Source organism: Takifugu rubripes, chromosome 8, assembly GCF_901000725.2.
Source record: "Takifugu rubripes chromosome 8, fTakRub1.2, whole genome shotgun sequence".
Lineage (NCBI taxonomy): Eukaryota > Metazoa > Chordata > Actinopteri > Tetraodontiformes > Tetraodontidae > Takifugu > Takifugu rubripes.
Window position 1 is genome coordinate 11,807,056 of NC_042292.1, and position 112,880 is coordinate 11,919,935.

A 112,880-nucleotide genomic window follows, 5' to 3' on the forward strand; every position below is an offset into this window, starting at 1 on the left:
ATTAGCGGTGAGGTGATGAGACATAGTGCCAATAGGGCGCATGGTAATTGCGACCTTTCCTGTTTTGAAACATCAGCTGTCACTTAGCATCCTCCTCTCTATTCAGCCTCTTGTTTTCTGATTGTCGCTCATGCCATCGTCTTTCTGCGCGTAGACAGAAAGCCGGTGAAATCTTTAGGCTTGTGACCAATTGACTGGAGATTGCACAAGCTCCCTCGACCCTTCATTCTCAGCAAGGGGGTCACGCTTGATGTGATCCTTTATTAGCTCAAATTAGGCCTCTGTGTCTCCGAGAAGGGAACATCCATCTCCTCATTCATCCGTTTGCTGTTCTCATTCCATTTATTTTCTTAGCGGTGGCCACCTCGGGCAGACGCACAAACAACATCTGATGAACATTAGTTACAAGTCGCCGCAAGGTGAAGGTCAGAAGACAGGAAATGGGCAAAAATGCTCAAAGATGTAAACCAGAACACTGCATTACGATATTATGTTATTCAAATAGCATTAATTAGTACTGATCTAAAACAATGAGGTATATTTTACAGCTGTCAAATTTAACACGTTAATCCAGATTAATTTATTTGCATGGTGACTTTCCACTTGTACTCAGAAGTCAAAATTTCCAACTTGAAAGTAACTCGTAAAAATGGAGGATCCTCCCAACCCGAGTTGACTTTCAAAGCTGGCTGCCCCATGTGTGAACACTGGAGCTCCTGTTATAATTTGTCCCAATAAATCAGTTGTATATATCGTATCTCTCAACATAAATATCTGCTAACTATGTGCTAACTAAAAAGGCTATTCTCACACTTGTGAGGGCCCGGTCTAACAAGTCTAAGAATAGCTTTTATACAATTTTATGGAATTAGTGACGTCATTCCCAGTTCCCACTTCCGAAGTGCGTATATAGAGGTATATGGAATCCAGTATAACAATATACCAGAAGTAGAACCATCTCTCAAGATGGACCACTCTGAGCAACATATGTTGGCTTTCCCGATGGAAATTTTAGTGCACAAAAAACCAAGATGGGAAAATCAACCGACATGAAGTAGTTTGCAGTTTCCCCGAAGCATGTGGCTTGAAATAACACTTTATGGCAAACAAAGGTAATACTCGGACTCCTGTACATCGGTGATGCCTCGCTTATGGCCAGCCACTCCAACACCTTAGTAGGTCTCCCTCTGATTAACTGACTCACCTGCTGAGTGGATTTCGAAAAAATCCCACAGATTTTGGCCAGTGTGTTTTGTGCTGCTTGTTTGTTTTGTTGTCTTGGTTTCTCTCTCTAGGGGGCGTAGTGGAATCACTTTTGTGTCGCGTTTGCTGTTTACACTTGCACCTGCAGCTGGTTACCAATCAACAGTCTTAATCAGCAGCTGCCTGCTTTTCACCAGCGGCGTTTTGGCTGCTTAGTGGTGAATGTGGTTCAGTAGTGTTTTTTGGCGACTGATACCTGGAAGTAATTTTCTCACTCCCCTTTCTATGTCACCAGGTGCCCCTCATTTGGAAAAACAACCTGCCCTTCACGCACCTCACCTTTCACCACTCTATTGCATTATTCTGTTTCTTTGTCATGTTAAAGTCGAGTTTAAACTCCGTCACCTGTTGTTTGTCTGCTTTCGGGTCCAATCTGAAGTATGTGTGTAAGAAAGGGATTAATTTTGCCAAGGATACAGGCTCCACTGAGGTTTTGGAAGTTGATTTCATCACTTTTTTTTTTTTTACTTTTGTAATCTGGACTCCATATTTGTTTTATAGGGTGAATAAAACATGTTATCTATAAAACTTACTGACTCTTTTGAGCCTTAACACGTTAACACGCGTTAACACGCGTTAACACAAGGCCACAATAAAAGATTAGATAAATCTGAAAAAAACAGAAGCTGTTGCGGGAGGGTGTCGCATATTATACAACGGTACAACAAAAGTCTTTTTAATGCTGAAACCAAAATATCCCACTTGAATTTTTCACCAGGGTAAATTTTGCAGCAAAACTCCAGGAGCTGTTATTCTTTCTTATTTTTCATTGCCCAGGGGTGTGAAACTTTCGTCAGTAACTCACCGCTGCCCATTTCCACAGCTGATTCACGGCTCAATTATTGGCTCATTAACATACCGCATCAATTAAAAGATTGACTGTCGCAAAACACCGAGAACCTGAGGGCACTGAGGGATTTGGTTAAAAAATAATGATAATAATAAAATAAGAAGTGTTAGAGTTAGGCATTAGAAGAATCTGAGTGGAAGCTTTAGGTGTCTTATGGCCCATTTGCATGTAAAATATATAGCAAGACAGATGGTGATAATCTGGTGTAGTTTTCAGTGTAAAAAAGGGGGGATTTTAAAGTAAAGCAGGGCATTAAAGAGCACTATAAACACAGACATTTCTCCCAGAATGCCCATAGATCATTATAATAGCATTGTTGCAGAAATTTCAGTGTTTCTCAGCGAGTCGGAAGACTTCATTTGGGGTCTGCATGTCTTGCAACGCGGCAGGAGGGATTTCTGGGAGTCAGGAGGAGGTGATGGAGTGTTCTCGGGTGATTTTTTTTTTTTTTTTTTTGCATTCGCTTTCGGTCTAAATGCAGACATCTCCGAATTTGAGGGGTGCATTTTTCCCACCTCTGTTTCGGTTCTTTAAGCTTCCAGATCTGGATGGAGTGAAATAGAGATACAGGAGTAGAGTTGCCAGGGGCTGATGGTAGTAGACAGACAGAGGAAAAGAAAAGGGGGAGAGAGAGTATCTATCCTCAGCTTATCTCAAATTCTCCCTATGTCTGATCACGAATCACAGCCCTGACTCAGCGCCAGAATTAAGGGAGAGAAACGCCGGGCCCCCCTCAGCCATCCTCATTTATACCTCCTCCTTACTCTTCCTCATCTCTCTCCAATCCTCCCTCCCCAGCCAGGGGACTCGGGGCGGCACGTTGGCCTTTAAAAAGGCAAACTTGTAATCTGATAATTAACAATCTGCTAAATTTCTCAAAAGGGAAAAACAGTCATGAGAAATGTCCACCGCTTGCCTGTGAGTAGGATGACCTTTCCGCTGAGGCTGGAATGGCAGGCGAGGCAAGGCGACTCACTTAGAAGCATTTAATTAGCTTGGCTGTCGGCTGTGTGCGCTGCAAATGGACAGAGGAAGGGGGACGGAGGAGGAGGACTGAGACAGTCATGGGAGTTATGGAGGCACGAGGAAGGACGGACACTCTAACTCAATGTCATTTGCACGTGCGATTATTTTAAGGGAACCCGAACAAGCTACAGTTTTCAACCTCAAATCCACCTCACAAATCATCATACTGTGAGAGTTTTTTAATGAATTCTACCACAATTTTGTCATACATCTGAAAATAGATGAAGTGACCCTTTTTATCCACTTTTAATCCACTTTTGATTTTAATATTTGATCGTATCTGAGAATACCAACATTAATGCAACTCAACCTCATGCAACTCAAGCCAAAGGCACCCTTGAACGTACAACAGTTGTGGATGTTAAATGAAGGTTGTGAAGGTGAAGGTTGTTTATTTTAATTTTGCACCTACAGTACACATAAAATTCAGAGATGATGCAAATGGGCAACATTAGTGCAAAAATGGAATGTTTTCTTTAAAAAACATCTGGTCCCAAGGAGGAGCCCTCCCTCCCTGTGGTTAAAAATGATGTCGCAAGACGAATATAAATAAAACCTTTTGAGAATAATCAGTCAAGTTCCCTGACATTAAAAAGTATCATTATTTCATTCTCAAAGAGTATTGATGTTGCCTGCTTTGAAAGTCAAGCAACTTCTTGAGTAGTCTGATCCTAACTTGCTATTGTTTTCAATTTGACCACTAGTTGGTGACAAAAGTATGTAGTATTCTGGTATGTATGAAATATGCAGTCATTGGACGCCATGGCTGAAAATGGTTTTAGGCAAAATTGTATGCTGACAATGCTTTATTACACCCTTGTTTTTGGAGATAAATGGTGTAAGTTGACATCAGAATGCCTGAAATTCATACCCAACCCATGTCCTATGTAGTAGGACATGATGGCCTTTCTAATGTTGGGATCAATTCAGTATAGTGCATAACGTTTTTATTGTTTTACATCAGACGGGAGGGAAATTCATTCCTCAAATTAAACCGAGCACAGTGGCGCAATGATGAATTTGGACTGTGAGTTATTTCTCATGAGCAAGGAAGAACGCCTCTGAAAACCCATAAACAAACCAGCCAGAGGAGAGCAGTAGGAGTCAGTTTGACAAAGTCAATACAAGATCATTATTCTACCTCATTTCAAGCACACGTACACAAATGGTGAGTGAGATATTAGCAGCAGAGCTCTGAGAAGCGACCCGAGCTAATGCACTTAGAGGGTTAATCATTGCATTTGTATGCAAATATGTATTTCAGTGTGTCCAGGCCTAATGGGAGGGTTTAATGAAGGAAGTGGGCATAGGAAGGAGGTGACATTCTCTGCCTGCCTGACCCCAGTGGATAGCTTTCCTGACTCTATTTATTAATGTTAATTGCTTTTCAGCCACGACCACCTTCCCAGTCCCTACCTGTCCCACAGTCCTGCGAGACTTGAGCCTTTCCCCATCCTTTTAACGGATGATTTTGCTTAAAAGTAAGACAATCCTCCAAGGGATTGGAAAATTGTGCCCGAATGATGAAAGTGCACCAGTGCGAAAGAATAATAAAACACGTGCTTCAATGATCAGAGAATTGACCTTTTTCCATTCGAGAAGCTAATGTTGTAGTGGAAAACGTGTAAGATTTCATGTTTACTGTTAAAAAAAAAAAAGGTCTAAGAGACCAACCTTGTTTTTTTCTTGCAGCAAGAAGAAAGGGAAAAGTGAGAGATGAGGACACAGTGAGGGAGTAAAAATAGAGATCATTTAATTCCAGACAGGGAGCTTTGAATTGAGGTAATCCACATCACTGTGGAAATTAAAACCTCATCTGTACGAAAGAAAGATGATTAAAATAGAACTTTTGATTTAGCTACTGCGAGAAATTTGCTTCAATCAAAAGATTAGCCCTGATACCAGGTTCCTTTTATGTTCCCTTCACTCGCCAAATTTTTTCTTTATTTTTTTCCTTCTTTTAATTTTCTTTAATTCCTTTGCTATTTATTTCCTTTTCATCTAGATTATGTCAAGGGATTTAATATCGTTTGTTAGACAGGACGTGAGGTTCTGAAGTCTACCTGTGCTTTAAATTTTGTCTCATCATTCTTCCTCCTAGTCTATGAGTAGAATCCATGGCTAAATGCTATATTCGAAATGGCAGTGTAGTTTGTCTTGACTGTTTCGCAACATAAAACACTTCCTCATCAATAAACACAACATAAATCCTGCAATTAGCTTCGATGGGTCTGAAGGGACATTTAAACACTACAAATTCCACGATAAAACCCAAGCCATTTGTTCCGAATGCTGTTTCATGACTACCACCCTCTGCGAATAACACCTTTTCCATTTTTTTTCTCTTTCTTTTTTGGAGGTTTCCTTTTAGCATAATCAAGAAAAGGCCATATAAATGCTAACAACGGCCCAACGATTTCCAGAAGGTTTGAGTGTGTGTGTGTGTGTGTGTGTGTGTGTGTGTGTGTGTGTGTGTGTGTGTGGGCCGCACCTTACGCATCAATCTCATTAACTCGGGAAGCTCCGACTGAAAGTGTTGGCTCGGCGGGACAGGAGACATAAATTCGCACGGCCTCCAACACAAAATAATGCAGCATATCGAACGGCCGAAAATAAGTAGTAATTTGACCGCATTAAAGCTGGAAACTTAAACAGTAATAAACCAGGAGGAAGAGGGGCGGATAATGGCAGACAGAAGACAATTTATCCACCCCACTCCAACACATTAAAACTCAACAATGTGTAGATGTGTGAGTTCATTAAATGCACAACACTGAGGTCTGCCACAGTAGCATTAAAGGGCAAAGGTGAACGGTGCATCCGAGCGTCTGCAAAAACAGCGTCCTGGCTGCGAGCTTCCTACACGCTACTGAGATGTAACGCCACTGACTTGTCACAGAAGATAGCCTTCGGAATGAAACAATGCGGTGTTACATTCCAGGGTCTCTCCCCTATGTGGACTCTATGTGCGTTACTGTTGTTTGCAGATTGTGCACAAATATACTTTGACTAAAGTATATATTTAATCTCAATGTACGCAATTTGAACATGAAAATGGAATGAACCAGGGGAAATAGTCAATTTGGGAAATTAAGGTTTGAGATGTTGATGTTACAATTGGTTGGAGGGAATTAGACAAAACGGGATAAACAAAAATATGAGTATAAAGATACTGTGTATTTTGACATATTAGCCCTGTATCCACCTAAATTCCCAGGAATTTTCATTAACAGCAAATTAATTCTCCTGTGAAACAAAAAGCTTCTGCATTTCCACTGCAGTTTTTGGCGCTTTTATAGTCGTACTGACGGGGGAGGGGTATGGGCGTCGGAGCCGCAGCGACTGTTGTGATCCATCAGCTTCATATAATCTCGCTTAAGTTTCTTCAACTTTTATGTTTCCACATGTCTCCTACATTTATCTCCGTCAGGTTTTTGGCTGCTATTCAGTAAAGATGGTTGTTTTGCATTTTTGCCAAAATTCTTCCTTCACAAGGAGCCCCGAAACAGCTTGAACCTCATCATCTCTCCACTTGTTCTCTACTTTTGCTCCATTTCAAAGTCAGACTTTTACAAAATGAAATAAAGGCTGCAAGCATGTTCCACCAATCAAGACTCCTTGGCAATCTGAAATCTCCTACCTTAAATGTAGCATCAAGAAGCTTTACGGGTCTGTCAACAGGGTGCAACAGGGTCATGGTGGAATGAATCTAACAAGCATGTTTAAGAATTATATGCTGCTTGATGGGTGCTAAATGCTAGGCAAATGGCAGCTTTAGCATAATAATATAACCGCAATCAAAAATCAAGTAGTGTGGTACAAATCTAATCCTGCCCTCCCTCCTTGTTGCTGCTAAATATGGAGGACAAATGTGTCACGGCATCCATAAGCCCTTGTTAATCAGTGTGAGAAATTGGACACGTATCTCTTAGCTCAGTCACTAATGGTTATTCTTCCTCATTAGCGAATACTATTGCTACGCTACCTCGCCATGAAGGTGCGATCAATTCCTCTATTATTTATAAACCCCCTTTTTTCCTTTTTAAACTTCAATATCTCCACTTTCCATCATGATCCATTACAGTATCTAATTAGTCACATTGGCCTGGGACAGACTAGAGCTGGAGAACATGTCTAGCTAATATGAACTACAGTAATACCAGCATGTCCTAAATAATGATGCAAATTCACCCCATTGGAGAGTATAAAGCATAAAACTGTTAAACTGAAAATACTTTAACTGCCACTCACTCCTGTTTAACATAGCAGTTGCAGCTTGAGTCTCAAAGACATGCCCTGGGACACCCTGGGCAATTCCCATATGTCCTGTTTGCATGATACATACATATAGTATGGATAATATGGCCGGTGAAATTAGCTTAAGATGCCAAAGAACATGCAAACATCCACAGGGAAATGCAATACCACTCCCAGTATTTTTAACCAGTCCAATCTATTCTGCTCCTGTGGTTGTTTATGTGTGCAAGTTTGCAAGTCTCCATTCGCTAGGAAAATGCACGTGAACCCTATTAATGCATTTTCCTCGCATTCTATTTTTCCTTTAAAAAAGATATGGCCAGATATGGTCACATGGGATGGATGTTTGGCTGTGATTCAATCCGTTAATGAGTTGATATTTACCTACAGGTTGAATGAAGCAAATTCGGGTGTGCGTTAAACAAGGAAATGTGCGTTTGATGAGGTCAATGTAGACGTCGCAGTCAGTTAGAAAACTGGCCTTCAATGGCAAATTAGTTTGTATTTACTCACAGTATCACTTTCAAATATCATAGAAAATTTGCAGCGGAGAAGGTTCCCTGTTGGAGTTATGGCCGTTTTAACAAAGGTATTTCGTGTCAACCTTTATGCGTCCAAACAAAGGTGTAGCACATTCCTCTGTAAACCCACCTAATGTCTTCATGTCTTATTAGCACACATGCACTTGTCTAACCTGCATAAACAACCGTGTAATTTTTTCAAGTAACATTTTTAGATATTTTCCTTACATTATTGATGGAAAAATTCACACCAAAACAGAAAAGCTTGGCGTAGGATGAAAAGGTCTGCTCCTCTGAGTAGATCTAAGTAAAAGTATGGATTTTTTTTCTTAAAGGGCATTTGGGAACAGTTGTTTTCTCTGAGTTTATTTCTGCTATAAGGTCAAAGCGGCTATGAAATCTTTAAGACCTTATAAAAGCTGAGTGTAAAGTCTTGCCTCGCAGCAGCCCAGCCCTGTTAAAAAGTCATGGGAATGCACAAAGCAGGTCAGCGATAACATGATTTCATTTTTATTTTTCCTTTTATGGAAGATGAAGCTAATTTGATCATACATTTTTCTCATACAAAATTAAATGTAGCAGGCTGCCCCATGTAGTGCTCTGTAATTTGTGATTTTTCAAATGATGAGTGCAGCTTTAATAATTATGTACATTTCTAATGCAAAGACACAAGCTGGTAACCAATCAGTGCTAAGCGACTTGCATGTATTCTTAAATGTCATTATTTGATTTTACATGTTGCTCGCTACCCGTTTACCCTTTAACAGACTGGTGTAAGTTACCAAAAATGTGTTCCTTGCACTCTGCCACATCCCGCTCCATTCCACAGTAGAGAAAGAGGTATTATTTATTAATAGTCAGTCTCCCCAAAGCTCCGTAAAACATCCTGTCAAGCTCCCCGAGGTGAGTGCTTGGCTTCAAAGCAATTAAAATTGAGGCTGCGAGAAAAGAGAACTGAGCAAAAGGAAAATTGATAGGAGACGAGCCAGACCAGCCACCCTTGGGTTCGACTACGGTACGCTCAAATACCGAACTTTCAGATTTTATGCCTATAGGACAGAAGACCTAAGCAGAATCGTGTCTCCGCGCAAAGGGACTCTTGTAGGAGTTTAAAGCCTCGGTGAGGCTTTACGAGAGGACAAAACCTCGTGGGGGATTTTTATTATGACCATAATAGACACGTGTAGTCATTCCTCCTCTCCTCTGTTGCTCCTGTTTCAACAAGAGGTGACAGCGGAAGATTACTTGTCAAGTTTTATGACATCTTCAGGTGAAATCACCTGTTTTACGTGAGATTAAACTGCATTTAAGGTTAATAAATCTTTTTGTTCCTCAGTATCACCAGTGCATTACATGTGTGCCGCTACCTCCTTCTGTCTCACATTTCTGACAGCTACATTTGCCTGGTCCTGCTCGAGGCTTCTTCCTGTTAACGGAGAAATATTGTTTGCGACTCTTGCCTGTTTTGGGGTCAGATTCTGGTTTTCTGTAAAGTACCTGGAGAGAATTGTGATTATAGGACATGCTAAATGAAGATAATGAGTTATTTCCAATAGGGCTATCTTAACAAAATATGAAAATTGTCCTATTGGAAATAACTCATAAAAAAAAGAAAGAAAGCAGAACTATTAATAAGGACATATTATATGGTAGTAACATATTTGCATACTTCCTATACCATATCCTCAGCTCTTCAATCACAAATCTCATAAACCAGCAAAACAACAAAGCTGCGTCTTTAGCCAGTAAGTGCAGCTTAAGTGCTTCTTAATAAAGGAACTTACATGCCTCACAGGCGCCTTCCTCGTAAACAGCGAGAGGTTTTGTGAGCCATTACAGATTTGTAAAACTCTTATCACGCTCCTCTGACCATGTCACCAGTTTCCAAATGCTCCATAACCCCCACCTAACTGCCTGCATATGATGCCATTTTCTGCTAATATTAGGAGGGCATGAATCTTGAAGATCTTGTTGCCAACAATCTGTGATTACATTCTTGATTTGATCAGAGAGGGAAGACTCTAAATCGGAATCAATTCATTTTAATTCATTTGCATTAATTCTGCGTCTTTAACAATGAAAGTCGCCTCGACAAGCTTTAACCTGATCCCCAATCAAGCAACAGTTGGGAGGAAAATCCTGTCTTAAAGGCGGAAACATTGAGCGGCTAAAAAGGCTAAAATGGGTGGACATTTCTTTTGTTCGTCGGGTGAGTGAAGCTGGCTTTTGAAACTGAGATACCTTTGAGATACCTTTATACGAGTTCCACTGTTTGGTTGCTGCTAGCTTAGCCATCAAGGTTATGCAACAAAACTGGCAGAGACAAATCAACAGTTTTTAAATTTGGTGGTGTTAAAAAATGTTGTTTTCCAGAGTCTGGGACAAATGTCTGGAATATGAAAAGCACCTTTCTTCTCTGCAGCACTGGGACATCGATAACAACCGTCCATTTATTTTCACATAATTGTCACACATAGTTCCATGGTGAAATTGCTACCAGCTTCCCTGCAGTTGTTCTTCAGGAATCCCATGAGGGTCTCAGAGCCAGGCAGGATATATGAGCCTTTCAGAGAGCTCCTGCTTTCCTCCCTGTTGGATGTTGATGATCATATTCCAGCATTCGGTAAGCAGTTGATCATTTACCTGAAACTGTAACAGTTTCATTCCAAGCCTTTTCCAAATACCCCAGAGTTGAGTTTACTGATCATCTTCTCCTTTCATGTGCAGCCCAGCGCCGTCCACAGAAATGGACCATTATTAATATATTCATAAAAATTATAAATATTTCCTCACAAACCGTTAGCATGAGAGGACGCTGGAAAAATCCTGGTCCCTGTAAGTCACCTACTGTTCATAAAATACATAGACAACCTGTAATAAGCCTACCTGCTGCTGTAAACCACAACAAACTGTTCCAACCAATCAGAGGACAGGATTGCGGTTCTGCACAAGTTACTTTTAAGCTGGTGAAGGGCGGGGCCAAAGGATGTTTTGTGTTTGTAATGTTTACTGTGACAGTAATAGTGACGTCCCATCGCTGATACAACCTCTGTGGGCAACACAGCAGTTCATGGGTTTGTTGCCTCAGAGCAAGAACTTCAAATCTCCGGGGGAGGTGTCTGTGGGAGTTTGCACCCCCCCCCCCCCCCCCCCCCCCCCATTCCACCAGCTCTGCATCCTACCGACCTACGGTACAAAGGGGTAAATAATAGATGGAGTTTATTCTGCTTTAACTGCTGAAAAAGGTTGGCATATCAAATATTCACATTAGAAATGCACAAATCCAGTCGGACTCACTTCATTAGAGAAACCATTTGCATTTTTCATAAACCTTTATAGATGAAACCATGTTTTGAAGAGGGAAAAGGTCATGTTCTCAGATCTGCAGATCTGATTTTGGCCAGAAACAATTTGGCCCTTTAACCTACGTGCATTTGTATGTCTTTGTCTGATGTAGCGTAAACTATAACTGCATTTTTTAACTGTTTATTTTTCTTAGTTGTAAATCAGCTCCTGGTAACATCCACACTGTTTTTTAATAAATGTTAACTAAGTGATCCAATGAATGAATGACATTTTTAAAAAGTCTAAAATCTTCACGTGAACTAACAGACAATGCCTCATATCTCTACTTTAATACTGCTCTAAAGAAACACAAAAAACAAGTCTGTACCTCAAATGCAAGGAAAATTGCTAATAAAGTAATCACATGGGAAAAGTGTGTTTTCCCCTTTTTTTTAACCATGGAATCTAGCAATAGCACAGCCTGATACAGTTCGTATACAGATCCTAAAATCAATAGGTCTGCCAAGCAGAGTGTATTTACCCATAGCTCCAGGGATATTAAATATGCCTCCTGTATACTGTCCTGAGATGATCAAATGAGACTTTACATAAGGTCAGAGCACTCATTGAGGGCAGGTCAGGCCATTCCAAATAATTCTACGAGAAAGTCATTAAAAGGGCTGGAGTCTGCAATAATAAATCTGAGGGTCTCCTGTTCAATTTTTAACCATTTCACCATTGAATAAATTATGTTTTCTTTGCGTAACATTCATTATTTGCGATTTGGCTGTAATGAACACTTCGACAGAGTCAGGCCAAGAGCTTAACGCAATTAAAAAGGCTGCAGTTGCATCGTAGAACTTCTCAGACTTATCCGCTGTTTGCTCATACATTATTGAAACTATGAGGCGGGGGGGGGGGGGGGGGGGGACAGAGTGTCAGAGCCAGGGGCCCTTTCAGAGGCAATTTGTTTGACTTGCAATTGTGTGGGAATTTAGAGTTTCCTTTTTTTTTCTTTTTTCTTTTTTTTTTTTTTTACGAGAGGCTTCAAGTGGGCGTAGAGGTGGTGGTTCCAAAATTTGAACTTTGAAATGAAAAAAAATGGGATGAATTTCTGCTTTGGTTTGTTTTTTTTTCCTCCAGCAAAAGGAAGGGAAAGTAAAACAAGCGAGCTGGAAATGTGTGTCCACCGTTATCCTGGAGGGGTTTCCTCAGTTTGCCTTGTGTGAGTGCATGGGTGGAAGAGAGAACTGTCAGTTTACAGGAAAAACAAGCTAGAGGCAATGCGGTGGTGATTTGGTGTGCCTATCTGCTTGCGCTTATGCAAAGGCATGATGTTATTGAAGGCAACATGCAAACAAGAGAGCATTGAGGTGCCCTTATCTGCATTGTGATTCACGACAGACCCCGACAGAGTCTCTGCTTTCTGCCATATCATTGGCAATGTTCACACCTTCTTGATAGAATCTGTCGCGTCTCAAACCCACACGCGCTCACGCTCACACTTTGGCAGCGCAACAGCGCCTCCCAGCGGTCGACACCAACCAGGGCCTTCTCACATCCGAGGCGCAAGGTCTCACAGCTCCAGATGTTTGCGTTCAGTGAGGCGCAGAGGGTACGGCGCCGCAGTTGCAGGTGTCATGGCAGGTTCAAAAGGATGGAGCAGACGTCAGGCCGTGGCAGGCTGTTGGCGGCAGTCCCGGCTTTTGATGAGCGGACACCAAATCAATAATCTGTTCGTTAGCCCTAGAAGAGGAAATCTGAGAGTGATGTGCTGCTCAAACAAATCAATATTGCATGTAGTTATTCATTGTGCCAAATCCCATTTCTCCTCCATGATAACCTTTTTATGTGCCTCTACAGCCAACAAAAAAAAAAACCTGCCAATATGATTAGCACTCTCTATAGGCTATTGGGGATGAAATGCAGCACATTGTCTGTCTAACTACAAATGACTGATAGATTTGCACCATCTGGCGAGAGGCAAATGACATCTCTTCTCCCTGTCAAGCCTCAAATCTTTCCCCTATAATCAAGGTTGCGGTGTGAACGCCTGAACAATGTGCCGGGGTTATTTCCCTGCTGCCTTCATTACACCGTCATTAGCCCCACCGCTACCTATTCAGTTTCCCTCCTTTCACACTTTTTTCAGATCAATATCAGGCTAGTTTGCCAGCTAAACGGCCGTGCTGCTTGAGCGGGAGGGCTTTTTCACCCGGTGAATAGGTGGTATTAGTCATTCGCTGTAAAAGAGTGCTGCTGCAGGCAATGGCCACACACACTATGCAGCTGTACCGGCACCATGCGTAGGGTGCAAGAGGGTGTGATATGTCAGATAGGGTATGCTTAAAGGCATGTTTATTGTTTTGTCTGAACATGCGTGAGCCTCTGTTCTGATGCAGCCACCAATCTGCACCTTGAAGGTCCTTTAAATGTGGGCGCTCTTCCTTCATATTTACACTAGTTGCACAGGAGAACTGTGAGCAGGAAGGGTTGAATAAGCGTCAAGGATGCATCAGATCAGGAGATGCAAGCGCTGTATATTGTAGGTTTTAATGATATAGGAGTTTAAATACTTGAGGTATCCCTAATTTTAGGTCATTTATGTGCCTTTCACACTCTTAAACTCTGAAGGATCCAGACCTAATTCCCCCTAAAGTAAAGTCATGGCGTTAGAAGATCAGTGTGGGTAAATGTATTCTATCATGACAGTTTTTTACTGCTTAATAGCATAAATTTACCTTTTATTTGATTTGTTTCATATGAACTTAATCAAAAAATGGGATTGGAACGGGTTAAATGTAATATAAAACATCAGGTTGCCTTTGATGGAGAAAAACAAGACTTGGAACGTAGCTTCTTTATTTACTTTCAGGCCATTTTAGAAGAGTCCCTTCCTGTCCCAGTCACACGATGGCCGACTCATCACCACACCAGGATGTGTAATACATGTCACTCAGGCATTTAATGAGCTAAAGTCAAATATAAAACAAGCTAAGGTCAAAGTTAGGCCCATCAAATATGTTGAAAATCCCTCCATTAGCAGCAAAATGAGAAACATTTGGATTTTGCATGCCTAAACAATTGCCATTATAAGGACTTTACCGAAGATCTGGTTTAAAAAGTTTAGTACTGTAGTCGTTGGTTTATGCAAGTAAAAGAGAAGCTTTGGAGCTGATTCCTGACAACTGAATCCTTGAATATGTGCATATTTTAGGATATTTTACTATATCTTTTAACTCAAAAGGCTGCAGGCACAGACAATGTGCGTCTACTGTATTATCAATTAATTTAAAAAAAAAAGCCTTTTTAAATGTATTTTGTTCCTCTGCTTTTTGCTTATTTTATTGATTCAGAACCAAAACTGTAGCCCTATAAAATAAATGAATGGAACGCATGAATGAATATAGTAATTTCATGCGAGCGACCGAGGTCGATAGGCCGAGCTATGAACACATCACCTCTGCAGTTCATCAGAACACGGCCCCGCATTAGACTATTAAACACCATCATCTCTCGGGATGAGATATGAGACATCTCAGAGGCTGACTATAGCCAGGATCAATGTCCTCCCAAAGGTATCGAGCTAGAGCCGGGGGCCCGTCGAGTCTACAGTTTGAGGGTATCGACTGTGGGGCCACGGTTATTAATGCAGAGGACACTGGATCCTGCTGTGGATGATCAGAAATAGGATTGCAATCTTGCACGAAGACAGCTGTAGAATCAATTTCAACACACGGAACAAGTCTGTTTGGGGAGAGCAGTGGTTCCAAACAATGGTTTTATTTGCAGGGCCACTCCCCTTTTTTAGATCAAATTATTAGCAGCCCCCTTTGCCCACCACCACCTAAACTCTTAGATAAATACACTATTAGACATGTGCTTTACATGCAAACTTGCAAAGGATATTTTGGAGATGCACCGGGTGAAATGGAGACAACTGTTTTGGTTTTATATATATATATATATATTTGCCCTTAATCACGGGAACCTCTTCACCAAAGCACATATTAAAGCAAGGACTGCGGATTTAAATACTGAGGGATCATCCAAGACAACAGAATCATTCACAGAATGACAAAGAACATCTATCGTCAGGCAGGAAGCGACGCGGAGAGGCCAACGGTTATTTCACTATTAATACAGAGAATAAAATACTAGTGGTTGGAGGGGTTTCGTTCAATGATGAAAGCATTATGGCACCAGGAATCTGCATCCATCTCTCAACAGGCACAGAAGAAGAAAAAGAACCTGCTACATTTTTTTAAAGAAAGGAGCAGTCATGACAGAATCATGCTAGAAGCATGCAGAAGAAAAAAAACACGTTTAAATACAACATGTTGAACGATTTAAACTGTTTTACTGAAAGTACTCCAAAGATCTCGAAGAGGAAGATGCAGAGACGGACTATTTTCCTCAGCGGAACAAGACTGTGTTGTCTACAGTCCAGTCAGGGAATGGATCCAAAGTGCACCCTCACAACACAGAGCTAGAACATCACAAGAGCAATAACCGAGTGAGTTATCCTTGTAAAACATGACAAATATAGAAGTTAATCTGCTATTTTTCTTTAGTATATACTTTTTTTTAGCTAAACTGGCTGCTTTTGTAGTTGAGGTTCAGACAAGCACCACAGAATCAACCATATTTCAATCACACGTATTACCGACGCATGTAATGTACAATAAATACAAAAATAAAAAGAAGCAGAGCATCTGAGTGGCGGGTTTACATTCTTCTTCAGCACCTATGTTAAGAGTTAAAAAAAAATAACAGAGAATTTTTATTTTTTTTTAATTTCCAGTACAGCAAAAGTCAATTATATACTTCACTGACGTGAATGTTCCATAAAGAAAATACAATTTGTGGATCTTTTTTTTTTCTTTTTAAGAAATTACAAATATTACAGTAACACTGTTGGCCTTACACGTATTTTAAGACAATATAAATACATTCCGTTCATGTTGCTCATCACGTTCAGTGCGAGGTTAGCTGGAAGTGGAGGTTGCTGTTGCAGTGAGCGTCCACAGCGTGGCAGCATGTAGGTATCCCGATGTGTGTTTCGTGCAAGCACACCCCCACCCAACCACCCCACCCCCCACCCCTGGAGTCCGGAGGGCTGACCGACAGTCAGACGCTGTGGTGCATTCTATGACTCTTCTCCCGACGACTTTTGTTGACTCCTTGCCCACCAGCCAGAGAGCAACTCTACAAGAAAAACCATTATTTGTCTTGGATCAAGTAGAGTAGAAGCAGTAAAAGGTTCCACAACGGGAGCAGCTCTTGCAAAAGTGTGGGTTGTGGATTGTTCGAGAAATGTCTTAAAATGGGAGACAATTAATGAGGGATGTCCGATCGATGCCAATGACTGACTTGAAAGGAGATGAGAGGCAAAGAGTACATCGATTATTAAAAAATAAATAAATTCTACTGTCTAACAAAAGCCTCTTCTTGTCATTAATGTCTTTTTTTGCTCAAAACCCTAATTTGTTTAACCATCATACGTTAGTGAGTTATGCTAAAAAAAGGAAATTGCCTTTTTGATTGAACTGCTCATGACTCATTCCCAAACTCCTATTACAGGATGTAGAAATGGTATTAACGTTTGGACGCCCTTTGGACAATCAGACACCAGTTTTTTTTATTTCTATCCATGGCAGAATGTATAACTCTTTTGTTTTTAATTAGAGTTTCCAAAAAAACAAAACAAAACAAGAGCTTAGTTAGCAACTACTTAGCTAATCCTAATTTAGGAGAAAAACTGGAACAAATGGAAACAGACAGCCTAGATCTGTATAAAGTGGAGCAAATATCCCATATTTTTTGGACAAACTCCCACACCGGTCACATGGCAACAACAGACTAATGACAAGACTACAGGAAATTGGTTTGCCTGGACAGGAAATAGTCCAGCACACACGCAAATGGAAATCCCCCTCCCATCCCAAGTGTCTTGTGTTTTCGTTTGGAGTGAAGAAAGGAGATATAGTGTGAGGTGGGGGATCAGAGGTGCTGCAAGGCGGTTTTTGTTCATTTTGAACAGAGCCAGGAAGACAGCTGCATCCTCCACCATAATGCTAAGCCGGGCTAATCAGCGGCTAGGTTGCTGTAACATGCCGCGTTTCGGGGTGAGATCGGATGGACCCCGCATGCTAACAGAAATCTAGTTGGTTATGTCACAACCAGCACTGTGGATGTGTCAAAAATATCTTTATCTTACACATTAAAAGAGTTAAAACCAATGCTAGTTGGGACAAAAGGAGCGATGATGAGTGATGTGTCTCTTACCAGGTTATAAGTGGACATCAAAAACTCCTTCCTCCACTGTTTCTATATCCTCCTCTGCTATTACTGGAAAAAAAACAGGAATAATAATTGGTAAGTCAAATGAATTCACAATGTTCAAACCACATTTATTGTCCTACGTCACACCTCACCTGTGTTCTGCAGGCTGGGCGAGGTGTTAGCAGGCGGAGGGAAGCTGAAAGACCTGGCCTGGAGTGTCGGTGGCGCCTCGTGGCTGATGCTCTTGGTCCTCTTCCTGCACTCAACGGCCAGGCGTCCTCTGCAGGCCTTGTGACAATTGACCCCGCAGGCTGCGCCGGAGTGGGACGATGGTGCGGACAAACGGCGGCGCAGGAGAGAGCGCGGAGGTCGGAGTGGAGGGAGCGAGAGCCGGCGAGAGAGGAGGCCGGGTTTGGAGGGGGGAAGAGAGAGAAGGACAGGGTCAAACAAGAGGAAAGGTGCACACAGAAACACGGGGGTGAACGGTAGAGCAGCCGGTGAGATGGTGGAGCTTCTCCATGCCATGCGGAGGCAGGAACAATGGCACACACAGACGGTGAGACACAGTGATCCTGACAGTAACTCTATCAACCAGTGGGGGGCTTGACAGAAGAGAAGCAATGGGCCATTGAGCAAGATAGCATGAAAATATGTGAGCGAAATAAGCTGGAAGGACACGGTGACCCATGACCAAATTACTCCATTTCCTTTAATATTTATTTAATATTCTCTCTGCACATCGTCATATGAGCTAGCATTTCACACTATAACAGATGAAATCCTTGGTTCCCCCTCTGACAATACAGAAGTGGAGAGCAGCCACATACATCCTTTTTTTTCTTTTGTGACCATTTTCTCCTATCTCATCATGACTACTTTGTCATGATGACTCTATTTTGTCATGATAACGTTAGCTCAAGATAACAAGGTCCTTTTTATTGCGATACCAACTTATTTCATGACATCGGGACAGCAAAGTCGTCTCACGATAATTGAGTTTATTTCATAATTTAGGAACAGAAACTTTTGTTTTCAGGCAATAGGTGCCATTGTTAATGTTTGCATGTCAGTTTGGTCCATGTGATCCTCCCAATTTAAAAATTTAAAACAGCTGTCGCTTTCGCTACCAGGAAGTTACATGAGATCTAATATACAATCTATGCACAAAACATTAGCTTGTTTAGGACAGATCTGACATTTAACCAACTGGGGACACACCTGGACCAGTGTCATCTAAAGACAAAATTAATAAATGTGTTATTGCAAGAAAACTAATTTTGTAATCCCGACATAATGAAACAACAAATTGTTATCACGGTTTTAATGGCAGTAAAAAAAAAAACAACAAAAAAAGTATTAATTGTTGATGTGAGGGCATTTCTGAAAATAAAGCGATAAAATTAACAATGAACCAGACACGCATCATCAACTCTCAGCAGAATCCAGAAGCAGTTTGCTCCGGTTCCGTTCCTGCCAATCTGCCTCTCTGAGAGCGGCCTGCCGACAGTGGTGGCGATGAATGGCTGCAGGCTCTTATCATTGACTTCCTGTGGTCTCATTAAAGAGCTCGAAACGAGCCAGAACTATCACACCCGCTGTGTGACATGGAGACATGCGAGTCTATACAGTCGGTGGGGAAGGGGGGATTCCAGCACGTGCATGAGAACACGCCAATTGGTTTTGAGATAAAAAGGGAAAAGATGAAGGAATATTTCAGACTTAATTCAAGCCCCTGCTACATCAATTTAGAACAGGGAGGGTAACATTTGCTCGCCACAAAAATTAGACAAAGTCTGGCGATAACATGCAAGCTATTTAAGGGTTAGTTGGCCAATACGGGACTGTCCTGAAAGGACCAAAGGGGAAGCCCACTGAGTTCAATCCTCATATATTTGTTGCGATTTAACCATCTCGTGGAAAATTGCTACATCCCTAGTATGTTGTATGTTTTGAGAATTAATGAGAATTCATTTATAAGGGATCTCGGTCAGTCATATTTTCTCTATCGCATCATGAATCGTATTGAATCATGAGTTAAGTGTATCATTACATACCTGCCTACCTATTATTGAGTGAGGGGGAAAAAGTGCAAAGGAAAACCAAAGGAATTGGAATTGATTTATACAGGCGTCTCCATCTTGTCTCCCAAATTATCTGATTATATTTCCGGCAACGATAATATGCTGTGTGCATAGCCCTGAGTATTCCACCAGAGTATCTACCTTTAGTGTAAATAAGAGTGTTTAAATTCACCGAAGACTGCAAAGTTATTGGCGCGCAACTAAACTGCAGCTTAATAAGCGCAATGTAAAATGGTGGGACGAGTCCAGCAGATGGACGTCTGCTGCCTTCGCATACCGATGTCTCCTCTGATGTGGATGGAAACATCTGCGAGTTTGTTATGTAGTGCATGGAAAAGACAGATGAATGCTATTTCATTTTGAGCATCGGCACACACCGTGTCACATTTCCGAATCTAATCTAACTGAGAGTAGCTGAAGTGTGGAATGGAAATGTGACTTTAAATTAAAAATCTCTTACAGTTGCTGTTTATATGCAGTCAAGACAATAACAGCGTTGCCATCTCCCGGATAGAAATTGTTTCACTTTTTTTTTTTAGCCCAAAATTACACATTAGTGCACAATGAGAAGTATCACTTTGCACTGCGTTTAACAGGGTTGCTAGTACAGTAATGACTAAAGAATTTAAAGGCGGCTTTACTGGAGCTTCCTGTGTTTTTGTGTTGGTGTCAACACGAACCAGATGGAGAGCGGAACAGTGCAAAGTGTGTAGCTGATTGACCCGATCCAGCTGCAAGACCGTGGCGTAGTGCGTGCATGTGGAGTGGACTCTAAATGGATGACTTCCTTACCTTTGCACTTGTATCCCTGCTTGTAGAAGCCCCATATCTGCAAAAGAAGGAGGCAGATGATCATTCCAAATCAGGCCAACAGCGTAAAGAGACGTTGACGAGGCTCTCATCCGGAAAGGTCACGTGTATCCGGGGTCAGGGGGTCGTTTCTGCTAATGGTTCCACAAGCTGATCTCTTCAAGCACCTGTTTTTTTCAGAGATTCAGCTCTTTGATTTTAGGTGCAGTACAATTTCTCTCCTAACTGATCGCGTTGATTGATTATCTGAAACCAGAACTGTGCAACAACATTATTATATGTAACAAAATTAATCTCCATATATGCCTGTAACCACTGCACATCTAAATGGGGGAGGAGGTAGGAACTCTTTTCTTCTTATATTACTATTTATTTGACACGTTGTTGTGGTGCTTTCATAGTTCTGCCTATTGGCAGTTTTTAAGCTGCTATAGTCGTGTAATTTCCTCATTGGTGGAGCAATAAAACATGACCTTATTTTACCTTCAGCTCAGTTCAGTTGAACTGTTCTAAAGGAGAATTAGAGGGTGTGAGATGATTATTCTGTGTAACAAGCTGGATTCTTTCATGTATAATTATGAACAAGTAAAATGTCAAATCAGAAGATATTTATCCATATTTATCACACACTGAGGAACATTTTGTAAAATTAGAACATATGTTGCTGTATAAATACACTGTATACACTGTAAATTTGAAAGCTGTCAACACACTAAAATTGTGAGGGGTGAATAAAGAAAAGAAAATATGCAGAGGAAAGAAAAGAGGAGAAGAGATGGAAAGATCAAGCGGGATGCATGGAGTGGGAGACAGTGGTGGGGAACAATGACATAAAAGAGAGATCACACGGCGTGGTGGCACATCTGAAGAGGTGCAAAATAACCTGACCTCTATCTGCACGCACACACACATGCACACACACATGCACACACAGCCAGAGACTCCACAACAAAGAGTCGGAGAGAACATCTGAAGCGAAGAATCATCACAGCTCTGCCTACGCCGGCTGACCTTTCCCATCTTTACAGACTGCAACACAAAGAGGAGCCGAGCAGATTCACCATGCGAACGGTGCCACAGAATCCAACACTCACCGACTTAAATAGTATCTCTTTCTAAGCTTATTAGCTTTTGAACCCTTAACACTGAGACTTAGTGTCAAATTTAAGCTGGTAGTTTAGACGTAAATGCATTTTAAATGAATGCATTATGTGTGGGGATAATCCTTTGTCATTTAATATTCAATATTTCCATAGTGAATATTTGTGGTTTGGGAAAAAGAGGAGTTTTTTGTGATCGCTGTGCGCAAAAACCTTTGCTTTTGCAGCAACTTTTCTTAAAAAAGATGTATTTAGGCATCTTTATTGATTGAAATTGCAGGACCTTGCAAAAACCACAGGAGCAATTTGATTTGATTCTACACAAAAATATTTACATTCTAAGTTCAATTTACAAAATGTTCCTCGGTCTGTGATAAATATGGATAAATTACGGATAAATATGTTCAATTTTCTTTATCACTATTTTTATTGAATAGTGAGAGCTGCTAAAAAACACAATTATTTTCCTCTACCAGCACAGCTCATTTTTGGTGGCAAACAAGACTGGGGAGGAAATGTATATCCATCGAATACATTGTGTTGATTCAAAGCGTAACCAAGGCAACAAAGGTATGTGTAAGGTAAACTTTCTCCAAAGTGGCTTTTTTGCAGTTTTGAACACATGCAACCAACACATATTTTTTGCCAATTTTGTAAGGAAATCTGCATTTTTTTGCATCAAAGGTGCTTCCTACTTGAAAAAATGCAAAACCCCCCAGCCCAACATAGTAAGTTTGGCTGATTATACAGTACAGTAAATTAGCATAATTGTGTTTTTCTGAAGCAACTGATTATGGATTTTTAAGAAACACGTGTTTTACGAGATCAAAGCAATTGTGGTTGAGATGAAATGACTTTTCTACAGTAAGCACAGAAAAAAAGATGACAGTCTTATTCCACTGTCGCCCTGGATAGAACACCACGGGAGGTAAACTGGTGCTGGAAAATTCCATGTTTATCTGCAACGCGGCAAATTTGTTCTGGCATGCAACTCGGCCTCAAGAGGTTCGTTTATGATTGTTGGTATGTGATGCACGTGATCACTCATGTACATAGTTCACCACAGATTTGTCCGACAGGACAGGATGCTGAATCAAGCTGCTACTAGCATCTCTACCAGAACTGGCGTTTATATAAATCCCATTTATATAAATAAATACCCCAGCAGGAGAAGCATAACTGCAGACAGCTTCTTGTCTGCCAGGACCCTCAGTTCTCTTTGTTAAAACTGTGAAAAAGCCCAAGGAGATTTTGCATTCGTACACATTAGAAGGACTCTGAGCCTCACACTGCTCTCCTGAGGGACGCCGTGTGTCAATTTGTGCACTTGTGGAACTAATTTGTTCTCCCCTAATTAGGATGTAAGGTCAAAAGGTGACCCACTGCACAAAAAACAAGAATATTGAGATCCATGAGAGGATCTGAGGTGAGCGAACCCTGGCTTGTTTACAGGAGTCGTCCCAAATCAGCTACTGCTGGTTTGAGACAAGTGATGAGTGCCACAGGAAAACGTTGGGGGGAGGTTTTTGCCCAGGAGCACACAAAGCGTGCAGAGGAGGAAGCGGCTTATGTATCTACCTCTGCCACACACACTCAAAGGAAGAGGCATGATGCCAGGGCTGCTATCTTCCCCTGCTTCTCTATTCTGAGCTTCCCCCGGCAAAAACTCCAAAAAACGCTAAAGCCTCCCCCTCAGAATGTGCGTTTGTGTTTCTCTGCTTCAAAACATGTTGGCAAAATCCTGCTCTGTGCGCACATACTGCCTCTTTGCTTCAACTATGTTCGTATTAAAACCAAATGCTGACTCACTGTCTGTGTTTAAATAACAGACAACCTCTCGAGAGGTTTCATGGAATGCTGAGCCAAAAGAGTGTACAAACATATACACCCAATAAGACTGCTGTATAGGAGCATTACCATCAGGCCCAATTACCTCCGTCCAATATTTCCCACACTGCAGTTTCAGCAGAGTGCAGCTGTAGCTCAAAATATTTGCCACCACCCCGACTTGCAGGGAAGGAAATTGTGGCCATCATGTGCCGCCAGGGATAAATAATGTAGTGTCACCACCGGCGATTGCCGGGTTCTGCACAACTGTCCTTTGACCTCTGAAAGCAAACTATGACACGTGCCATCGACCAGGCAGCAAAGGGATCAATGTGGCAGAAAATAGCAAAGCAAACAAATACCGGATCAACATTGTTTAAGTGTTGGCCGCGAGTGAAGGGGATTATTCAGAGCACACCCGATTCTGTGATTAAATGATATTCAGCCCTTGAAGCCCTGACCATGTTTATGGTGAAGAAATGCCAAAAAAATAAATAAAATCACAATATCACAACAACAATGTTCATCTAGATGTTCTGGGTGTGTGGTACGATGTGTGAGTAAACTTGGAAAGACCAGGGAAGATATAAAATTTTCTCTGCAAATAGAGGATTAAATTCATGGTAAATATACTTAATGTATGGTAACCATGCATAATATACCCACAAATATGAAGTAACCAATACCTGGGTGCAAATAATTACAATCAAGCAAAGATAAAAATGTCAAAACACATTTGTCTTTTTTTAATGGACAATTTTTCCTGTTCCTGAGCCACTTGGGCGTCAGAGGTTAAATAAAATTGTGAAAAAATAAGAAGGTGTTGACTCACAAAGCCAGCGCAGTGCTCGCAGAATGTTGGCTTCACGTACGTGGTCTCGGTAAATGTGTGGATGAAGCCCATCTTGCAGTTAAGCAGTGAGCTGGCTTTCATGAAGTAGTCAATCATCTCTTCCCTGCTGATCTTCCCGTCTCTGGGGAAGAGAGAGAGTGCGGAGACAGGTGAGCTCTGCTTGTGCGACGCACGGGGGTTGATCTGCCAACACACGAGCGCTCACTGGTTCTTGTCCAGCTCGCCAAACTTGCTGAGGTAAGGGAAGTTGTTCCTGATGGCTTCAAACTCGTCCCTGGAAATGTGGCCGTCGCCATCCGTGTCAAAGTTCTTGAAAACGGACTGTGGAGAGGAGGAATAAATAAGAGTAAATTTGGGATGCAGATGGTTTCTACTTTCATTGAGCTTGACTGACATTCCTCTATGGAATAACTTGGATAATATCGAATTATAAATCTGGCTCAATGGCTTCCAGACCATCATTATGACAAGCTGCAGATGGTCCCTATAACAGGTTGCAGTATTTCTTAAACTTTCTTTTCATCTTAAGGATAAAACAGAGCCTCTGATGTTAAGCCGAAATAAACTGGGTTTACTGCAGCCTACCACTAGGGGGTGAACAAGAGAGGGCAGACATGTGCATGGGTGGTATAATGGTTAGTGTCTCATAGGTATAATAAGCAGTTCTTGTGCTTTAACAACTGTTAACTGTTTACAAGGGATGGCCTATGTGTTGGTGCCTTTTGTTTGTGTTTTGTTTTCCTGGTTTTCTCACCTGGGTATCGTTATCTGGCGACCATCACACCTGCACCTGGTTACCAATCAACACTCTTCAAAAGCCTCTGCCTCCCGACCACCAGAGTCTGATTGTTTTGTCGGCTTTGTGGTAAATGTGGGTCTATTCCTGTGTTCTGTCCCTTCAAGTAGCTTTACCCGTTTTTCTCAGGTCTCTTCCTAGGTCACCACGCACTCCTCATTCAGAGGAATGATCTGCACCTCCTGCACCTTTTCACCACGTGGTGCAGCTATCTGAGTTCATTAAAATCTAGTGTTGACACCGTCAGCTGTTGCTTGTCTGCTTACGGGTCCTGCCCGAATCGCATCCTAACAGGATGTTTTTGAAAACAATTGATTCGATGGCAAAATGAATCTCATTAAATTTGTGTATCGCCATTTCAATTTTTTTTTCATCGTTGTATGGTTGTTAAACAAGTCACACTGTAGGAAGTCAGCGAGGTGTATTTAAAATAGATTTGAAGTCACTTTAGGTGACATAGTTGTTAAACTAGGGCTGGCAAGCGGCTAACATTTTTAATCCAATTAATTACAGGGCGGGTGGCACGGTGGTGTGGTGGTTAGCACTGTTGCCTCACAGCAAGAAGGCCCCGGCTTCGATCCCCAGTTGGGACTGAGGCTGGGGACTTTCTGTGTGGAGTTTGCATGTTCTCCCTGTGCCTGCATGGGTTCTCTCCGGGTACTCTGGCTTCCTCCCACAGTCCAAAGACATGCATGATTGGGGATTAGGCTAATTGGAAACTCTAAAATTGCCCGTAGGTGTGAGTGTGAGAGAGAATGGTTGTTTGTCTATATGTGTTAGCCCTGCGATTGACTGGCGTCCAGTCCAGGGTGTGCCCTGCCTCCGCCCATTGTGCTGGGATAGGCTCCAGTCCCCCCGCGACCCTCAGTGGAGGAACAAGCGGTAGAAAGTGAGTGAGTGAGTGAGTAATTACAGGGCCACTGTTGATTGATTTTGATTCAACACAAGTATTAATTGTGTTTCATTTTATCGAAAGGTTCAAGACAGACTTAATGTTTTTTTTTTATTTACAAAATAGGTATGGTGTCAGACATGAACATAAAACAAAGATGAGATGCAACTTGATCACATGAAGGCTCGCCTTCTCTGTTGGTATATTCTGCAGCGTTTAGCCCTTTCAAAAACAAATTCTACTCATCTTTAGGTAATCGGCATGAGTATCATTCAGTGGGCAAAAGGTTTGCATTACAGGTTATTAGGTTGCAGAGGGCCCGACATTCCACGAGGGTGGTTTGGCACAGGCTGGACATTGCCGATGCACTCGCACCGGAATCTGCACCTAATGTTTGCTTCCCATTGATGTTGTACTTTAAGCAGGAAGCGCTTCAGTGAAACTAAAATTCCTTTTGTGCAAACTACTTCATATCAGTTAGTGGTACTGTCTTGGGTTTTGTTGTGCTCAAACAATATAGAAAGGACCAACATGCTGCTTAGACTGGCCCATCAACCCTCACCAGCAAGTGGGACTGTGTTACTTAGGTTAAAACCTGTAACACACACCTTAAGCATCAAATAAAGGAACGTGCTAATTGTGACAACCCCAAAATAAGCTGAAAAAGCAGGACTCCTGTACCATGTTTTAGATCACCTGAAGTTACTGAGCTGCAGTTATAATGTCAGGACAGTTGTAGAGAGGATAAGAAAAGATGATTCACCGATAGCCCCTCATTTGCCCCCTCCTCTTCTACCTGGCACTAAACCATACAATCAGCAACTACCGGTAAAAGGAGCATGCGTGGGTGTGAAAACACTCACCTCCACCATCTTCTCGATGTGTTTTTTGATGATTGTAGGGTCAGTGCTGGGCTTCACCGACACCGCCCATTCATCGATCATGGTCGGCTTGGGGTCAGGCGCAGGGGCAGGGCAGGAGTTCTGCTGCAAATACATGAGAAACCAAAGGGCATCAGTCACCTTAGGGGGGAGGGAAGCAGAAACTGTCAGGTTAGGATGTAAAGAAAGCTGCTGCTCTGAGACACAGCGGAGAGGAGAGCAGATTTAAGGGATGAGTAAAGACTCAAAGATTTCCGATAAGCTCCTATAAAGTCCTCCATACATTTCCCACACGACTCAATTTTCTCAGAAAGCAAAACTTCTAGGAAATCTCGCAGCTACAACATGAAAGGAGAAGTGTATTTCACCATCCATCGTGCCAAGCCAATAAAGTTCACCATATTATAGAACCGTCACTGTCAAGGGTGTGATGAATAAGTGAGAAGCTCACTGCCGGCTTGCGAGGTTCCCTCTGTAGAGACATTTGGTAGATCTCCTCCTCTGTGTGGTATTGGTCCAAAGACACCTGTAGACAACAGAAGTTTTTAAAATTACCCTCAGAAAGCCATGTCTTGTGGGTTCATTTAGAGATGTGTTGATTGATCGGGAATTTAGTTACATGGGTAAGAAAAAACTCCAAGTAATTGGTATTGTTGCATTACACCAGACCAAAAACTCATGCAAAATGTATTCAAATCATGCTAATGACCTATGGGCCTGTGGTAAGGCTTTCGGACCCACTACAACTGTTGGGGTCTTTCAAACTGTTGCTTAAGAGTCTTCAAATTTTCATGAATTTGTTTCACTGTGTGTCCTAGATTTAGCTCTGCCAAATCACCGGCTACTTGTCTATGGATTTGGTCGTGTCAATTCCCCGACCTGAAGTTCTCTTGAATTTCTCCAGAGACAAATATGCTCAAAAGAACCTGGAAGTTGTAGTCCATCCATCTGAGTAACTGAAAAGCCCTAACCCGCAACTAGGTAGAAAAAAGGGTTTTTTACCCCCAAAGACTTTTTTTCTAATTTTTTCAGGCATACAGTTAATTCATTTTTCACCTACCTCACTTGTTTCTGCGGTTAACTTCCGGCTTCCTCAGAGGTGTCACTTGGTAGTAAAGTGATGAGACACCTCTGAAAGACAGACGTTAACCACAGAAACAAGTCAGGTATGTGAAAAACAAATTACCTTTGGGCCTGATACAAATGAGATTTAAAAAAAAAGGAAATCTACTTAAAATGGGCTTTTTCAAAAGCTCAGGTAAATCATTAAGGTTTCTGCTGTGTACCTGCCTTTAACCCCCCCCCCCCCCCCCCCCCCCCCCCGCCCCCCCCCCCGCCCCCACCTCCTCCACTAAATGTGACTACACAGCTACACACATTATATCTTCTCCCTCATTTAAATACCTTATTTGCAATACAAAAGTGTTTAAAGTCAACTGATGGAGATAAGATAAGCCTTTAAGGGCAACTAATGGCAAAAGCGGTAAAAATCAAGAGGAAAGTTTTAAGGGAAAACGGAAAGAGAAATAGATTTTGGTGGTCTTCTGATGGGGTATCAAAAGTATTGTTAATGCAAAGTCCTGCTTTTAATGAGGATTCATCAACAAGAGTTCAGAGTGCTAAAACGTCCTGTGTCCATGCTTATGCAATATGTTATCTCAACCTAAAAATTCAACAGTTTGCTTCTGAAACATAATTCCGATTTAGCCCAGCATAATTAATCACTCAGATTGAGCCTTCCTCTGAGGAGTGCAATGACTTAGTTCTCTATCAGTTGTTTCTCTCATTTCAATGTTAATGCTTGGAATGTGTTGCTTCAAATCTCTGGCCTTCCACTGTAAACACACTCCGGGCCCAGCTGGCTCTCGCATAGTTTGTCCAACGACAAGTCAAGCAAATAGCCGCGGTGCTAATTCTGTGTACCAAACAGGCTGTTTATTAAACATGTTGGCCGCGGTTTATTCTCCTTCACCAACATTGCCTCTTTGCTACTCTGTCTTTTACTTACCGTGAGCAGGTTGAGCAAATCCATGTTAGCGTCAGTGTTGGGCGGGGTGTTCTGGATGAGTGTTAGCTCTTGGAGGATGGTGTAAAGCTGCTGGGTTTTGGTCAGGTTGACCCGCGTTTTCTCTTTGTCGACCCAGTCTGGTAATGCCACGTGCACAGCTATGAGGTCTTTCAAGTGCACGCCCAGGATGGGGAATCGAAATCCCGAGCACTCGGAGAACCGCTTGCGGTACTGGCTGTAGTTCCCACAGGATGTCACCAGTTCAATGAGGTTGTTGAAAACCTGAGAGTTTAGTCAGACAAATTAAATTTAAAGTAAGAGATAAACATGGTGTTTTTATAATCGACAGTATTGTGTCTGATGGCTCGCACAGAGGCCCCTGAGCTAACTGGGCAGACAGGGAACAGGTCAAGAAAGTGGTTCAGCACCTTGTTGGTCTCAGAGCTGACGTGCGCCTGTGTGTCTTTAAGCCGTGAGATGGAGCTGTTGCTGAGGCCGCCCACCACCGCCATCAGCGTGTTGAAGTTTTGTAACTGCAGCAGCTTCTATAAGGAGTTTGCATGACAGAGGAAATGGGATAAGGAATCGATGGAAGAATGTGAGAAGGTCACAGGGTTCAAAAAATGTAGATACAGGGAATAATAATAGCTATGCTGAGAAAGGCTTTCTGAGCCGAGCTCACCGAGAGTATCGAAAGTTCCAACACGACTTGATCGCACATTACGTGCACTTTTTTGAGTATCAATCCAAAGGCCTCCCTGCTGCCCTTAGCCCCTCAATATAGCACTAAAAATCAATAGGGTAACATGTGTGGGAGGGCTGCCAGATGAGATTATTTGATTCAGCATATGCACCCTTTAGAATCAAATGGCAAAGCAGCCGGGGGGGCAGCGCAGGGCTCCATGCATGGTTTCGGCTGAGCGCGCGTATGGCCATCAGCAACACCTGGGAAATTCTTTATTTCCAATATAGAAGGTTAATAAATGTTCAATCTTCAAAGGCCTAATGTTAAAAAAGAGCAAATGACATGAACCTTTTTATATTTGAAATTGCACCGTGACTCTCGACAGTCAACGGAAGACTAACGAACATAAGTCATCTGGAAAATGCCACCAACTGGCAGCTGAACTGGTATGAAACCCGGGCACCCTGAGGGAAGCATTTGGAAATGTCAACAGAATGGAGGCTGCCTTCTGTGCTTCCTCTGAGTACATTTCAAATCAGCTTAAATATAATTCTTCTTACTGCATGTGTTTGCATCCACAATTATTAAGGCATTTTAGCCTTAGATACATAGAATCGGTGGAAGATTCTATCAATTTTTGTTTTTCTGAGCGGCAGCAATTCAAAAGATTCTCATTGTTAAAAAGTGTCTCAAACGTCCAAGTTCGTCACACAGGAATCCAAGACAGACAGAATCATCGTCCAACATTAAAGCGATTTTTGAAAGACCCTTAGCAACCATAAGTTGTCGTGAACCTCCACGCTCTGCGAAAGATCGGGATTCTGCACCAGTTCTGTTTAAATGTTGAAGCGGAGGGGCCAGACAGCTCTGTTCTGTTTTAAGAATGTTGCTGATACAAACGTTAACTGCTGTCATATTTCAAAGGGCAACGCATAACAATTCTGTCAGGTGTCGGGGAAAAAGAAGTACTGCTGCGACACCCTGACAAAAACCCCGCTGAGATGCTGGAGTGCTGGTTTATCAAGACAAGGGGAGGTTGTGACACCCGCTGGGGCCATGCTCAATAAATGATGAGTAGCAGAAAGTTGGCGCTAAACCGCATACAGCAGTAGAGGCCATCGGGCTGAAATGTTTTGGTAGGTTTTTAGCTTGCCGTACTAGAGGGAAGCTCCCCGTCGCCACAGACACCAAACATCAGACCATCTGGTACTCCAGAGCGAATGATGACATCCAACTGAAAGGACATCAATCACAGCTAGGCTATTTATATAGAAACATTTGGAAGCATATGGACATATATAAGGCAACAATCTGGCAGATCTGCTCGGGAACTCAAGGGGGAGACACCAGATTAGGCCAAAATTTTCAGATTAGAGGCGCCCTCAGCCTGCAGATGGCTGCGCATGATTTACAGTATAAGCAGAGATTTGCATGATGACAGATCTTACTGGGGCTTTATTTAGCAAGGCGGTTATATCAGTACTGGGAGGCAGGATGCAAATGTGGAAAGAAAAAAAGACCAGCAAGTCTAAATCCTCAAGACTTCCAACATGTCCAAATCGGCATTTGCATAAATTCTTTTAGGCATTCGAAGTAGAGAATATTTTTTTATATACTGCAACTCAATAGAATTATATTGCCCCCTCCCTTCTGAATTTAGGATGAGCCTAAATTATAGTTAGTATACGATATTGGTCCACCTATATCAGGGCCTATATCATGGCCCATGGGCTTGATCTGGCCCACCTGACATATATCAAATCCAAAAAAAAACCTTCAAAGACATTACCTGCATTTTTTTATATGTTAATTCAAGAGCAGCTGAAATGAGGCAAAATAATTTTGGTATGAAAATGACTGACTGTAATTTTTGTCCCTCTAATACACAAAATATAGGAGATACATTTGATGTTCTCACAATTTATGGATTATTGGGATGCTATTTTGCTATATCAAATAGCTGTGCTGAGGGTCACTGGACTAAAACGAGTTTGACACCACCTCCCTAAACAGCAAATAGGAACAATTTGACTCTCTAAAATTTGACTCTCTAAAATTTGACTCTCTAAAACTTCTTTGGGGGTAAAAATGCGTTGCTTGTAGTCCATACAAAGCATCACTCCACATAGCAGCTTCTCTCCTTTCATAGGACATCAAAGAAACTAAACTTTTTATACATTAAAGTTTAAACTTTAGGCAACAGTTAAAAACGTATTACAAGATTGTGAGTCGCACCCCCGCATACACTTCCCACTGGTTCCATCCGTAAACACGGATGCCAGGAGAAAACGCATCGCACAAACAACCCTGAGATTGGACTGCAGAAGAACTTTCTCACTACGATGTGTGCTAACCACCAAACCACCGTGCCAACGACGGGGCAGTTATACTCTATGGTGTGCCAAATTCTGTGGGTCGTTCCATCTTGATTATCCCAAAACAGCTCATTCTTCTTAAGCAGACATTACATTTTCTATATCTGAAAAATCTTAGATGCTGCGGTCTATGGAATCTTTTAAAACCCTAAGGTTCGTGAAAAGGCTCCAGATAATAGCAAATATGAGTCATCACCCAGCTACAACAAGTGTCCCCCTGATAGCAGCATCTCAACAAGCATATTAACATGCTAATACCTCTAAATCCTTTTCAAATGAAGTGCACTTTTTCCACACATAAGTCCACCCAGTAATGTCTGTTGTGTTGGTAACCAGCCTGTCACCACATCTTTTGGTTAAATTCTCGATTGCTGACATGCCCCCCTCCCTTCGGGCCTGCCGAACAGACCTGCGCCACCCTGATGAAATGGGAGACGACGACAGCTCTCTGCGGGGCGGTGGGCTTGCTGAGCACCATGAGCTGGATCCACTGGGAGACGCTGTTGAAGAGAGTGATGAAACGCTCCAGGATGGGGTTGTCCACCGTGCAGCCATGCATCACAAAGCTGTGGTAGTCCTGAAACTGAAACGGGGAAGAGGACATCATTTAAAAGTCACTGGAGTTGAAATGTAAATGTAATGTTTGAGCAGCCGTGTCAGGATCTGTCGGTCAGGCTCACGTTTTGTCAGCCCAGAACGGGTCTGGTTTCTGTTTAATCATGTTTAGGTCGTCATCTCATATCGGCCTTTCCCTGTGTCACCGTCTGCGTGTGCTCTGTTCCCTAACTCCCTCACCTGTCTAATGAACCCGATGTGTGTTGTGTTGTCTCTGCCTATGATGCCTATCTGGTACTCTATCTTTTTTTTTGCCATGAATGCTTAGATTCATTTGAATTTGCCTGTTTTGGATTTAATCCTGTTACTGAGCTGGATCCAAATGTGTCTGTCCATTGTTTTGTTCTAAACACAGTCACAGAGGTTGCTGGAACTTGACTAAGCTCTCACTTTGTAAAAGATCCGAATATCTCCTTGACAGTTCACTGTCCATCACCAGTCACACACCATTCACTCATAACCGGAGTCTTTATTTAACCTATTTAAGTCTCTGAGAGGAGACAGGGAATCACAGGGGACCCTCATGCTACATATCTAAAAGTGAATTCAACGGAATCTATCTGAGACAATCGTCTAGAGACAATTGTGCCTGTAACAGTTGTAACAGACACTATGTGAACTGAGGTCAAATGATATGAACAGAATGTCCACAGCACTGAGCCGTCGTATTTTTTCACATTTTTGAAAAAAAAGAATAAAGACTAATATCCTCTGGTGTTTGAATCAGACTACATGATTTTGGGGGGGTTATTTTCAGGATGGTCACCATGTCAGATTGAAAATATAAAGTGTTGCCCATTTCTGGAGGTTTAAAATCAGACCCGACGGTGGAAAATATGTCAGCCACTCGAAAATCCTATGAAAGTCGGATTGAATTCGTGTCATCCGATGGGTTGAAATTTTGAATTATCATGCATTTCAAGTGTGTCCTATGAACGGTTATTCATGGCTACTCATTTATTGCCATGTGATACATTCAGATATTTAAAACAGAGCCAAGATAGATCACCAGCACAACCTGGCAACGTGTTACCAGCCAACAAATATAATTACTGCAACTATGAAGGCTGGATGGACTCATGACTGCTTAGCAACAGCAACAGGTCTCCATCATGTAAATGATTCACAATGAGTTCCACAGGTATAAGCCTCCAAGAAGAGACCGCAGGTACACTGACCAAGATCTTGCAAAAGGATTTGTACTCCAGGATAGTGAGGTGCTCCGCCAGTTCACAGGAATCAAGGTGGTCGAACAGCAGTGACATTTTCCTCTTTTTGGACACCGATGGGACACGCTGGGTCACCTGCCGCTTCCATTTATACGACGGTCTGAGAGGGACAAAGAAAAGCAGACAATCATTTCTTTCTCGGTCCTATATTATGTGGATTAGTGGGGAAAAAAATGAAGGAAGGTTGCTTGCTTTTATAATTAAATGGACATGGTCCTTCCTATACAATTCAGCTGAGCATGCTACATGCTCCATAAAAAGCTCTTTTAATGGAACATGAAAGGGAAGCCGAGGTTGCACACAAATGATTTTAAAAGGGTTGAAAATAAAGTGAATGACCCCGTGTTACACAGCTCAGTGATGCTTGAGAATGGGGGGAAAAAAGGCACGTAGCCGAAATCCCTGCCAGAGACCAACAGTAAGAAAGGGCCATCGGCAACGCAGCCACTCACACACTGTCCAGGTCAATGAGCTGGCTCTGCCTCTCGTTGCCCTCCGTGGTCAAGAAGTCTTTAAAGTGTTGGATCTGGTCAGCCAGCTCCGGGTTCAGGTTGAACTCGGCTTGAAACTCGGAGATCCAGTACCTGGAGGCAGGAACGGAGGAGTGGAAATATGTACTCTATGGACTGCAAGTGCATTCACAGAGAAATATCACAATATATTATGGAAAAGATTGAAATGTAAAGCTATATTACTAAGACCAGCTCCCCTTTAAGACATTTGAGCTCTTCGTTGCCAGGCGATATTTTGTAATTATTGATATCATAATCAGTTATTTTAGCTCATTTATTGCTGACTAATGTAAAAGCATACAAAATTCACCTGGAATGCTGATGGTACAAGTGGGAAAACTGGGCACGTTAATGTGAACATGGAAATCCTACAATGGGGAGTACCGTAATTTCCGGACTATAAGCCGCTACTTTTTTCCTACACTTTAAACACTGCGGCTTATTCTACAGTGCGACTTATTTATGTTTTTTTTTCGTGGCGCACTATCACAACTATTGTGAATCAGTCATTTTTACCAACACTCATCAACGTGGAAAATACTAGAAGAAAAGCATATGATGCGACTTTTAAGTTAAAAGCGATCACTCTGGCGGTTGAAGAAGGAAATCGAGCTGCCGTGCGTAATCTTGGCGTACATTACGGTAATCAATGGTGAGAAGGTGGAGACGCCAGCCTGAAGAACTGATCCAAAGCAAAAAGACGACAAAAGCTTTTAGACGTAAACATCGCAGGTGGCCCGAGCTTGAAAACGTTCTGGAAGACTGGGTGAACACACAGAGAGCAGGCGGCCGCGGTGTTTCCGCTGTACAAATCAGACGGAAGGTAAAAGCAATCGCCACCGCGATGAAAATAGAAGATTTTAGAGGTGGGCCATCGGGGAGTTTTAGATTGTTCATTGAGTAAAAAAGCATAAACAACGTAATTTGTGTGTAGCTGATACAAACGTATATTTCAGGGTAGCTGCATTACAGACACTGTTAAAAAAAAAAGCATTTACCGGTACAATATATTTATGTTGCTAAGCGGATTAAATTAAAAGGAAAGTTAAAAAATCCTGATGTGATGAAAATTGGATTTAAGGCCTCTGTATAAACTTACAAGTGAAAAGAGTAGCTGTTGTTTCTTACCTGTCTGTTTGTCACTCGTTCTAAAATTAGATTATGTGGCTTATAATCAGGTGCGCTCTATAGTCCTGAAATTACGGTAATCAGGTAATGGTAATAATCAGATCTGGTTATCCAGAAGCCTGGATTAGTGCTGCAGTAAGATTCAGGATGTAAAGCCAGAGCCAAAGGTGGCTCTTTGTCAACCTTTGGCTGCTGCACGCCATGTTTGCTCGTGGTCCACGTGTACAGATATTTTCCCAATCGTGACAATAGCAATTAGCAAAATGGAGGGGTGGGAGGAGAATACATTGAACAACAGAAAGAAAAGCATGAATATGTCCTAATTACTTCACGAGATGGCATATTTTTGTTCGGCACTCGGCAGTGCAGCTCTTCTCTTGAGATCTGGTCCAAAAGAATCAAGGTGCAACATTTTGGAGGAATTTGTAATGATTTGCACAACCAAACCACAATTCTAAATACCGTTATTCAGTGGCAGAAACACAGGACAGGGGGATCCAGGAACATCTGATTCCACTCTCAATAGAGCATAAAGAAATAAATTACATGACATCACAATGTTCAGGATACTTTAGCACCAGCTTCTCAGCCAAGTCGGTGGATGGGATGTACCAAGGGTGCATCATGAGGAACATGCGGACATGGGAAGCATCCTTTAATGTTCCCGACTCATCTAAAATCAAATAACAGGAAAGATGCAGGTAGATTCATCACCACTTGAGAAGGATCAACTGTGGCCAGATGTGAATTTAGCTTCGTTAACCTGACATTAATTCAATTAAATATGTTCAGATGACCAACCGAAGGCTTGGATGCACGCTTCCAGCAGCTCATCCACAGTTGCCGACTGCTCCAGCGACACGGACTCCATTGTTCTTCCCTCTCTGTCTCCTCCCTTGTTTTTCTTTTAACGGGCTGCGTTGCACTGGACAGGGAAAAGAAAGGGATGAAAAGGTCAAACTAGTTAGAGACGTTTTGGAAGCATGGAGAAAGAATCTAAAGTTGCTGCTTTTGGGGACAAATGTGTTGCCATGACACAGCAGCTGATATGGTTCAGTAACGGAATGAACTCACGGAAAACAAAATTGAGCCAAATGTTTTATTTCCTGGTGGATTTTATCTGATCTAAAATTAGAGGCTAACAAAAAGGCTAAAATTAGAGAATCAAATTACCGTAATGATTTTGTTCCTTAATAACAACCTTCACCTTGTTTTCACAATAGTCATGAATTTAATTAACTAAAATAGTTAATAAATACAGAGAAAACTAGAGAAAGAATAGTAAATCCACCCAGTCTGAAGGTCCACTCAAGGTTTCTTCCTATCAAAAAGGAGTTTTTCCTTGTCACTGGTGCTTGTTGGGGGTCAGGCCCTGGGTTTCTGTAAAGCACCTGGAGACACTCTTGACTGTAACAGACGCTATACAAATAAAGTTGAATTGAATTGGATCCTTAGTGAATTCAAAAATAACTAAGGTTTGAAATATATCTTGGGTATTTCTGACGCTTCAACCAATTCATTGAGTGCAAAAATCTTAGATTTTGAGTAGAAACTACAGTACTAGAAGCTACTTTGCCAGATTTTTTTTTTTAAAAATGTGATTTACTTAAATAAATAAAAGGGGAAAAACATTAAGCATACAATGTGAAAGGACAGGACAGACAGAAGGGATAATAAACAAGGAAACCCCTAAAAAGCTGCAAGTAAAAAGGGGGGGGGGGACAATTTATTTTTAGCAAAAATAAAATATATATATCAGTTTGATGGCAAAATTTGATATCCTGTTTTAACTTCAGTGTAGCTTCATCAAAACCCAAGCCCACTTCACAGAAAACCACAAATGACTACCACGACATGTCTACAGAATATGCGCAACACAGCCACATTAGCAAGAATGAAGTGAAATGTGAAGCCAGAGTGTCAATTTGTTGCAAAATATCATTAAGAAACATACTAGTGTTTACTGGTATTTCAGGCTTGGGGTTGTGTAAGACCTCACAATGAGGAACCATGGCAACAACAGTCCAGCCACACAACACAAACGTACGTTCTACTCATATAGCAAGTGGACAAACCAGCCAGTGAAGTGTTATTTAAGAGCAAAAGTTCATTTAGTTCATTAGTTCAACACTAATTTCTCCTCCTTTGCAGTTTAATCTGGTGCAAAAAAAAAAAATTAAAGACGCCACCAAGTGTTTCATCATTCAGGTGATGATGTGCACTGAAGGCAGCACAGGGGTGACGCTCGAATGAATCGAGGCCATGGAAATCTGCTTCATGCAGCCCCGTGGCGGCATATTTTTAATGGCAGTTGTAATATGGTGGCCCGGCATCAAGAGCACGAGAAGGGAGTGAGGAGTGTGTGTATGTCCATTGTGTCTCTTCATGGACTCTTCCACTGTGCTATCTGTAGTGCAACATGGTGGGCGGACGCACTCAATTATAGGCTTCACAAGCTGTCTACAACACACACACGTGCGCGCACACAAACACACACACACACACACACAAGCTTGTGCTGCTATCTTCGTGAGGCCTTGACATTTATATCCATTCCATTTGTTCAGGATCCAAGCCCGTGTCCTAACCCTGACCCTAAGGGGAACTGTAATTCGCAACCTCAATCGTAGATTTATGTTAAATGATAAAGCAGTGGACCCAGCGTTGGCTCAATAATTGGCCGGACCACAGAAAATAGCGATTTTTGCATTATGATAGCATACTATAACATAGCTAATCTACTTGCAAGGTTTTATGGGTGACTTGAGTTTTTTTTTGTTTTTTTTTAAAAAAAAAACAAGAAACCAACTGTCAATTGTTGGTGTTTTCAACAAAAGTCCTTCTGTCAAGAAACTGTTAAAGAATACAGAACCACAGTGAAAATGATGCGGTTTACTAGACATGATGCGGCGTGAAGTGTGACGGGAGGAGTGCAGAAGTCACCAAGGCGTGTTGTTTTAGACAGCTAAAAATAAGCACGGCCACATTTGCAAAGACACCTGCTGGTCGTTTTTTTCATTCTTCGCATCAGCTCAGGACAAGTAGCTAGCTTGCGTCCCAGAAAATAGTGAATTTGTTGTTGAATAATCCCACTTTATTATAAGTTAAATATCAAACATTGTACATGCCCTATATGGGCCATATGCTGGGTCCTCTTTTATCATATTCCCTCACCAGTAAAGATTTAATCCGCTTGATGTCAACCTGGCACCGCAGCACCGGCGTATCATCTTGTCATCCATCATCCCGCTGACAAGAGCTATTTGTCGCGAGCCAACCAAGAAATGGCACAGTCTGAAATAACCATAACAAGTACACCTCTTTCTGTTTTTTTTCCCTTTAACACCTCTTCACACGCTCTCTCAACACCGCACCTTCCAATATTGTTTAATGTCGAAGCGCCCGATAGACTGTTGGGTTGAGATTGGGTGAAGTCGCTGGTTGCCAGGTGACCAGCAGGGCCATTGATCAGACAGATTGGGGGTGGATCAGGGCGCAGCGGGGATGAAGGGCTGCTGACGGGTGCCTGGACAGTCCTAACAACTATTTATCTACAAATAAATATAGGACCATTTTTATGTGCTGATTACATATGCGCATATGCTCTGTCTCTGTCTATTGTTCATCGCCTGTAGAATTTTTCACAGGAAAAAATGGCAGATCAATTCAGGCACCAAGGTGGCGGAGCTAAAAACAGAAACCGCCGCATTGTCTCCGCCATCATTATCGCAGGAGCGACAGCAAAGGAGATGGAGTGTGTGAGCCCTGTCGTGCAAAAAGTCAGCTGCAGAAGGAAGCTAAGCAAAGATGGTGACTTGATAGAAGTGAAACCACTGTAGAACACCCTCCACAAATCCAACTGGAGCTTCAGTCATGTCCAGAAGCCTTTTCTGTTACAAAACAAACAACATTGACACCTATTTGGTTATGGATTTTCCTATAATTGACTCATTCCAATGCTAATTAATATGCTGAGCTAAGCACAATCCTGAAACACTCATTGATTTAATTATACTCTCTCTTCACTGGTAAAACAGGATTGATTGATGTTTTCCATTGTGGCGGCATTTACTCACTTTGATTCGCTGTCAGGCAAACAAGTAAACTAAATCTAATTACTCTGTGTCGCACAAAAACATTGAAGGGAGCTATCACTATCATGGTGGCCTTGCCGCACTTCCAATTCAATAGATTTTCTATTTTGCAGATGTCCAACTTGATATGAACATAAATGGGTGATGGATGTTTCTTCAGACAGGTGGAACCTCTCATAATTTGTTCTGTAAAAAACACGTTAATCTATATTACCTAATAGTTTGATCAATAGGTGATTAGGACCAATCCAAGTATACATGTGGGCCCTCTTTGTGGGACAAGACAAAACAATGCACTGACATAAATTAGTTTGCAGAAAGGGGTTTTCACTCGCCAAAGCTCTCCTGGCTTAAGGTCCGTCAAGCCGAGGTAACAGTAGGCACTTTTCCAGTATTAGCTCGACAGGGCATCCGACATGGTATGGCCGCACGGTTTTCCATTTCATCATGGTGCCTCTTCGACGTGGTTGTAGTCTTCATAACGAGGCCGTCTGAAACTCTTGTGACAACCAGTCCATTTTGTAAAATAAAGAATCACACATTGCTGTTGCTGGATTTTAAAAATGGTGGATATGAGTTTTCTGGAATGCGTAGTTCTCCTGATTCGACAATGACATCTGTCCCCTGGCCACAGCATTACCTGACCGATATTTGCGTAATGGTACCTACCCGGCTCACATGGAACTACTTTTGCTGTACCTGGTACCCTAAGCCTCCAAACCGTACCGTGTAAAGTCACACTGAGTGGAAAAGCAGCAAGTGACAGAGGGGTTCTGCTGCAAGGACATCGGTGACACCAAGTTTGTGCCAAATTGCTGAAGGACTTGGGCTTTACAAAGGTTTTGCACGTTGCTTCTCAAAATGAACGTTTCATATTGCGACGCCAGATCTGTTTTATAGTTTAAGTAAGGCACAATAAGTATATATCTCCCTCTGCCGTGCCTTATTTTCCCAAGATTAAAAATTCATACTTATGTGCCCACCAACTGAAATACCGTGAAATTAGCATAGCAATCGTTTTCTGGTTTGACTAATGACTTGACCATACATTCATAAATGTAAAGTTGGATCTGCTAAAGATATCCACTTCCACTCTCACTTGCACTTAACACAATATTAGAGTGTTTGGAAGGGCAGTGGGCTCTTTTAGCTATCTTGAGAGCCTTAAAAGGCCATTAAGGCAGAATTCAAAAACATGTGCACGCGCCACTTCTACATATTACACAAATGCTGCCCTTATCTCCCTCTCGACACATCAGGAAGTTGTAGTAAAGGTGCCGCATGATAGGACCAATAGTTCTCGAGAGGAGACTTGAGGTGCTGGTGACAGGTTCTATTTACAGACGGTGTAGTACTGAGCACAGGAAAGGGAACGTTTCCTTTTCCCTGAACAAGCAGAATGCTCCGTCAGTGGGGAGGGGGGTGGGGGGTGGCTGCAAACTGAGATTAGCAAGCCACATTTGCTCCTCAGGGGGAGGAAAGCAAAGATAAAGAGGGAGGCAGGGAAACAGTAAACACTTGCTCAAACATGGATTCTTAAAAACAAGCATGTGTAAAAGAAAATGTAGTTAGCACAGTCCTGTAAGTAGTGCACATCCTTGTTATAAAGTCTCCCACAATTGGATGTTCACGACAAACTGAGCAGATCTCCTGTTTTGCAAGAATACTGTATCTGCCCCCCGGACTCAACAGGGTTTCATTGTGTCGAACGGTTTTTTTGGTTGGTTTCTTTGCTCTGTTTTATGCTGAGGCTTCCTGCTCAAACGTCTGTCTTCTCACCAGATGTGAAAGTCTGTTTCAAAACAAACACCGGAAAGGCGTGGTCCTACGCAATGCCGTTGCAAGCACACATGCACTTTGTTTGGAAAATGAACTCTCACATTTCTTTTTTTAAAGTGTTTTCTCATATTTGTATTCCCTTTTATTCTCTCTTTTTGTGCTGCCTATTATCACAAACAACGTCCTGCTCTGAAAAGCTGCTGCGTGATGAGTGAAACATGAAACCGCAGGACACGTCCTGTAAACTGTGACAAATTTTCCTCTGCAGCAAAATGTAAAAGCCTGTTTCACACATGTCGCTCGGTCCAAATATTCATGACAGAATATATTAAAGTCTGAGTTTGTTGCTTTATGACTTTATAACTGCAGTGCTGGTGTCTGGTAAATCACAATATTACACAATATTTCAATATGATCTAATCTTAGGTAAGGAAATTTCATGGGTGGTGTAGTGGTTACCGCTGTTACTTCTCAGGAAGAAGGTTCCTGTTTACCCCTGTGTCTGCATGGGTTCTCTATTGGTACTTCAGCTTCCTCCCACAGCCCAAAGACATGCTTGTGATTAAGCTCCAGGAGATTCCAGACAGGCCTTATAGCCCCTTCTCCTCCTCTTTTTACTGAGACTGATCCTGCTTAAGATGTCTTCTTTTACACTGTTGCCTCAGGCTCTGAGGTTTTGAAAAGCACCTAGAGACAAGTTTGATTCTGACAGCTGCTATCAGGAATAATAATAGTACTAGTAGTACTTATGATAATATTTTTGAAATTTGAGCTAGAGGAGGATCCAACCACATCATTGCCCTCATCATCACATCAAATTTTTAAAAAAAAAACACATATTGTTTTGATGAAGACACTTTAGACAGCTCACTAAACAAACTCATGCTGAGAGTCATTTTAAAGGTCATATCATTGTTATGTGCTCCTTTTTGATCCGGCATGTGTTCAATCCTGGGAATACCCCTACTTGATTCTGGTGAGTAATCTATGATTAAGAGCAGTTGATTTATAACAAAATGAAAATTGAGTGACTAAAATAATATACCGCACACAAAAGGAAAATTATTAGGTTTTCAAAATAGGATGAGCAATCACTCGCAATTCTTTCATCTGAACAAAAGAAAAGCCTCCAGTGGTGCAGGAACCGAGACCCAGCCCTTGGAACAAAGAAGTAAAACCGGGCACCTGCAGGAAATCAGCCACCCATGAATAGCTTCTGATTGGTCAGTGCATGCTTGAGTTGATCGAGTTATTTGATTAACCGCCACTTCCTAAACAGTAAGAGTCTTTCTCAACCAGAGTCACATTACATGTTCCGCGTTCATTATTCCTGCCATTTTTGCCGCAGGCCACATGGGCAAGTGCTCTTATCTCTCACAGGTTCCTGTTTATTTATCTCTCCCCAAAGCTAGCTTGCGTCCCTGACAACAAACACCCCAACTTCCTGTCTCAATGCAATGTTTATGCGGGGTCACAAATTCGGACTGCTGAGAAGAGGATGGGCACTCAAAAGGCATACAATTATTTTTCTAATATATGTGTAACACATTATCAGGCTCCTCCATGTCCGGAGACTAATGCCAATTGGAGAGGACCAGAAAATCAAAGAGGGAAGCAATAATACTTAGGAGGTTTTTGGTTAGCCAAAGTACTATCTCAACTCTTGGTATTCGTTCGACACAGTTCTGATGCAATGCCTGGATAAATTAAATAAATGTGAATAATTTCTCTTTTGTTTTTGTATTTTTCTGTTACCACAACAATGAAAAGAGAAAATTGGAAAAATATTTGTCACATTTTTCGATGTGATGGAACTTCAGCTCCTTTGTGATTAATCTGATTAACTTTTTAATCACTTTATCAGCCGTGACTGTAAATAAAAAAATCCACCTATAGCAATTATGGCTCCTCCTGTAAACCTCTGTAAAAGTACGTCTGCAGCTAAAAGCAAGAGTTGCCTTTCCTGTCAGACTCTTTAAGCACCACTACCACCAGTGATAACTGTTCAGTTCAGCTGTATTTGTATAGCATCCAGTACAATCAAAATTGTCTGTAGGTGCTTCACAGAATCCCAGGGCCTGACCCCTAAGCAAGCAACTCTGGTAAGGAAAAACTCCCTTTTAAGAGGAAGAAACCTTGAGCAGGACCCTGCTCACATGGGGGACCCTTGCGCTGATGGCGGGCTCGGTAAAGAAGAAGAGGAGATCAAAGAAGGGGGAAGAAATAGGAGAGGATCTGACACACACCGACAATGTTGCTTTGCTTATCTTTTCTATAACCCTACAGGGTTTTCCTCTTGTTGGATGTCAGTTACGGATTTTGTCATCTCATCCAAACCCACGTCGACTTGTACCTACTGAGCAGGCAACAATCAGCTGGAAGCTGTTGTGATTAAGAACAGTCGATTGTTGTTATCCCCATGTGCAACCCAAAATGCTGGCGCTGGTAATTAGCAGCGTCTTACAGCAACTGGGATCGAATAAAAAGGGATTTGCTACTGGAGAGCGAATAGGTTGCGAGAGCATTGGACTGTGAACTGCAGTGAGGGCAAATAACCCAACACTGTCAGCTCTGTGCAATTATTGAAATTAGTTTCCCTTTTCTACACCGTCTCCTGGATTCCCCCTCCTATTTCCTCCTGTCTGTGCTGCCACTGTTTGGTCCTTTGGAAGCGACAAGCAGCAGCCATGCACAATAGATCCAATTACTGTCGTTCCTGGCGAGTGCAACACTGCGGCAGGTGGAGGTGGGACGAGGTGATGTTAAATATCAAGGGTTGTGTCTCCCGAGGAGCCAAGTAATTGCACTGCGGCAGTGAAAGAACGGAAGACGAGTCAGGGATGCAGACTTTTTCTTTTCTTCAATCTCTTCTGCTTGATTCCGATGCGCCTTAAAATTACTGAAACACTTTCAGCACTTCACCTTTCTAAGTGCCATCTCCCTGGTTGGTCACAACGTAGGCAATGCTCAAATAATCTCTGGTAAGACCAGACCGTTGTCGTATTGATTTGCGTCCATGCTCTCCCGTGTTGTCTGAAGCACAGCTGGGAAAGCTTTGAAAATCAAACAGGAACTACTCCATCAACTCTCATCACGCACGCAATAAAAAGATATTAGCGGCTCGTAAAATGCTGCCAAGGCATCCAAATGCCAAGACAGGCTGTCGAAAGTCTACAAAACAAATCCCCCTGAGCTGACTGACTGCAAAAAAAAAAGAAAGAAAACATGGACGAGAGGATAAGAAGAGAGGCTGCAGAGCAAGTAATCAGCCTCCCTGATACTTACAGATGCCTCCTAATCCCTCCTGCTTTCAAGACGGCAGGAGGAAATCACCTTGAATTACTACAATCAGACCAGCGGGTGATAACAGGTCTGGCTGAATGAAAATAAAGGTAATGGCACAGGGTTGACCTCTTTTCTTAAGCAGTCAGGGCTGAGTCACGTTGAGCTGGGAGGCGGCCCTGTTTGTTATCCTCCAGTCGTGTAGAATTATCATCACCACAAATGCGCTGGCTGTTATTAGCGGAGCTGCTCAGGGGCCCCTTGATTTGCCGGATGGCGGTGCACTTCTGGAAGCCGTAAGCCACAAATCGAGGAAACAGAAGTGAAAAGGTGCAGCTTTGGGTACAGGTTACTTGTGAGGAAACTGACTTTAGCTGAACATCTTACAACACACTGTTCTCTGAGTGTAATTTTAGGAATACAATCCCCACAACTCTGGCCAAGTGATGCTTCATTTCCTGACAGACATCTCTAAGGCTCGCTCCAGTTAGCTTATGTACAGCAGACAGGCCCGTCTGACATAATCACGTCTATAAATCTTGCAAAGCCATTTGAACCTTTAATGAATCTCCGTTTGGGTGGTCAGGGAAGCGTTCTGGAGCTCTCCCACTTCTGCAATCATGAAACAGTTGAGCAAACTGCAACTCGAACACAGATTAAAGAAACATGCACACAGCAGCTCGTAGTTGTCAAGGACGGCACCATGCATTAAAATGATCATCAAGTGGCCGCAGCGTGCACTAAGTGCAGGGTGACACCGTTCTTACCTTTAGAGATTGGAGGGTCCCATGCTGCGCGACAGGAGGCGAGTTGCTTTCTGAGCAATGAGGCGGAAAAATATCACCAGCGCCACTCGAACTCCTGTTTTCCCTTGGGGTACGTTGAGACAAGCCGATGGTCCAAAAGTACTCATAAGAACAAGTGTGTTCGCCTTATACCTTTTTTTTTAAATAGCTCTTCTTTTTTTAACCCAGGGGCGTGTGCGCACAGACGCCCCTAATGCGCGCTCGTAAGCAAGTTGGGGATGTGGTGTGTGTTGGTGCAGCGGCAGAAGCAGCTGAGCTCAGTCATCTGGCTGCGTTTGGACCAGCGTGTCAGCCATCTGCTCGTACTCCAGCTGTGCGAGCTCACCATTCTGCTGCAGAGCCACAGTCCCGCCTATTGGTCGCATCACAGCAGCGCCACATGCGTATCCACATGCTGTGTGTGTGTGTGTGTGTGTGTGTGTGTGTGTGTGTGTGTGTGTGTGTGTGTGTGTGTGTGTGTGTGTGTGTGTGTGTGTGTGATTAGGGTTCTCGATTATATTAATTACTGCGTTTTACGCTTGGCAACCAAAGATAAAAGTTAATCCAGTAGGTTTTGCCATTAACTCAGCTTCTCACATCATTGTAAAAAACCGGTGGCCAATCTCAGTGAACCCACGGGTGACGCTTATGTGCTTCATTATGACAAATGAATTTAAATATTTTACGCACGGTAACAAACGGGAATGCAGTGGTATGTTTTGATGATGGGTTTAGGTCTATCGTTCATTTGATCTTATCCCACTGAATGGCTTGGGTTAGTCCGATTCTGATTTAAAATATAGAAACTAAATATCAATAAACAATTTTGTAATGACGTAAAAAATTAATTCGCCTATAGAATGGCAGGGATTTTCGTTCTGTGGGCACCTTTATTAGTGCTCTAAAGGTGGAATGGCCATTTTCCTACACTCATTGAAGTAAACACGGCTGTCCTGCCCAACCAGGAAGCTGAGAGTGAAATGAAGAATTCACGGTAAACACAGGCATAAATGGTACAATAAACGCGTTTAAGAACTGAATTAGAGACGATATTTTAAAGCTGATGTTATCGTTCAAAGCCGGGAACTGTAGCAAAAACGCGCGTGTAACTACAAAATCAATTTCGCTACTTTGTTGTGTGGTTTCCTCACAGGTAAATTAGTTATGTCTATTTGCCATCCTGTAATATGCCAAATAGTGTCCCTAAATCATGTTATCCTACGTAATATAAAAATACATTGACAATAATCTCATAAGCTAAAGCGAAAAGTTGCATTTTATTTCATATAATGTATATATATATATATATATATATATATATATATATATATATATATATATATATATATATATATATCGTGAATTATTTGTAAGCATATAACTTTACAATTAAAATATACTTTTACATCATAAATGTATTTTCATTTGAAATCATTGTTGATTATGAATATACATATGAACTGATATATAATTTGATAGCATTGACTTGTCAATGTCTATTTTAAGTAAATCTGGTGTCTTCTCAACAACACGCTGGTCGCTTCATGGAGTTCCCCGTATTAAATCAAGTGGGTAACTGATTCTTACAATGGCCGATCAAGATGCGGGAGATTTACTCGAGCAGTGCGTCAAATTACTGGAAACGGCCTCTCAGTCCAGTCAGCCAACTGAGGCAGAGCAGCTGATCTATTGCAATAACAGAGGTCAGTCACAAGAGGATGCTGTTTCACCACTCTGATCTGGAGCGAAAGAAAGTCGTATGCGATTCACATTTGGGGTTAAGGAGATGCGCGTGTTCTTCACAGATATTCTCTGCCCAGAACTGGCCTTTCTCCTGCAGGATGCGGTAAATATGAAATGGCCCTTTGTCCCAGAGAAGTGGCAGTATAAACAGATTGTCAGCCCCAATGACAAAACCAATCTCAGTGATCTCATCGGAAAACATCTGTTGCAGCTACTGGTAATAATCGCAGGTCGTATTGGCTCGTTCCTTCACCCACAGATCCGTAACCTGCAAACTCCTTTTATAGGCTCTTCTGAAGACTTCCATTGCAGCTCAGGAGGCATCCACGGCACTGGCTGTGGTGTTTCTGGTTGACCGCTTTCTTTACTGGAAGGATGAGTCTAGCCGGCTGCTGAAGATCACCAAGCTGCTTCACAGGCGTAGCCCTCATACACCTGTGGCCCCCCAGTTAATCATAAGACAGGCCAGAGTTTACCTTAACTCTGGTAAAATCCAGACTTTATTTCTATAAATTATACAATATATTTGTTTGCTGTGGTTGTTTGAATTTGTTCATTATCCCTACAGGTAAACTACAAAAGGCAGAATACATACTGAGCAGTCTCATTTACAATAGTGGAGCCACAGGTAAGGAAGCCGTTGTTATTCTGTTGCCTGCAGTAAGTGTTTGTTTTCATGCTCAATACATACATTGAAACAAACTGTATTTGATTTTTTTTTCCCTGCAGGGTGTTGGGTGTATCATTCTGAGAGCGACAGGGCTCTGGTACAAGCTGTTAGTGTCCAAGTGCGCGGAATGATCTTGCAAAAATTAGGTAAGAGCCGTTTTATTGAATCAGAGCTAACACTTGTTCCAGAGACACGCTAACACTGTAGCTGTGTGCTGTTTCAGGTCTTTGGCGAGAAGCCGCAGAGTTAATCTGGGCGTCTCTGGTCGGTTACTATGCGCTTCCGAAACCTGATAAAAAGGTAAACAAGCTAAACAACAGGGTTTTGCAATAAGGGCATCTGAACAGAGATACATCATATTTAAAATTCTTATGAAGGATGTGGTGAGATCTGTTACTTCACCACCTGCAAAGGAAGCAGCTGTATGAAATGTCTCACTGAGTGCTTCCTGTCAAACAGCTGATCATAACGTCCATGTCTGCCGTTCAGATCATGATATACCTGGTTTAGCCACGGAGTTCCACAGGGTTCTGTACTAGGACCAATCCTTTTGCACCTTCTAAAAGCTTAATCATTTGGAATCTATTATCCAAAATATAAAAAGAAGGAACTTTTAGAGTGTTTTTTAACTTATATATTGTAGTTGTGTCTGTCTGGGACTGGGCTGAGAGGGGACGGGTTCTCAGTTCCAGGCTCAGTGCCAGCAAAACATGGTGTTTTGGTCGTAGGACACCTTCAGAGAATATGGAATTATTTAATAATAATGCTCGTGAATATTTTTGATTCTGCGTTGATATTGACATGTTTTTTTCTCACCTTGCCTTGAAATTTCTGACAACCCCCAAGCCTTTAGCTATCAGCAAGCTCCCTGTCCGGGAAGCTGTTAAAAGATATTTTTCTTGCCGCTGTCAGTCAGACTTTTGGGTTTTTGCCAAGCGCATTGCGACAATTGTGATTATAAACCGACTACATGAATAAAGTTAAATTGAACTAAATGGAATATCCTCCTCTAAAGGGTATTGGAACCTCTCTTGGCTTACTGGCCAACATATTGGTGTCAATGAGTGATGAAGACTACCAGGTTTTTCGGACCAATCCAGATATTGATTTGGTAAGTGCATGCGATAAAACATCGCCTCATATATTATTAGATGAGCGTCCTGACTGTCACTTTGCTGGCGCAGTCCCTGCTCGGCGATAGGAGTCATCGTCTTCTGTCAGCAGCCCAGGCGGCAAAGATGGCGGTGGTATACAGCCAGTACACCTCCCTTTATGTGCTTACGAATGCGGTGAGATGGACAGAATTTGCAGGATGAGACTTTTTGGTGTGGTCACTGTGTCACTTCTCTACCCTCTGTTTCATGTTTATAGCCATGCAGCACACACTTGCATTCCTTTCTCATTGAATTATCCAGAGATGTGAATAAACAAACCCAGACCTCTTCTTCCTCCAGGTTGCTCAAGGCACCTGCTTGTTATCCTACAGTTTCTCCATGGAGTGTCCCATTGCTAAGAGACAGTCATTCCTCCTGGAGGCCCAAGAGGCCTTCACAATTGGGCTCCTCACCAAAGAGGAGGGTGAGCTGGTCGCCAGTAAGCAGGAGCTTCACACCTTCCTCAAAGCTGCCTATTCTCTTGCAGTCACTCACAAATGGCACGGTTCACCCCCCGAAATCGTGGCGGAGGCTACCAGAGCCTGCCTGAAAGCCCTCGCTCAATTTTATGACTACGACTCAGATGCCCAAAACAAAGACGCCCTCTGCGCGGAAATCATGCACCTGATTGTCCAAGTGAAAAAACTGTTGATAGTGGAGCCTTTCAAGAGCTCAGAGCCGGGGTCTTTTATCCCAGACGGCTACGGAAACATGGAGGACACATCGGTGAATTTCACTCTGGAGGATTTCGCTCGAGTGATGCGGAGATTCAAGCGGTATCACGCTTCACTCTGTGAGGCAAACAACAAGTGTAAGAGGACGGGGGATGAGATGGATGGGACGAGGGTATGTATAACTGCTCTGGGTACAACTGTGGAGGCCCTCAACACAGCCCACTGTCCCGAATCCTCACCGGCACGACCACAACAGAAGTCTGAACTCTGCGCCACTTTGGGAAGCACAGAGGAGCTGGGGTCCTCATGGCAGAACTTCCCAAACTTTTCAGCGTCTCCTGCAAACAAGACCAGAGCCGTTGATGGGCTCCAATGCATTAATAATAATGCCGTAGCATCTTCCACTTCGAATGAAGGCAGTGAGAAGATCAAACTGGTCCAAGCTGGAATTGAGACCCTCGACACAGATGGGGCTGCAGTGACCGGTGTTGTCAGGGTACCGCAGAAATCCCCCAGAGCTGGAGAAACCCTTGAATCACTATCTCAGCTGGTTTTGAGGACGTCTTCCAGCTCCCTCAGCGGCAGTTTTAATTCGCAGTCATCATGGGAAAAAATTGACTTCTGTTCCCCCACTGCCACAAAACCATATAGCTTCTCATCCATGGGAATGGTTCAAAGGAATAAATCTGTAGACTCGGATGGAAGCTTTCACTTCCTGGAAACACTGGATTCTGAAAGCGCTGATTCAGCACAACATCATACGTCCAGCAACCACACATCACGAGGTCATTTTAGAGATCTGTCCCAGCCGCAACTGCTGGAGAGTCATCATGCCATTTCACGCGACTCAGCATCCGTAAAACCGGCTCCCGACGCTCCCACGAGCCTCCAACCCCGTCCAGGACAGTTAGCATCAACCGAAATCTCCAGTGAAAGCTCATTCGAGATGCTGCAGGAGGGTCCGATTGATCGCAACGACGGGGCTTCTGAGTGCGAAGAAACTGCCCCTGGAGAGCGGAACCACCTGTGCTACCACTGCATTAATGGGGGCGCTGCGGCCAGCGCAGTTCCAGAAAGACAGTACAACTTGTCGCTACAGGATTACCAAGCGCTGCTAGCCGGGGTTTGTCACCAATGCATGCTGAAGAGATTTTACAGTGAAAAAATACAGTTCAAACTCAAGGAATACAGAACTGCCTACAGTAAGTGTGCATTAGCATCACTGCCCATAGCACAGGTGCATTATTGAGGTACAGGTGTGTGTGTGTGTGTGTATATACAGTATATATAGTTGGAAGAGTGTTGCCATAAACTCTTTTTTCCATTGTTGAGTCTTTCCAAAGATGTTTTTCTGGGTCAGGGGCCTAATTTAGGGGCATGCATGGAAGAGGTACAACCAAGACAATTTCAAGACAGAAATGACCATTTTATTAAAATAAAACATTCCCCAAACCACCAGGCTGCATCACCCCTGCTTTACATCCCATTTTTCAGCATGACAACTTCACTGAATTAGCATAATCTGACATTTTTTTGGACCACCTTTGTATAGTATTGCACATACCCAACTGATTTCCCCAAATCTGTGTGTGCTTTTCGATTAGGCGCCCTCCATTTAAAGTTTTCCAAAGCCACTGGACTTTGGACTGCCAAGGAGACCGGCGTCTACGTTGGGGAGACTATGGGGCTCCAGGGCAAGCAGAGAGCTGCAATATGGCTGAGGTTTCTCCACCAGGAAGAAAGATTAAGCAGGTACATGGATGTTTCATGTATGTTCTTCTCCTCTTTCTATCCTTGCCCCTCCTTTTGACAGGAGGTGGCAGGCAGAGGGTTTCTATGTCAACTTTCATGGAGGCTATCAGTTGCTTCTTGCTTTAATTTCAATTTTATGGCCTCAGTTATGTAGGGAAAGATTATTTGAAGCCAAAGGAGATCCAGTTTCACCTAAACGACGTGGAGAGGCAGATGACAGCACAGCACTACGTGACAGAATTCAATAAGAGCCTCTACGACAAGGACGTCATGGCCCAGATCTTCTTCATTCCCTCGGAGGCGCTGCTGGTGAGGCTGATACACAAAGACCAAACGGCTTTGAATAATAGATACGGACTGAATTCCGGCAGCAGGCGCTGCATTAAAATTAAAAACACTTACTTTATGTAGCACTCTGAATAGGAGGCCCTGCAGATAGACACACTTTAGACACAACAGGGTGCAAGTTAGCCCGCAGCTAGCCAGGAGCGTTTTTTGATTGAAATTCTAATAGAAGCCCAACACACCCTCTAGTTGGTAGTTATGTAAGTTAATGTTGGACATTGCAATGCAAATAATTGGAAAGAGTATTTTTTAGCTATCCTTTGGCCAGAACTGGAATAGAAACAACTGCACTGAGCATTATGGAACACTTCCTTTTTATCACCATGTTTATGAGCATTCAGAGACAAATATGGATCTTGCACACACATAACATCGCTCATTCGGCTTCCAATAGATTTTAAATGGAAATGAGATCGTGGGGTGCATCACGGTGGAGCCCTTCATGCTCGGAGAGTTTGTCAAACTGACCAACAACACGGGAAAGAAGGACAGGAGTTTCCAGGCTACAGATTACGGACTCGCTTTCGGACATTTCACTTATCTCCTCTCTAGCTCCCAGGAAGTTGTCGTCGACCTGCAAGGTGCGTCAAAGGTGTCTCTGATCACCATCAGGGAAGTAGAATTTGTGCGATCCTGTAAATTACTATTATTTTTTATTGTTTCAGGATGGGTGACAGCTAACGGCAAAGGGCTGACCTACTTAACCGATCCTCAGATTCACTCCACCAAGACTCCCAAAGGTCCCTCTAACTTTGCTGCCAGAGGCCTCCAGTATTTTTTGGACGAGCAGCACGGACCAGAGTGTAACAGCATTTGCCAGCTGTTGAAACTGCCTCCGCTGGTTAGACAAACACATGTTCCCCCACACAAACTTACAGGAAGTCAATAATATTTGCGTTGGCTGAAATCGACTACCCCATTTTTGCCTTTCTGGCTGATTTGCACATCAAACATATGCCAAACTGTTTGCCTTGTTCTTGTTTAATGCCTTTGTTATTGGTATTCAAAATTGAAAGTCATTGCTGAATTTCATTCATGAAATCCTAGGAAGTTGCATAGAATTTCACACGGAATGTTTTCTTGAAACTTGAATGTGTAACAAAATGTCAAGCTGCATTTTGAAAATAATCGATGTGTTTGTTTTATCGTATAGCTGTCTTAATAAACACAAAATTTTAAAGAAGTCCTTTTTTGAAACCACCGCACCTTTTTTGTCTTTATACTATGCTTTTTAGTAGCGTTTCTTGACATTTCTTTTTCATTATTATTTCCATGTCCATCCGTGCCAGAAAATGATTAAAATATATTTCTAAATATGTTTAAATACATAAACACATATGTGGTAATCACATTGGAAATAAACATGCAGCATTGATTGATTTAGTATAAAATATTCCAAAAGAGGAAGTAAAACCAACGGCAGTGCAGACTGACAGCTGACAGCCCATCAGGTGACTCTGACTCACCTTTGCCTCGACCTCAATAGCATTGAGGTGTGTGTTTATTGCTGGCATCTGTTTAAAATCTCACATTTTACAGCTACGCTTTAATCATTTTCACTACAGCTTTCACATGTGTGCATAATTTAAAAAAATCTCTTTCTCTCCATATTTATATATATATACATATTATTTCTGCTATTTTCCCAAAAGTTAGCTCAAAGGTACTGAGATGGCTTTTTCCATCAAGTTTTATATGAGATCAAATAAAATGTAACTGTTGATACACAAATAATTTACTTTGAACCTGTATTACTTGCCCAATCAGGTTGTGTAGGCGCTGATTACACAGCTCAGTCATATGATAGTGATGTAACTCAGTCATTCTTGCATAATCCTCTCCAGTTACTCATAAAATCTAGTCCTGGTTTTTGACCGACCTCCTTCTGATCGCATAAACAACATTTTTCAACCTTGACCTACTGGTCGTGTTAAAACCGGATTGTACCACTGTATGTTGCTTCAATTGCAAAGCCATTCGAGCGAAGGACAGAAAAATGATAACGTAATGGGATTTCCCCCACTGTCCACACCTCCATTTATCAACTTTTTATATGATTCCGCTTTGAAAGACTTTTAGGGTTGAAAGCGAAACACGGAACCTGGATTTCTGAGCTGCAGCGACTGTGTTTATAAGGAAGGGAGGCCATTGGTGAGCAGCACTGATTGCGACTGCCTGGAAAAGAAGGACAAGTACTTGAAAAAAAAATGAAAGTTTTCCTGGCGTTAACTGCTTTGCTGGCAACTTGCCTGGCACAGGAGCCTCATCCATGCAGTAAGTAGAATAACTTACTCCGTTCCTACACCTAGTGGGATTTATTTGGAACACAAACAGCGCTCTTAGTGTTTTGCTGCATCTAATGAGGACGTTTGTACTTTAACACAGGGAGTCCACCTCTTCTGACTGGAGAGCTGTCTGTGGTAGGTGTTTGTTTAAACAAATAAAAAGTTGCTGTGTTAACCAGAAGCAAGTATCCTATAAGGGATGATTGTTTGCTTTTTTGTTCCTCCAGTCCACACAAAATGAGAAGCTGTGGATGTTTGCGCGGTACGAGTACGATGCCCTGGGACAGCGGATCCGCATCATGGAGTTCGGCACCTATGAGAACAAAACCTTCACCTTTGATGCTCTCCTGCACTTCCGAAAGGTGGTCCTAGGAGATCTATGACTCCTGGAATTGTCTTATCCAAAGAAAGCACACGTTTGGTGTGATATTTCAGTGTTAGAGCGCTTAATTTGTTTGATTATTTATTGTTTGTCCCATAGTTAATGTCTTTTAAACCTGCTCCTGCAGTTTTTATGAGCTCCTTTGAAAAAAGGCGCAGTAAAAACGGTGAACAAGTCCAAGTAAGATAAGCATTAAAGGCACCCAAAGCGTACTGTGTTTTATTAGTAAGACAAGGAACTGGGCCATGGCTGCACTCTAAAACTCTCGTTATTTTTTAGGGCATCATGTACGAGATTAACAGAAAGAATAAGACATGCAAGAAGTCGCCGCTGAAGACCGACTTCCAGCCCATGTCTGTCCCAAAAGATGCCTCCCTTCTGGGGCAGGCCATTCTCGGAAGTTCATCTGCACCCGGACAGGGACTTCTGGTCAACACCTGGATGGGAGACCTGCCCAAAACAGGAGGTTAGAGAGCAGGCAGCAACTCAGGCTGCACCTGTCCATCCTGGTTTGGCACTTAAACTCGCTCTTGTTGGTTCCAACAGGAAAGTACTTGATGACGTTCACTGAATTCGGATGCATTCCCATCAGCACCGCGTACCAGACCGGTAAATTTGGATGGTCGGTCACCAGGTGAGTTCAAATCTGAGGACTTATCACATCTCTGCACACACACCCCCCCCTCCCCCCCCCCACACACACACACACACACACACACACACACACACACACCTACCCTTCACCCCATTCCACTCGTCCATCTCTTCTTCCTCAGCTTCTTCAACAACGTCATTGGGATCACTGACCCGGGTCAGCTCAACCCGCCCAGCTTCTGCCGCCCGGAAGAGGACACCGAGTTCGACCCGGAGGAGGAGCCCAGAGATTTCCTCAGTCTGTTCCGAACAGCGGCCTGAGGGAACACCTGCTAGTTTTGATTCTTATTTCAAACAATCCATCCATCTTTCCCTCTTGAACCATTTTTCCCTGAACAGGGTCATGAGCAGTTTTAGGAATATGGTTTTGTGAATGTAATCAGTCAATTAAGCCTACCGGCTCTTTTTATGGCAGCATAAAGAATAAATGCATTTTTAAAACTCTGGTGATCTGACCATTGGCCGTGATTATTGTGTACACATTAGACAACACACTATAAAATTAAAATTCACTCCCATTTAATTCAGCTTTATTTAGAAGCCTCTGTTGGACTCAAGATTCTCTCACAGAAAACCTGGAGTTTGATCCCCAAACAGGCAACAGTAGCAAGGAAAAACTCCCTTTTAACAGGGAGAAACCTTGAGCAGGACCAAGCTCACATGGGGGGGGGGGGGGGGGGGGGGGCTGCTGCTGATTATACATTTAGTAATTTCTCCCAGCCAGTTAGTCACGGAAACAGGTGCCAGAAAATCAAAATGCACTGTGACACATGACCAGTTGTGATTCTTCCACCAAATGTGGCCTTTCATAGTTCACATTCACCAACCTGCTAGTCCGGTTGTGGCACTTTAACTTTTAAACCATTCCTCTTTTTTGTAGCTCAATAGAGATACCCTGCTACCCAGTTTGGGTGTGTTCCTGTCAACACTATGTTCTACACTAGCAGAAGTCAGGGAATTCATGTGTGTGTGTGTGTGGGGGGGATGGGTAACAATGATAGGACAACCTCAAGTTGAGTGTGTGTATTTTTTTTTCACTTTCTGCACCGTTTTTCCTAGACCTGTTAATGATTGTTAATGAGTATAATGAAAAGACTTATTTACGGATGTATTTGAAAATTCCTTTTATTTTAGAAGGTAGCTCCTTCCTCCACTTTTGTACCACGTGATGCCATTTTGGTAGCCTCTTCCTGTCACATGACTGTCACCTGACAAGCATGCGACGCGTTTCGACCATTCAAACAGAAAAAACACGGATTCTTATAGTGTATTTGTAGTTAGAGCCTTGTTTTTGTAAAAACAACAATAATAATACAACAATCACAATGATGATGGCTTTTCAACAGTGCGATTGTCGATTGCTTTGTGTGAAGGCTGCAGCCAGGAGGAGGAAGAGGAGCCCGAAACCTTCTGGGGTGTGTAATGGTGATTCTACTGGACCTGAAATTAGTCGTTTACAAAAGGCTTAACGTCGCAGGTTGCTTTCTTATCCATATTTTTAGTCGGCTCAGCTAAGAAGTGACAAAAAGATGGTGTAAAATGACCTGGTAGTGACTCGTGTTGATATTAGTGTGTGTGGACGGGCTGTTCGCTTTTTAAGGTTTTGATTTATTTATTCTTCTGTTTTTTAAGGAAGACAGATAATCGAAAGATTTATTGTTCAAATTGCATTACAGTTGTTTCAGGGCTATCTTACTGTCATGTTTCAACATCTATCTGGGACCAAATTACGAATCTGGAGATTTGAAACAGAATATGAGTGACAGGAATGATTAATGGTTATAAATGCACTTGTAAGAGTAGTGTTTTACAAAAGGCATACTTTAGTTGTTTTTTTTAACCACTGATCAGCCTTTAAAGGTTTTGATTTGATCCTTGAATATCCTTGGAGTTATTTCAATCTGCTAGAATAATTTTGTTTTAACACTTCTGCTGAAGGGACAATTGTGTGTGAGTCTCTGCAATCATAGACATGTTTATTTTCTCCGTGTGTGAACACAGTTTAAGTGATACCAAACTGATAGTATGCAGTAGTTTACAACTGAAGTTACATTTGCTGAAGAATTGTTTTTTTTAATGATGTATCAGTGCTGTCTAAAAGGTCTGATTCATTGAGTGCTAATAAACTTTCACTTTGTTTTCTTCTGCTGTTGTGGGGTGAGTGCATGATCTATTACTGGCTGTCTGTGGGTGGGGCAGGGTGATTGTGGGGTTGGGTGCCTTGGTGCTGCCTTGTGTTACCAGGGCACCTTCCATGTTTTGTCTGTGCTGGGTCTTGAACCAGCAACCCTTGGTTCCTCAGCCCAGTCTGCAACACACTGAGCTACCACCACCACCCTTAACCATGTGTTCTTCACAAGTCTGGTGCAGCAGTTGCAGCAGAAAACAAGCTCATTTCAACAGTACAAGCCATTACTGTGACAAACTGACATACAAGCCTATATAGAAACATTATTTATTAGTTAATATTTTGTTATATGATCATTTATAATCCACCGACTCAATTCTTTATCGAATATCACATTTAGGATGCAGGTGAAGAGTCGAACCAGGTCTGGTGGTTGTGACACTGTTTGGTCGCTAGGTGTCACTGTTTAACAAGGACTAAACTAAAAAAAACATTCTGGAAACCGATTGTTTGATGTGTTTAGATTTAAATCAAAGTTACTTGCAAATTTGGGGTTTTTTTTTTTGCATTTCATCGAATTAACACAACTGTGCCCAGAAACATAACAGAAACCAAAATGCACGTTTGTAACAGATTCCTGCTACGAAACAGGGTCAGCGGTCACCTGATAGCAATAATAAGACACTCCTCTTAGTACCCCGACCTCTTGCACCCCCACATTAGCTGCAGAAGCAACCTTCTGCTCTCGCACCGCAGTCTCTAACCACAGCAACCTGGCATCAGGGTCCTCATCCGAGAACTGGAGCAGAACCCCTGAGCTCTTCAACACCTTTAAACACTGTTGAAGCACCAGCTCGGCCTTCCCTTTCCCTTCCTTAGACCTGAGCAAGGCATCTGTGGTCCCCTTGTCAATGATGAGGTCTATGCTGCTGGAAGTGAAATGCTTTTTGAGCTGCATACAGTCCATTTCTGTAAATTCGAGCTCAGACGATGGATTTCCAGGTTGGACGGGCTTGGCTAGGACGTGGTCCTTCATCAGCTGGACGGCAATGGGAGAAATGTCAGCGCAGGTCACCCGGACAGGTAGAGAGGAGCGTCTGTAAATGCAGGGCCCTAAATCAGATGTGCCACAGCCGATGTCCAGGACATGGAGTGAAGCATCTGGCTGGGGTCTGGACTCCAGACGGGGCATAATCAAATGACGGACAGCGTCGAAGCTGAAGAACCACTCAAAGTTCTTAAAGGCAGTGGTGCTGCTGCTGGTCTCTGAGTAGAAGCGGTCCCAGGTTGCTTTCTTGTCCATATTTTCAATCAGCTCCGCTGAGAAATGACAGAGATGGTTTGATGACTTAGAGAAATGACCTGGTATTGACTCATGCTTGGTTTAAAGTGTGTGTGTGTGTGCGTTTTAAGGTTTTAATTTTTTTTCTCTGTTTTTTATCAAGGCAGATAGTCCAAAGATTTATTGCTTTAAGTTGCGAATGTTTTTAGAGTAATGCGTTTTTAGGTTGTTGTTGTTGGGCTGGCTATCTTACCTACATGTTTCAACCACTACCTGTGACCAAATTCCGAATCTGGAGATTTTAAACATAGCATGTGAGTGACATGAATTAAGACAACATTGTATATTTACAGCTAACCCAGTGCATGGCTAGCTAGCTAGCCGCTAGGAACAAGCGTACTAGCTATGCTAGGTATGCCGAGCATAGCGTGCATTAACAGTTTAGCGGTATTTATCGAGGATTAATATTAAGACAGTTCAGAGTTATAGACGCACTTGTAAGAGAACTCTTGTACCGTACACAGGCTGTAAATATCCTGCAGGACCATCTCACAGACTTTGACAAAGGTGACATGTTTCCTCTGACTTTGCCGGTCTTCCGGGGACTGTGACAGAGCTCTCACTCCGACTTCATTTCATGGTGACATTTTTTCGTTTAAATGACCTTCAGAAAAAGAGCATCTGTTGCTGTATGAGACGATCTTTGATGAAAGGCCGCATTGGCTATGTCGCGTTTACGGTTCTTTTTAAAGTCTGTAAATTGTACAATTCCTAAAGAACGTTTTGTTTTGTCCCCGCTATATCAAATATCTTTAACTACAGTTGTAAGATGCAGGGTGAAAAAAAATTGATAGAATTATTGATTTAGAACCTCAGATGTCAGTGATATTCAGGAAAATTTAGGTTAGAGACAAGTAGAGACAGATGAATGTAAACAGCCGTGACATGAAATAAGATGTAAATCTTTTTAATTAAAACTCAACAAAACGCAGTGTAACAAAGGAAAAGAACTGAACATAGAGCGAGAAGATAACATTTACAACCACAAAAGAAAAACAACCTGTACAACTATTCCTGTAGTCGCTAATCATCAAATGATTTTCTTCAAAAAAAATGAACCATTCTGTGATGCCTGAAGGTAAACATGGGGAAAACAGGGGAGTGGGTGGGAGGCATGTCATGTCATTTATTTATTCATATATAGTTTTGTCAAATACATGAGTGTAGATTCATACACAGATGTATGTGTCATCGACGTGGCTGCTGAACTTATGTTTATAGCCGCTGCGGTGGCGTACGGGGCGGGGTGGGGATGGGGGGGGGACTGAGAGTGTTATTTGTACAAGATGTCATAATGGCCGGGTCTGTAGAGGAGGAAGATGCGGGGGTCACCATCTTCGGGGAAGACGTGGTGATTGACTGTCCCGCCCTCGCCTCTGTCCATGTACTCCACCAGGATGGAGACGTTTAGGGCCTGGGCTAAGGCGATGATGTGAATGTGGTCGCTTTCTTTCGACATTGGCTCCACCTCCTTGAAAAACAGAGAGAGAAGCCCATCAGATTACATAATGGTGAAGTCTTCAGCTCACCCGCGCCCAATCCCTATAGCCTTGGAGCTGCGCGAGCGCCAGATCGGCTGCTAGCTTCTCCTCAAGCATGCAGAGATTTGTTGGATTTTTTGGAGCTCCCTGCAGGCAGTGTTTCAATACAATAAAAAAAGAGTGTATTGGACAAGATTCACAGGTGTAAAACAGGCTCTGTGGCACAGACTTAACATTAGCAATCAGTGTCCCAATAAAACAACAAACCCGTTTAAATGAAGTCAGGGGCACCCACCTGCTGGCAGAACTCCTTGACGGAGCGTCCTCCCTCAATGAAGTGCTGAAAGAAGCCGTGCTCCCGCTGTAGGTAGCCCGAAGTGAGTAGCCGGAGGTACACCACCACGTAGTCTGACACGTTCTGGTTGTTGAAGGAGTCGATCAGCTTCTCCAGGCTGGGCTCCTTCTCGCACAGTTCGATCAGGTCCATGAACTTTGAGGAGAAACGTTCGCATCATTGACGTCGCCTCGGCGCAGCAGTGAAAGTGAAACCGGGCAGGAACTCACCGTGTTGTGAAAGTCTTCGATGGTGAACTCGGTAAAGCCCTCGTTAACCAGGTCCAGTTTACTTTTAGCTGCAACCGCTTTGAACCTGTCGAGACACAAGCTGCTGACATGAGGCGCTACTCACACGGACTTTGGTGAGAATAGCAAACAAACTTCCCCCTTTTACAAATCTAATCTAATCTAATCTTTCTCTCCTCTTCCTCTCCTCTCCTCTCCTCTCCCTTTACCCAGCCCCCCCATCAGCAGGAGGGTCCCCCTACATGAGCCTGATCCTGCTCAAGGTTTCTTCCTGTTAAAGGGGAGTTTTTCCTTGCCACTGTTGCTTGTCTGGGGTCAGGCCCTGGGATTCTGGAAAGCGCCTTGAAACAATTTTGATTGTAAAAGACGCTATATAAATAAAGATTGATTTGATTTAAGTCAGAATTTATAAATCGGTGTACAAAGAAGTTGTTGATACCTCCGGTAATTACTCCATTCTGGCTTTGCTAATGAAAGCCCTGAAGGCTGGTGAGATATAATGAAATTGAAGTCTGTATTTGAATGCACCATTTCAATGTTATTTCTGATTAACTGGGTCAGCCGGTCCTCCCCAGCTTGTTATCCAAACTGGCTTCATTAGCCCGTTGCTCATTATCCCGCTGCTCTTCGTTTCATATAATTATATAGTTGGACAATTCAACCATGAATTAAATCATTAAAATACACATCTGGAACTTGCTCAAGCCATTACATGTTAAAGTAGGGCACACTGCAATAGCAACTGCTGGCTAATTCTTCTCATTAGTTGTTATGGCTTTCTTTATCATCTATTAGGTGGTTTTCTGGTATACTTTTAATGGTCGTGCCATTAAAAGTGTCTGTGCAGCCTTGCAGCAAATGAAAAATATATCCAAATGAGAAAATATTGTCAAATACGCAACTGTGATTTTATATTCTGAGACCAGCTGTGGCCGTGGTGCAACGACAAGAGTCTGACTTACTTCTGAAGCTCTTTGCTGTCATCCAACAAAGACTCGAGGTGTGCAAAGCCAAAGGCTCTGTAGAAACAGTTCCCATCTGGCCGTGTCTTACGAATGTATGAGTATTTTTTGTATAAATCCTGCAAAACATTAAAAAAAAGAACTCAGAGGGGATCAAACTATGCAGCAGCCGCCCGAGCTGTCGCACACGAGAGTATATTTAGGATGTGGGTGTAGTGATCACACAACGCAGTGTGGTTAATCTAACCTTGATCTTTAGCTGATAAACCGTGTCCTCTTCCGCGTACTCCCTCTGCAGCACCGACAGGTCCTGTCTGTCCGACACTAAAGGGTTACTGTTGGCGATCTGAACACCCACACACAGAAAATTTCACATTAAATCCAACCCCGACATCAACTCTGGCCGTTAATTGCCATGTTTAAGCAACGAGACATTTATTTACGTAGGAAACATCATTACTCGGCAATTGGCTGCCGGGAAAATACTACCAATTACTAAGTCTTTAAAAGTTCAGCAAAATCTGGTGCAGACAGCTGCGCACAAGGGGTCCATCTGTGGCCACCAGCTTATTTCCAGGTTTAAAGCAGATTTCTGCCTTTGTTCTTACAGAACAAACGCACGTTACACTCAAAGATTTCTCACCTCCTGCTGAATTCTGTCCTGCTGAGCAATTATTGCCTCATCATATGCGAGGCAGTTAACTCCTGAAAAGAGAAAGCAGACACGCTGAGTTAGCTTGAGTTGCTAACATGTCCAAAGAAAGTGGGACTGATTTCATTTTAATTAACAACCGAAGACTTTATCTAAGTGTATTAAAAAGCCTAAAATAAATCACACAGTGCTGGGCCTGAGTGTAGTGTACACAAGAATTAACCATTTTTATCGTGAAGGGAATTTCATCTTAGCATAGCACTTCCCTGCATATATACCGGTAAATTCGGACGGAATAAAACACATTTGAAATAATGCTCTATAATCTATCTATTGGTTGGTCTATACAGTACAAATCAGCTGGCCGAACCTGGATCATAAAGCTGGTGTTAAAGATGAGAGCATTCATACGAGGGCATTTCCAAATATTTGTTTCAAACACATTCAGTGACACTTGAGAAGACTGGTTTAGTTGATGCCTGAGACTTAAAACACTGTGATTCCTTGCATTTCTAAAAATAACAAAATAATGTCTTATTTGCCACCGATTGTCTGCATATCTCTTAGAAACTCTCAGCCCATTAACGTGTAAATGTCTGATCTTAACGATAGCTAACGTCACACTGAGCTAGCTCAACCAGTGTGAAAACAAAACTAATCTTGGTCACGAATGCCGTACTTGGACCGGACGTGTTTGACTGTGCTGTGTTTAATAATAATGTTCCATTATTCCAAGGTCTGCCTAAATGGAAACCTCAATAACTGTCAGTTCAAGAACGCCCCAGTAGTAACTAAACAATGTTTTTTTTCTTTGTGTAGCAACAACAGCTAACGTTAGCGTCTGTCTCCCCCTCATCGCTGCCTGTCGACCACGGCAATAACGAAAAGGCGACTGGAAAGCCTTACAGACATTTGTGGTTATAGGTTTTGCTTGCTAATTGGATGACACGGCTCCTTTTTAGATTTTTGTGGCAAAACTGTTTCTCTCACCCTCCATATCTCCCTGTGATGCTTCCTGCTGCTCCTCCGCCATCTTAGCTTTCTATAGTTGTTCTTCTTCGGATAAGGTCGAATATACGTGCAACACTTTAATGCTGCCCCCTACTGGTAGTAAGATGTTAGACAATCCATTAATTCTAGTTTCTATTATAATCCTGGACCTAGATTATCACTAGTTCCTCTTCATTGCATTAATTTTCTTGTCTAATTGTAATGCTTGAAGTCCTTCTGGATGACCTATTCTGTGATGATGCCACACTTTCAGAAACAGCTTGTTTTATGGATGAATGTATAGATTTATTCATTTGAGTGGAAGAATTCTTATTTATTACAAAGCAAAGAAAACGGCAGTTTATTTCTTATGTACAGTACTTTTGGCCATGATGAACAAAAAACAAACTCCGTACACAAAACCCCACAAAAATGAAGAAAAATGGCACGGTTCCGAAACACATTCTCTTCCTCAGATAAAGGGAACAAAAAGATTTTATCAGAATATAGCAGTGTTTAGTCATGTTGAAGTCCACGCACTTTCAATAGTGCACGTTAGAGGGCGCTGTCGGGAGCTTGTACGTACAATCGTGATGCAACTTTTTTTAATCCACATTTTATCCCATACTTGTGTTCCAAGTATTGCACAATCAAATATAAGCAATTACCAAAAACTGCTTCAAACGTGCGTCTAAGAAAGCATTGTTTTTATTTTTAGTGTGTTTTCCTTTTGGCACATTGTTACCCACAGCTGGGTTGTAGATCCACCCACAACACTAAAAAGCACAAAAATACTCGTCCAGATTTACAAAGAACACTTTTACCTCCTAGAAATAAAAAAAAAAAAACATATTATGCCAACTGTCTGGAAAACTATGTAGACAGAAACCATCAAAGTTATATCAAATTTATAAAGTTAAAAAAAACCTACAATAATCATTTTGGTCAAAACAAACCACAGCACTGAAAATAAGGTCGACAATCTCACAGAAGCATTTACAAGCATTTATTTACACTGCACGCGTGTCCATATGTGCATACTGCATTGGTTTTATGTATATTTACTGATTAATTGGCTGTTTAGAGCTATAAAGAACATAACAAATATAGACTTTTGAAACTTAATTTGTACAATCATGTGGATTTCTACAAATATTATTGGTATGCTGTGTCCATTTGTGTATGACAGATGTCATCTTGGGGCGAAACCATTAAGGTGGTAAGACAATGCAGAGGTATGCTTGTTGCAGGTGTGGCTAAAGAGAAACTAGGCTGTGGTTTGGATCCGGTGCCAAACGTTGTGCAAGACAACCCAACATCCGTGCAGCTATCACGCACCACAGAGCCAAAAGAACTCCTGTCTTTAAAGATCTGCTGCGATTTTTTTTCCCCACACTGCCGACATTCCTCAATGTCCTTCACACGCACAAGGGAGGGCGACGGTGTGGGGTGAAAAGGTAATCCAAGGAAGGAGCATCAACAAAAGTCGAGAGGAACCCCTCCCCAAAAAATATCAAGGAGTTGATGTTCTGTGCGTCACGAAAGTAGATGCAGTTTTTAAACAAATAGATTTTCAGATCCTGCTGCTGCTAAACTATCTGTGCCTTGTGGATGGTGGAGGCGTGGGGACTGATCCCGCTGGGTTTCGGGAGGATTTTGGGCCTCAGTGTGCCATTAGTCTGCTGATAGTGTCGCATGCTGCAGGCCTCGGACACATGGGAGCTGTTGGTCTCACTGTCTTGGTCGTCGGGGTTCTCCTGACTGGCGGGACCACCCAATCCCTCGTCGACCTCGTCCTCGTCGTCCATCGCCGGTGGGTAGCCGCAGTTAAGAGGCGGGTGCTGGCCGGCCTTGGTCGCGCTCCCCTCCTGCAAATCAGCATCCCCCGGGACGATGGCGCCGCCATTCAGGTGTTTGAGTATCTCAGGGGAGTGGAGGATGGGCAAAGGCGAGGGCACCAGGGGCGGGCGGAAGCGAGACTCTTGCTGCAGGGACAAGGACGACATCATCGACGGGAGATTACTCAAAGTTGAGATGCATTCCAGAATTTGGGGAAGTCAGGCTTCAACTTGCCCCGGAACAAAAGAAAAACAGACTTACTAAAGACATGGTGCTGTCTCTCACAAACGTCTCCACTCGTAGCTGGTTCTCCTCGTCGATGTCCGTATGTCTTTGCCTTGACCTGCGGGAGTTGTTATGAAGGACAGGTCTGCCCAGGTAATCGAACGCACCCCCGCCCCGTCCTCCTGAGATGGTGGACCGGCTGTCACGGTACTGTCCCTGCTCCTGTCCGTGATATTGACATTGATCAATGATCAGCTTTTGGATTACCAATAATTGAGAAAAGTTGGTTTAAAGACAGACAAGACATGCTGAAATAATTTCAGTTATCTGTGGGGGTGGGTTCCCATAGAAATGTGCTGAAAACATCCAACAAATGGGTCCCTGACCCATGAACAGAAGCTACTAGATAAAATTTAAGCTGTGTCCCATACCACTCCAATTCCCTAAATAGTGCACTAACTAGGGTGTACGACATTTTGTAGGGGGTGTCCGAATGTTGAGTGAGGATTGCTCTAGCCTCTTTATTGACTTTAATATATCCCATGATGCATTGTGAAAAGTAGTTCCTTAACCATTATATCCCATCATCCTTTGCTGTTGCAGGTGAAAAGCTAGACATACTAATTAAATTAAAAATACAGTAGTACAAAAAACAACCACTGAGTGATTTATATTTATTAATTACTAGATAAAAATTACTTGACCAGCGCCAATGTCGATCTAGGACATTTTAATATCTGTCATTTGACTCAAAGCGTGCCGGCTTTATGCTTCGCCATCTGTGTAGGGGTTTTTTTGAGCAAGGATTTCTTTACATGCAGGTCCTCTTTACCTACCGCCACAGAGATGTGTCACACACCTCCCACAGGAAAGCCATCATTGGCTCGCTAAACTACATTATTTGTGGTTGTTGCTTTTCCGACATACTTTGTAACGTAGTTTGTATTTATTTTGGCCGAGTTGACCTAAATTCCTTTATACATTTTTGAAGTTAACAAAGATGCCTGGTCAGAAATCACTAAGCAAACACTTTCTAATCAAATCAAAAGTGATCGGCTGTATATATAATAAATGTTCACTCATTTGGATCGAAATTCAGGGCGTTGCTTAGTGAACCGCATGACATTTTGCTAAAAATGCTGCACCCTCTCCCATTTAGGCACGATATTGCATGGCGGCCAGGACCACTGTCCGCTGAAGCATACATTTGCGTAGGAAACATGTTCGTGTTGCCGATAAGGTACCACAATGATCTCTTCAGTGTCCCAAGGCAGAATCTCATCTTATCAGTGAGAGCATTAAGTAGGTCACTCATGCCAACTATCTATGTAATGGGGGAATAGAGGACATCTGTGACTGGAGACACAGCGTACTCATACACTCCTGTATGTTGGGAGATATATCCAGCATTAGCTTAGTTAGCATTCATTATGGCAAGAAGTTACTATATGAATTTTATTTTGATGAGAAAATAATCTAGACTACTTAATGTCAGGGAATCACTTTGGTTCCAAGAATGTGAGACCCTTCCCTTGAGCATTATATAGCAAGTAGAGTTTGGAATTATTTATAGCTTCATCTATATGGACAGTGTAATCAGTGCCTGGCATGTGGAGGGAGTTAGAGTGGTAGACTGACCCCGAGTGAAGAGAAGCTGGTCCTCAGGGTTTCCTCCACCCTCAGCGGGATATTTTCCTCCGTCTAGGATGAAACAACATGCACTCAAATTAGAATTAGATGCTGGATTACATGGAAGCACTCAAACTTTGCCCAAAAAGAACCCTGCAAAAACAAGTCTAAACGTCTAACATTGTGCCCTTTGAAAACTTCTAAACCGTGAAAAGTAGGCCACGCAGTGAGTGATGGCAGATGAGAAACCAGCATCGGGCCCCTGAGTTAAGTTAATATGGTGCAATCCGAAAAAAGGAACCAAACCGTCAGTGTATTTCTTTAAGACTGCCTGTATGTGTGGGAGACATATGGGACCGGCAGCGCTCTGATTTGGATCAGTGATGTCACAAAGCCTGACAGGCAGGAATGGGGTCGGGAAGGCGTGGGAGAAAAATATAAGATAATGATGCTGCAGTATGTTTAATGTGAAGTGAATAATTCAGCCGAAGTACCGCTCCTCTGGGATCCGTGCTGACAGAATTCATTCTCCTGAAAGACGCATGCCTGGAGAGAGTGCTTATTTCTTCGCTGCAAAACAAGACATGAAGAAAAAAAGGAGGGGGTGATGAAGTGACATACTTCCACTGAGTCAGAACTTTTCAAATCAGATATTTTTTATCCCCCTTTCCAACCATGGTTCATTTGTGCAACGTTATGATTTTTCATGCCTCAAAATTCATGTAATTACCATGTAACTAAGGACTAATTTATCCGTTATCTTATCTTGTCTTAATTCAACATCATGCTCACGTACTTCTTCTCAGTCAGCTCCTTCTCCAGTCTCTTGTTCTTGCGCTTGTGGTGACACGTGACGATGATGATGGTGGCGACCATCAGGATCAGCAGCCCCCCGGCCACACTCCCCACAATGATCATCAGCAAGTTTTCGGTAAAATGGACCTTGGCGGATTCTGTAGCATAGAAAAGAGGGGAGCGCGGGATTAGGAGGATATCCGTGTTTTCTCTCTAACTGCGCCAACGTCGACAGCGCTGTCATCTACCTGTCAGCTTAATCTCCACCTCCGCACTGGCCTCGCCCACGTCGTTCTTCGCCACGCAGCGGTAGGTACCCTCATCTGATGAGCTCAGAGGTCGTCTGAAAGCCAGCGTTCCATTAGGATAGGGGGTCACACCTTCTGGCAACTCTGCACCCACTCTGCAAATATGACACATCACAGGGCTTTGGCATACTCCAAAATACAGGTTAATCTGATAGATACATTTTTACATATGCCGTCAACATCTTTAAGTACAGTTTATTGCCTTTTAGAAGGGCACAAATGATATCATTGTTGCCAGAACATAATTTTCCTCAAATGGGATGCAAATTCAATTGAACTGTATTTATATAGTGACAATCTTAATTGGTTCTAGGTGCTCTACAGAACATCACAGCCTGACCACCAAACAAGCAACAGCCTCAAAGAAAAACTCCCTCTTAACAGGACGAAACCTTGAGCAGGACCAGACACTAATGGGGTGGACCCTCGTGCCAATGAGGGTGAAGGTGGAGGAGATGGGCAGAAGACCACACAAGGAACTCTGGTGGTACACATAAATTCACTACAAAAATAGTAAATACAACAGGTTGGAGAACAGTGTTGAGTGAACAGCTTCTATATTGTATCATTTATTCTGATAGAGGTCATGTCAGTATCCCAACCAAGTGGGAGAGGCTTGGAACGCCCTGTCAGCACAAACAGGGTGGTCTGAATTAGAATCAGGAAGCGACTAGTCTACCAACCTTCTGATGAATACAATGATTATAACGAGGTTTCATTTCAGTAAGAGTAATGTCCCAAATGGAAAATTGTAATTTTCTTTCCCTTTTTTGAATTATTATTATGAAGAAGAATGTCCTTGGGAGCATAACAAAATGCAAAACTCAAAATATAAACCATTAAATTCACAGCGTCATATCCAACAATATGAAAAACAAACTCTCTCTTTTTTTTCACTGGGAGACATCTTGATTCATTTTGTTTTGCACCATCACAGTTCCTGGCACTGGCTGTGACTCAGGCAAGACTTTTTTGAGCAAGCCACACTGTGCAGGGTGTTGCCTCTGTGTTGATTTATCGCAATTATCTGAAAATAAACACTCCATTTTTCCGTCACAAATTTCTTCCCGTGGTCGAGACACCTTTAGAGTAATTTCTTATTTTTATAACCGGACCATCATCACTTTCTCCCTTTTGTCCCCCAACACCAATGTGTGAAACTCTCTTATCTGTCTTCCACACAAGCTGTAACAGGACACTACACAAGGTATTACTACACCTGACGCCTTTTATTGACAAAGCCGACAGGTTGAGCCACTGCAGGAGCTCCAACACATTTGTGAGTGTGTGTACATGCATGTATGTGTGTGTGGGTAGGAACAGGTTGATCACAATGGGGGGGTTGAGCGGTGTCTCCATATATGACATGTGTCTGGTTTAGCGTTGCTTTTCCCAGGTGTGTTAATGTGACTAAGCGTGACTGTGCTTAGCATCATCAGCTGGTAAAACTGAGACACAGAATGTCTGAGGGGGGGTTCTGACGCGTCTGAGTAATTCAGACAAACTTCCCTCGATGTGCGAACGATGATTTTCTCCCTTAGGCTTAACTGTCGCTCGTCATGATTCAACGCGAGCCATTCTGCTTCCACTGACTTTTCAAGGCACGCGTTTTGTTGACAGTAAAACTACACGCCACACCCTCACGGCCTGTCCACGGAAAAAATTAAATGGCTTCAAGTCACCTGGCAACCCAAGCGGAAGAGCTATGTCCTATAGGAGGACTCTGGAAGTGAAGTTAGGCTGACATGTGCATGCTGAAACACATTAACATGTATTTTCCCACAATTTCAGCATTAAACTTTGATTTCAGATTGAGTGTGTTCCTTTAGCATATGCTGGGCGTCATTATTTTGCTAATTAGCTGTTAGTTAGATCTCAGGTTAGCTGTGCTTTGCGTGAGTGTCAAATAAAATTTACATAACAGAATGTCTAAAAATCTTTCCATGCTGGATGAAAAGATCATGAAGAGAGAAACATTAACAAATTTGAGCTGCTGTGGCGTCTGGATATTGCCAGACCTACGATGTAAGAATGAACATCTTTTTCCTCTTTAAACAATGTATCTGTGTGAGCTTTGAGCTCCTAGATCAGGAACGTAATACCTAGATTGATGAAGTGACTTGCCGGTCACAGCTCAGAGATTTTGCTGTATCAAAGGGCAGAGTATTGGCATATTTCACAGAGATATCAAACCACACATGGTTACAGGTGACTACCACCACCGACAACCAATTGAAGTAGCGTTAGCAGGCTTTAGTGGGGCAAAGTTACATGCTTATGTTAATCCTCACACAGCAACAGTTGTCAGAGCAACTTCTTCTGTCCATTTAATGAGGCCATAGATATGTGGTCTATGGGACTTATTACTGTAGAACTGGCTCAAGGAGCTAGATTTTTGCAACTGATCCACAACCTGTCGATCCCTTTGGAGGAATCGAAGGCATTCATTCCTTTCAGAAACAGGCACAAAGATCAGATAAACAGTGTACTGCCTTGGCCACGAAGAACAATGGGAAGAATAAATGACAGAGTTTACAGATGTCTCCTAAACTTGTGAATCAGATAGGAACCCAAGAGACAAATGTCAGTAGAACATTCTGGACAGCCAGTTGATGAACTGTGTATAAGAATATCTGGAAAACTCTAGAAATGTCATCAAGAAAACTTGGGTGAAATAACTCTGTACTGTACTTAGAGAACTCTGCAGTAGAGACTTATGACAAGGCCTCGTTCAACATTCTTAAAGAGGTCCAGATAAGATAAAAGCTTTATAAAAGCTTGGAAAAACTGTGGCCGATTTTGCGCTTGTCCTTGTTGTTGTTACTTAATTATGTATTTTTTTTGCCCAGCAGATCACTGTACCCCAACACTGATAGTAGCAGTAAAGATAAGGAATATTCTGCCAATACTGATAAACACAGACATATTAAATGATCCTCACAGAACAAGACCTGAGAAGATCCTGCATGGGTTCGCTACCTGATCCATGTCGTTCGTGGCTTGGGGTTCCCTCCACTCACACACGTCACTGCAGCGTTCTCTAAACCAACAAACCACGTCTTGTCGGAGCCCAACACCTTTGCATTGGGAGGGACTGGGAAAAGAAGAGGAGGAAAAAAGAAAACAGAGAAAACGTAATAATGCAATAATGTACTCCACATTATGGTCCAGTTTCTCTTACTTTTAGTATTTTGTGAAAAATAACAACTAAAGAGAGATTAATGGAAGTCAGAGTGGATTTTCAGCTGTGATTTACATTACATGTTTACCTCAGACAGTCATAACCTGCATATAAATCCTTGTTAACATGAAAGGTGTTGGAATAAAGTTATTTTTACTTTGCGCCACGGTGCCTGTGCAATTCTGATGGATACTCACAGTGCACCACCAGCTTGTTGGAGAGTCTGCGAGGCTTCTTCGACGTTGGATGCCACACCAAACAGTCCAGCTTCATACCGTTCATGTTCCTCAGTGGGTGTAGGGAGTACTGCGAGGTGACCACTCCTTTGCCCGAAGAGCGATTGGTGGACTGGCCGTTCAGGTCCGTGTCCCAGGAGAGACGAGGGAGCGGGTGGGCCACAGAGCGACAGTAAGCAGCCTGCCGGTAGGTCTGTCCCTCCACCAGAGTTACGGGTTCCAAGGAAGATATGGGAATGGCTGGAGGGGATGTTTACAATGTTTGATTAAAGAATGTTCACACAGAGATTATGAAGGCGCTCTGTAAACATGTTTTTCCGGACAGCAACATTCAGGGCATCTATATTTTGGTCCTTCAAGGAACTCTTCGAAAACTTCTGACATGACTACTTATAAAGATTTTATGCTGTTCAGTCTCTGTCCCTGGGTTCCAGTTTGAAATCACAGATTAAGAGTATGGGTCAAGCCAGGAGGACCCGACTCACTTCCAGAGGCTGGCCTAAACTCAACTTGTGACCGAGTCTCTACTCAACATATAGGGAGCAAGGCAGAGTGGACTATGTTTGTACCTCAATGTTGCCTCAAATAGGTACTAGCAAAAAAGCACAGTTGGAGAACTCACCCGTGTTCTGACACTAAGACAGACACTAAATGGTGTAACAGCATCACATAATGAAAAGGTAACAGGCTGATGGTGGCACCAGTCAAAAGAATTTTTTTATACTGATTGAAATAAATGAAACAGTATGTGGTATTGGTGAACTACCATAATTAACTATACTATAATAATTAACTTAATTATTAACTAAAGTCAGGTCCAGCGTCTCACAATGCAACCGCTAAGGATGATGGGATATATTGCTTGTTAGGGACACTCTCAGGTGACTAAAGAGGGTACAGTAACCCTCACCTAATATTCGGACACCCCTCAGAAATGGCATGCTCCCTAGTTAGGGCACTATTTAGAGAATGGGGGTGACTTTCGACAGTCTGGGTCAGCTTGTATAGCTACTGTTTGTGTCAAAGTCAGAGTCAATTAAAAGGTTAAAACTAAGGCATCATGATATCAGCGTGAGTCACAATTACAAGCTGAATTTGAGTCTTAGTCTTGATTCAAATATGTCATCAGTGGAAGCGGTGAAAGCACGCACTTTATATAATAATTGATATTGTTATTCTACCAGATAAGCTTTTTACTGTTTTTGTCTTCAAGATTAAATTAAAATTTGTGTGTTTATATCTCTTGGTCCATTGTACCGTAATTGGCATCCACATTTATACTCAGTGTTTCCATAACTGTGACTCAACTAGTAGACTTTTCCATTCTGGCTCAGCAAAAATACAAGGGTGGGACTCACTCCACACGATGATGGACATCTGCCTGTCAAAGTTGCCCAAAGGGAAAGTGCTGATGCGGCACAGATACCCTCCCTCGTCGGCCACGTCCGTGTTCATGATGACCAGCGACGAGTCCACGATGGGGTCGCTGTTCCTGAAGTGCACACGGCGAGACCACGTATCGAAAGCTACATGCACAGGTCACGAGGAGAGGATGGGATTGAGGATGAGGAAGAAAGTAACATACAATCCAAGAAAATCAAGATCAGCGGATTCACATCATGCCTCAAGCTTTTTGTTGTTCTCTCTGTCTCTGTCTCTTGCTCTCACTCTCTCTCTCTCTCTCTCACACACACACATCCTCATTTTCTTTATAGGGACATTTCTATATATAATACCCTATAATACACAACTCCCTACCTTAACCCTGACAATACTCACTAACCACCTAACCCTAACTCGAACCTAAATCTAGTTTAAACCCTCAACGGTCCATTAAAGTTGTGGGTCCCAGCTAAAATGCTCTCACTTTTCTAGTAGCCTATGGATTTTTCTATTCAATATGTAGCAATTACAAGGACACAGTCATGCACGTTCCACTGCAATCTTGGAATCAGCGTGGGTGTTCTGCTCACACCCTTAAAATCACAGTGCTTTACTTCCTCATCTGTGATCATTTACTATCCTGATATAGTTAATTTGTCAATGTCTCTTCAAGTTCATTTAACATTTTTTGATAGCTGTGAACATTTGCCTTTAAGCTTTGTCAGGGCCTCACGACAGGGAAAAAAGGCCTGGAACCAACACTTGTCAGCCAGAACTAGCAAATCGACTTGTAATACCAGAAGTTTTCACGGTGGAATGAGCATGTCAGAATGAGTTCTCATGCCTCAATGAGTGCGTTTCTTAAAGAAATGCGGCTCGGCTCCTTAAAAACTGACCGGTCTGTCCATTAGTCTGGTGCGCAGTGATAATCTGCTCCTTTGTGCCGTCTGAATGCTCCTTATACCAGGTGACTTGCACAACCTGGACACCCGCGTCGGGCTGATAACGACATGGCAGGACAGTCTCTTGATCCGCCAAGGAGAGGATGGGATCGCTGGAGGGGGGATCCACGAAGTTTCCCTCTATAGCTGAAACTGAAGGAGAATTCAATTTATCTTTGTTTATGCAGCCTCTTTTACAACCAAAGAGCCAGAGTCTGACCCCAAACAAGCAATAGATAAGGATGAACTCCCTTTTATCTGTAAACAACCTTGAATAGGACCAGGATCATATCGGGGGACATTTTTTCGGTCTGATATCCATACCCGTGGTACCCAGAGAAAGGAGAGGAGACCCCCTGCACATGTTGCCAGCTGGCATACACAAGACGACCAAGGGGAGATTTGGAGTAACTAATCATCAAGGTGCATGTTGGTGGACTGTGGGGGAAAAACCCCGACACAGCAAATTCAAAGTAGGGGAGCCCAAGCTGGATCACCTATACTCGTTCTATGAACTACAGCCTCAACTGCTCCAGGGCAGACTGCTGATCAGGAAATGATCTCATTTGCTAATTTTTTACATTTTTCTAAAGGAAGTCTCTATGCTTGTTTTTAGCTTAACAGTGTAATTGATGTAGTTGATTGTAGTTGATGTTTTCAAGGGTTTGGTGATTTGAAGGATGTGGATTTTTGCCATGGCTGTCCTTTTAAATTCAAAACATAGCCAAAACCTACTCTTCCCTAGAACAATTTGCATAGATCTTGTCACAGTGAGCAGGGAAACATGCAAAATATTTGTGAGAAGAATTATTGTTATTGTTGTTATTAGTATTATCTTTAAATGCTATTGTATGTAGATTTTGAGTGTTTGAGGAATGTTGATAAGAAAAGAAGAACATGAGAGTGTTTCGTAAAGGTGCTGAAGTTGCTGACAACCAAGCCCAGCACCCAGATGTATCCTGTTGGTCAAGATTAGAGAAGTTTGTAAAGATGTCAGAAGACAATGAGTTATGAAACCCTGTTTAGACACCCATTCTGTTTGTACCTATAAAAGAGGTGAGCGAGCAGCAGATGAACGGAGTTGACAGAGGAAGCTTGAACTGCTGCTCGACTCTCCCTTGCAAGGCACTCCTGTTGTTTGCGTGGTTGATCTGAGTCTGGTGAACGAACAGCGCGGGTGATCAAAACTTCACCCTCACATATTACAGACTGAGGTGTTTTGTACAAAATCTTTCTTCCTTTATGGTATCTAATTTTGCAATCAAGTATTTCAAACACGGGAATGCAACCCTCATATCAAATGATCCTGACAGTGCAAGACCGAGCTATAAGGCAGGATTGTGTGGTGACAGCTAAGCTAAAAGGCTTCTGGGGCTATTCATCATGATTGAGGACAGCCTAAAGTCACCAAAATGTGAGATAATGTGACCTAAAATTGTCAGTCTAGATTTATGAAGTGTCACCGGTTGAATTTTATTGCAGAGGGAACTCAGACGGGGCTCTCATCAGTTTGCACAAAGACAACAAAGAGGGAACAGAGAATAAGCCCTCAACACAAGGGAAGATATGTCGCTTAACTAGTTGCTCGAGATAAGCTCTTAAATTGGCCTCAAAGACGCTTTACTCGGCGTCTGGACTCCAGAGTAACCCGAGACAACAAACGAGGCCAGAGGAAGAGTTTTAAACACAGCACACTGTGGATCATGTGTCACACTGCCACGCTCTCCTGTCCTGAAGGTTCACATCTGCGAACATTTAACACAGGGCCAGGATCACACTGAAAGGGTTCCTCCACTTTTCACACTACTTTTGATGACCCTATAACAAACTGTGTGACAAAACTGTTACTTTTCCACCAAAATGGTCTGCGATTGGTCATCAGCTCTTACTTTTGATTACTGTTTGTGCTCTTTGCTTGTTGATTGATTTACTAGCAAAACACCTACCTGTGGTCGCGATCTCATTGAGACAGTAGCCAAAAAAAAAAGTTTATGTAAATTGCAGCAGATGGATCACACCCAAGACATTAATGACATAAATGCTTTACTGAGTGACAATATTATTGAGCTAGGATTAAGACTCTGGTCCAAAAGACTGAATTTTTTATTTTAAAAAAGCTCCATGATAAACATAGCAAAAGATATTTGGCATCACTTGTGCCAGTCCCTTTGAGCACACAGTACACGCCACCCTCTCAGTTCATGACGAGGAGTAAACAACATCCCTCAGTCTGGAATAATAAAGGTATTTGCACGAAAGCTAAACAGTGCCAAATGTCAGTGGATAAGCTATTGGATCGAAAGGCAAAATGCCCACAAAATGCAATAAAGTGTACATTTCCTGCCCATAAAGTCCAATATAGGGCCTTTTATAGTGACCTGGAATCCAGCAGCCCACTACTGCTTAAGTCAACTTTAACTCTAATAGCTGCCTGTTATTCTAATTTATATACTGTAATAAAGAAACTTTGCAGCAGGATGGTAATAATTTAACAATGTTTGTGTCCTTTTAAAAGATAGTTGTGAATTTTGATAGTGGTTGTATAAAGAGTTCTAAATATTGGTAAAAAGGCTTCCTTTAACTGCTTTAGTCATTTTTACAGTGCAGCCATCCCTAATCTCTAACCCACTGTGATAATGGGGCATATGATGATGATGATGATGATAATGATGATGATGATTGTTGTCGTATTAGAAATAACCACATAGGTCGTTTGATTGTTTTATCGCCAGTTAATTGACAGGTTAGAAATTGAAATAATACTCCTTCTAGCACACAAAAATAATTAAAATATTAAAAATTTGAACATAACAAGTTATTTTATCATCAGCCCACAACAGTCTCAGATTCAACAGACACAGAAATGAATCAAGGGAGTGGAAACCGGTATGATTCATACATTTTACCATCAAAGATGAGTGTACTCCTGATGCTGTTATTTTCCCCCACCTGTGTGTGTGTGTGTGTGTGTGTGTGTGTGTGTGTGTGTGTGTGTGTGTGTGTGTCTGTGCGTGTGTGCGCGCGCACGTTTAAGCCTTCTGAGGAATCTGCCTGTGCTGCATTAAAGGAACACTCCACTTCGAATAAAAAAACTATAACACACACTTATTTGTCACGGAGCTGATCCACTTGTGTACTGCCTGAGCTGACAGGATCACAACACAGACACACACATGGGCCCACACATGTCCCCCACTCAGAATCATTGAAATGACGGGGAAATGGGATCAGCGGCAACCTGTTTTTCCTGAAATGTCAGACAGCTCGCAAGTGTTTTCTTGAACCGTTTGGCTCTGTCTGGGTTTATTATCGAGGCTAACCAAACCCGCCGTCCAACAACTGAAACTGCGACACAGCTCCTATGATTGTCAGCGTTTCCTGCAATCACACATTCGAAACTTTCTTTCTTAAAATGGCCACAAAACCTTTCACCTGTTGGCGCATGGCAGAAAACATCCAAGTGCTGTCACATATCGTGCACTTTGGTGTAAAACACGCCAGGTTATCCGCAGTTTTTGAATCTCACATCTTACCACAGATGAAGAGGATGCAGAAGGACTGGAGCAGAGGTGTCATCCTCTCCATGAGCCGACGTCAGGACAGGTTCAAAGTTCACCAGCGCAGGTCACGGAACCCGAAGCACTGAGGCAAACACATGCCTTTGTACCCTGGACCCGTATCCTGAAACCAGTCCTTGTGCTGGAGAATCGATGTAAAACCCTCAGTAAGGTGCCTCTCATTCCAAAGGCATCCCGTTCAGCCTTTGGACGCCAAGGAGCCGCTTTACCTGTGTGGAGAAACACCTGCTTGTGTTCCTCTTTCTGCTCTCGCTTCTATGTCTCTCTCTCACCCTCTCTCTCACACACACCTCAAACACATGAGCGCACAAGCAGGTCCACATGCAGGGAAAAGTCACCTTTCCAGTTCTGCTGAGGCAATATGACAGTTATTTTCGGGTTGCTACTTGCTCTGCTGAGAGGAGAGGCAGGTGTAAAGCCGATACCAAGCCGGTTAAAACTGCAGCAAGTTACTGTGTTGTTTTTAAAGAACAAACAAAAAGAAAATATGCGTTTAAAAAATGGAAAATGACGATTATTTTTATTCAATAATCATAAAGAGAAAGGAGCCACCTTTTAGTAGGTCATCAACTGCATCATGCATGATGTTAAACCACCTGTTAATGGAATCCTTCCTGTATCCCCCACGCACCGTTTTAGAAACATTCTTTAGAACATTTCTTTTAACCTGACAGACCCCACATGGAACTTTGCTGTTACTTTGTCCCGCTTCAGCAGGTGTTTAAACAGGTAAACGTTTCAAAGACGCCCTCACTGCCATCCTGTGGTTTGCAGGAAGCGGCGCTTGCCGATTGTGCGCGAAAGCCTCTTTGCGCCAAACCCGATAATAAAGGTGTTAAAATATTGATAGTACCCGTGGGAAAAAGACAGGCGGCTGCGTTTTTTGTTTTTTTGGCTGGTGATTGCAGAAGCACAAATGCTGATTTGTGACACTTGAGTGCCATTTTTAGCGCGCGTGCGTGCAGAACTGGCAAAATGTACCGACGTCTTTTCGTTGTGGCGAAAGAGGAAATTGAGCGAGATGTAGTCTCAGTTAGCAGACGGCTCCCAAAATAAACGTGTGAAGTGTCAGGCCATGGCTTTAAAGAAAAAGCATCTCTACGAAACTGTTTTAGGCATAGGGGACAAGTGTATTTTCCAAAACAACTGAACGTGGCGGGGAAAGAACAGGACAGGTACAAAAATTCATCAGCACACGAATATTTCCCGCCAGTTTTTCTTACTCTTAATGGGAAATCTGAAATTCACAAAGCTAACACTTGGAGTAGCACATCTTCAAAATGTTTCAGCAGAATACACAAAACATTTTAATGCATGGATATGAATCATTTGCATGGATGGGGTCACTTCTTCTGGCCGATGGTCTCGTATGTGCTCTGCTCATGAGGAGCTAAACCCTAGAGGAGCAAAAAAGGAATTGTCTTCACAGGATGGCAGTTAATTATTTAATCAAGCAATGAATGAATCACTCACCATATAAATTCTCTCGTCAGCCTTCTGTTGCCGGTGGAAAAGAACAAGACATTAGATGTTACAATATATGTGTGCGTGTGTGTGTCAATCACATGCGGTCAGCGTTAGAGCAGTTTGTGGCTTTTAAAAGGAAATAATAGAGACAGAAATGCAAAGCAAATGAAACTTAGTGTTGAATTCACTGAACTCTAATAGGTTTTTGTTTTTAAAGCTTGCTTTAGCGACTGCTTTAAGAACAAACCACCAATGTTGGCGTATTTGTATTGGACGCTCACCGCTTTCAGTTTTTCAGCTTTGGCCACCTTTGCATTGAGAATCTGTTGTAGAAAAATTAAAAAGAACATGTTGCCTTAAGCTTTACCTTCTTTTTTGTGTTTCTAATTAATCATTATTTGATTCCTCAAGTTTATACAATTAAATTGTCATCATTCCTATGACTGTACTGTCAAAACATAGTCAGTAAAACAGATAGATGTGTGTATATGAATGTCTTTTTTTTTAAATATAGTAAAACCTGAATTTTTTAAGAGATAAAATAACTTTTTCCATTTTTGTCACCATGTTTCTTTCTAAGTACCTTATTATGCAGACAACGCTGCATTTTTTGCCTGTAAAACCAGTGGATGGATTTTAAAAGAGAGCAACCAAAGAAAAGCGCCAACCTTAATCCGGCAGTAGAGAGCAGAGAGGATGATGCCGTACAGGAACAGAATTCCATCCAGGATGTAACAGATCTGTGGATCGGTGATGGCAGCTGAGGAGCGCACAAGGGGGAGTTAACCAGCAAGGCTAATTTCACAGACTGACTTTGCGGTTTATAAAAGACAAAATTGACAGCACAAAGTGGACGACAACCCTTTTAAAAAAGATTTCCTTGAATCACTGTCCTTTGGTTAGGTAATCTACTTTTACAATTAATGCAAATAACAAAGCAATTAGCTTTCGTGTTGCTATGGCTGACAGTGGTAGATGACCTACACACTGAGATTTAAGGAGCTTTAATGGAAAATATTTAAATAAATGTGTGCAAAATTTACTTCTGTTCAATGAAAGCTTCCAGTGGAACAGTGGAGGGAATGTGAGAGCCATTTAAACCACAGCACCAGTTTTTCTTTTATTTATACCCGAGGCTGAAAGGAGAACTTGTGGATGATGAAATGTGCCCGAAAGCAGCAGATGTCATTTTCCATCTTTTGCTTTCCTTTCTGCCTCCTCTTTCCATAGTTCAAGGGAACGATTCACTTTTCTCCACTCGTTTCCAGAATAAAAGCCCCCCAGTAATGCCCTGAGACCGTCCGTTTCCGGGGAGCGGCTGCTACATCAACTCGGTGACAGGGTGATCTTATCTGTCTGGAAAAAAAATGTGGGCCACTCCTATGAAAACTAGTCGGAACTTTAAATCTGCAGTTGCTTCGGCAACAAAGTGTGATTGAATTTCATGAAACAAAAACAACTGCAATCTTTTAAAAAAAAAAAAAAAGATTTTAAGGACGCTTCCTTTTTCTTGGCCCTGTGTGTGCGCGTGAGGCCAGACCACAGGCGCAACAACTAGGCCATCTTAAATGGCATTTTTCAAAACCCCTGCTCACGGAAGGTTAGCGTAAAATTGTGACTATTTAGAAGGCGCCAACGGCTAGAAACTAGGAAGACGAGTGCAGGTTCAAGTTTTTGGTTCAAAAGGTCAAAAATGAGCCGATCGCCTCGTACGCAAGAATCTTGCCACAATAACAATTGACGTCTCTTCTCAAGGTTGTCGCTCACAGCAGGAAATGGAAATATACGTTTGCTACCATCAAATGAGAACAGAAAAGCGGGGCCCTGGGCCAGTTCAGTGTACAAAGGAAAAAAATGGGGTCATTTTGTTATATTTTAAAATCTAAAAAAAAATTCCATTTGACAGGATTTGACGCGCTCACAGAAATTGCTACACTCAGAACTCACCGGCCGTCCCAAAGTTCAAGAACAGAAGAATCGCCACGAACATCAGGTTCTTTCCCAACGCCATGATATCACAGGCTCAGAGCGTCAACCGAACTCCTTCTGCGAAGCGGACGGTGGCTTTTTTTTATATTCTTCTGTCTACTGATAAAACGCTCAAACACTACATACCTCAGCCAAGAGGGGAAGTTGTGGTCTGAGCTTTAAGTCCATCTGGCTCAGATCTCGTCAGACCACTCCCTCTTCAACACTCAGAAGAAGCTAAAACTATCGGTGGCGTCATGGCTAAAACCTGATTTCTGATTCCGTTTGTATTTTTAAAAAAGGAGAGGTTAGCTGAAATGCCAACAGGCTGAAATACAAACGAAACCGATTCCTGTTCGGTCGTAAAATATTTATTGGGATTATTGTGACACTGGGTTGCTGATCTGCCAACACTTGTGAAGAGTGAACAGAGAAAAGAGCTGACAAGCATGCAGGGAAGAGAGAATGAAGCCTTTGGGGAACCTCCACGTTAGCGGCACCATTTAGCGGTCGACTTCTCCGAACACGATGTCCTGGGTGCCTGTCACAAGAAAAAAAAAATAAGAGGGTGAGCGCAGCGGTACAGGAGCGACCCGTTACTCCTCTGAAGCTGCATCGATGTCTCACCGATAATGGCCACAACATCGGCGAGCATGTGCCCCTGGGACATTTTATCCAGACCGGCCTGGAAGAAAGAAAACTTTTAGCTTAGCAATGCTATTTAGAGAAAATTTGCTAATATGAAAGTGAATATTAATGAGCTGCTAGCCCCAAGCTAACGCTAACTACTCTAATTTGTTTATGCAACTTTAAAGGCACCCTACGAGCAGGGATTCAGATGTTCAACAGCCTTAACCACCAACCAAACAATGAACAGGAAGGAGGCCGAGAGCAGGGGGAGTTGTACATTTTTAAAAAGGCTACGCTGTATTTCATTAAACACACTTAATGAGGTAAAAGTGGCCTTGGGGATGAGCCTTTAAACGCACTGAATAACTGATACCTGGCATCCTTAATATTTTATGATGTTTTAGAAAGTTGTAAGGGCGCACCAAATGAGCGAATCCTGGAGCTTTGATCTTGCAGCGGTAGGGTCTGCTGGAGCCGTCGGATACCAGATAAACCCCAAACTCTCCCTGCGAGTGACACACAAATGCAGTCCAGTGCATCACAAAAAGGCACCTCAAGGTGCCAAATGAATCGGGACCCCAAAAACGAGTATTCCTCCCACCTTTGGTGCTTCCACAGCCGTGTATGTGGCTCCTGGGGGAACCTGGTAACCCTCCGTGTACAGTTTAAAATGGTGGATCAGGGACTCCATTGACATCTAGGTTGGAAAGTAGAGAAACATCAAAGGTGTTTGATATAGAAAATCTAATAAGAAGCAGAGAACAAGAAGGATTATTCCATGCCCAGCTGCAGGGAGCTGCAGGTTGGCTCACCTTCATCTCGGACCTCTTCGGAGGGGCAACCTTAGCGTCGTCGACCTTGATCTCCCCTTCTGGCATCTTGTTGAGCGCCTGGTGCATGATTCTCAGAGACTGTCTCATCTCCTCCACTCTGCACAGGTACCTAATCCACAGAGACAGGAAATGGCGGTGATCTACAGACGCCTCTAACATGGGTGAATCCGCCCCAAAGGGCTCGTGAGATATTAAAGAAAGGTGTGAACAGAAACTCGAAGCCGCTCCCAAACTCTTGGTCCATTTAACTGGCAAAGGACAGACTTGTAGGGACAAAAAAAGTCCAAAAAAAAGGCAGTTTTAAAGAAAGAAATATATTTCTGTCAAAAAGAGAGACCGAGAATGGAACAAAAATTCAACAAGGTAAGAAAAATAGATCGAAATTTGAGAAATGTTCATACAGAACTTTTAAAAACCGACGTCATCATCAGCCAATGAAACCTCCAGTTTTAATTAAAGGATTGAGTCTAAATCCGGCCGAAAAGGCCAATTTCACTAATACGTAACAGCTTAAAAAAAGGAATTTCCTATTCCTGATGCATATGTAGCAAATGTAAATAAACAAATAAAGCATTTCAAAACAGAAATATCGCAGGCTGCCCTTTGTACAGAGGTTCAGCACGACGGCCCACTAATGAGAGAAACGTGCCGAGAGGTCAAATGTGAAGGCGTAGCTAAATAACAAAGGGTTTGCTCGGCGCGCACCTGTCGTAGCAGTCGCCGTTGCTTCCGATGGGGATGTCGAACTCCACCTCGCCGTACTTGTCGTAAGGCTGCGACTTTCTCAGGTCCCACTTGATCCCGGAGCCTCGCAGCATCACGCCACTGGCGGCGAGAGGATGAAGATGAGGATTCCACCAACCCAAAAGCACTCAAAAGTAGGAAAAGCACCGTGGTTTCCGTTGGCAGCTCACCTGAACCCATAATTGAGCGCCTCCTCTGAGGTAACCACCCCGATATCCAAGGTACGGTTTTTCCAAATCCGATTGTTGGTCAACATCTGCGCAGAAAAGCATCAGGTTTCAATTGAACCATGAGGTTTTAACTCTCAAGAGATCTGGCGGACGTTCTTAAAACTCGCCTCTTCCACTTCGTCGATTCTGATGGAGAAATTTTTGCACCACTCGTAGATGTCGTCCATCAGGCCCAGGGGCATATCCTGGAGACACAGAAATTACACTTCTATGACCATATTCTCGTAATCAGCGTTTCATAATATAGATCGTTGCGAACTGGAGTCACTCACCTGGTGGACACCACCGGGCCTGACGTACGCGGCGTGCATTCTGGCTCCGGACACCCGCTCGTAGAACTCAAACATCTAGGAGGAAACAGGAGTCAGAGGCTTGGAATAACCACCAACCCTGCAATCCTTTACTTTCCAATGACGGCCCTGACCTTCTCTCTCTCCTCAAACATCCAGAAGAAAGGAGTCATGGCGCCGATGTCGAGGGCGTGCGTGGTGACAGCCATGATGTGATTCAGGATGCGGGTCAGCTCTCCGAATAGAACTGGATAAAGGAAACGGGAAGCATCAGAGCAGAAACCAAGAGAGTTTCACCTACCAGTGGGGCAAATCTAAAACCGTCCCTTTAAGATCCCTTTAACATGCAAACGTTGTAGGAATAATTGTATATTTTCTTCGGAAGGCAGCGCAATTATATCCCCTGGGTTTTAAACTTAGGTAAACTATCAGTCAATCCCAAGAAACGTCCCAAGAAGCCAAAGTGGGGGTGGTTGCTTTATAGCGAGCAGGATCGTGACCAGATAGTGATGTAACTGTGTAAAGCATGGATGGATGACAAGTCAGACACACCTGTGTAAGCAGTTAGCTCGTTAGCTGGCTAAGTTGCTATTGGCTTTTAACGTTATCATTAGCATCTTAGCCAGAGTCCTCAGGCTTCACTCCGTCCACTTATGCAACAACTATCAAACCAGCCCTTAGTTGCAGCCTTGATCCAATGGAATGTTGGGTTGTTGGTACCTCTGATCCACTGTGCACGAGGTGGAGCTTGGACGTTGAGGAGTTTCTCCACAGCCAGCGAGTAAGCCTGCTCATTGCACATCATGGAGACGTAGTCCAGGCGGTCAAAGTAGGGCAGAGCCTGCAGTATGGGAAGAAGAGGTAGAAGCGTGCGCAGAAGCCTAACGCATCGGCCTGCCACTGCTAGCTAACCTGCAGGTAGGTCTTGTACTCGATGAGTTTCTCCGTGCCACGGTGCAACAGGCCAATGTGGGGGTCGCACTTCTTCACCGACTCTCCGCTGAGCTCCATGACCAGACGTAGTACACCGTGAGCCGCAGGGTGCTGAGGGCCAAAGTTGAGGGTCAGGTTGGAAACGTCCTTGTCTGCAGGAGGATCTTTGTCTAACAGGAGATATTGAAAGAAAGCTTCAACACAGAGGTTCTAATTTACATTTCAGGGTATTTGCTGCACCTCTGGCCGCAAACACCTCTTTGACATAGGCGATACTGCGTGTATAACTGGGGTCGTACCATTCCATGGGGGTGGTTTCCATTTGTCATTGAAAGCTGTGGGATACATCACCGCGCCAGAAAACTGCTCCATCCACTCCACATCTGGTTGCCATTGTTTCTGCCTGGAAAAAAAAAAACCATCAACCTGAGATTAGGCGGTGTTACAAGTGACATTGTCACGTCCATAACTGCCAGCCTTTAGCATCGGTGCCCTTTCAAGGGTTTAAAAAAAAGAAAAGATTTTAGGAAGTTAGCAACTTCCTAAAATGAAGTGTTGTTGAAACTTACCAAAAAAAAAACCTGCCAAAACTGTTTGGAGGGGCTTCTATTTTCAATGTTAGTGAGACTTTGTGTTGGTGAATGTGCTTTAGATCAACATGATTTCACCTTATGGCACTGAAAATGTTCAATTTTAGATTTAAAAGCTAGGCGGCATTTACTTTGATTTTGCATTTCGCTCACACGCGTCAACACTCAAATGTTTCCGGCATTAGCTGAAAAGGTTTGCTTATAATTACTAAATATGGGAACTATATTATATTTACAAAGAGCAACAACAAATTCATTGTAAATAAGGACACATTTTGGCAGCGACAGCAGAGCAAGCAGTTGACAATTCAAGACTGCATATTTCACAAGTCACAAATGCTTTGTTCCCGAAATTTATACTTGACAAGCAGCCAAACATGTACATTGTAAATATACGGTTTATTGATAAGTGCGACACGGAGGGAATAATCCCCAGCAGGACAAATGGATTTAATTAGCATTAGCTATCTCTCGCTTCCAGATTTAAGGGGCCGCCGATTGACATAAAACGAGTTGTTTGAATCCTCGTATCCTGTCTTCGTGACAGCCTACCTGTTTTGCAGGACAGTGCAGCCGGGGCTCAATAAATTATTATTTAATATTATTTTGGTTGAAGGACGTCCTAGTTTAGAAAGCGACCTCAACATTGTGGCCGCCATCTTTGCTATTAGACAACCTCTGGCCCTGTGACGTCAGAGGATTTTCTTCTTTGTGTATTTATAGGCAAATTATTGTTAGTCGCTGAAGTGTGTCTGCCCCCTATCGGCCAGTCCAGTAAAAAGGTTTGTAATGGGTTCATACTCCTCGTGAACATATGCTTCTTATTTCAGATGCCACTAGACTTTAAAAAAAATTGCTGCTTATTTAACTGAAAATTAAATATTTGCGGATTTTTTTTAAAGATTTTTTTTTTTTAAATAAATAATTCGATTTACGAATTATGAAGGAATCGAAGCTCCGACAGAGCCACGCTCAACATTACAATTAACCATTTAATGGCTGCTGGTCATAGCATGTTTTTGCTTCTTGCATTTGATACAACAGAGAACAACTGCTCGCTAGATTAAACAAGAGATTCTCTGTTCCTGACTACTGCATGCATTTCTTTTTCTGTCAGTCACGCCTTTCTTCATGGCTTGATTACAGGACCGGTTTTATTTCATTTCTACATATTACTCCCACGTTCATATCATTCAAAATCAAAGAGAGCCTCCTGGGTGCTGGTGACACAGTGCTACACGCATTCTGTGACTCACCAATAGAAAAAAAACCGATGTTGGATTTCAAACAAAGATTTGCGTTATTACTATATTTTGTCTAATTTTCTTACTTTGCTAAACCAATTTCAGACTGTTTATCCGTACTAACATCTTGTGCAACCATGTCATTTCACAATCGTATGCAGTATGTGACTGTAAAATGCCTTTCCAGACAAATACGCATTTTCCGTCAAGCTCCATCGCTCCCCCATTCAAAAACAATAACACATGCTGGATTTTATAAAAAACAGTGCTTTATTTATGTAATACTGTGGAAAAATAATTACATACCATTTTTAAAAAATACTGAAGATAATGAAATTAAAAAATGAGAGCTTGATAATGTTTGTTGTACACCTTTTTGAACAGTTTTCTCTGCTACGAAGAACAGTACAATAAGATAAACATTGTTTTTTTTTTTCCTAAATTCAAAGACACAATAATACAGGATACAGTCCTACCAGAGGTATAAAAGTACTGTAACAGGATTGTGTGAGAAATGTTATGGACAGATGCGGAAACACACACGCGCACGTTGAGGCACAGACATGCACACAGTCGCACTGTATGTACCGTCCTACCCCCCTCACACACACTTAATACACACCTCTTTATGCATATAATGGCCGTACGCGCATCAGAGTCTGGCACTGCATGTTTTATAGTACGCTTTCCATACCCATTCACAAAACTTTACAAACACGCTGTACAAATCGACGCGCGTAAACACCCACGCAGCTCCTCTTGAACTCTCTCACACCCGCACACTCGCATCCATACGCGACTAAATGTCAATATCGTGGACAAGCCTTCCTTGAAACTCTCCTTGCACATTCTCCGCTGGCCGTTTTGGCAAACAGGCGATGAGGAATGATTCAGAATGGAAATGTACGACATGTTACCCTATAAGGCCACTCAGTTCTAAACCCAACATCTGTGTGGTTTTTTTTTTCTCTCTCTCTGTCTGCACCAAGCTCGTAATTCTAAAAGCTCAGAGGTGGGAGGAGGCTCCAGCCTGGCGAAAAAAGGTCTCCCAACCTGGTTGGTAAAGCAAAGGTCACCGATAGAAGGAGCTTCTACTGCGTCTACATCTAAGGTGAGGAACAACATGAACACTTGGCACTAGGTTTTGTTATTTGTCTTTTTTACACACTGACATACCCTTCTGAGGTGAAATTCTTCCCGATTTCAGGACTGTTGGCACAAGTCTTCACTCCCGACACCCCAGGCAGGCAAGCTCCCAAGTTATGTGCGCACAGGTTGAACATTTTGGTCCATACATACACAATATATGTTTAACATTGACAAAAATAACTTTGTAACGTTAAAAAATAGAATACAAAGCTAGAATCTGGTGTGCAAACAAAAGAAAACATTATACAGTTATAGATAAGAGACGTCTAAGCATGAATACTGTAGATGCAGTGCAAAAAAAAAGATGACCCCCCCTAAAAAAAAAAAACAGGCATGTTGGCATGTATCAATGTACACAAAGACATTATGAAATACTATATATAAAATGTGCTCGATGATCACTGAATAAGACTCATTCAATGATGAAGGAACTAAAAGTTGAAAATGGCGGCCAGAAATGACTCCCACCAGTTGAGGTTTTGTTAATCCATCTGTACCATACTTGCCAATCCGTCGTTTATTTTTGCCTTAAGACGACTCTCCCTTTCATCATTTACAGAGTCAGTATATACCAGTAAAAAGCTATAGGTCTCCCAAAAGGATCCTCGGTCCCTCCACTCGTCTCTACGCTTCTTGCTCTTTCACCCGAGCTTGATTGTGACTTGCGCCGTCCGCTTTGCGGAGCTTCAGATATGCAAACATCGGGAGTTGGGGAATTCGAGATTGTCTGGAATTTCCCGTCCCTGTCTCACTAAAACGCACTGTCCCGCTTGCTTGCTCTTCCCGTGCCTCAGTGGTTTCTCACACCCTCCCCTTCTCATGGGTATGACCTTCTGACTGTATTTGTGTGTGTAAGTGTGTTTAAATCTATATGTGTGTGTGCGTGTGTGTGTTAAGATGTGACGCTATTTATAGGCTGCATCCCGCATTGTGTTAAGACCATGAGGTGTTTATCTCTGTCTCACACATGAGTCTGCATCCTCTGCGTGTGTCGGCTGTGGGAGTAGTCAGAGTGCTGAGAGGTGTAGGAGAAGCGGGTGGAGCTGCCGTATTTCCCCAGTCCAGTCTCTGATCTCGGAGGAGCGGGCGCCGCGGGACCCACGCCCACCCCGTGGCTCGCCAAACCGGGTCCCACCCCAGATCCCACCCCGTACATCTCGTAAGAGGGGCCGGCTTCCAAGGGTGCCAGGCTTGACGGGGCAAAGCCCATGCGGTAGGTCTGGTAATGCGAAGGGTATCCGTAGTTGTCGTAGGCCAGCTGGGAAGTGGAATCCATGAGGCTACAGTCGCCCGGGAAATCGGCGGCCACGGGTGCGGGGTTTGCCGGGGGCTGCTGGCTCTGGCCACCACGGGTGAAGGTGTTGAACTGGGCATAGCTGATGTGGGAGAGTCTGGAGGGGGGCCGCGGGTCGTAGCACGCCTGGGGCCGACCGGGGGATGTCAGGGGACCTGGTGGAACGGGGGCTCCTCCGCTGGCTGTGGCTCCAGAGCCGCCTGTGCTGCTGCTGATAGATGCAGCGCCCCCTGGCGTTCCTGCAGGGGAGCGGTAGTCAGAGTAATGCATGGTGGAGCCGGAGGCAGGGCGTCCCTCGTCGTGGGTGGAGGCTCGCACGTTGTAGTAGCCGTTGGTGGGGTCCTGATATAGAAACATTAGAGAGGATATAATGAAGTTAAGGTTTTGCCAATCTCTGTTTTTATTAAACTAAGACTTTTGATTGCTTTCCTGCATGCTGACTCAAGTACTAAAGTGCTGAACGGTAGGGAAAAAAAAGGGAGTTTACTTCATTCCCAAAGAGGAATTCTGTTTTGCACAAGAGGGCAGAGGTCAGCCTGAGCTGTTTGTCTTGCTATTATTTTACTGTGGGGGGACTCTTTGGTGACTCAGCTACTCGAGAACAGACGCAGCCACTTTTGAGAGCAGGAATGAAACCTGACGAGGCTGGAGTTTGGGCGGAATCCAAAACAATGGGAACTTTTCATTGGTCTTGAGAAACAACTGGACTCAAGAAGTGAAAGCAAGGAAAATGGGGTAATATCACTGAATAAATGTTTACTTATAGGAACTGTGTCTGAGAGGTCAATGACTGATGAACTGGTGAGTTCAGGCTGTGCCCCAGTGTGAAAGAGCAAGAACACGTTTCAAATATTTCACTGTGATTCCCCCTGACATGCCCCTGCCATCTCATCATTTCTCACTTCGCCTCGTTCCCCCTCCGCCCCCACCACAAAGCTAGACTTTTTTTCGCCTCTCCGGGCGGTGGCAAGGCCAACACTGGCTAGCTGCAGCTGCTGGCGGCATGACCTAACCACCTCCTGGGGGTAGATTCTTGTCTTTCTTCAAAGTAATCCAGGATACGGGGGTAGCGTGTTTGCCAGCAGGGCAGCAGAGCGCTTTGGCAGCTTTATGCATGAAATACATTCATCACCTCAGTCCAACCCCATAATGTCTCTACGCATAAATGATTGATCGCGGCTGAATGGGTTGCCAGAGACATCTAAAAAATTAATTAACCATATGAACATAATGGAAAGAAAGCCTTGTTAAAATATATAATATATTGCGCTTAACAGCCAATAACTAGAATTGTGTCATTATGCCTCCTGTACACCAGGGGTCAGCAAACACTGAGAATGGAGCAAGATAACAATGGCTAATTAAATTTTGTCCTTAGGCGTGAATGGTTATTTGTCTTTCTATGTTTCCTTGTGGTGAGCTGGCGATTTGCCTGGGGTGTACCCTACTTTTCACCCGAAGGCAGCTGAGATGGGCTCCATCCCCCCAAACAAAGGCTAAAAGATGGGTGGATGGGTGATCTGCAGCTAATTACAACTTCCAATTAATGCAGCTATGCCAAATAAAACAGATATTGTACTGGTAGAAAACCTGAAAGCCTGGATCTAGTTCTGATGTGTCGTATTTTTGATCATGTCATACAGGTTTGACACGGAGTATTTCCTTTTATAAGCTTTTTATCAACCCGTTTCCTTTCCAGTCGATGAATTCCCCAACATACTGTAATTTCCGGACTATGAGCCGCTACTTTTTTTCTACACTTTAAACACTGCGGCTTATTCTACGGTGCGGCTTATTTATGTTTTTTTTCGTGGCGCACTATCACAACTATTGTGAATCAGTCATTTTTACTAACCCTCATCAACGTGGAAAATACTAGAAGAAAAGCATATGATGCGACTTTTAAGTTAAAAGCGATCACTCTGGCGGTTGAAAAAGGAAATCGAGCTGCCGTGCGTAATCTTGGCATTACGGTAATCAATGGTGAGAAGGTGGAAACGCCAGCATGAAGAACTGATCCAAAGCAAAAAGACGACAAAAGCTTTTAGGCGTAAACATCGCAGGTGGCCCGAGCTTGAAAACGTTCTGGAAGACTGGGTGAACACACAGAGAGCAGGCGGCCGCGGTGTTTCCGCTGTACAAATCAGACGGAAGGCAAAAGCAATCGCCACCGCGATGAAAATAGAAGATTTTAGAGGTGGGCCATCGGGGAGTTTTAGATTGTTCATTGTTTGAGTAAAAAAGCATAAACAACGTAATTTGTGTGTAGCTGATACAAACGTATATTTCAAGGTAGCTGCATTACAGACACTGTTAAAAAAATAAGCATTTACCGGTACAATATATTTATGTTGCTAAGCGGATTAAATTAAAAGGAAAGTTAAAAAATCCTGATGTGATGAAAATTGGATTTAAGGTCTCTGTATAAACTTACAAGTGAAAAGAGCGGCTGTTGTTTCTTACCTGTCTGTCACTCATCAGTGACTCGTCTCTTACGGTAATAAAAACATATACCGGGACTGAATGTTTTCGATCTAATTTTTCATATTACTACGTGGGATACCTGCGGCCTAAAATCCGGTGAGGCTTGTATAAGTACAAAATTGATTTTCTTTTTAAAATTAGATTATGCGGCTTTTAATCAGGTGCGCTCTGTAGTCCAGAAATTACGGCAATAGACTTACAGCTCTTTTGGACATATATAACCAAAAGTGTGCATTAATTCTGCTTAGTGCTTGATTTGTCGCTGATGATGACTTATTAACGGGAACATTTCCTGGCTCTACATGAGAAAAAGGTTGCCAACTTCTACTCTGGACGGTTCAGGCAGACAATTCAAAATAAACGTTTTGATTTTTCTTCAACCCGACTAAGGCCATAAATTAGCATGCTGTATATAAATAGGTAGGCACGTGTATGCACTGTACTAATGAATCAGTCCTCTGTAGATGCATTAAAATCTCAAAAACTCCAATTAATTTAATTAGATTATTATTTGGACATGGCGTGCACACATTATTCAGTTGGAGTCACGGTCACATTGTCCGTCTTTGAGCTATAATTAGCACAAAACCTTGCTCTGCAATCATCTTACTCTGTGTTCGGAATTATCCACCGATTGGTTGCTTATAATCGATGTGTTCAACCAATTCCTGACATTTTAACCTTTCCCATTGATCTGTAAGCTTTTTGCCTTTAAGTCAGACAATATTTGTGTACAAGTTGTTTGTTTTTAAGCTCACCTTAAGGTCATATTCCTGACGGGTGTCCAGGGTGTCGCTGCGGAGGTCAGTCTTGAGCTCTATTTCATCTTTAAAGGGCTGATTGGAGGGAGAGAAGGACACAGAGGGGAGAAACTAAAGCGTCAAACAACAAAACCAAAAAAAAGGGTGCCAAAACAGGAGAAGGGGGAAGGAGGCCACAGAGTATGACAAAGAAAGAGAAAATGGGATTTAAGGGGTTAACAGGAGTGATATCAGGGGGAAAGCAGAGTTTGTTTTAAGTCAAAAGGTGCAATCTGGCATATCGGGAGAGGTTACTGAGTTAATCGGAGGCTTTTTCGAAAGCTACAGGCTGTGAAAACAATGTGTGGCCCAAGAACACACACCCCGCTGCTGCTCACCGAGTACATGGCCTTGACCATGCGCGAAGCCGTGGACACGCTGCCGGAGTCCTCCTCCAAACTGTGCGTCTCCTTGTTTATTGTTTCCACCTTGATGTCAGGCTTACCCAGAGTGACCCCACGTCGACCTGGAAGCAAAACACGGGCAAGCTTAGGCTGCAGCTGGGTGCAGTGTTTTCCTGAACCAGAGGGGGGCGTTTATCCATGTGGCAGAGAGGAAGCTTTGGTTTTCTTTGGTCCGCATGCAGAGCATTTAAGGTTGAATCCTTGTAAATAAAACATTGAAATCACTACAGAACATGCAGGGAGGAGGCGCAATGACTCACTGCCTTTGCGCTGCCTATAGAAGATCAGAACCAGGACCAGGAGAAAGATGAATAAGATGATGGTAGAGCCCACGGTCCCCGCAGCGATGATCCCCACTGGGACTTCATCTGGAGGGAGACGTGAGTAAGTGTTGCTTTCAGTTCCACTGATTTTTTTTTTACAGCAATGAGTAAAGTCAAGAATTGAAACCCAATCCAAGTACCCATCGCCTCCAGTGTGATGATCATGGTGCCGGGGCCGAAGGAGTTCCAGGCCGTGCAGTTGTACGTGGACAGGAAGTCCGACTCCATCACATTGTTGATGGTGAGCGTGGAGAGGACACCCCCGCCCTCGGTGGACGGTTTGCTCTTCACTGTGTACCTCTCTTGCACGTTCTCCGACCATGCCCAGACCTGAAACATGCACCACAGGGTAAAAAAACATAAGTTATTGTGTTGGGTCACATATGTGGCTTGAAAATATACAAGGCAAATTTTCCATTTAAGCCTAAACTACAACAGTGGTCATCAATCCAGCCAGGTTTTCAGTCCTACCTGTGAAAGCAGGGGTTTACCTAGGAGGATAGAAAACCTGGCTGTAGGATTACAGGACTGGATAGATGACCCCCAAACTACTATTATGATATAGTGCATATGCATGCAAACACATATTGCATGAGCTGCTGCAGCAACAGTTTGTATATTTCTGCAGAGCGCAGTGGAAGAGTGGAAGCAGAAAACCGGGGGGGTGGGTGGGGGTGGGGGAGGATACACAGCTGGTGAGAATCTTGCACATTCTCTGGCTTTAAAGGCACTAAAAGCAACTGTATTATTCAGCATGGAAGTACTGTACTAAAACCAGTTAATTATGCATAACCCCACATGTTCTGATAATCTGTCCACTTATTCCAGGCAAAGATAATCTCACGTCTGTGGCATTTACTGGGACAACTGTTCCTCTCCAGTCCTTTATATTTTATAAATCTCCTTCCATCCCCGGCCTCCGCCGCTTGCATTAAGGGCGCTGCAAGTCAGGTCGGATCAGTCACATGAGCCGGGGAGCAGAAGACGCTACTACGGAGCGAGCAGGCTGATTTCTGACGCAGGAGCTAAAAGCGGCGCCGGCGAAGTTTGTTTATGCGAGGGGATTGGGTGGAGTGGGGGGTAAAATTCTGTGAGAGTTTAAGGGTGAGTCACAGCTCACTGGGAAAAAGGGACCGTGCCTAAAAGCATTTACTGGAGAACAGGGAAATTTTGTAACAGTAACGAGGTGATACAAAAGGGGACAAGATAGGGCTTTTAGGAACCATTGGACTAAAATTTGGATGGTTCAATTATGGATTTGGTGCCAGAAGTACTCTTTCTTTATTTATTGTGACTTACAATGTTATCCGGAGGAGGTGTGCTGGCTATGTAGCATTTCACTTCTCCTCTTTCCCCTCTCACCGCATACTGGACTGGGTCACTGGAGATAATGGGAGGACCTGCAAAGGGAGATCTGAGTGTCAAAGAGAGATCTTTCATTTTTACCAGGCCTGTAAAAGAGTAAAAAGTATTGTTTCGCAATTCCTGACATGTCAGAAGCTAGAAGGAGCACAAAGCAATGATATTCAGATTTTTGTGGGGGGGTCCTGACCGTTGACGGTAAGGGCGACCTCGGTTTCCCCGACTCCGATCCGCGGGACGATGGCTTTGCATACGTACTGGCCGGCATCGGCTTGGCTGACGGATTTCAGATACAACTGGTTGCTGTTACTCAGAACCTGTTAGGGAGTTAAAGAAAATGGCACCAATATAGCCCACATATACAGAAACACAGAGGAAGTTAAGGATTGTGCTCAATAGCCTAACCCTAACCGTGCAGGATGTTTGGATATTATCTGACACTGTCTGTCCTATTACTCTGACCCTAACTGGTTAACAATAAAAACCCGTGCATTATGAGGTATCACAACGGTTTAGCAGTTGCCTAGCAACTGCCTCCATGGGAAAATTAGCCATGTGATTATGTCTTACTGTATAACCAGATGGAAAAGAATTCCTGTAAAATGGTGACTATGACATGCAGATGTAGGCATCACCACCAATGTGGGCAGCTGCACATCTTGGCCTGACCGAATATTTGAGGTAGATTTGCTTTTTGGACCTTTGTTCCTTTTGCCATGCAGGCAATGTATAGAGTGTGTAGGTGATCCTACGGAAGAAACAAGCTAGCCTTTTCCTGCATGTCTTGACAGGACAGAAAAGTCTCAATATCTACATGTAACTCAAGCATATCTCTATTACATCTGCAGTAGTGTTGAGGTTCCAGAGGTGCAATATAGCTGATTAAAGTCATGCTATCGAATCCAGAGAGGAACATACAACAGAAAAAATGCAAGAGAAATCTGAGAGAAAGAGCTCATAGCAAGAAGATAAAAATGACCTTTCAGTGTATGGGCACGCTCGTGCCCTTGACTGATAATCTGCTGTCCGGTGGAAAAAAACCAAACGCTGGACTCTAAGTGTGAAGGTTGGGAAAAAAATGCTTTTAAGATGAGCCTCTTACCATGTTTGAACCCTTTTTGAACCATGTCAGTGTGAGCGGAGGGTTTCCAGCCCATTTACAGTTCAGGGTGACATCGGAGTCGACGTCGACCGTTGTCGGCTGTGGCTCCACCAACAGAATTGGGCCGACTGGAGCAGCAGAAACAGACAGGGGGGGGAGACAAAGGTGCATTTCAGCCCTGTGACTCCAGCCCGCTGGCAGAAGGAAGTGGGTCTGGAGAGAGATGAGCAGCATGTGACTCACAGTGAACATCCACCAGGATGCTGACGTTGGTCTTCCCCACCGCGTTGAAAACCAGACAGGAGACGGGCTCGGTGAAAAAGGAGTGGTCAGCTTTGGTGGTGAACACGCTCTCCCTGGCCCCCTGTAGCACCACGCCCCCCTTAGCCCACCTGGGGATCAAATATATATGAAAATGTTTGTAACTGATTCTTTTTTTGTTGTTGGTTTTTGCTAGCAATGATTGCAAAATTGAACATAAGCAACCCCCCAAGGACCTATCAGACTCCGACCTGCAGCCCCAATTACCCCAGGCCAGGAGCCACAAGAGGGCAGTACATACACAGCAGCAGAACAGTTTCAGTTTCTTTTTTTTCAATGTTCTATTTTTTTAACTTCATAATTTATTTATACTGGATGTTACCCACATTGCGCACGTATGGCTCACGATGACACCATGTTCCTATTTCTGTATGTTGCATAACAAGACTAGCAAACAAGCTTTTTGTGTATGATGAAAATTAAATGAAAGGATGTGCTTTTAATTTGTTTTCCAGCTAAAATGAGAGCATGCAGACCTGTAACCCATTATCGGAGGGTTGGCATGAGCCTGGCAGGTGAAGGTGACTCTGTCCCCTTCCAGGACGGAGCGAGGCTCGATGGACAAGGTCACAATCGGTGGATCTGAAAGAGAGGAGACTCGCTTAACAACAGCCTTCTGCCTCTAATATATGCTGCAGTCTGGAGGACATATCTAAAATGGCTCCCATGCATCACTTAAGCCTTCACTTTAAGCTGTTTTGGGGAGTTTTATACGTGGGAAGAAATAGGAGAAAGTTCCGTTTTTGGTCTGATTTTCCTACGGTGAGTATGTAAGTTAATTTTCTAAAGTCAAAATGAAACGGCCTTACGGTGGACATTAAGGGTGACAGTCGTGCTTTTGCCAGTGGGGACAGCGAGGTTGGTGGCCGTGCAGCTGTAGTTCCTCCCCGTGTCAGTGTCAACTGGCTGGATCGGCAGGAAGCTACGTGTGGTCACCCTCTTTCTGTCCGGGAGCACCTCCTGATGGTGGACCGAAAAAAAAGCTTAAATACAAATATGGTTCTGCCATTTTAAAAGCTTTTTAGTCTTCAGTCTGCGTTCTTTTGCTGACGCACGGTGATGCTGTTAGCTCCTTCCACAGGCAGACCGTCTTTGAGCCACTCGATCACAGAAGGCGGTTTGGCCCCTCGAGACACGCAGCTCAGGTTGTAGGACTCCCCTGCATTTAGCAGCACCTCGGGACCCCCATCAATCACCGGGTCATCCGGGGGGACTAGATGAGAAAGAAAAAAAGGGGAGCGTGAGGGCGGTGCGGTGCGTCACAGGCGGCGAGCCTCCACAGTCGTGTGATCTGGGAAGCGGACGTACTGAGGACGGTGAGTTTGGCCCTCCTGGACCTCAGGGCAGCATCGGGGGCCTGGCACTCGTACAGGGAGTCATCAGACAGCTCTGCTGACAGAATCTCCAAGTTATACTGGCCCAACTCCTGCACACGCAACACTCGGTACCTGGGCCAAGCTGCACACACACACACACACACACACACACAAGAAATAATTAAATAATTAAAACATTAGCAGATGTGCAATAGCTGTATTAAAGGAACTCAAGTGATTTGAAGTACTGATGTGGAAGCAGCAGAAAATTAAATAATTAGATTAATAAATGATACATTGAACATTGAAACTCATTTTAATGGTTGATGCATGTGAACCACTTCCAATTATTTCACCTAAACACAGTGATCAGCATCTATGCATCTCATAAAACAGTGCGAGACTTGTTCTGTTTCATGTGGAACCTGAAAGAAATCTGACGTCTTTGCCGAGCTGGACGTCGGTTAGGACCAATGACGAGGCAGACGCAGACAAACCCAAATGCTCGGCCAGAACTTAACTCGTTTTTCGCACACCAACATCCTCCCCCACCATACACAAACACACACACACACACACAGCCCAGCTGTGTTCCTGCTGTGCATTCTCGCCGTCAGGTGGCGTCCCTGCTCTCCCTCACCATCGGGGGGGGGGGGAGATGAATGCATTATGACAGCAACGTTTTAGCGGACTCAAAACGGCTCCAGTCCACAGTGCGGAAATCGTGCCCGCTGCCCAGACATAGATTGCTTGTGAATTTCCCTGTTGCCCTTTCCGCGTATAGACCTAAAACGGAGCTGTGCGAGCCCGTGCGACCTTGTACGTCCCCGTCTGCATGCATCTACGTGTGTGCAGCCGGTGTATACATTCATTTGCATGTCAAATGCAGAGAGGGGGAGCGCATATAAAACAAGCACAGAGAGCAAGGCGGCGGCGGGGGGGGGGGGGGGGGGGGGTTGCAGAGGGACAGAGCCTCATACACAAACACGCATGCATCCACCGAGGATACATGTGCACGAGGTGGCCAATGTTCTTTCACATGGTTTTGTTTAAAAGCTTTGGCTGGAAGCATCAGACCATTACAGTAACAATATGATTAAAAAAGGGGGGAGGGGGTGGAGAAGTGACAGATGAGGACAGAAAGGAGGCCGAAGGGACAAAAAGATTAATGGGGAGCTTGTCAAATGAGTTGAAGACTGAGAAGATCAGTACCAAAAAAGGGAAATAACAATAATAATCAGACCAATAATCGGTGGGGGGGGTGGGGGGGGGGGCAACATCCTTAAAAACAAGGATGTGAAAGACATTTGGGAATGATGCCGTCTTCCTTCTGGGACAATCAGTTAAAAATATGCCCACTTTATTTGACCAGTACTGGCCGCGGCCTCCCTCTTTGGGCTAATCAGTGCGATTCTGACAATGCGGCAACACGGTGATGTCATGCGTCGTCCCCTCGTTTTGTTTTGTTTTTTCTCCTTTCAAATTCAGAGGCATCTCAAATTGATGGAAAAGCAGGAAATCAAACAGAATTTCATGCAGGGACAAACTCGCTGTGGCAAGGACTAGTTTGGAGAGTAAGGGCTATAAATTAGATTAATGAAAGTCTCAGTAAAACTGTCCTCCTTAGCCAAGTTCTTCAACAACATCAGCTAAAAGGGCACAGAATACCTCAGATATGTGCAAAAGGTGCGCATTTTTCTGCATTTAGCAGTCGAGTCCAGACATTTTGGCCGAGCTAACATTCAAAAGCCCCCAAAATACCACATATTAGTCACCACAGTTAACGGCTCAGCCATTTGAAAAGATATGAGAGGACATAAATGCGTTCAAAGTAGCTCAGTCAAGCTATATTTTTCAAATTTGGCTCCGTGGGAAAAGATTATTTTGCCCTATAGATCAAACTGGGGCAACTTTAACTCAATATGCTGGAATGTCAACTGTCGTTCACTCCCACGTTGGCCTGTCAGACAAGCTAATGGATCCTTCATCATTACCCCAACAGCATTTTGGTATAGTTTAGCTTCCAGTTATTATGCTAATTTCACTTTTGTTTCTTTGAACTCTTGCTGACTAGCCTTCCCCTAGCTGAACAACATCATGGTTTACTATGGACAACGGGAGGCACATCCTGTATCAGTAGATCACAGTCAAAACTTTATTGTTATTCGTGACAGTGAATAATAGAGCTGACATTAGCATTTAGCTCTAGGCCGTGTAGCATCTACTCATAGGGCCCCTAGCGTGGTTGTAAGATATCTGATTTCATGTTAGCTTAGTCAGAACTCATACGGACCAAATCTGACAGTGGTTGCTTCCCTTTGCGTGCTAGCTCCTTCTCCTGCCAGTCTCGTTAGAGGCACCAAACATCAGAAAAAGTCATGTACAGGAGTACATATGTTTCTTTTCTACACATCTTTTCAGCCCTTATTCTCCAGATAAAAACATCCAATAATTACCCTTTTTCAGACTGCATGCCAAAAAATAACTGCAGAAAAGCTAGCCCACTACTAATTAGTGAGCCTTAAATACTAGTAGCGAATGCATAGAGCCAGTGTGTCTTTGCCTCAAGTGACCAATTAAACCATTCAAAAACAATAAACACTCAAGTGTACTTATTCTAACTTGTATGTTGGAATTGCTAATATCTCTACTACGCAAGTGGAATAACAATTTTGCCAGTTACGATTGAAAAGACTCAAAATGAGCTCTCGTCTGAATCGCAAGAATTAGGCCCTAGGCGGCCATGTCATGTCTCACCCTGGAGGTCCTCTCCGATGCCCAGAGCCAACCCATCTTTGGTCCACTGAACGATGCCCGTGTAGTTGAAGACAACGCAGGACAGGATCACCCTCTGGCCCCGCACCACCGACTGGTCTGCCGGCTCCTGAGAGAACCTTGCTGTCAACACTGAAGAGGCCAAAAAAAGAGAGACAGGGACAAGTTAAAGAAATATGTATCTTGTGCATATACTACTGTAATCTACTGTAAAATCCTTCCGACCAAAGATAGAGCATGTTATCCTATATGTGGTTTCATGGTCAATTGATGGAAGGCTGCCACCCCCCCACACACCACAACCACCCCACCACCCTTGGGACGAAGGGGACGTCAATGATAGACATCTTTGATCAGAAGTTGGCGCGTGGCCACCAGCTAAGGCAAGAGGAGCATCGCGGAAAGCAAAAAGGTGTCAGGGAGTCGGAGAAGACTGAAGATGAAGAAAGAAGACAAAGTGGTTAATGCTGACTCAGGGAGAAATCTGGGAGATCAAACAAGGCAACTTCAGCCACAGGCCCCCCCTCCACACACACACACACACACACACACACACACTTCTTCTTATTTCTTCAAAACTTTGTGGCCTTCCCTTCCTCTCTTTTTCCTTGCTTTCTTCATTCCTCCCCATGAGTCATCTCCCAGGCTTCTTCTCACAAACCCTAACTACAGTGGCTGCCATTGTCCACTGCTGTTCGGGCCTGCAGTCGGCAGACACAGACAGACAGACCGACGGACAGATGGACGGACTTGCACCAGTCTGCCCACTGACTGATATGAGAAAAAAACAAAACAAAACAAAACAAAAAAATCCCTCTTGCTATTCTTCATGCCGCACAATGACGAGTTGTAATTAGCCGTCCCCTGAAGACACGACACCAGCACAATGGAGGATTTGCGTTTTTCTTCCAATCTCCATTCTTTCCATTCTGTCTCCTGCTTTAATTTGTCTCCCCACTTACTTCCAAGAAGCTCATACCATAGATCATTAACCCAGTTGTGTTGCGCGCCCTCTACCTCCACCCACTCCTCCACCTCTGTCATCCATCCCCCCGTATGTGTCCCCACCCACCTCCTTCGCTTCACATCCATAATGCTGTCTATGAACGTCCTTTCGCCTGCGTCGATTCGCCTCCCTCTCTCGCGCACGTGCCCCCGTCTTTCTATACACATAGATAATGCTGTGTATGTCCTTTTACCCATAATGCTTTCTATTTCTGTGTGCCTCCTCCTCGCTGGTTGGAAAGGGGTTAGAGGCGGACTGTCACAACTCATTTATCACATTAAATATCAGCCCTCCAGCGCTCTCTCCTTCTCATTCCCCCTATTCAAACATCCCTCTCTTCTCTCACTCCCTTTTTTCACCTCATCCTATTTACATCTCTCCTTCTCACTTGTCCCCTCCTCTTTTTTATCACTTTTTCAACCTTCCCGTTAAAGTCCCTGTCTCGTTCCCTCACACTTCGCCCTCCAAACCCTTGGGCACTTTTTTTCCTTTTGGTTAAGGCTCACATCTCTCGCTTTTTTCAACAACTGCCATATGTCTTTGCGCCTCACCTCACGCCTGCCCTGCTTTGACCCTCGGTCCCTAACTCTCTTTCTCCCTCACCCGGCCAGGCACTCTTCCCCAATCACATCAGATTTGCAGAGGTACAATGCCTGATAACACAAAAGCGGGCAGCCATGCAAGGAAATTTCTTTACTGATCACAACAATGGTTTCTGACAGTGCGGTACATTAACATTCTGAAGATAAAGATGATGTGCAAGGGTGCACGGTGAAAAGGTATGAGATGCAGATGGAGCTGTGCTGCAAACACTCCTAGAATAATTCTGCACTTAACCAAAAAAACCCCCGAAAAAAACGAAGAAAAAAAAAAAACAGGGGTCCTTAATTTGCTCCCTGAGGAACACCAATATGAACTGAATTAATAAATCAGGATAACGAGAGCAGCAACGACCACTGAGTATGAATAGTTTGGAAGTGAAAGTCATCTTGTATCTGTCACAAAGCCTTTAACATTACCAAATGACATCGCAAGAATGCAGACGACATATTTTCAAAGCCTAAAGGGGAAAGCACAGGATTTTTTAGTGGTCACTACTCTTACAATGTGTTATTTCCAGAAAATGCTGATTATGAAGGGTTGTTTCTTCCACATAAGCTATGATATACTCGTTTTGCTCATGTATACATAGCTGTTATTAACCCTTAGGCAAAAAAGAAAATCTGAGCAAATTTTTGAAACCTTTTCCAGCAACCTAACTGTAATTAATATTCAGTCTGCTTATCACTGGAGCTCCGTTCTAATTCCCCTTCAAAGTGAGTGAATTATGTGGCTGTTTTAATGCTTCATTATTCTCCCTGGCTGACTGCTGACTTTGTTTTAATGTCATTAAAAGTTTACAAGGAGTGTGAAGCAGGTTTATCTAAGAGTTTTCACTGACAAATTTAGATGAAGATGGGTGGAATGCCTCTCACAGATGTGTGCCGGGAAGTAAAACCATATGGAAATGAATGTCGTGAGTCAAAATTTAGATGCTATTTGAGCTGCCTTTGTTTCTTTAATATTGACAGGAGAATCTGAAGGGCTGCTACAGAACATAAATTAATACCCATCAAAATTCTTTTTTTACAACTGTACAACTGTTTAAAATCGGCACTTGGCAAAATTCACATTGAGAGCAGGCCCGGGGGTTTTCTTCAGCAGACGGTAGGGTGCGTTGAATTTGACGTCATGACAAAAGCGATCTCATAAGAAGCACCCTGGAGACAGTTAAGCAAAACAACAAGAGCAAGCTAAATGGTGGGTTACGAGAAGCCCTCCTGCCTGGAAACCTTGCCAATTCTACGTCTTAAGAGGGGAAAATTTCAATGCCAATTTTTAAAAAAGATTAGTGAGACATACTGAATCAACGTGAAATAGTGTTCAGCCGCTTTGGTCCTCAACTTCTGGTGCCATTTGATGACCTGAGGAAATTGGCGGGTGGATAGAAACCGATTGGACCATGCCCTTTTGACCATTTTTGAACCTCTTTACACGTTCTCAAATGCCTAATGTACCCAGGTTGAACTGGGTTTTTGGTCAGTGTAAAAGGGCTTTGCTGTAACGTTACTGCAGCAACCACAGGTTAAATTTATGCAACAAAACATTTTGGACTAACTGGCCATAATTGGACAAACAGAAATTCAAAACTGCTTGCTTTCATTTCCTGTGAGCATCCTGTTTTAATAAAACTCATGTGATACGTATGTCTAGGGCTAATAGTTACTGGAATGTTCAATGCGGACGAATGCAGTCTTGAAGAACACAACATGTTTTAGTTTTTTTTTTCTCCGACACACTTCAATGTGATGAGAGCCAAGGTGTGTTTTGATTAACCCCCTCCACCTTGACAGTTGCCTGAGGGTGAGCAAATCCTATCCACCAACTAATGTTTGCTGGAGGTATTCCCCTAACTCCCTCCATAAAACTGCAAACACAGTCCAAACTGAATCCCCCTCTGCAAGTAAAGGCTACAGAACCCGCAGAGAAAACCATGCAAAGGCTGACTCATTTAAACATGTGTTCGTCGCCTTCTGATTTCCATATTACCCAGTTAACACTTGTCAACATGAGTGTATTTGCTCGTGGGTGTGCATCAGCGTGTTCAAAGAAGGGGAGTTAAGTGCAGAGAGCAGTCAAGGCAGAGGCGAACTAGCTTGTATTCTTTCTTTATGTGGGTTATGCTGCAGTGACAAATTTAGAGTGTGTCCTGATTTCCTTGTGTTACTGGTCCCCAAGACACCACCGGGAGACTCCAAGCACCATGTCCACACAAAGAGCTCTGACCATGACCACATGCACACCGACACACACACACACATACACAAAATGCGCAATACAGATGGGCTAGGCTTTGCCACATAGGCTAACCATTTCCTTTCACCACACACAAACACAACCACCCCAAACCCCAAACATATAATTGACACATCGAGCTGGTCTGTAGAACATGAATTACACCCCAGCTTGGAGTCAGCTGACAAGCCAGGAGAGCATCTCCAGATGGACCGGTTTGGGGGGGTTGAATTTAGGCATGAAATAAGTTCGGTTGTAGTCAAAGTTTCGATGGGGATTACGGGTAATCTGCAGCCTAGGACAACAGCTTCAGCAGACAAAGTGACACCAAGCTTGGCTTGTCAAGGCAGACACAAAGCCAAAGGCGGCTACGCGCACAGCTTTGCTCGGTGACTCACCACACCACCATAGTGTGAACCACCATAGCGATTTCGCCAAGAGCACCTTTGGCATTGTGCAGTGGTGTTTTAATATCGCGGTAATGAAGCTCAATTTGTTCCTGAAAATTAGCGAATGTGTATATGCTCACAAAGACAACTGGAGCTATTTTTAGTTCCACTTATATGTGCCGCATTTCTCAATTTGCAACTCGCCCTGCTGTGAGGAGGTGAAAGTCAAAGCTTGCTTTAAACACACGCTGGCTTATACGCTCTGTATGGGAGAGGAGGTGAGGCTGTTAAGTGATGGCGCACAAAAGACTTTGAGGATGTCACTGTTGACAATCACAATTAGACATTATTGCAAAAAAATTCATTTTGCATCAGTTGTTATGCATCAGTCTAATTACCTTTGTGTCTGGGCCTCCTCCTGTATACACAAAAAACTCCCCTCTCGCCTTTCTCTCCCTTTCTCCTCTCCAACCAATCCCATACCTAGACTGGATCATGGATGTGCGTCACCATAGCAACAGCTGACGTGTAAAGTCACCGGCCAAAAAAGTTTTCTGTACAAGCGTATCGGTGAGAGGGTATGTGCATCTGTGTGTCTGATGAAGCCCTCCCTCCTGATTTTTTTTTTTTTTAAATCGCAATGACCTCATCCTCCCTCCACCTATCTGATTAATAATCAGCGGCCGCATTGTCTCCTGTTATTTTCCTCTTTTCCTCTCTCTCTTTGTGTCTACCACCAATCAGCTCCAAACTGATTTTTCTATCAGACTAATTCCATACCGTCGCCGCGTGAGGTCCGCGTGTCGGAGGGGGCTGCCTGAAAACGAGATGCAAGATATGAGAACAAAGAGGCGCCGAGGTCCACACGTACGGGGGGCTCTGAAGTGCGATGGAGATGGATGACATCATTGTTTCAGGACAAAGTTGGAGCCACAGGAGACATGCAGCACTGATTCACCTTACTAGCACTCTGTTAATAAATTTACCTAGGAGACGTCACTCCACTATGCAACTAGAAATACATTCAAATCTTAAGTAGGCATGTGGCGTCCTTGTGTTTACATCAATGTATATGCACCTTTTGCACTATATAATGCACATGCTGTATGTAAAGTGTATGTGATAAATACATTTGCAGTTTTCCCCCTCTATTTCCCTGGCTGTGGGAACTTGACCACCTGTGCCTGGCTCCTCTCAACAACATGGCCGCCTGGTAGGCACGGCCATAATAACCTGTAACCATGGTGACGGTACTATAAGAAAAAGGGAGGCACATAGAGGGGGAGTGAAAAGGAGGCAACCTACTGAGCCTGGTGACACTATGTCATTCAAGCACAAAGGTGACGCTACGAGGTGGAGATGACGGAGAAGGGGGAGATCAGGCCGAAGAGGGAAAGAGCCCTATTCTTTGTTTGCTGCATTGTCTGCCTGTTCTATCCCTTCCTCTGTCATCTTACCTTGCCATCCTCCCACTTACAAGCAGCCAGCGCCCTTTCACTTTCTTCATCTCTTTTGTGGTTTTACCCCCTCTCAGTCCCTATTCATTTTCTTTATTCTGTCAGGCATCCACTCAGATATGGTGGCCCCTCCTCTTTTCCCCAACCTACCACGTTCTACCATTCTCTGGCTCTACCTTTACATCCGCAAGCACTATCTGGTGCTCTTCTTTCCCTCTATCAGACTTCACTCCTGTTCCATCTTGCCCTCTCTATCAAAATGGAAACACACTTCTGTGTTTTGTCTGTTCATTCAGATTCAACCACAAACACGAGACTGCATGCTTATGTAAATAATCTGCGCACTAATTTAAATAAAAGCGAGGGTTTGCAACGACAGTGTCCATGTTCGACCCTTCCATTCCCCGGGGCTCCTCTCTTACGCGAGTCTCTCATCTGCGAGGGCTTTATTTGTACCAAACCACTGTTGCAGACATTGTTACCATAGCTACAGTCAGCAAGGACCACTGACACAATGACAGACACAGTGGCCATGGCAACCTCAGGATCAGCGGTGGGTAATATGATAATTCGTGGATGAAGCATCTGACACATCACGGGCACACGAATATGCTCAAAGTGCTAGAAAGCCAGGCCAGTCGCTGGTAATCCACAAGCCTTTTGTGTAGCCAACGTGCCGCATGGCTGACAAAGAACACTCTGCTGTAACCAAGGGTGACCACAACTAACAATAGCCAATACTCTCGATGAGCCTATAAGCATGATCGAGGTATGCATACACATCAGGTCGCTGCTCTGCAAATCATGTGCTGCATAGCTCGTAGATTTAGTTGGTATAATCAATATCATGATGAATCAATAGTTTGTGGCGATGGCTCCATATTGATTTCGAGCAGTCACCCATTCCTAAAACCACTCTGCCTCAAAATGCCATGTGATCAGCGAGTAAACATCAGTGTCACAGTTCTAACGCGATCAACCGATTTGCCTTATGTTACAGTCCGGCGTTATAATGGAATACAGTGGGACTATCCTACAAGCAGCATCCCATCAATAAATCACCTCCTTCAAGGTCTGCTTTAATTCAATCCAGTGTAATCTAATTTTATTGGTATGTACTGCAGTTCTTGCAATGTCATCTGTCACAATCCGTCCAATAAATACCGCAGGCCTTGACCTCATACAGTGAAGCAATCCTCAGACAGAGACCCTTGCCAATGTCACTGCCGGAACGTGCCATCGCTTAGAAAAGGGGACTTTTTCATGGATAGACAATAAATGACTAGAAAGGAAAAAAGGAGGAAGGGGGATCATAAATCTGGGCTAAGGATGGTAGACTTTTAAATTTAAAAGCACTTTGATGGTATTAGGGATATACAGCGGAGCTGTTTGTGTTTCAAGAGCAGTGTGAAAAAGAGGTGTGTGGCAGCAGAATTTGACTAGCCTGCCGAGTCCTGACCTCAACCCCTGTTGTACAGATTTAACAGGCTCCTATCAGCAACCATCAGCATCACGTCACCCAGTGTTGAGGTAAGCTTAGCCCCAAGGATGTAGGATTAGGTTTAGCGGAGACATTATAACTATTTCTAACAACTGAGCTTCAAAGTCATTGATGATTATTGCTAGTCGTTGTTTGTATTCAGCAACAATCTCGCCTGCAGCCTGTAAAAATTGCGAGACGGGAGGGAATGGCACAGCACCGCCGCGACAGATTTATTCGAACGGCTGACCCCGCCACCATTGTCGTAAAGGGAAGATGGATTTAGTAAGTCGAATCTCTCCGTCTCTCTCTGCCCTGTCCCTGTAGAGGAGCAGAAAACTGGGAGAGCAGAGAAATGAAGTGACATCATCAGCATCGGCCACATTCCTGTGGAGGGAGGGGGCAAAGGGGAGGAGGAGGAGGAGAATGTCCCAAAAGTTTTGAGGTTACAGCAGCAGTATCCCCCTCCCCCATTTTATGAAATGTGCACACACACACACACACGCGCCATATATTCATCCCCCATCATCTGCTTCTGTGCTCTGTGCATGTTTTCCAGTGCAAGTTGGTGTATGTGTGCTACAGTACACAGGCTCCTCTTCCTCATCATGTGCTCCCTGTTTTAATTCATGTGCTTCTCCTCCTGTCCCCTCCCCCACGGCTGCCCCCCCTCCCAACTCATACCACCCCACTCCCCTCCCCTCGTCTCTTTCGCTCTCCACCGACCAGAGGAATGCAAGAACCACATCTGGAACTTATTACAGAGTGCAAGACAGAGCAAGAAAGAGGGAAAGGGGTAGATGGAAAGAGAAGGAGTAATGGTAGTGGTATTGCTGGTGGCGGTGTTGGTGGTGGCGGTGGTGTTTGAAGGGGGGAGCCGAAGAAAAAGAATAACTTAAGGAACAGGGGGAAAAGAATGAGCAGAAAGTGGCTTTAAAAGCAATGCAGAGCAATGCGAATTCAAGGGTAAAGGGAAAACTGACAACTCATTTTCGGCGTAAATCATGCCTGATATGTGAGTATATGTAGCCTCCATGACTATATTCTGTCTGAACTAGCTGTTTCCCTGTACCCACTAAGGGATCAGTCAGGCCAGAGTAATAGTCCCCGTCTCTACGCCACTGGCCTCCAGACCACTCCTCCGTCCTCGTCCCTTGCTCCCAACTCGCTTTCCTTTTTTCATTTGTCAAGAACGCGCTCCTCCTGCTGCCATATAATACCGTCTCCCCCTTCACTCTACCACCTCTTAAACAAACAAAATAGAGGAAAAAAAAGAAATCAGTCTCTATCAGGCCTACCCACCTGCCCATGTGACCACCCCTCCCTTTTGCTCTCCCCCCCCTCTCTAACAACTTTTTTACCCTGCCCCCTTCTCCATCACCCCAAAATGGTCCTCCTTGCTGCAAATGTGGCCGTGCAGTTTGGGAAAACAAGGCCAAAAAGCTTCAGTCAGATGTGATAAAGTGTTCCACTCTTGCTCGGGGGACTCTGCATAAAGAAACATTTTAAGGGGATGTTTTTTTAAACTTCTTCTTTTTATAACTCGGATGCCCCTGGCCTGTCAAACACAATCAGATTATGGGACCTTCTTTGCTTGAGAAACGTTCGTGTAGCTGCTGAGGACGCTCAAAGAAAGCATGTGTATGCTTTCTCTATGCAATAGAGCATGTGTGGACTCTATTGGATTGAGTTTATCTCCGACTGCAACTTTGAATTAGGAATTAGCCAACTGGGTTCTTTCTCGGGTTCAGACCAGAACGTTGCAAAAGCGACTGCATGAAGCCACCTCATTTGCCCAAAAGCACCACTTCAAAAATCATTACAGGACACTCGTGTCCAGAGGAATGCCTTTAAACAAACACATCAACTGAGCTCTGCAATCAACATGTCGCATGTCGACAAAACACCCGTTGGGACAGAAATGCCAAGAATTTGTTTCCTGAATGGAACCCAGTGGGGAACAACGGGCCTAGATGTACACTGTCACGTTACAGGCTCCATTCCCAGATTGAGCTTTACAGCTGGTTCACTGATTGCTTTCAGTGGCTGACGTCGATTAGAGATGCTTCATTCAGATCCTGTTAAAAAGGATACATGACCTGGATTCGCATGTTAATGGTAGGATGCTCCGGAAGCATATCTCCCTCGCCAGAATCAAAATCAAAAGCAGGGGTTCTGTCTCGCTACAGATGTCACTCAGGTGTGAGGATCAATATAGCACCAAAGAAGGATTTGTTAGTCATAGAACCAAGGCAGATCGTCTTTAGAAAGCTTCACAACGCTATAAATGGTTCTGGTAGCCCACGAGACTCATTGGACTTAAAGGACAATTCCTTCAACATGCAGCTTTACTTTCCTGACATATTAACTTTAAATAAATAAATCAAAATGTCTTTGTAAAAGAAACTGCTTCTGCTCATTTTTTTCACAGACGGCATTAGATTTTCACCGAACATAGAGTGGGGGGTTAGTTTCCTTCAGTAAGAGGAACTTTATGTAAATTTAGCTTCAATACAAGGTCTCGCGAAAGTCACGCTGACGCATCATACGTACACGTAGTTTGAAGATCTCACGTTGAATTTTCTACCATTATTGAGAGGATGCTAATACTACGAAATTGTTGTGCCATTGAGTTGATGTTCCTTTGTCGATATAAGAACTTGAGACTACTTGTAAACATGCTGACTTTGTACTAAGGCTTATGTCCTAATTCTTGAAGTAATCAACCTCGGTGAATGTTTGAATAGCCACCTAGCTATGTCTGAAAAAAAATTGTGGTTTTGATGTAAATAGTCTAAACAGCCTAAGATTCATTCACTTCCATGATAGTGGATGATTTTTATTATTTTTTTATTATTTAAACTATTATAGCCCTAGGTTGAAACTGACCAGACTCATTCTATAGGTGTCACTTTTTTCTTCGTCTGCTACTCTTTCTTGTGTTTAATCTCCCGTAGCCATTAACTGAGAAGGGGGGAAAAAATCCTTCCAGAAGTGTTTTAGTGCTTATTACAGCCTACTGGGTTGCCATCCTTTTGTTACCAACATTAGTGCCTGAATGTCTCCGGATCGGCAGGAGTTTAATGAGATGGAGGGTGATGAGAGATTAGTCCAGGCTAACTGCTCAGTCCTTTTATTTTCCAAAAAGTATCATTTACTGTGCGGCAAAGGGAAAGATTTCACATCCTTGTGACATGTAGCTTATTCCAGAGTGGAAACGATGGAATTTACGCATTAAAAATTAAAAACATAGTTAAGACAAAGTTTTTCCCTTCCCAATGCTTTAAGTGAGCCGAGTCAGACATTCATATATGTGTTTGTTTTTATGCTAGTGGATGAAACTTGGTTGTATGTATTAATAGGTGCCATATTTGTGCTTTGGGATTTTTTTGCAGAAGACAGAAATGTGTTTCACAGAAATCGCAACTTTACTAATCACACAACCCTTCGGGAACCCTTCATTTTCTGAGAGTATACGCCCCCTGAATACATCAGACTCTTCCAAGTATCTGAATATTTTCACAGGAATCCGTCTGAGGTCTCATGATTCACTGCTCAGCCGTGTGATTCAGAGCCAAAGTGTACAGTACAGGCAGCGACGGCAGCGTAGCTCATCGCCTCAGCACGCACACGAAGGACAAGAGTCTGACAAATGGTACACCTGCACTGGTGCCTTTATCCGACTCAGCGCTTGAGGCCAGGGAATTCAGGGAACAGTGCAAATCCAACCTCGGGCGTCTGTTAAAAATTTTAAAGATACGTGTTGACAATGTAGCTGGAACTTATTAGCAAGTAATCCAAGAGGTGAAATCAAGAACCAGATTGTTGTTATTCTTGATTGCAAATTGCATCATTGAATCCACCCAAATAAATTTTAGGGATTCGCATCCACCAAAGCTTCAATGGGCTGTTTGACTAATAACCGTACAATCATTAGCACTAGCAGGCAATTACATGTGTGCAAATTACAGGCCATGAAACAAGGTTTTACATGTCTAATGAAGAGATAAGGGCTAGCGCTCTCAAGAAAAATGCCTCCAAACAGAACATTTGAATTATCTTTTTTCTTGTCTCTGGATTACTGCTTTTGTGTTTTCAAATACAAATACGAAAAAAAAAAAAAAAAAAAAATACACAGTGACAACACTCTGACGACCATAGATTTATTACATCATTTTAAATCTTGCCGAATAAAATCCCGTGCACAGCCTGCTAATCTTTGGGAAAGCCGTTGAGAGCAAAATATCTTTGTGTCGGGGAGTCCAACATGGAGTAATAATGGATTACACAGTCGTAACAATGCAATAGGACACATGGCTTCACACATGTAAATCTTGTATGTGTGTGTGTGTGTGTCTGTGTGTGTGTGTGTGTGTCTGTGTGTCAGCATCTATGAGGAGATGTGTCTCTGAAATAGTCATTAAGACTGAACGGTTTGTAAAAGGATAAACGGCACAAAGAGCATGTGGTAGTAACATGGGGTCTGGCTTGGAGGGGGTGCGTGTTTGCGTGTGTGAAGAATATGCATTTCTTTGTTTGGCCGATGTCGTCATGTCTTACTTCAAAGTGTGCCCGGTTTGTCAATGAAAATCAAAGCTGCTCCTTGAAACCTTCAGCATGGCCATGGGTGGATGCTGAGGCGAGCAGGCTGAGCCCGTACAAAGCCTTGCGAGATGCGGTGACATCATCCCTCTCCATACCTTCCCTCGTCTGAACACCCCCTCCCCACCCACCTATGATGAAGTGGCGGACTGGCCAGGACGGCGGCATCGCGGTCAGAGACGTAGACAATGGGAGCGGGGGGGTGGATACAGAGATTTATGCCTCGATCAAACAGGTAGATTAAGGAAATGACCACGTCTGCTCAACCCCCCCTCCTCATCATTCAGAAACTTAGCCACAGCTAAGCCAATAGCCTACCTGAGGCCCCACAGGTACGGAGGGGGTGGAGGGGGAATGGATGGAGGCAAGGGATGCTGCTGCTGCATATACATCATAGTGCTGTAGGGAGGGTGGAGATGGGCTTTTTCGCCACGCACCCAGGTGAGGCAGCCGCGCGTGGGGGGGCATAAAAGCTTTCCTTCCCTACACCAGGGGCCGTGACAGTGTGGAGGTGCATGTAGAGCAGCGCCGGTCAATCACTGTTATTCCCGTCACGTCCTCAGCGGCTCACCGCGTGAATAACGGCACCCGCCGAGTGGAAAGGGTGGGGGTGTCAAAAGCAAGAAGAAGGTGGAAAAGGAGAAGAAGAAAAGGGGACGACAATGGTTATAAAAAGGTCATCTCGCTCCGGCGCACGCGCGCGCACGCCTAAGGTGATCCATTACTGCGGCTCGCAGGAGAAACGCTGGGAAATCATGTTCTACGTCGGTGCCCAACGCGCACACGCGTCTGACGGCGCGCCGAGCGGGTTGCGTCTCTCTCCGGGCGCACATTTAAAATAGTGTAGAATTTATTAAAAATGTGTGTGTGTGTGTGTGTGGGGGGGGGGGGGGGGGTTTAGACTCACCAGTTTGAAAACTCAACGCCAAACTCAGGAGCAGCAGCGTCTGCATGGTTCAGCCGACCAGTAAGTCCGTTATTGGCTCAGACCTCCGTGGGGACAGCATCAAAAACGCGAGAGTTTCTCCGCTAACTTTAACGACACGCGGAGAAGATGAATAATCCTCCGGCGGCGGCCCACCTCGTCGGTCCCCTCGCTCGGGTTATTTCTCGCACAGCTTTTACACCATTTCACCGCCTTTTATTGCACCTATCTCCCCTCTTCTGCGTTCTCCGGCGACTCTCAGTTTTCTACTCTGAGCCGAAGGTGTAAAGCGGAAGTGAAGGCAACGCTGATTTCCGGTTAGCGTTTCACAATAAATCAAAGTCCTGCAAAGTAGTCGCGCACTAATATGATTGAATAATGACATTATATTTATGGTTTATCTACATCTGATTGTATTATTGAAAATAGCAGATTTAACAAATGTGTTTTATTTAGTGTGCCTGGGCAACCCAAGGTGCACAGGTTAGAAGGTAGTTAATAATTTCAGTTTGAAAGTGAGATTTTCTAAGTATCAATAGGAACAAGAAAGCAAACCTTAAACGTAACATTTTTAACCAGTCTTCTTTCCAAGAACCCCTACTCAGTGCAAATGAGATTGTGAAAGGTATTCTACAGTTAACTGATTTTATGTAGGATTCATAATGTTCATATTGTTTAGATTTAGCAGAACTGGTATCAATCATCTCCGTTTAGCTTTATACAGGACAACAAACCGGTTCTGCTACAATGGAAGATCATTAATAAAGGTACCCTCTTCCCCTCTTCCTGTGTTTCTC

At 43.2% G+C, this 112,880-nt stretch overlaps 9 protein-coding genes across 22 annotated transcripts; 2 read left to right on the forward strand and 7 right to left on the reverse strand.

Annotated features, from left to right (window-relative positions):
- Window positions 1-14,952: 14,952 nt before the first annotated feature.
- LOC101074408 (RAS guanyl-releasing protein 2) lies at window positions 14,953-45,546 on the reverse strand. 4 transcript variants are annotated; one of them, XM_029839949.1, is made up of 17 exons: window positions 45,202-45,546; window positions 36,081-36,204; window positions 35,850-35,952; window positions 35,607-35,663; window positions 34,092-34,223; window positions 33,589-33,739; window positions 32,205-32,378; window positions 29,164-29,280; window positions 28,736-29,017; window positions 27,179-27,253; window positions 26,710-26,829; window positions 24,364-24,479; window positions 24,138-24,279; window positions 20,361-20,397; window positions 17,640-17,798; window positions 17,491-17,553; window positions 14,953-16,410 (listed from the first exon to the last, which is right to left on the reverse strand). In XM_029839949.1, the coding sequence occupies exons 2-16, from the start codon at window positions 36,148-36,150 to the stop codon at window positions 17,495-17,497; spliced, it is 1,794 nt and encodes a 597-aa protein (XP_029695809.1). In that variant the 5' UTR covers window positions 36,151-36,204; window positions 45,202-45,546; the 3' UTR covers window positions 14,953-16,410; window positions 17,491-17,494. The 4 variants fall into 4 exon arrangements, with proteins under 4 accessions (XP_029695809.1, XP_011604858.1, XP_011604859.1 ...); XM_011606556.2 differs by having other exon boundaries at window positions 26,710-26,832; window positions 45,202-45,545; XM_011606557.2 differs by lacking the exon at window positions 45,202-45,546 and adding an exon at window positions 44,564-45,160 and having other exon boundaries at window positions 26,710-26,832.
- A 559-nt stretch (window positions 45,547-46,105) lies between these two features.
- On the forward strand, window positions 46,106-52,762 carry alpk1 (alpha-kinase 1). Of its 7 annotated transcripts, none has more exons than XM_011606550.2 (14): window positions 46,106-46,213; window positions 46,726-46,922; window positions 47,025-47,179; window positions 47,250-47,448; window positions 47,531-47,590; window positions 47,692-47,778; window positions 47,856-47,932; window positions 48,648-48,743; window positions 48,817-48,921; window positions 49,087-50,662; window positions 51,065-51,212; window positions 51,359-51,521; window positions 51,952-52,138; window positions 52,223-52,762. In XM_011606550.2, the coding sequence occupies exons 2-14, from the start codon at window positions 46,808-46,810 to the stop codon at window positions 52,444-52,446; spliced, it is 3,192 nt and encodes a 1,063-aa protein (XP_011604852.2). In that variant the 5' UTR covers window positions 46,106-46,213; window positions 46,726-46,807; the 3' UTR covers window positions 52,447-52,762. The 7 variants fall into 7 exon arrangements, with proteins under 7 accessions (XP_011604852.2, XP_029696627.1, XP_011604854.2 ...); XM_011606552.2 differs by having other exon boundaries at window positions 46,170-46,372; window positions 46,770-46,922; XM_011606551.2 differs by having other exon boundaries at window positions 46,171-46,232.
- A 762-nt stretch (window positions 52,763-53,524) lies between these two features.
- Window positions 53,525-55,333, forward strand: epdl1 (ependymin-like 1). Its single transcript, XM_003966806.3, has 6 exons — window positions 53,525-53,831; window positions 53,943-53,977; window positions 54,070-54,204; window positions 54,504-54,690; window positions 54,771-54,858; window positions 55,001-55,333. Exons 1-6 carry the CDS (start codon window positions 53,765-53,767, stop codon window positions 55,137-55,139), a joined length of 651 nt encoding a protein of 216 aa, XP_003966855.1. The 5' UTR covers window positions 53,525-53,764; the 3' UTR covers window positions 55,140-55,333.
- A 1,986-nt stretch (window positions 55,334-57,319) lies between these two features.
- Window positions 57,320-58,929, reverse strand: cskmt (citrate synthase lysine methyltransferase). Of its 3 annotated transcripts, none has more exons than XM_011606548.2 (2): window positions 58,804-58,929; window positions 57,320-58,326 (listed from the first exon to the last, which is right to left on the reverse strand). In XM_011606548.2, the coding sequence occupies exon 2, from the start codon at window positions 58,307-58,309 to the stop codon at window positions 57,647-57,649; it is 663 nt and encodes a 220-aa protein (XP_011604850.2). In that variant the 5' UTR covers window positions 58,310-58,326; window positions 58,804-58,929; the 3' UTR covers window positions 57,320-57,646. The 3 variants fall into 3 exon arrangements, with proteins under 3 accessions (XP_011604850.2, XP_011604849.2, XP_003966854.3); XM_011606547.2 differs by having other exon boundaries at window positions 58,809-58,928; XM_003966805.3 differs by having other exon boundaries at window positions 58,784-58,921.
- A 310-nt stretch (window positions 58,930-59,239) lies between these two features.
- Window positions 59,240-63,122, reverse strand: otub1b (OTU deubiquitinase, ubiquitin aldehyde binding 1b). The gene is made up of 7 exons (XM_003966788.3): window positions 63,016-63,122; window positions 62,017-62,078; window positions 61,621-61,719; window positions 61,374-61,492; window positions 60,394-60,478; window positions 60,125-60,319; window positions 59,240-59,819 (listed from the first exon to the last, which is right to left on the reverse strand). Exons 1-7 carry the CDS (start codon window positions 63,056-63,058, stop codon window positions 59,622-59,624), a joined length of 801 nt encoding a protein of 266 aa, XP_003966837.1. The 5' UTR covers window positions 63,059-63,122; the 3' UTR covers window positions 59,240-59,621.
- A 202-nt stretch (window positions 63,123-63,324) lies between these two features.
- Window positions 63,325-77,522, reverse strand: nectin4a (nectin cell adhesion molecule 4a). Its single transcript, XM_011606545.2, has 11 exons — window positions 77,086-77,522; window positions 73,508-73,705; window positions 72,587-72,754; window positions 71,190-71,468; window positions 70,791-70,905; window positions 67,752-67,906; window positions 67,505-67,661; window positions 67,203-67,278; window positions 66,718-66,780; window positions 65,116-65,301; window positions 63,325-65,000 (listed from the first exon to the last, which is right to left on the reverse strand). The coding sequence occupies exons 1-11, from the start codon at window positions 77,135-77,137 to the stop codon at window positions 64,605-64,607; spliced, it is 1,845 nt and encodes a 614-aa protein (XP_011604847.1). The 5' UTR covers window positions 77,138-77,522; the 3' UTR covers window positions 63,325-64,604.
- A 717-nt stretch (window positions 77,523-78,239) lies between these two features.
- Window positions 78,240-80,756, reverse strand: fcer1g (Fc epsilon receptor IgFc epsilon receptor Ig). Of its 2 annotated transcripts, XM_011606546.2 has the most exons (6): window positions 80,713-80,756; window positions 80,545-80,643; window positions 79,266-79,357; window positions 78,879-78,920; window positions 78,604-78,627; window positions 78,240-78,527 (listed from the first exon to the last, which is right to left on the reverse strand). In XM_011606546.2, exons 2-6 carry the CDS (start codon window positions 80,606-80,608, stop codon window positions 78,474-78,476), a joined length of 276 nt encoding a protein of 91 aa, XP_011604848.1. In that variant the 5' UTR covers window positions 80,609-80,643; window positions 80,713-80,756; the 3' UTR covers window positions 78,240-78,473. The 2 variants fall into 2 exon arrangements, with proteins under 2 accessions (XP_011604848.1, XP_003966836.1); XM_003966787.3 differs by having other exon boundaries at window positions 80,545-80,756.
- Window positions 80,757-80,920: 164 nt separating this feature from the next.
- On the reverse strand, window positions 80,921-85,522 carry ndufs2 (NADH:ubiquinone oxidoreductase core subunit S2). Its single transcript, XM_003966786.3, has 14 exons — window positions 85,368-85,522; window positions 84,525-84,628; window positions 84,205-84,395; window positions 84,013-84,133; window positions 83,427-83,539; window positions 83,275-83,349; window positions 83,110-83,187; window positions 82,943-83,028; window positions 82,734-82,853; window positions 82,008-82,137; window positions 81,797-81,892; window positions 81,618-81,701; window positions 81,193-81,250; window positions 80,921-81,106 (listed from the first exon to the last, which is right to left on the reverse strand). Exons 1-14 carry the CDS (start codon window positions 85,472-85,474, stop codon window positions 81,069-81,071), a joined length of 1,401 nt encoding a protein of 466 aa, XP_003966835.1. The 5' UTR covers window positions 85,475-85,522; the 3' UTR covers window positions 80,921-81,068.
- Window positions 85,523-86,306: 784 nt separating this feature from the next.
- kirrel1a (kirre like nephrin family adhesion molecule 1a) lies at window positions 86,307-112,357 on the reverse strand. Of its 2 annotated transcripts, none has more exons than XM_011606543.2 (15): window positions 112,066-112,357; window positions 99,372-99,521; window positions 96,607-96,756; window positions 96,354-96,511; window positions 96,108-96,258; window positions 95,775-95,880; window positions 95,221-95,369; window positions 94,978-95,105; window positions 94,066-94,192; window positions 93,813-93,913; window positions 92,654-92,843; window positions 92,451-92,558; window positions 92,125-92,252; window positions 91,745-91,822; window positions 86,307-88,844 (listed from the first exon to the last, which is right to left on the reverse strand). In XM_011606543.2, the coding sequence occupies exons 1-15, from the start codon at window positions 112,109-112,111 to the stop codon at window positions 88,170-88,172; spliced, it is 2,445 nt and encodes an 814-aa protein (XP_011604845.2). In that variant the 5' UTR covers window positions 112,112-112,357; the 3' UTR covers window positions 86,307-88,169. The 2 variants fall into 2 exon arrangements, with proteins under 2 accessions (XP_011604845.2, XP_029696231.1); XM_029840371.1 differs by having other exon boundaries at window positions 91,745-91,858.
- Between the last annotated feature and the right edge of the window lie 523 nt (window positions 112,358-112,880).

What these genes read in the sequence shown, in the direction of transcription:
- LOC101074408 (XM_011606556.2), bottom strand. Translation starts at nt 36,150, where the DNA reads ATGGAGTCCGTGTCGCTGGAGCAGTCGGCAACTGTGGATGAGCTGCTG. An exon ending in GCTGAGAAGCTGGTGCTAAA is followed by an intron (nt 35,664 to 35,849) that starts GTATCCTGAACA and finishes CTTTTGGACCAG; the next exon opens with ATCTCAAGAGAAGAGCTGCA. An exon ending in ACATCGAGAAGATGGTGGAG is followed by an intron (nt 24,480 to 26,709) that starts GTGAGTGTTTTC and finishes TCCTCTCCACAG; the next exon opens with TCCGTTTTCAAGAACTTTGA.
- alpk1 (XM_011606550.2), top strand. Translation starts at nt 46,808, where the DNA reads ATGGCCGATCAAGATGCGGGAGATTTACTCGAGCAGTGCGTCAAATTA. An exon ending in TTCCGAAACCTGATAAAAAG is followed by an intron (nt 47,933 to 48,647) that starts GTAAACAAGCTA and finishes CCTCCTCTAAAG; the next exon opens with GGTATTGGAACCTCTCTTGG. An exon ending in CAGGAAGAAAGATTAAGCAG is followed by an intron (nt 51,213 to 51,358) that starts GTACATGGATGT and finishes TTATGGCCTCAG; the next exon opens with TTATGTAGGGAAAGATTATT.
- epdl1 (XM_003966806.3), top strand. Translation starts at nt 53,765, where the DNA reads ATGAAAGTTTTCCTGGCGTTAACTGCTTTGCTGGCAACTTGCCTGGCA. An exon ending in TGACTGGAGAGCTGTCTGTG is followed by an intron (nt 53,978 to 54,069) that starts GTAGGTGTTTGT and finishes TTGTTCCTCCAG; the next exon opens with TCCACACAAAATGAGAAGCT. An exon ending in AGACCTGCCCAAAACAGGAG is followed by an intron (nt 54,691 to 54,770) that starts GTTAGAGAGCAG and finishes TGGTTCCAACAG; the next exon opens with GAAAGTACTTGATGACGTTC.
- cskmt (XM_003966805.3), bottom strand. Translation starts at nt 58,862, where the DNA reads ATGTCACCTTTGTCAAAGTCTGTGAGATGGTCCTGCAGGATATTTACA. An exon ending in GTACAAGAGTTCTCTTACAA is followed by an intron (nt 58,327 to 58,783) that starts GTGCGTCTATAA and finishes GTCATTTCTCAG; the next exon opens with CGGAGCTGATTGAAAATATG.
- otub1b (XM_003966788.3), bottom strand. Translation starts at nt 63,058, where the DNA reads ATGGCGGAGGAGCAGCAGGAAGCATCACAGGGAGATATGGAGG. An exon ending in TCGAAGACTTTCACAACACG is followed by an intron (nt 60,320 to 60,393) that starts GTGAGTTCCTGC and finishes TTCTCCTCAAAG; the next exon opens with TTCATGGACCTGATCGAACT. An exon ending in TCAAGGAGTTCTGCCAGCAG is followed by an intron (nt 59,820 to 60,124) that starts GTGGGTGCCCCT and finishes CTGTTTTTCAAG; the next exon opens with GAGGTGGAGCCAATGTCGAA.
- nectin4a (XM_011606545.2), bottom strand. Translation starts at nt 77,137, where the DNA reads ATGGAGAGGATGACACCTCTGCTCCAGTCCTTCTGCATCCTCTTCATC. An exon ending in CTGCATCCTCTTCATCTGTG is followed by an intron (nt 73,706 to 77,085) that starts GTAAGATGTGAG and finishes ATTCTCCTTCAG; the next exon opens with TTTCAGCTATAGAGGGAAAC. An exon ending in AAGGAGCTGACTGAGAAGAA is followed by an intron (nt 67,279 to 67,504) that starts GTACGTGAGCAT and finishes CTTGTTTTGCAG; the next exon opens with CGAAGAAATAAGCACTCTCT.
- fcer1g (XM_011606546.2), bottom strand. Translation starts at nt 80,608, where the DNA reads ATGGCGTTGGGAAAGAACCTGATGTTCGTGGCGATTCTTCTGTTCTTG. An exon ending in AAGCTGAAAAACTGAAAGCG is followed by an intron (nt 78,628 to 78,878) that starts GTGAGCGTCCAA and finishes CACCGGCAACAG; the next exon opens with AAGGCTGACGAGAGAATTTA. An exon ending in CTGACGAGAGAATTTATATG is followed by an intron (nt 78,528 to 78,603) that starts GTGAGTGATTCA and finishes TTGCTCCTCTAG; the next exon opens with GGTTTAGCTCCTCATGAGCA.
- ndufs2 (XM_003966786.3), bottom strand. Translation starts at nt 85,474, where the DNA reads ATGGCGGCCACAATGTTGAGGTCGCTTTCTAAACTAGGACGTCCTTCA. An exon ending in CGAAGAGGTCCGAGATGAAG is followed by an intron (nt 81,893 to 82,007) that starts GTGAGCCAACCT and finishes TTTCCAACCTAG; the next exon opens with ATGTCAATGGAGTCCCTGAT. An exon ending in CGATGTTGTGGCCATTATCG is followed by an intron (nt 81,107 to 81,192) that starts GTGAGACATCGA and finishes TTCTTGTGACAG; the next exon opens with GCACCCAGGACATCGTGTTC.
- kirrel1a (XM_029840371.1), bottom strand. Translation starts at nt 112,111, where the DNA reads ATGCAGACGCTGCTGCTCCTGAGTTTGGCGTTGAGTTTTCAAACTG. An exon ending in GGCCAAACTCACCGTCCTCA is followed by an intron (nt 96,512 to 96,606) that starts GTACGTCCGCTT and finishes TTTCTCATCTAG; the next exon opens with TCCCCCCGGATGACCCGGTG. An exon ending in CATCCTGGTGGATGTTCACT is followed by an intron (nt 95,106 to 95,220) that starts GTGAGTCACATG and finishes CTGCTGCTCCAG; the next exon opens with TCGGCCCAATTCTGTTGGTG.